We start from the raw sequence: 109,956 nt of genomic DNA on the forward strand, positions 1-109,956 counted from the left end.
GGCTCTGTTTTTAAGAGGTTTCAGCCAACACTGGACTCCCAGCCTGGCTGGAATGCTCTTCCTGCTTTTGTAAGCAGGGAGAAGCCATCCCGGACACGCTGTGAAGGGAGCACTGCCCAGAATTTCTGTCCAAACATGCATGCAGTCCCATTTCTGTCCATTTGCACGTGGCCCCAGTTGCAAGCGTAGGCACACCCCCTGCATCTAATGTCAGGTGCAGGGGGCATGGCAGGGGTGGTGGCGGCTGGTGGCGGCAGGCTGGACAAGGGCTGCGGCTACCCTCCATATGCCACTGGTCAGAAACTAAAGAAATGAGTCAGATAGATCATAAGAGATGATGTTCTAAACTGTATGAAAAAATTAAAAGTTAACAAATCGCCAGGGCCAGATGGCATCCACACGAGAGTCCTTAACAAACTCAAATGTGAAATTGCTGACCTTGCAAAGATATATAATTCATCCCTACAATCAGGCTCTGTACCAGATTACTGGAAAGCAGCCATTGTAGCATCCATTTTCAAAAAGAGATCCAGTGGGGATCTGGGAAATTACAGGCTGTAGCGTCTGATCCGGGCATACTGATGGAAAATATTCTCAAGGATAAAATTTTTAAGCATATAAAAGAACAGGCTCTACTGAAGTAGAACCAGCATGGCTTCTTCAAAGGTAAATCTTGCCTCATTAACTTTTTGGAGTTGAGAATATCAACAGGCATGTGGATAAAGGTGATCCAGTTGACACAGTATAATTGGTCTTGCAAAAAGCTTTTGACAAGGTTCCTCATCAAAGACCCTTGAGAAAACTTAGCAGTCATGAGATAAGGGGACAAGTTTATGTGTGGATTGGTAACTGGTTGAAGGACAGGAAACAGAGGGTAGGCATAAATAGACAGTTCTCTAAATGAAGGTAAGTGGGGTCCCCCAGGGGTGTGTACTGGGACTAGTGCCTTTTAATTAATTAAAGGAGAGCTGGTCTTGTGGTAGCAAACATGACTTGTCCCCATAGCTAAGCAGGGTCCACCCTGGTTGCATTTGAATGGGAGACTCCATGTGAGCACTATGAGATCTTCCCCTTAGGGGATGGAGCCGCTCTGGGAAGAGCATCTAGGTTCCAAGTTCCCTCCCTGGCTTCTCCAAGATAGGGCTGAGAGTTTCCTGCCTGCAACCTTGGAGAAGCCACTGCCAGTCTGTGAAGACAATACTGAGCTAGATAGACCAATGGTCTGACTCAGTATATGGCAGCTTCCTATGCTCCTAATTTATTCATAAATTATCTTGAAGTAGGGGTAAGCAGCGAGGTGGCCAAATTTGCCAATGACATTAAATTATTTAGGATAGTGAACTCCACAGCAGATTGTGAGGAGCTCCAAAAGGATCTCTCCAAACTGGAGGAGTGGTCAACAAAATGGCAACTGTAGTTCAATGTTAGCAAGTGTAGGGTGATGCATGTTGGGGCAAAACCCCACAACTTCACATATACGCTGATGGGGACTGAGCTGTCAGTGATTGACCAGGAGAGGGATCTTGGGGTGTTGGTAGACAGCTTGTTGAAAGTGTTGACTCAGTGTGTGGAAACTGTGAGAAAGGCCAATTCCATGTTTGGAATAATTAGGAAGGGGATTGAAAATAAAAATGTTAATATTTTAATGCCATTATACAAATCTATGGTGTGGTCACATTTGGAGTACTGTGTACACTTCTGGTCACCATACCTCAAAAAGGATATTATAGAACTGGAGAAGGTGCAGAAGGGGGCAACCTTATGAGGCAAGGCTACAATACCTGGTGATTTTCAGTTTAGAAAAAAGATGACTGAGAGACTACATGCTAGAGGTCTATAAATCATGCATGATGTAGAAAAAGTTGATAGAGATAAAATTTTCTCCTCCTCTCATAACACTAGAACTAGGGGTCATCCCATGAAACTGATTGCCAAGAAATTTAGGACCAACAAAAGGAAGTACATTTTTGCATAATCTATGGAATTCTCTGCCACAGAATGCAGTGATGGCCACTAGCTTGGATGGCTTTAAAAAGGGCTTAGACAAATTCATGGAGGAAAGGTCTATCAATGGCTATTATTCTGGTGGCTATAGGCCACCTCCAGCCTTAAAGGCGAGATGCATTTAAATACCAGTTGCAGGGGAGCAACATTAGGAGAGAGGGCATGCCTTAAGCTCTTGTCTGTGGCCTTCCCAGAGGCATCTGGTGGGCTACTGTGTAAAACAGGATGCTGGACTAGATAGGTCTTGGGCCTGACCCAGAAGGGCTGTTCTTCTGATCTCCCCCATTGGAATTGCTTTCAATTGCCCTTCCAGCCTGATGGAGTTACTGAATGAGGAAACAGAGTTGGTGGCTGACATACCATTCACGGATACACCACTCAGTAACACTGCTTGCACACAAGTTGTGCAACATAACACAAACGGGGCAAATACAAACATTGCATACCTGATGTTACACAAGAGTAAGCCCATTATGTCCAATGGGTGTTTGCACAACTTGTGTAAGTTGTACAACATGTGCTTGCAACGTTACTGGACTGATGTATCCTCGCATGGTAGATCGGCCACTGAACAGGGAAACACAGCTCAAGGTGGCTGGAGTTCTTGATGAGCTCCTAGCCATCAAATTCCGGCAAATGCTTCTCTCATCTTCTTAAAATCATGATTCCTGAAACCCAAGGTATGCCTTTAACCAAGATATTTTGGCTAGCTTGTTTACGTGGGCTACTCTATAAACTTAGGCCAAGATATGGAGTGGAAGCCAATGTGCAGGGTGTTCTCTGGGTTGCTAGTAATAACTACAGCTCCACATGCTGTACCAGAAGCTGGTCCGGATGGTCCTCCGACACTCCGGACTCACTTTTAGGCTGCAGCGGGGAGGAGAAAGGGGTCCACAAAGGCCCGCACTTGTCTTCCAAGTTCCAATGCATAAGCAACAGCTCTTTGGATCCAGCTTGTAGACAATGGCTTTAACCACCTTTGAGCCCAAGAGCAACATGCTACTTGTGTAAAATAAAGCAAGTGAGAAGTCAAATGTTATAAATTTATTTCGGGACATAGATTTCAACTTCTTTGGAAGCTTATGAAAATTTCAAGCAGAAATCAATACACTCCCACCAAAACATTTTAAACTTCCAATAAAACGTTATTTAAATGTGTATTTTATGTATATTTTATACCAGATATATTAATATGTTAACTTTCAGTTAAGGGAACACTTTAGCAGGGATAGCTTTTTAAAATGTGTTGTTTTATACGTCATTCCTCTGACTTAGCTCTTTTTTTTCTGATCAAAAGGATGTAAATGAGGTAAGAATTAAGGCAAACCTAAAAGTCATGCAAATGAAATACATTTATATTCACTGACAATACAAGCACATGTCTGGATCAGACTCATGAACTGAGGCGCTTTCCCTCTGTCTGTCCAGTATTACTATACAGCAGGATGCGGTAACATGTTTGCTAATGGACAGTTACGCTACCATGGGGATTGCAGTGTTACTAACATTACCCAGTTTAGGAGACACATAGCTAGCATCAGTAAAACATGAACAATAAATAGTATAGTTCAGTGCAGCATGGCACCACTGCACAGGCCTCCGAGGAATAGGGCTTATGAAATGACATTGCACACATCACATCGTGGCAGGTTTTTTTGCTTTGTTTTTATAATATATACTTTAAAATTCTTTAGCAATTGACATTCTCATGCACACAAGTGTTTCAAACACAAGAAGCAAGTCCATTGATAGGTAGTCCAAGCAATTTCTGTTTGGGGTGTGTGTGTTTGTGTGTGTGTACGTAGATAGCTGCAAACTGAATGGAACATTTAAACTTCTGTGCAGTCCATGAAAGCATTTTTACATGAGCTCATTTCTGAATGTCACATTGCAGGAGTAATACAATGGAAGGGTCACTCTTTGCAGCTTCTTTGAATTCATCCAGTGTGATCTGGTCGTCTTTGTTCTTATCCATCTTGCTGAAAATCTTGTCTACTCGTTGCTCTGGTGTGAGGCCATCTTCGTTCATTTTCATCATTATCACAGTACCCACCATTTTATAAATGGCCTAGAGGGGGAGAGGGAGAGAGGCTAAGATGAATTTCATGAGGTTCAGCAGAACTTAATCTAGCCTTAGGAGTAAAGTATTCCAAAGAGCACAATCTAGCCAAAGTTAAGGATGTTTCAGTCTAAACGATGGTCAGTTAGAGAGTAAGCACATTGTGAAGAGCTACACAGTGGAAGTACAGTAAGGGCTTACTTTTCATAGTTACCATAAGAAGTTGCTATAGAGCAGTTTTGCTCAACCAGTGTGCTAGGTGGTATACTGCACTGACTTGCTGTGAGCCAGCTCCAAAAGCAGGGAGTTCAAATTGCCCGCTTTTGGAGCTGACTCAAGGGGGAGGCCTCCTTCTTGGTGTATTACAGGGTAAGTCACTTCCAGATCTGGTGAGTTCTGTTTCTTGGTGTGATGAAATATATATGTGTAAATTCTCACCTCTATAATTTCCAGCATTTCCACTCTTGTGATTTTCCCATCTCCATCTAAGTCATACATATTGAAGGCCCAATTTAGCTTCTGTTCGAAACTGCCCCTTGAGGTGATGGACAGCGCACAAATGAACTCTCTGAAGTCGATAGTGCCATCGCCGTTCTTATCAAAGGTCCTGAAGGCATGCTGGGCGAACTTTGAAGCATCTCCATATGGGAAAAACTGCAAAATAGTGTAAGGATGTAACATACATTTATTTATTTATTTATTTATTCATTCATTCATTCATTCATTCATTCATTCAATATGCTACCCCATCCAAATGGCTCTGGGCGGTGCATGATAATAAAAAACCCATAAATCAATCCTTTTAAAAACAATGATTACAGAACCATTTAAAACAGCATAAAACCTGTTTAAAAATCATTACAGTACAATTTAAGAACAGCATAAAACCATTAACTATTAAAACAGTTTAAAAACCCTGGAAGGCCAGGCCAAACAGATAGGTTTTAAGGGCTCTCCTGAAAGCCAGCAATGAACTATGGATTTCTGCCAAGAGTGTATTCCACAGCCCAGGAACAGCTACAGAGAATGCCCGTCTCAGATACACTGGGGGTAACTGGAGACAGACCTCCTAAGATGGCATTAATGTGTGGTGGGGATCATGCTGAAGAAGGCGCTCTCTAAGATAACCTGGACCTAAGCCGTTCAGGGTTTTAAAGGTAATAAACAGTACTTTGTATTTTGCCTGGAAACATATCAGCAGCCAGTGCAATTGTTTTAAAACAGGTATAATATGGTCTCTCTGGGTTACCCCAAAGACAAGTCTGGCAGCTGCATTTTGAACTAACTGAAGTTTCCAAACTACATACAAAGGCAGCCCCATATAGAGCAAATTGCAATTGTCAAGCCTGGAGGTTACCAGCTGATGCATCACTGTTTTGAGGTCGACCTCTTCAAGGAATAGACACAGCTGCCGAATCAACCAAAACTGGTAGAAAGCACTCCTGGACATGGCCTCCACCTGAGATACTAAAGTGAGGCCTGTGTCCAGGAGTGCCCCCAAGCTGCACACCTGTTGCTTCTGGGGGAGTGTAACCCTGTCTAGCACAGGAAGATCTAACTCATCCCTCAAATTCTGAGCCCCTACAATGAACATCTCCGTCTTGCTTGTATTCATTTTCAGTTTGCTATCCCTCATCCAGCCCATTACCGCCTGTAGGCAGGCATTTAGGGAATGAATACCATTTCCTGATGATGAGGATGACAAGGAGAAATAGATTTGGGTGTCATCGGCATACTGATAACACATAGCACCAAATCTCCTGATGACCTCATCCAGAGATTTCATGTAGATATTAAAAAGCATTGGTGACAGAATGGAGCCCTGAGGGACTCCATATAACAGCTCCTTTTTTGAGGAGCAACTGTCACCAAGCTCTACAATCTCTACAAGCTCTACAATCAGCTCTACAGGCTGACCAAGGCTGTCTCAACCCCATAGCCAGCTCTAAAGCCAGTTTGAAATGAATCTAGATAATCAGTTTCTTCTAGAACTGCCTGGAGCTGGCCGGCCACCACCCTTCTCAATCACCTTGCCCAACCAAGGTGGAGACTGGCCTATAACTATCCATCACTAAGAGATCCAGAGAAGGCTTTTAAAGAAGTGGTCTAATCATTGCCTCCTTCAAACAAGGAGGAACCCTACCCTCCCTCAGTGATGCATTTATGATATGAACTAGGCTAGATAAAAGCAGCCAAGTCGGGCAAGGGTCCAGAGTACAAGTGGTAGGCCGCACTGCTCCAAGCAGCTTGTCCACATCCTCAGGAATCACAGATTGAAACAGATCCAATCTAACACTGCAAGAGGGATTGTTGGACATCCCCTTCATAGATTTTGCAGAAATAGTGGAGTCCAAGTCGGCCCGAATACAGATTTTGTCTGCAAAAAACCAATTAAAAGTGTCACAGCAGAAGAACGTTTCTGAGGACTGATTTAAGACAGAGGGAGTGGAAATTAAGCTCCTTACAACCCGAGATAGCTCTGCTGAACATAAACCTGCAGACACAATGTGTGCAGACCAAAATCTTTTTTTGCTGCACGCACTGCTGCTGCATAAACCTTCAAATGGGTCCTATGCTGTGTCCTGTCAAATTCAAGCTGAGTTCTCCTCCACTTACATTCCAGTCACCTACCCTGCGGCACCAGCCCCCGCAACTCCTCTGTATACCAAGAGCTGTCTGTTAGACATAAAAAGTCTTCCATCGCAGCATTTTGTATCCAAGAATAAAATACATCCCAGGAAGCAGCCCTTAAGCACTCCAGCCTTACTGGAATTCTTGGTTTCAGTACCCCAACCATTTAACACCATCATAACCCAATCAACTTAAATGAAACTATTTCTGAGTCTGAAGACTGTATCCTTGGGTCTCTTTGAAGATGACATCTCGGCTCTAATTCTGTAAAGTGCCTGCAGAATGTATAACATCATAAATCAAAGTGAATTAGCTATTTCCAGCTGCTGTCAGCTTATGCCAGGAAGTATATGACTTATTGGCCTTCATCTTTTTCTTTTGTTTCATGCTTTAGCTACGAGTCCTAACAGCCATGAAATTGTCAATGTATGAAACGAAGACCAAGGACCAATGCTTCTGTAGCACTGGATTTCATGCATGCCCATATACCAACTACTCAAAAGGGGAAAATAGGTAATGAAATTAATTATCCTCTGGAATGTCCAGTCTCATTTTGTCCATTGTGGGGAGTGACCAAAAAAAAAATGGTCGTGACGGTAACTATGGTGCGTGGACATTTTCTTCTGCAGTAATGCCCCAGGGAAAGGATGCAATGTCATGACATTGCTTCCTCCCCTGGTGCATTGTGGGGGGATTGCTGGGCAAAGGGGCATTCTGAAGCACCCCTGCTGTGGCTGACCAGAAGGCAGCCTCTTTCCATTTCAAAGATATAAGCAGGCACCTACAGATCCACTTGCCAGCTCACAAGCGGCCCCAGCCCTCTGGTAAGCAGGACACACAGTGCCACACAGATCTCTTCACCAAAGATCTCATTTCCACTGCCATTTCTGAGAAGTTAAGAAACAGCAGGGATCCTTTCGGAGCAGTAGGAGAGGGCTCCCAATGTTCCTTATCATCTCCATATCCCAGTGCAAACAACCTCTCTTAAGGCCTCTGCTGGTGTGCCAGAAAGGAATGGGGAAATGCTTGACTAACAAGCAGAAGGTTGCCAGTTTGAATCCCCGCTGGTACTATATTGGGCAGCAGCGATCTAGGAAGATGCTGAAAGGCATCAGCTCATACTGCACAGGAGGAGGCAATGGTAAACCCCTTCTGTATTCTACCAAAAGAAAACCACAGGGCTCTGTGGGTGCCAGGAGTCAAAATCGACTTGATGGCACGCTTTACCTTTACCTAGTGGGCTAAGCTTAAATTTGTGGATCCCTGGATATAAGGAAGCGCACTGCTGTCTGTCAACTAAGCTGCCCTCCAACACCCAGCCCCACACCAATGATGTACTGGCTAAATTCAATGCATCACAGCCACTGTGCATTGTCAACACAATGCAGATACAGTAATCGGATCAGAACTAATACTCTGCATCATCAACACAATGCAAATAATCAGATCAGAAATGGTATTGCTAATTTGCTCCATGCACAGCCTTGCTTCTCAGCCTTCCTTTGCAGTAATGAGAAAATAGCAAAAATTACACTTGCAGAACAGCACAGAGAGGATTAGTTGATATGTAGGCCTAAATGGAACTAGTTAATCCTGAATTAGAAAGTAGACATGTCTGTACTGGAATGCCCCTCCCAGGAGATCATCAATTGCTTTCCTTGATAAGTTTTTAAAAGAATCTGAAAATTCTCCTTCCTTGTGAGAGTTTCCCTCTATGAAGCTGAACTGAGCAAGGCACACCCTCAACGTGTCTATCTCCTGCTGGATCTCACATCTCTCCAGTCGTCTATACCTGTCTAAAACAGGGGAAATGAACTTCTCTCCTGAAACTGACAACATCTGACCTCATGGGGAGGAGTGTAGCTTAAATTTTTTTCCTGTTATTGTCAGCTATACCATTTTGGCAGGGATGCTTTTATTTAATCTGTCTGTCTGTCTGTCCTTCAACTATACTCTTAGACTAAGTGATAGGAGTTAGAAGAATGTTTCCATTTTTATTTCTAAATGCCTACCTGATTTCCTTTACCCTCAGTTCATCGTTCCTGTAGTTTAATAAAATAGCCTCTTGAAATATCTAGTGCTGAGTGCGTTGTTTTGAATGGAGTTTGTGCCTCCCACATGCTCAACTGGTGTTCCAGCTACTTGCTCATGAATAAACCTACCATGGGGTGGATCTAGCCTGGCTTCCTCTCTGCCATGACAGAAGGGATCGCCAAGAAGAGGCTAGGAGACCCCAAACTGATGCCCTGTGGCCAGTGGTTCTTCCCAGCCTGGGGATGGCAGCAGTGCTACTGAGAGTTCAAGATAACGGAATGGGGCATGCATACGCAGAATCAGCACATAAAACCACAGCCCATTTTCTCACATCTCTTTTTTCAAGGGGAATTTTAATATTGGTATTAATTTGGTTTCCAATTTTAATCAGCTTTAGTCTTGTTTGATACTATCTGTCACGCCCTCAATCTCAGATAGCGAGGAGGAAGGGGAAGCTGGCAGCCTTTCAGCCGATGCAGGGGTGCCTGAGGGTCAGGGCCCGGCTGTCAGTTCCAGCGGATGTTTCAGAGCAGGCACAGCAGTCTGAGGCAGCAGAGACAGCGACGGACAGACTAGAAGATGAGTTGTGCGGGCAACCCCCACTGACTCAACAACAAAGGCATGTCACAAGGTGAAGACCACAGCTGGAAACTATCAGGAGGAGTAAACGCCTCTTGCAGAGGGCTGATAAGCCTTGAATCCCTGCCAGCTGAGAGTTATCAGCTTGGACTATAAAGCACGTCAACAGCTTTCTGTTAGCTGCTGGAAGACAACATTTGTCAACCCTCGTGTCAACAGCATTCAGCCCAAGCCTGATATAGAGAACTATTCCGAGCCGTGTTTCGTTTCTGCAGCTCAGTTTGTATTGTGGACTATCTTCCTGGACTTCCCTTCCGGGTGGCCAGATTGCTGACACTATCCACCATTTTATCTTGCTGTCTGTTTTTGTTTTTGTGTAGTGACCAGTCTCCCCACCCTCTACAGAGTTAACAAGTGAACCTTTGCCCCTGGTGGTGCAGTGGTAAAAAAACTGCCGCCCTGTAACCAGAAGGTTACAAGTTCGATCCTGACCAGGGGCTCAAGGTTGACTCAGCCTTCCATCCTTGCGAGGTCGGTAAAATGAGTACCCAGAATGTTGGGGGCAATATGCTAAATCATTGTAAACCGCTTAGAGAGCTCCGGCTATAAAGCGGTATATAAATGTAAGTGCTATTGCTATTAATTGACAGGCTGGTGAACTCCAGGGCTCAACTAATTGGTTGACCAGGTGGGTGGGACATGAGAGCTGCAAGGGGAATTCTGGGAAGAAGAAAGTAAGTCTGGACAGAGAGTATGAGCTAGCAGGAGGTTGGATGCCTCATGGTGGAGCTGAAGGATAATTTCTTAGGGTGAGAGATCTGCATGTTCTTGATTCTCATCAGGAGTTTGGTGAGTTCAAGGAAGAAGCCAGGGCTTTGGTTTCGGGAATTTAGTCTAGGGAAAAGTTTGTTTAGTCAGACTTTGCGTTAGGGATTTTATTTTGCTTTCTGTGTGGAGCTTTGCATTTCTTAATATCTGTTCTTTGCAACTGAGTAACTAAGATTTTAACGTGAGCCACACCAGAACAACTGGGGCACTTTTGAAGCATTCTTGTAACCAACTAAGTATTTTTAAGTGTTTCTGAAAAGTTAAAAGCCTCAGACAGAAACAGTCTGTAGTAAATGAATACAGGTTTTTTCCCTCTGTTCTTTTTAACAAGCCTTAGAGGGTTGGTTAACCCAGCGAGGGCAGTGTGGGCTATAAGGGGGATTTCTCCGGTGCAGAACATGTCTGAAGGTGAGCTTGGCCAATTAATAATTAACTCCATGTGCAGGCAAAAAGGCACGGGAGGAAAGGTTTTCCTTTAGCCTTGCCCGTTAGCAAGGAGGTGCAGATTTTCTTATATTTGCTCAATACCCATTTACAGAGGGACCCTGGACTAAAGCACTTTAGTCAATGGGTCAGAACCCCACAAGTTTTTGAGTGCTTGGTGGCAGCGAAATTATACTACCAGAAGGTTCTGGGTTACCAGAAGGTTCTGGGTTACCAGAATCTTTTCTTTTGCTTTTCTGGGTTTTTGGAAAGTTAAAGATTAAATGCCAGTCTGTTTCTCAGAGTCCTCTCAGAGGATGACTAATCTGAGTCTGCCTCATGACCTAGCTGACTAGAGAGACCAGTTCATTTTATTTATTATAATTTATTTATTTAGCACATTTTTATACTGCCCCAACCGAAGGTCTCAGGGCAGTTCACAACAAATAAAAACAAAACATTAAAATCAATTGAATATTAAAACCAGTTTAATAGAATCAATAAATAATCCCAAATTTAAAAGTTACAAAGTTAAAAAGCTAAAAGGCCTGGGTAAAAAGAGAAGTCTTTAGACACTTTTAAAAAGCTGCTAGAGATGGGGAGACTCTTATTCCCATGGGAAGCACGTTCCAAAGTCTCAGGGCGACAACAGAGAAGGCCCGTCCCTGGGTGGCCACCAGATGACATGAAGGTAGCCACAGACAAGCCTCCCCTGATGTACGCAGTGGATGATGGGGATCATGCAGAAGAAGATACTCTCTTAAGTACTGTGGGCCTAAGCTGTTTAGGGCTTTATAGGTTATAACCAGCACCTTGTATTTTGCCCGGAAACTTATTGGCAGCCAGTGCAACTCCTGTAATATAGGAGTAATATGGTCTCTTTGAGATGACCCGGAGACCAACCTGGCTGCCGCATTTTGTACTAACTGCAGTTTCGGGACTACGTACAAAGGCAGCCCCACATAGAGCGCACTGCAGTAATCAAGTCTGGAAGTTACCAACAAGTGTACTACTGTTTTGAGATAATGAACCTCAAGAAACGGACGCAGCTGGCGTATCAACAGAAGCTGATAGAAAGCGCTTCTGGCCACTGCCTCAACCTGGGAAACCAGGGAAAGGTGTGGCTCCAGAAGCACTCCCAAACTGCGTACCTGTTCCTTCTGAGGAAGTGTGACCCCATCTAGAACAGGAAGATCACTATTGCTTCCCGAGTGACGACCCCACACAATAAGTACCTCCGTCTTGTCTGGATTCAGTCTCAGTTTGTTATCCCTCATCCAGCCCATTACTGCTTCCAAGCAGGCATTCAGGGAGGATATGCCTTCTCCTGATGATGTTGACATGGAAAAATAGATTTGGGTGTCATCAGCATACTGATAACACTCAGCACCAAATCTCCAGATGATCTTTCCCAACGATTTCATGTAGATATTAAAACGCATTGGAGACAGTATGGAGCCCTGAGGGGCCCCATATAAAAGCTCAGATTTTGAAGAGCAACAGTCTCCAAGCGACACCATCTGGAATCTGCCAGAAAGGTAGGAGCGGAACCACGCAAAGCAGTGCCTCCCACCCCCAACTCCCTCAGACGTTCCAGAAGGATACTATGGTCGATATTATTGAAAGCCGCTGAGAGATCCAAAAGGATTAACAGAGTCACACTTTCTCTGTCAAGTCCCAACTGGAGATAATCCATCAGGCCGACCAAGGCAGTCTCCACCCCATAGCCCAGCCGAAAACCAGTTTGAAATGGGTCTAGATAGTCAGTTTCCTCCAAGACTGCTGGGAGCCCACCACCCTCTCAATCACCTTGCCCAACCATGGGAGGTTGGAGATAGGCCTATAGCTACTAAACTCCGAGGGGTCCAAGGCAAGCTTCTTAAGAATAGGTCTAATGATTGCCTTCTTTAAATAAGGAGGCATCCTGCCCTCTCTCAGAGAGGTATTTATAATTGCCACCAGGCTTTCCACAACAACCCCCTTGCCAGATAGTATAAGCCACGTTGGGCAAGGATCAAGCAGACAGGTGGTAGGACGCACCGTTCCAAGCAGCTTGTCCTCATCCTCAGGAGTCACAAACTGAAACTGATCCAGTCTAGCCACACAAGAGGAGTTGCTGGTTACCTCTGCATCTGACACTGCGATAACTGTGAAGTCTGAATCTAGATTTTACACGGTTTCCCCCCCTCATGTGTGGATATTTTACGTGTTACCCTTTCAATTTGTGATTTCAATGGGAAATTTGGCACTGCAGGTCTGATGTTAGGAGCCATGGAGCCTCTCCATGCTCACTTGCAGCATTACAGGGCTTTCTAGCAGCACAGGGCCAGTGTGCACATCCTCTCCTTCCATCAGCCGGGGCATTGTGTAGCATATAAGTCAGCAATTGCTGCGAGACACCATTTCCACTATGACTCTGCATCAGATGTGACTGAATCATCAATTTCTTGATGCATGAACTCAGCAAAATTACTTGCCTTCAGAGGCAGCTGCCCTCCACCTCTCTGTTACAGCTCAAAAACTGCCTTCTTTGACTCAGAGGAGCTGAGCTCTTCTAAGGGCCAGGAGAGTCATGCTTACTATTATGTATTCACAGCTGTTAAGAACAAAGTGCACCTCCAATTGTAATACAGGGAGGAAAAGCTGTGTGTCACCCCACGTTGGTATTAGATTCCACCATAAGGCAGGCTGAGAATGAAAAGCCAGCACAGAGCTCACATTTGACATGTGTGGTGACAGCACCAGAAGGAGTACTGTTGGAATAAAATCAGGTACTTAACACCTCAGAGTCCACTCCAGGCTGTGTCTTAAATAGATCTGAGATATTTCTGGTAACACTTGTTTCACATTTGAAGGGTTTCTTTGCAACTCTAACTGAGAGCTGAAAGTAGAATCTTTAAATCTAGTGAAACACCAAGAAGGCTGTCAGGTAGAGTTGCCACCTTTTCTCCCCAAATTCAGCCTCTGTGCATTTAAGAACTGTATGCGGGACAAAAATTTAACATAGCTAGTGTTTTTTCATTGCAGCATCTCCGGGAGAGGAAGTGTTGTCTCTGTCTGAATTTCTGGCCTTCGTACAGCTGTTTACAGGGCCCCTGTCAGGAATGAATGTGACAGTCTTGTGGATGACCCAGAACATTCTCTAATTCCTCTTCTAGGCCACTTTCTGTGCTTTGAAAGAGGCAGCAGAACACAGGCCAGCCTATCGGCTTCTCTGTTCTTACCATGAAGAGGGTATAAGCAGCCACTTAAGCGGCAGGTAACAACAGATCATCAATGCCCATGGGGATCTGTCTGCCATGTTTGTCTGAGCAGAGGTCTGGATGCAGATTTAAAAAATGGCTCTCAAGACAGTTAACTGACGGCCACTTAATCCTGCCCATCTGCACTGACATTAAGGTGGCCGAGTTAGAAGGCCATCCGGCATAGTGGACAGGAAAATGTCTAATGCAGTCTCTGATAGTATTTGAGGGACCGCCTGCTCCCAAGGGTTGCTGCCCGCTTGACAAGGACATCTGAGGGGGCCCTGCTCCGGGTGCCAACAATGAGGGAGACCCGGCTGTCGTGCACTCGGGACAGGGCCTTCCCTGTTGCTGCTCCTAGACTCTGGAATGCTCTCCCAGTGGCCATTCATTCCTCAGACTCCATCACGGCTTTTAGAAAGCTTGTAAAGACTTGGCTTTTTACCCAGGCTTTTACATGATCGTTTTCTACTGCGGCTTCTCTGTGTTTTTATTTGTTGTATTGTTTTTATATGTTTTTATACTTTTAACATGATGTTTTTATTGTCTTTTTATTGTATGTTTTTAACTTTTGTAAACCGCCTTGGGGTTATCTTTTTAACGAAAGGCGGTATATAAATGCAAAAATAAATAAATAAATAAAAATAGTAAGATGAGTACAGTCACAATGGAAAACAACTCCTTACAGCAATGGTTTCAGGTATAATCAACTCAAGTCTTTTCTCTAATAATATAGGGAAATAGAAGTTGTTCCAATTTTCTCTTTTAAATCTCAGATCCAAATTTTGGATTTTCAATTCACACTCATCTACAATTAATAAAAACATTATGTAGACTTCCTTTGCATCCTGCTATCAACTGAGAGGATTCTCTTAAGTGATTAAGTGTATTTCTAAGCAAGCTAGAAAGGTCGTAGATGAGGTGAGATGCTATGCTTACTCTAAGTATTAAACTACCAGGTAAGACTGCATTTGAGGGCAATGCCATGTCTCATGTGGCAGATATCATGCTGCTTTCTAAACATCTAGGGACATGTACCTGGGCACCCGGATTCTATCTAGGCGTTGCTGATCTGTATTCATGCATATAAAGGTCCAGAGAAGTTCTCCATACTTTATGGTTTTCTGAAGGAAGCACTGGCATATCCTCAGCAATTGCATTTGCTATCTGAACTGTGGAGTGGCTCTGTGTTCAGAAATAATTACTGCTCAAGGGCAAACAGTAATAAAGTATTTTAGAACCTTCCTGTCTGGCAGCATGTCAGCCCTTGGGAAACAGTCCAGAGAAAGTTCAGTGACTTGCTGATATCCTACTTCTCCCTGGAAAACTCAGGGAAGCTGACCTGAGACTCCTAGAATTGGTCTCCCAAGCAGGCACTAATTTGGCTCCCATGTACTTTGCTTCAACAATGGATATCTCCGGTGCTTCAAGACCATTCACTCCTTAAGCCTGGAGAACCTTTCAAAATGCTTAAGACCTCGAGTGCCAGCGTGGCATAGTGGTTAGAGTGCTGGACTAGGACCGGGGAGACCCAAGTTCAAATCCCCATTCAGCCATGAAACTAGCTGGGTGACTCTGGGCCAGTCATTTCTCTCTCAGCCTAACCTACTTCACAGGATTGTTGTGAAAGAGAAACGCAAGTATGTAGTACACCGCTCTGGGCTCCTTGGAGGAAGAGCGGGATATAAATGTAATAACAACAACAGCAGCAGCAACAAGTGCACTGAGCCTGTGGCATCCCCCTGCAGCGCTCTTGCTCGCTCGCTCTCCCCCCTGCTCGCTCACTCGCTCTCCCCCGCCACTCACTCGTTCACTCGCTCTGCCCCCCGCCACTCACTCGTTCACTCTCCCCTCGCCGCTCGCTCGCTCTCCTCCCGCCACACGCTCGCTCTCCCCGTGCTGCCCACCCACTCGCTCCCCCGCCGCTTACTCGCTCCTCCGCCGCTCGCTCGCTCTCCCCGCCGCTCGCTCGCTCTCCCCTGCCTCTCTCTCTCTCTTCCCACAGTTCTTCTTGCTCCAGATTTCTTGGATAGTCCAAAGCGAATCTCTGTCCTCTTATGCACTGTGTTTGCTTTCAGCTTTGGGGGATCTCCCTCCATGATAAATACCAGATGGACCCCCATTAGTGTTAAAGAAGAGACTCTGAAATAAAGATTCCTGTAACAACAACAAAACAAAATTACTTTTGTGGAAGCGAGTGGCAGACAAGTGCCACATGTTAATGTTGGCCAAATACTTGTGAAGGCACAGGAAAAAAATTAAAGATTTTTATAAGCTAGTCTGTAGCACATTCATATAACAATAAAAGTTGCTACACTAGCTCATCTAATTCCTGCACTGGTCATTTTATCTGTGCATGTCAAACATATCCAAGTACATGAAGCAATCACTACGGCCCAGTTCAGACATAACAGGAAACTGGAGGTTGCTTCACCTCCAGTTTCCTAACCTGAATGTCCAACTTGGGGAAGTTGAGTTTGCGGGTTAAAGTGACTTGCAATTTCCCTCACCAAACTCCTCTCTGAACCTTCGGTCAGAGTGGAGTTTCGCCACCACAAACTCCATTTCTGCAGGGCCAGCATTATATCAGAATGCTGGCACTACAGTTTGGGCCCCACGGAGTCAAGGGAGGAAGCTCCTCCCTCACTCTGTCCCGATTGGCTGTGTGGGCTCTCCTTCTGTGTGCTGTTCTTCTGTCAAGAAGGACAGCCTGCACAGCCAGCTCCCCTGCCTCTCCCCAACATCCAAATGTAGGGGGGACACATGGCTGTGTGCGTAAAAAGCCAGACTAAAGGCTAACTGGGGTGAGACTTCAGGAATGATCCACATTTGACTATACTCCTCATGTCTGATGGCTGGAGAGGTTGTGGCTCATAAGCACACAAAAAGATAATTTGATTGAGAAACATACTAATTCAGATACCAATGAAGAATTCATTCATTTATTCCCATGTTCACAGTGAAAATGTTCTTTATTTTAAAACCATTAAGTAATTTATGCCTGCTTTGCCTTTCTCATACCATCTTCTGGGTGTTTTTTTTTTTAAATCAAATTTTAAAAGGAGGATATATTTTGACTGATACGGTATGGCTCTCACAAATTCTAAAATGCAATTAGTCCTTTTGCATTTCTTCCTCCACTGCTGTGATCCAAAGTTGCATTTACAGAGCACCCACAAGTCCACATAACTTCTGGAGAGTATTGCCAAATCATCAATGTAGAATCCTTGCCTCAGAGTATTCTTGAGTTTTCAGTCAAGAACTCTTGGTGGAAGTCAGAAGGGAGCAAACTCCGACCTTAGCCCCTTTCCATGGTGTAGAAATATATTTAGACTACACCAGTGGTTCCCAACCTGGGGACCTCCAGATATCGCTGAACTACAACTCTCAGCACTCCTAACTACAATTTATTGTTGCTAGGGATGCTGGGAGTTGTAGTTCATCAACATCTGGAGTACCCCAAGTTGTGAAGCCCTGGACTACACTTTTTCTTTTGGAAAACGCCAACAGATAAGCAACTCGTCTTGCAAAGAATCATACCACTGTACCCACCTAAGATGAGGTTTTGTACTACTCCAACCATCTTTTTGACTGTCTGTGCTTCACATACCCAGAGACTCAAGTCAACAGCTAGCCTCTTTCCTCTAAGACTGCTGAGGGGGACGTGTTGTTTTACAGGTTCCAGGATCTGCCACAGACTAGTCACTCCCATTGTCCCAAATATTCAGGCAGCACAAGAGCACTCGCTGTAAAGACCAACAAAAATATATCTGAGGTCTCTGGTGATGAAACTGTAGTAGTACTTTTCAAAGAATAAAAACTCTACATACATCAATAAAAGACGTTTCTCAAAAAGTAAAATCCAAAGATCCTTGTTAGGAACATCCCTTCTCAGTTCAACAGGAGTCTGTGGCTTTGATTATAATACTGATTGTTATAATCAGTATTATAAATCTGATTATGAACAAGAACAACCAACAGGCAGTACTATCAAACCACCTAAATATTCTTTTAGTAATCCCCATTGATATTTTTGAAACAGATGAAAGAGAGAAATGGAGCTACTAGCTCTTAATATCTGAATTTTTGTTTCTGGAATAAAATATCTTTTTTGATATGATTTCTTTTTAGTAATTCAAATGTGTTGCCTCTCTCATACAAAACTTAAGCTGCACAATGCAGTATGCAACTGGCAATACATTCAACAGGTTTCACCCAGTTTTCATTTGTGGCTTTCATTTGTTTCTGAATCCCAGTTCCCAGCCCCAATGCAGTAGTTTTCCTTTCTTGCCCTTTCCTCTTCCTCTCACCTTTTGCCTTTGATGATCCACTCTCCCCCTTGCGATTTTCCTCACTTCACCCCTCTCCACTCTCTTATGACAGTTTATTCACTAGTTGCCTAATTTGCTGTCATCTCTTTCTTCTTTGCCATATCCCACTGCTAAATGTCTCAGCACTTCCTGCTCCTAGGATGAGAAGAAATTGACTTACTTGTGCTTATTCATCTCCATTCCAACCTAAAAATGTCAGATAGAATTTGGCATGTTTCTAATCTGTTTGCCGAATCTTAGAACTGATGGGATTGGAAGAGACTTAAAAGTTACCTAATCCCATCCCTGTACTAAGGATCCCTGCCATCCAAATACAAATTATTTTATGTCACAGTTTTGCCGACAAATGCAAAGGGTGGGGTGGGGGGGCGGTTAACAGCTAGCTGTATGAAGGTGCTATTTGTCACAGGATGTTTGGGTGGTAGGTCTGGCAAGCTGTTCACCTTTCAAGAATTTTTTACATCTTGAGAACTGTTAGCTTGTTCCAAAGTCCGAGGTATCATCAAATGAACAAGGAATTAAGGCATGTGTCAAAACAGGTACTAAGCACAGTTTTAAAATCGACAAGGTGTTTTACATGCATACATATCTTTGGGGATGAGGCCATAGGCTCAGTGGTTGCATAGAGAAGGCCCCAGGTTCACTCCCTAGCATCACCAGGTAGGGCTGGGGAAGACTCCGGCCTGAAACCCTTGGAGAGCCGCTGCTGGTCAGTGACAACAATATGGAGGTAGACGGACCAAGGGTCCGACTCGGTAAAAGGCACCTTCCTATGTTCCCATCTCTCAATAATCCTTTAGTACAACCTGACATGGTAGGATCAGTGGCCAACATCCAGACAAATGCTGCACACAACAGCATCTTCTGAGATGTGTGGTGATGTCCAGCTATTCCTTCCTTCCCTCTGCAGCCTGTGCCTTCTGGAAATATATTCCCAAGGGTGTGGGAGATTTCTGAAAATCCACCCTGCACCCCGCCCCCCAGTAGAGAGTGACTTAAAGTAGAGAGTGACTTAAAGGCAGCAGTTTGCCATGGGTCATTTCAGTGAATGCACGGCTGAACAAAGTCTTGAACGAATAATTTCCAGATTATAGAGCTTGTTAGGAACATAGGAAGGTGCCTTATACCGAGTCAGACCCTTGGTCCATCTAGCTTAGCATTGCCCACACTGACTGGCAGTGGCTCTCCAAGGTTTCAGGCAGTAGACTTTCCCTGCCCTACCTGGAGATGCCAGGCGTCGAACCTGGGTCCTGCATCCAAGTAGATGCTCTGTCACTGAGCTACAGCCCCATCCCCTAGGGCAGGGCTGCTCAACTTTGGCCCTCCTGCAGATGTTGGCCTACAAGTCCCATAATATAGGAGTTGTAGTACAAAAACAGCTGGGGGGGGGCTAAACTGAGCAGGTCTGCACTAGGGGATATCCTACAGCAGACAATGGTGCTCACATGTAGTCACCCATTCAAATGCAAGCCAAGGCAAACCCAGTTTAGCAAAGGGGACAATTCATGCTTGCTACCCCAAGACTGGCTCTTTATCGGTAGTAGTAGTGGTTTTTAATTACTAGTTCCAAAAGCGCACAAGTGTGTTATAGTTCATTTGAAAGAGGGTGTAACTTAACAGGTAAGAGACCAAACTATGATAAATCAGCAAGTCCCCAGTTCGAATCTCAGCTCTGCCATGAACTCACTAGGCTGCCTTAGGTATGGCATTCTCTTCTCAGCATCAGCCCCCAGTATGGATTATGGGGATAATAATACTCACCATATAGGCTTGTTGTAAGGATTACAACAAGATAACACAAATTAAGCGCTTTGAGCACCAGAAAGCACACTATGCAAATGCTAAGTATTATCATATTATAAATACATCACTCCAAAAGCAATATAGTTAAGGTCTATAGGTGTCCAAAGGATAACTTTTGCATCCAGCAAGGTTTGAGATATACAGAATATAATATAATCATCAAATAGTAACATGCTTCCTTACCTGACCAACACTATTTATTTATTTATTTGAAATATTCATATCCCAATTTCTGTCCTATTAAAGTGGCAATCAAAAGCAGCTAATAATAATAAACACCAGAAAAAGCAGAGACAAAGCAGAAATAACGTAAGGTTAAAATATGGAGCACTTCATTAAAACCATAGAAAGGCTAATAAAAGCAAGAGGTTACCACTTATTCAATAAAGTGCCAAGTGTAAGAAATAAGCTGTAATACCCATTTGAAACAAGGAAGCAAGAGGGGCAGACAAGTCATGAGGGAGAAAGTTTCCAAACCTAGGTGCTGCCACCAAGATCCCCACCAACCAGATTTCCAAAGGTAACAAGACCCGGAGCAAGGACTCCAGTGATTAAGGCAGTGGGCAAGAAGGCTCAAGCGAGAGAAGGAGATACTTCGTGTGCATTATAAATGAAAGGTATCACCTGAGCCCTTCTGTTCCACCACCACCCCTCCTAAAAAGAAAGGTGACAGTCGAAATCTACCCAGCCTGGGATCCTATTTTGCATCAAAGTTCCTGTTCACAATTGATCTGAGACAATACTGTCCTTAGAGGAAGACCAAGAGTCAGGCAAATCAGTTGTCTCTCACTCATGCATTTTTGCCACCATGCACTTAGTGGGAAGTTATGAGCCAGCAGCACATTCCAGCCCTCTGACATGTATTCTTGAATAGAATGAGTATATTTGCAAACATGAGTCTGTTCTGTGCATAAACTATATATTAATGTGAACAGACAATGTATATTTCATTGCAATTTGGAATCGCCCTAAGAGTACAACAACAAACTTTCAACTAAGCATAAATAAAATCAGTGGAATATCTTTTGGTTGGAAGAGTAATGCCAAGTTTTGCCATAAAGAAACATTCATGAAACAATCTAGCAAATTTAAAATTTGGTCCAATGAGGGATAAGAGGAAATGACCACAATTAATACTGTACTTCTAAACAAAAAAGAGAAAACAGTGCCATCTAATGGTCTTTGATGTATATAGCATTATGTGTGCAAAAAATATGAGTTACTGTACATGGGGAAAGACTGGCTTCAAATCTAACTTTTTTGTCTCCCTCCACCCCACTTCATTTACTTACTTATTATTTGTTTGTTTGTTTGTTTGTTTGTTAGTTAAATTTATATACTGCCATTCATTAAAACAATCCCAAGGCGGTTCACAGAAAAATTAACACTATAAAAATTCACAATTAAAATATTAAGCTAAAATAGAAAAACATGAATCTGACTAAAGATTTAAAATACTTTTTAACCTAACACTCATGGCCCACTGACAAGTTTACAAATCAAGTGTGTATATGCAGGATCTCTTAAGTCAATACATAACAATGTGTGTAGTGAACCTGGGTTTGAAGTTTTGCTTAAGAATGGAAGTGCCTTTCTGAATCAGAATGAAGTCCATCTACCATAGACTTTTTGTAAGAACCCCAGCAACAAGCAGCACTGACATTGGCAGGGATCCACCAGTGGATCTAGGTCCACCCTCTGCCTGCCCTGCACACACTCTCAGCTGAGAAAACAAGTATCAACATCATAAGAGAAAACAAAACTGCATATGCAATAGCAGGAAATAAATTCCACTTCATTTCTGGTGGTTCAGCACAATGTCAGTTTAAGATGCTATACAAAAATGTGAGAACTGGCAGTTGGCATTCAGAGGAATACCATTTCAAGAGGCATTCCATTTCGTTCTCATGGCTAATACCTCTTGGTAGACCTAGCCTCCATAAAGTTGTCAGACCCATTTTAAAAGCTATCTAAGCCCTGACCATCACATGTCATGGCAAATAATGCCATAAATTAAATGTCTTGGCTTTAGAGGTACTTTCTCTTGGCCTTTCCTGAAGCTACTGCCAATCAAATTCATTTGGTGACCAAGTTCTAGAATTAGGAGACAAAGAGAAGAAAACATTCTCTATCCATTTTCCCGATACTACCCATCATTTTATAAGCCTCTATCGTATTGAGTCTCAGTCTGTTACTCAGTAGGTCCCAGGTTCGATCCCCGACATCTCCAGGTAGGGTGGGGAAAGACTTCTGTCTGAAACCCTGGACAGCTGCTGACAGTTTGGGTAGACAATACTGAGCTAGATGGACCAAGGGTCTGACTAGGTATAAGGCAGCGATCTATGTTTCACTCCCCCACACTCCAGTAATCTTTTTTCAGAGTTAAATATTCCCAAACACTTCAGCCTTTCCTTCTAAGGAAGACACTTTAAAGCCTTGCTTAGGAACATAGGAAGGTGCCTTATCTGGAGCCAGGCCTTGGTCCATCTAGCTCAGTATTGTCTACTGACTGGCAGCAGCTCTCCAAGGTTTCAGGCACGATTCTTTTCCAGCCCTACCTGGAGATTCCAGGGACTGAATATGGGGCCTCCTGCATGCAAAGCAAATGCTATGCCACTGAGCTATCGTCCCATCCTCAACGTTGGCATACATCGTAGGGATGTGCACAGAAGCGGGTGGGGATAGCTTGAAGGGGTGCCACTTTAAGGGCGGGGGAGGGTGCACTTACCCCTCCCTCTGCTGGCGCTCGTTGCCCGTAAAAGCCTTCAGGGCGGAAGTGTACCTCCCTGCCTCCCCTTCCCCCTCTTCAGTCAGAAGTACTGGTTGCACTTGTGCACGTCATGCGCGAAGAGGGGGAAGGGGCGGCAGGAAGGTACACTGCCACCCTGAAGGCTTTTATGGGCAACAAGCACTGGCGGGGGGGGGGAGCGGGAGGAGGGGGAAGTGCACCCTCCCTCGCCCGTCATGTGGCACCCCCCTGGCCTTGAACCTTGACCCCCTGGTGTTCGAATCGGTTCGGAGGCCTGTAAAAAAGCCTCCAAATTGGTTTGTGCACATCCCTAATACATGGGTCTCCCCATCCAGACACTGACCACACCAAGACCTGTTTAGCTTCAGCAGGTTGGCTGTATCATGCATTCTTAAATCATGCTCTGGGACCATGTTTGATGTTTTCTGGGCCTAATCCAGCTCTATGATACCCTTTTTGAGATGGATAAAGAAAGAACCATCACATTGGATTTCAAACTGCTACTAAAACGAGTTCTGCAGGCAAAGCTCAAATATGTCTAGGGAATAACATGAACATTCCTGGGGGGGGCGGGGGGGGGGGCAATGACAGGCCAAGGCTACAATAAACTAAAGTTGTGCCGTGGAGTCGGTGTCGACTCCTGGCACCCATAAGAACAGCCCTGCTGGATCAGGCCCAAGACCCATCTAGTCCAGCATCTTGTTTCACACAGTGGGCCACCAGATGCCGCTGGAAGCCACAGGCAGGAGTTGGGGGCATGCCCTCTCTCCTGCTGTTACTCGCCTGCAACTGGTACTCAGAGGCATCCTGCCTTTGAGGCTGGAGGTGGCTTATAGCCATCCGAATAGTAGCCGTTGATAGACCTCTCCTCAATGAAGTTATCCAAACCCTTTTAAAGCCATCCACAGAGCCCTGTGGTTGTCTTTGGTAAAGTACAGGAGGCTTTACCATTGCCATCTCCCGTGCAGTATGAGTTGCCTTTCAGCATCTTCCTATATCGTTGCTGCCCGATATAGGAGTTTCCTATTTTATTATTTTATTATTTATGTATTTATTCATTCGATATCTATACCGCCCTTCCAAAAATGGCTCAGGGTGGTTTACACAAAGAAACAACAAATAAATAAGAAAAATAAAATGGATCCCTGTCCCCAAAGGGCTCACAATCTAAGAAGAAACATCAGACAGACACCAGCAACAGTCACTGGAAGTACTGTGCCTGGGGCTGGATAGGGCCAGTTATTCTCCCCCTGCTAAATAAAGAGAATCACCACAGTAAAAGGTGCCTCTTTGTCAAGTTAGATACTAGCGGGGATTTGAACTGGCAACCTCTTGCTCCCTAGATAGGTTACTTCCCCACTGTGCCATTAGGTGGCTAAGGCTACAATTGTACTACTAAAAAGCTTAGTGAAGCTTACACTTTAATGTGTAGGATGGGGTTGCACGGTAGAAATCCTACACATATTTAGCATTCATTGGCACTTACTTCCGATTCAGCATACGCAGGATTGTAACTCATGTAACTCTACTACGTTACATGATTGCAAGACAAGCTTTTAATATGGGATTCCACCTTAGGAGAAAAGCGCTGGGAGACGAATCTCACGCAACCTCTTCACGTATATAGCACCGTAATATCACCTGCCTTTTCTAGCCGACACCGGACCGGAGCAATTCAAAGCAAACGCCAAAATTCGTAATTCGGAGGGTCTGGCTGCGCATGCGCCGGACGATGACGCCTCGCGAAGGAGCCAGTGGAGCGACGACCTCAAGGAGGCACAAACGGAATAGCACTATACAACACCTCCGGTTCTCAGTTAGATGAGGAAAGGAGCAACTGATGACGCGAAAGAACCCTTGGATAGGCTCCTCTATTTTGCGTTTGCGTCACGTCCTTGCCCCGCCAATGACAGCGTCCAGCTGGAAAGCCGAAGTGACGCGATAGGGAGCCCTTTCTTTTCTAAACAAATTCTATCTCTACGGCGGACGCGGGAAGAGAAACTCGACGAGGCCTGCGCATGCGCTCTGGCGTTAGCGGCAAAGGTGCTATCCTTGCTGCTTGGGAAGATTGTATGGGGTAGAGTAGCCGAAACTTCCGCTACTTACTGGACCGTGTGTCCGAAGGGGGCTGTGCAGCACAGAGGACGACCCCCTCACACACACACACACACACCGGTGCACTCGGGGCTCTGGAGTTGCTGCAGGACTCTTCAGCGTTTCCAACGGCATTTCCGGGTAAGTCCGTGAGTTGTTCGCTTTCGGTTAGGGCTCTTGACGAAGAGGTCAGCAGCGCTGTGCAGAACGAGGCGTCCTCGCCACCCGTCTTAAGAGTTTTCCCATCTGATCTTTTATTCTTGCAGAATCATCCCTCCCATCTCTTACTTGTAGTCTACAGTCCACACAGTGTTGCTGTGACTTGTACGCTGGATTGAGATGGGAAAGCTGTGGTATAGTCAGAGGCGTAACTAGGGAAAATAGCGCCTAGGGCGAGCACTGAAATTGCGCCCCTGTCCAAGCAGGAATGATGGGACTTGTAGTCAACAATATCTGGAAATCCCGGTTAAAAGGAACACTGTGCCATCTAGACGTGGTTGTGGATGAAAACCTGAAAACATGAGCCATCTCTGTAAGAGACTTAGAACAACACTCAGGAGTTATGCGAGGATTCCAAGTGTCATTTTCTCTGTCTCATCTTTAAAAAAAAAAACCCAAAAAACATGACTTTGTCCTAGAGCAGAGATTCTCAAACTTGGGTCCTCAGGTGTTATTGGACTTCCATAATCCTCAAGCAAAGGCCACTGAGGCTGGGGATTATGGGAGTTGAAGTCCAATAACACCTGAGGACCCAAGTTTGAGAATCCCTGTCCTAGGGGATCACCTGCGCAAACAGCCACTAGCAAAATAGGGGAAGAAGAAGGTGGTGGTGGTGGTTGGGTCTATATACCAGTGAATGATTCCTGCCAGCCTTTGTCTTATGATGACTGTTGGCTCATGATGGGGTATATGTGCATTCACCACACCGGTGCTTACTTTGACACCAAGAGGGAGGAGGATACATTAGTTTGCCACACTAGACAGAGGCATTTGCAACAGGAGCAGACAGCCAAGTTCTGCCAGGGCCAAAACCAGCCCCTTCCGGATTAAGAAATCATTGTAATTTGCCCCTTCCTGTCACAAGCAGTGTGCCGTGCTTTTATTATTGACTCTGACTCTCAGATATCCCAGTCATGGATGGAAAATTCAGGGTCAATTTACAAGAGACACATTTTCTACATGGAAGTTTCTTCTGTGCAGGTGTTGTGCAGAAACCCATGTGTAGTGACCGCCAGGGGCATAGCAAGGTTGAAATGGGCCAAGATGAGATTTTAAAATGGGCCCCCAGCCCCTCAAAGTCCAGGGCCTCCACACACCCCAGGCCCCCAAGGATTTAAGTCTGATATTTCAAAATACGTATGCTGCCTGGAAATACATTTCACTGAATACACACATGCACACTTCACAGTATATAGTGATATACATTGAGTACTATATATTTGTGCTACTTTTAATGCCTAGAACACACTAGCAACGCTAATTATTAAAATGCCCCCTCGCTGCAGGTTAGCAAAGGAGACTTTCAACCATGCAGGGTGAGCCTATGTTTGTTTTCTCAGAATTCTGAACAAATTCAGTCAAGTTTGATTCCAGGAGGTTTTTCACACGAGGCTTTTAAAGTGCTTAAACACACATCTCTGGAATGGAGGAGCTGCATTCACATGTTGGCCAGATTGACCCTGAAGTCCCTGCAAGTTATTGGAGAGCAGTTCACACACAAGAAAAATAAAATGAAATAAAATAAAAGCACAACACATGCTTCACAGTTCTCACTCACACCTTCTGGGTTGCAAAACAACTTGAACATAAGTGCATTTATAAATGAATGAAAGAATGAATGAATACGTAAATAAATATTTGTTCCAGAAGTTTTTGTAATTTTCTGACATGAAACAAGCCACTTATTGGCCTTAGATAGTTTTTGTTTTTAAAGCCAGCGCATTTTCCAGTCTGTTTTAAATTAAATATTCAGAGACTTCTCCGTCTCGCCCCACCACCCATTTCAAAGCCCTATGGCAAGTAGTTCCCTATATACGGGGGGGGGTAACCACAAAAAGGAATTCACAGCCTATCTTGCAAAAGCTCTGCTGCAGGGAGGGTCTGCTGCAGGGAGCTCTGCCAGCCTCCTTCCTGGCTTGCTTGCGGCCTGCCCAGGCTTCCGGGAGGCCTACTCGGAGGCCTCTCTGGAAGCCCCGCCGATCAGCTGAGAGGCAGGAAGAGAAGAGCTCTGCAGTTTGCAGGCTGCTGTGATCCTAGGCCTCATTGCCGATCCTAGGCCGGAGCTGGAGGCAGGTGGCTGAGGGGCCCTGGGGCTGGGCAGGTGGGCAATGGGGTGGGGGTGGCAGGAACTGGCGTGGCGCCCCCACCTCAGTGGCGCCTAGGGCACGTGCCCTGCCTGCCCACCCCCAGTTCTGCCTATGGATATAGTGGTTAGAGTGCTGGACTAGGACCGGGAAGACCCGAGTTCAAATCCCCATTCAACCATGAGACTTGCTGGGTGACTCTGGGCCAATCACTTCTCTCTCAGCCTAACTTACTTCACAGGGTTGTTGTGAGGAGAAACTTAAGCTATTGTTAACCAGTGTTGGGATGTGCAATAGTCTCCTGTGCTGATGGGATTTGTGATAGCTTTTCAAAACATGCTCAAGTTAAAATATTTTCCTGCTCAAGCTTAAGTTGATGTGATATTAACTGACATTAGTCTCTCTGTAACAGGATGCCGTTGGTTACTGACTGTCTCTCTGCGACAGAATGTAGCTTAACTACTAAAGTGTTCGCGGAAATGACTGTTTTGCTATACAGGTGCAAGACCTGGCTTTTGCTAAAATGCTGATACGCCAATATGCAGCGGGGCAGGAATTAGACACGTGTATAGGAAAGATACAATAAGAGCTATCTCAGCAAATCAAGGGTTGTAGGTCCAAGTGTATAACCATATATGGACATAGGTATCAGTTGAGCTAAGGTGTGCAGGTGCGAAAATAAGTTGTATACGGCATACTATATAAGGAGGTTGCCCTAAATTCTCTGGACTGCCACCACCCTTTTGAACTCTGTGTTAACACAATAAAGTTTGATTTGAAACTCGTGTTACTGGTGTCTGGCAAATTACCTAACCAAGAGACCCGAACAAGGGCAGGAAGGGAAGCCACCCCGGCTTACCCACAACACCGCCCAGAGACGAAAGTTTGGGGCAGTGTACAAATGTAATAAATAAATACTTATATTTATTTATTTATGTAGTACACCGCTCTGGGCTCCTTGGAGGAAGACCGAGATATAAAATGTAAGATAAATAAATAAAATAAGTGCAGCTATTACAAGAAGGCAACCATGTGCCGTTTCCCTGTGGCATTGGGGCTTGGACTGCAATCCTAAACACACGTAATAGGGAGCAAGGTCTATTTCATTCAATGGGATTTACTTCTGAGGAAACATGCTTAGGATTCACAGTTGCACCAACTCTTGATTTTGTGTGATGTCCAAAAGCAGACTTCTTAAATATAATTCTGCGTCATATATTTTTAAAGCTTTTTTGGTGGGTGGGGTGGGGGAGATGACAAGTACAGGCATAGAGAACTTCATTTCAAAACAGATAACTTTTAAAAATGTTCTCTCCAGTCTTGTATTATAGTTGGAATTATCCAGTCAAATTTAAACCCTTTTAAAGGCACTATCTTAATGGGAGAGTTAAAACATGTGCTTAAAGTTTTCACATGCAATAAATGGCTCTTAAAACTTTTGCTGGATCATGCATGCATGCCCATGTTTAGTTGATGTGTTGAATCAAATAGCTTTTCTTTTATCTGATATTTGTTAGTTATGGCGAAGAGAAAAGAGAGAAGTTTTTCACCCCCAGGATCCAGCAAAAGACCTAGACAAGAATTTAGAAATGTCTCTGATGATGATGACCCTAGTGAAGAAGAATTGCAGAGTGATAGCTGTTCTGGATCTCAATTGGTAAGCTAGAAGTGTCACAATGCAGGTTCTCGAGCAGAAAGACCAAGGCAAAATGTAGATGCATGGAGTCTAATTTATAAAGCAAGTCTAACGTAGGCTATTGTGTAATGTTTTTACTGCAATGTGACATGGAAGGTAAGGATTGCTTTAAGTTGCAATTTCTGGCCTTTTTAGAAAAAGAAAACTGTAAGCATCTTAATTTCTATCTTAAATTTAAGGTTTTTAAAAATATGTATCCTTATCAGCTTAAAGTTGTTTACATGAGGAAAACTGCCACCTCTGCTCAGGGTTGTGCCCAGTGTTCATCTTCTACTCCAGTTGTTGAGATCATGAGCTTGTGCACAATGATCAGTGATCGTTTTTTGTTAACTTAACTATCTTTGTAATGTACCTGTAGGCATCAGGAGACGTTGGGATAATTGAAAGTATCCAGCTAAAAAACTTCATGTGCCATTCAATGCTGGGTCCCTTCAAGTTTGGATCCAATGTCAATTTTATAGTTGGAAACAATGGAAGTAAGTGTGCACTTATTATCTTCTTTAAGCAAAACCATAATATTGGCTTTGTATCTATGCCACAACATAGTTCTCATTTATTTATTAATTTCTAATAGTAGAAGGCACTCCAAAGGAAAAGCACCAAAATATGTACACAGTAGAAGAACACCATAATAAAACCAACATAAATACAAATTTAAAACTTCAAAAATCCAAGCTGATATCAGACTAATTTTAGCACACATGGAAAAATGCCCCATGTTTGCAGTGTGGGAGAGGTGGTTTTCATTGATCTCCCCTTCCCTTTGCAACCCACTCTGAATCCCAAAAACATTTCCTTCATTCAAGGGAAGATGAATGAGAATTGCTCCTCCCACACTGTGCATGCAGATTGTTCTTCTGTGTGCCCAGCATTAGTCTGGATGTCAGCCACAGAATGGAACTCTATTTCCAGAATGGAACTCTCATTGTTCAGAAAGGAGCAACGTTAGCAACTCCCCATTGCTGGACAAAATAAGAAATGTGTACTAATTTCCTGAATTTCACAAGAGAAGAAAAGCTTAACTTGTGAACTTGGCACAGCTGAAAGTCACCTGCTCTAGGCTGGTTACTAGAGCAGGTTTGGTTTTTAATTCAAAGTTTATTGCTAAAAAATATAAAGCAAACCTATACAACAGAAATCAAAGCCAGTCAACCTACATAGACAAAGTAACACAGTGGGCTGATACAAATGTCCCAGTAAACTCTGGCTTTTTGGATCATTAACTAGCCTGTAAGAAGAGCCAAGCCCAGGAGCTTGCCCCTTCTTTTCCCCTTCTCTGTTGTACATCTGCACAGTTCTGCTTGTTTTGCAGTCTGAGAATCTGTAGCAGGATGTTGCATTTAGCAGTAACCAAAAAAACACTTGGGTTTCAGCAACAGAAAGTTCTGTTTATGTGAAAAGGGAGGAGGTGTGTTCAAGGGCATATACAGTGTGTTTACAATCAGAGTGGAACATCTGCTGAACAAATTTTGTGAACAGCCATTTTGATTATTATTATTTAATTCCATTTTCTTTGAAGCAACCGTTTTGCATGTTGCTTTTTGGAACAAGAGAGTTTTGCTTTTTAAAAAAACTTCTAGGTTTCTGGAATCTTTATATTTATGGGAGGAAAGGAGAATTTCTTGAAACTGCAACTGATGGTTTTAACCTGTTTAATAGCAAGAAGTTTTTCAATGTAGCTTGTATGCAACTTTAAGTGAACTACTTTGGTGAAACCTATTCGCCAATGCTTTTGAAATTTCCTTTGACTTTTGATGATAAAGGGAAGGAGAAAAAGAATATGTTGTTTTATTTCTGTCTAAACTATTTTTTTAGCAATTAGTTCCAGAAACATATTTTCTACATTCTGGGGCCAGATTTCTAAACTGAGATAATCTATAAATTCTTGGCAGAAATAAGCTTCCAGGTAGATGAATCTGTATCGATCACTTTTTCTTATCTCCCAATGCAAATGACAGACGATCCAATTCTTTCCTAAGACCTCAGCCTGTGTGCCAGGAAAGGATCTGAGGGAAGAGAGGGGATCGGTGGTGATCACAAATGCTGCCATGACTAAGTGAGCTAAGCCTAAATTCTTGGATCCCTGAAACTGCATGAACTGTACTCAAAACACAGATTTCCAGTTATGCCATGCATGGGGGATGAGCTTTGGTTCCCGTTCCTTTATTCTACAGAAGTTATAGCAAACTTCTTCAATAATCAGAACAGCTGTTGCTGTGAAACTCTAAATTTTCCAAGTGGGGAAGAGGAGTATTTCTTCATATGTAAAAATGAATCCTGGGCTGACAGCAGTCTACTCTCATGCAAGTAAAATTATAACATGTACACATACTACTTAGGCTGCGTATATAATCTGTTCTTTTAATCTCTGATAGAGAGTCAATATGCAGTAAAAATATGCAGAACCTTTGACTGGATATCCCTATCTAAAAGGATAGAATTTCATTTGTAGGTGTTTGAGTCTACCATTGGCAGACTGTCCATGAGGAAATGTTACGTTTGATGTTATATGTAACATATATACTATACTAATACTTTGTATTTTAAGCAGTGTTTGTATGGTATATAACATAGTTTCTCCAGAATTTTTTAAAAAATGTGAGCAAGTTGTTGCCAAAAAAATTTTTTTAATTGAATTTTGTTTTATGCTAAGGAATATACTGAAAAACAGTTTGGAGAAATTCAGGGGTTCCTAATGCTTGTTCTTTCAGGTGGGAAGAGTGCAGTGCTCACTGCTCTTATTGTTGGCCTTGGTGGAAAAGCTATCATCACAAACCGAGGAACATCTTTGAAAGCATTTGTAAAAGATGGACAGAGGTAAGTAAAATGGTTGTGTGTCGATTGAGTTGCTGCTGTTAATGCTCAGTGGTGACTGTCTTATCATCTTGTTCTAATCTGTTGTTCAGCAGCTGTTGATAGCTCAAGTTAAAGGTAATTTTATGCTCTAATTTTAATTTAAGGTGCAAATTGAATTAAAGTAAATAAATGTGCTACGTGCGAATGTGCTGGGTGACAGGACCAGCTGTATTCATTGCTGCCACCTGGCAAATTTCAGAAGGCAAGGGAAGTGGGTGGCTGTGGTACCCCAGGTGGTCGCCTGGGAGCTGGAGTTGGAACCAAGCTAGTTGAGGTGACTTGGAATTTCAGCAGGGTTTGGGTTCAGCTTGTATTTAGACTGGAAGTTCACTGGAGAAGGTTGTACTCTGAACCCCCCGATTTCAATGGTATAGCTAGTTAGGAGGATGGTAGTAATTTTTGCTTAGCTTCAGGTCTTCCATGTTCTTTACATCTAGCATATTATTTCCCTGTATTTGATCAGAGGTAACAGGCAGACTTCTATGTAGCAGAACCAGATATTATTCTTGCCTGAATAATAAGCTTTGGTTTACAGTATAATCAGGCTATTCCCATGATCGCCCAAAAGCAGGCTAAGGGAGCCCAGCTGACTTTGGGGTAATAGTCTGCTGCAACACGAGCTGCACGACTCCCAGCAGCTAACCTTGTTAAATCCTCCTCCCCTTAAATCTTGGTGTGTTTTTTTTTAAATTCGGTGTCGCTGTAGCATGTGGCGACACATGAGGAGACCTCTGCAAGCAGCCTCCCGGGCTCGGGGATCTCCCCAGGATGCCCTGCACAAGCGCAGAGGGCATCCTGGAACTTCCAATCCCTGGAATGACCCCCACGTGACCCCCAATCCCTGCAGCCCCCGCCGGCTCTGTGACGGAGCTGGCAGTCGTGTGGGTGGCCGAGGGCTGCCTTTTGATCGTCTGCGGGGAGAGTGGGCTAAGCCCGCTCTCCCCGCAGACCTGGAAGAAGCTCTTCTCGCCAATCGTGAGAAGGGCTTCAGTGTCATCTTTCCATGTGCTCCCCTTAGTTTTATGCTCATTCAAGACAGTGTTGGCGCTTCTGTAGGTTCAGATTTGTTCTGCCTCAGTTCATAACTGGAGACCTTCCTGGAGTCAGCATGGTGTAGTGGCTAGAGTGCTGGACTAGGACCGGGGAGACCCAAGTTCAAATCCCCATTCAGCCATGAAACTAGCTGGGTGACTCTGCGCCAGTCACTTCTCTCTAACCTACTTCACAGGGTTGTTGTGAGGAGAAACCTAAGTATGTAGTACACCGCTCTAGGCTCCTTGGAGGCAGAGCGGGATATAAAATGTAAAATAAATAAAATAAATTTTAAAAAATGAATTATAGGCTAATGAATAAATAATGAGGCTATTCACAATAAAGGAGCCCAACCCGGTTTTGCTTGCGCGCGTGAATTGCTGGGATCGGGCGAATCTTGGCAGCACCATGGCGGCAAACCCACCTCAGAAGCCTCCCTTCAAAATGAGGTTAGGAGAGTGTGTGTTCCTTGTGTTCCTGCTCGTGGCAGCTGCAGGGAGCCTGGGGAGGGGGATCATGATCCCTATGATATACCGCACAGTCACACGGGGCATTATGGTATTTCCGGGGGCCGAGACAACATATCCCAGCCCCTGCCCCCACCCCACTGCCTGGGAATATGGAGAATCGCCCGGGCGTGTGGAGAGCACGCCCAGCACAGGAGGACTGGTTGTCTGGGGGTAAGGTAAGTCTAACCCGCCTTCCCTGCAGCCCGCTCTGGAGCCCTTCTCACAAGTCATGAGAAAGGACTCATTGAATAGACGTAGTAAGCAAGATTTGGCCACTCTTGGATAAAAGATGGTTCCCTGAGTGTATGCATTAAGTAGGTTAGATGTTAACTCACTTTGTTCTTCAGCTCTGCAGATGTTTCAGTAACTCTACGAAACCGAGGTGAAGATGCATTTAAGCCTGAATTATATGGTGACTCTATCACTGTAAATCAACACATAAGCCTCGAAGGACATCGTAGCTACAAGCTGAAAAGCAGCACAGGTTTGGTGCTACAATACTTTGTTCTAAATTAAGTTTTCAAAATGCTTGCACATATAGAAGGAAGCCAATGTGAATGAGCCTCTTTGGGGAAAAGGTACAAAAAATTGTAATTGCTACTCCCCCCTCCCCGCCGTGTGTGTGTGTGTGTGTGTGTGTGTGTGTGTGTGTGTGTGTGTGTGTTGAGTGCAGCATGGTATTCAGTGTTCCCTCTAAGGCATGTGCACATGCCTGCACTCACAAGTTTTTAATGTCCACTCAGTTAATTTTAGATCCCGCTTAGGTTGAATCAGGAAGGCCCCATTCTGGATGCATGTGTGTACACACTGCCTTGATACTCTCACCCAGAACAAAACTCATTCTTCACACAGATGAAAAAAAATTAGAGAGAACACTGATGGTATTCTGTACATTCGTACCTGCTGATGTTGGTTGGCTATATCGACCAGCTCAGGAACTGTCTTACAGTGCAATCTTACCACTCCCAAATCCTCTCCTGCACCAGTGGAGCCTGAAGATCTGCCGGTGTAGCTTTAACTCCTAAGCTAGCAAGATATTGCCAGTTCAAGGGGCGGGGGGGAGTAGGAGGATGGGCTGATGGAGATGGTGGTAGGAAGGAATGGCACATAGGTGGGTTCCTGTGCTCCCCAAGCATTCATTCTCATCCCTTGCAGCAAAAGAGGTGTTGGAAATGAAAAGTCTCAGTGCAGTTATGCAGCTCTCTGTCCCTTGGCTTTCAAAGGCCAATAGGACAAAAGGGTTGGCAACCATGGCTCCTCTGTTACAGTGTCAGAACTCACTTCACAACTGATATTTTTCTATAATGGCCATGACACTTCCTGCTTCATCTCTGTTCCTCTGATAGTTAGCTGATAGCCCCCATCCCTGCTTGTTGTTTACTTGAGTTAGCTTCAAGATGAGATGAGGATGAGAGAGGAGACCTGGTCTTGTGGTAGCAAGCATGACTTTGTACTTAACTAAGCAGTGTCCGCCCTGGTTGCATTTGAATGGGAGACTTGATGTGTGAGCACTGTAAGATATTCCCCTCAGGGGATGGAGCCCCTCTGGGAAGAGCATCTAGGTTCCAAGTTCCCTCCCTGGCTTCTCCAAGATAGGGCTGATGAGAGAGATTCCTGCCTGCAACCTTGGAGAAGCCGCTGCCAGTCAGCTGAGCTAGACAGACCTATGGTCTGACTCAGTATATGGCAGCTTCCTATGTTTCCATGAGATGGTGTGTGTAGAGGGTACCCATGGTTGCTGAGGGTCTGCATCTTGCTCATTGTTTTGCCTCTGGAGCACTAATAAGGGCAGTGGGGCTCATTGACATTGGAGGGAGTCAGGCAGGCAAGGGACAGGTCTGGGCCTGTCAGTGGCCTGAGGGGAATGAGCAGCAATGCTGCTGGCGGCGGCAGTGAGGAAGGGCATGGTCAGGTGCTGCTGCTGCTTCTGTGGGAAAGAGCAGGAGTGGGGCTCAGGTGTGGGTGGGGAGGTCTCTGGGGATAGGGGGCTTCAGCTTGGCCAATAGGTGACAGCAACACTGCAGCCGTGAACAAGAGGGGCGAGGGGGATGGAGTAAAGGGATGGAGGAGTGACCAAGAGGGTTGAGGGGGATGGAAGCAACTGGATGGAGCAGGATCAGGAGTGCGGCTTAGGTGAGGGTGGAGAGATCTCTGAGGTGAGGGGGGCTGTCGCAGGGAGTGAGGGGAGCAATTACATACTAACGCGCAGGGTTAAGCTAGTTTAACATATTTGTATACCGTCCAAAACTCAAGTCTCTGGGCGGTTTACAAACCAATACTACAAAAAATAAAAAGGGCAAAACATTACAATAATTTAAGATTTAACACAACATTAAAACTATTAAAACAATATCTAATTAAAAGCCTGGATGAACAAATGTGTCTTGACTGCCTTTTTAAAAGTTGTAAGAGATGGGGAGGCTCTTATTTCATTGTTAAACTATTATTTCTGTTGTTGAACTACCATTCCCATCATCCCTACCCACAATTTATTGGTTCCCAGAGGAAAGGGCTGGAAAGAGCAGAGAGAGTGCAATATGGCAACCAATCAGATGTAATGTGCGAGACGTCTTGATTTCACCTTGGCAGCTCTTATTTCCTAGATTAAGCTGCCTAATGCTTTGTAAGGCTAAAGAAGGGGCATGCCATGGTTAGGCCCCTGAGAGATTAGTAAGGGCCTATCTGGGTCGTCTTTCTGTCTACTTTTTGTCTGTGTGTTGTAGCCCTCTTTAAATGCTTTTGCATTGTGAGTGGGATGTGAATTGGGTAGTTGCAACATTTGGAGGCTGTTCTCACGTGCAGCCTAACCCAGGCTAGGGAAGCCTAGCCTGGGTTAGGCTGTGTGTGAGAACCGCTGGGATTGAGCCCAATCCTGGTGGGGCAGCGCCACCTAGCCTGGCTTTTTAGCCTGACTTTAAACCAGGGTTTAAGGAGCAAGCACTCCCTAAATCCAGGCTCTGGGATTGTGTGACTACGCAGGTGGCTTGCAGCCTGTGTGGTCACAGAGATTGGAGGAATCCCCAATGCATTGTGCACAGTGCATTGTGCAATACCCGGAGGCCGGGACACATCATCCTGACCTCTGGAGATCGGGTCATGTGGGAGTGTAATCAGTGCTTGCAGCAGGGATCATTCACGGGGGCGGTGGGTTGGGGGAGGTAATGACTGTGCAACCTTCCACCCAGTCATGTGAATAGCTCCATTGATTGATCCTCCTGTTCATTTCTAATCTGGGAACCTGGTTGATGTTTCAGTAGAGTTGCCATGAATGGGAAAATCTGTTGAAACTGTTAAATTTCCTTGTTTCTACAACTATTGTGCTCTTGACTTGACTATTGTAAGTATATAGGATTGTGACTGTTACACCCATGTTAGCCCTGGGGATGTACACGAACTAGGGATGTACACGAACCTGTTCGGAGGCCCTTTTACGAGTCTCTGAACAGGTTGGACACTGGCGGTTATGAAAGTTCAATGCCGGGGGGAGGGGTCTGCCTTTAAGGGCAGGGGAGGGTGTACTCCCCCCGCCGGCCACGTTTTCCCCTGCCAGCACATGGTTTCCTAAAAGTCTGTTGGACTGGCAGCGTACTTCCCTGCCGCCCCGTTGCCCCCTTTACTGGAAGTAACCAGAAGTACTTGGCATGCTTGTGTGTGTACGCATGTACCTTGGGTGTGTGAACACCTGACACGCACAGGCATGTCAAGTATGGTTTTAGGAAACTGAGCGCCGGCAGGAGAAATGTGGCGGGGTGGAGTGCACCCTCCCCCGCCTTTAAAGTTATCCCCCTGCTTCGAACTGGCCCCCGCCATGCACATCCCTATAGCAAACTGGCCTGTTAAGTGATTTCACACACACACACCCAAATTTTCCTGTTGCCATGTAAAAGCCATTTACAAGTCCATGCCTGAACATTAACATTACATGTGATTTGGTTCATTTTATCTAAATTATATTTGGAAGTTCCTACAATTCTTTGTTAAGGTGGTGCCTATTGTGAGTATGTGTGCTATATACAAAAGGTATAATTTAATCTGAGCTACATAGTGAGATTTGTTTTAATGCTTACACTACTAATTACGTTCTATTCTTGCTTATGTTCAGGTGCCTTAATTTCTTCTAAGAAGGAAGAACTTATTACAATTCTGGATCACTTTAATATACAGGTAATCCAAAAACTTAATTCTACATAGCAGAACACCTTTCTTGCATTATTTTTAAAAATGGCTTAGGCAAAACAGATAAGGACCCAACCAACCTTTGGGGCTTGTGTTCAATTATTGGGTGCTCTGTTCTGTTTTCCCTCTGAACTGTATTTTAAAGTGCCCTGGCACTTAAAGCTCCTTTAACTTCCTACTTTAAGAAGTAGTTTGCAAATACTTTTTCAAGGCTCAAAATAAAATAACATAAATGTAATAAACATACATGACTGTGTTGTAATATTGGAATAAAAAGCTCTTAATTTCAGGATGCTTTAATGCAGCTATAGAATTGAATCTCCTGTGTTGTGATAGAAGAGAAGAGTTTTTGAATCGCTTAAATATTAACATTGGTGAACAGTAAGAGGCTTTTGTTGTTGCAGGTAGATAATCCAGTGTCTGTACTCACCCAGGAAATGAGCAAACAATTCTTGCAGTCTAAAAATGAAGGAGACAAATACAAGGTAATATGATTTGTAAACTATAGGGCATGACCTTTCCAAAGAATATTAGAGTTGTAAGTTGTAAGGGGTTTTTTAATAAGAAAAGATCTCTATAGGAATTTAAAGGAATGGAGGGATCAGAAGTCTAGGTTCTTGTTCAGTTGTTGCCCGCTGACCCAAAGGAACCAGGCTACGTGAGTTATGAATTCAAAGGTTTATTCTCACCAGGCCTGACAGAAGTAGAGAACAAAGGCAATCCCGTGGTCACACAGATATAAGGAAACAAAACGGCAAGGAGTTGAGGCAAATGAGGAAGCACAACTAGAAGCTGTCTAGCATGTCAGAAGAAGCTACACCAGACCCTGGGCACCCCCTTTTTTGTAACCTCCCCACCCCGGTCACCTCTCACCTAATTAATCCATGCCCGTGTTGATTTAATAATGATTGGTCAGTACTTTGAAGGTACCTTTTTAGTTGGTCAGATGCATCACCCCATGAATTGACATCAATCAAATTACCATTGTGCAGGTCATCCCCTGTATTCGGCCAATATTCACCTGGTACTATCTTCCTGTGTGGATGGTCACCACCCATCTTGTATTTGACAGTTGCATTCGCATGCACACACACACAGAAAAAGGAGAGAACTTTGCTTTATAGAGGCCCAGCATTGGCCTAAGCTCATGCTTCCCTGAAACTCTGGTCAAGCCAAATGGCCAACTTAGCCATCAGATGTGGCCTATCCTAGGATCCTACAAAGTGACCTTGGAGTTCTTCTAATCCAACCCCTTGCTCAGTGCTGGGAACTGCTTCTGAATGCCTAACCAATGGCCATGTAGCCTGTTTGAAAACCCTTAGAGGCGGAGTGCCTACCACTGCCCCAAGCTACACGTGGAAGCAGCCTGCCATCTAGTATGGGGAATAGGAGATTGGTGTGTGCCATCCTTTCAAATTATTTGAGTCAAGTTCTTGCCATAGTGTGACAAGGAAGGACTAGATGGGGATGTGGAAATGCACATAATTCCTGCTGCTTCTGTAAATCTCCAGCTGCATATACTGTTTGTGGGGGAAGGACTTGATTAAACTCTTTGGGGTGCCTGGATGCAGTTATAAAAAGTTCATAAAAGTTATAAAACATAAACTTTAATTTTGTTTAGTTCTTTATGAAAGCAACTCAGCTAGAACAGATGAAAGAAGATTATTCATACATCATGGAAACGAAAGCAAGAACACACGATCAGGTGGAACAAGGAGGAGAGGTATAAAACATGTTTAGTGGTTTGTAAGAATAACATAGTACAGTATCAAATACAAAAAACACTTTTGTGTGGTCTGGATACAAAATGGGCTCAATGTTCTTTCTAATTTTTTTCATCATTGTGTGGAATGAATTTTATTCTGGGTGGCAGTATCAAGGCAGTGTGTGCACACATGTATTCAGAATGGGGCATTCCTGATTCAACCTGAGCGGGATCTAAAATTAACTGAGTGGACATAAAAAAACATGTGAGTGCACACGTCTTAGAGGGAACGCTGCATGGGCTGTACTTTACTGGATACTGCATGGGTTGTACTGTTTCTGCTTAAATAAGAATGTTAGTCCTACATAGTTTGCACATTCCTGTTGCTGGTTTATTCTTCACAAAGAGATAATACAGTTTTTTATATTTTGGTAGCAACCCCCCCACCCCAGATAATGCTATATTCCATTGTGTTTGCAATAAAGTATTATTTATTGAAGTAGATTTTCGTTTGTTGCAACAACTTGTGTACTGTTGGTACTGTATGTCAACTCCCTGGAAAAGTTGTTTGTCACTAGTAAATGTTCAGAAATCCTAATCTTTGTATTGCAGCCATCTTCACAACAACATTATGTATTTCCTTTTTTAGTTTCTTGAAGAACTTAGGAAAATATATTTGGAGAAGGAAGAACGTTACAAAAATATTGCTTTTGTGAGTGAAATGCGAAATAACCTAAAGGAGTTGCAGCACCAAATAGCTTGGGCAATGGTAATTGCTTACTTCCGCATATTTTACTTAATGAAATGTGGGCTTTATGTGATGACCAACATCTAAATACTATAATTTTGATCTTGTAGGTGAGAGACACTGAAAGTGAAATAAGATCAATTACAGAGGGGATTGCTGTTAAAGAAGCAAGTACCGAAAGATTTGTTGAGAAAGTGAAAGAGTGGCAGGTATACATATTTGTTGAAAGGTTTGTCTTGAATTGCCTTTTCCCTAGAGCAGAGTGGATTGTACCTCCTGTTCGCTCCAGTAGGTAGGAGTATGCAAAACAGATTTATCTACGTGCTTCTGTGAGAGCAAGCCCCTTTCAGTTGTGGTCCTATCTTGCTCCAAGGCATAGAGTACCAATGAAGTTCCATTGTGTTGAAATTCAAGAAGATGGAAAACAAGTCAGAGAAGCCTGAAAGGTTGCTTAGACAGCATCTGGCTCTTGACCAGAAATGTTATGCAGACTGCAATTGACTCGCAGATAGTATTGAGCACAGCCAACACTGACTTGTGGGTAAGGAGTTGGAACTTGAGGGGCAGCTGAGTCCCAGATTTCCAGTGGGAATGTCGCCCTGACTGCTGTCATTCTGGATGATGCCCCAGAAAATACCCCTGATGGTGCAAAGGCCCTTAAACCACAGGACAGCCATTCTAGGAAGATACTTGACCATGTCAACCCTAAAACATGATTCTGAGGAAATGGTGGGCAATGAGGTAATTGTGTTTATTTAACTGGGCTGGTGAGGAAGCACCGTCCCCTCACCTGCAATCTCTGTTTGAGCTCTTCAAATGAGCCAAGAGAATGAGTGAGATGATTCTAAAGAAATCTCTTGATAGTGAGGTCTCCCAACTATCAAGACTTGTATATGGACAAATTTGAGTCCTGAGGATAATGGCTTATTCTGTTCATTCTCTGTATTTTAAAAAGGTTTTGTTTAAAAACACATACAGGTATTGTTTAAGGCTGTTCTCAGTATTTGGTGTATTTTGGAATACTATTTACTTCGGATTATATTCTGAGACTGGGAGGGGCTTGCTTCCACAGGAGGCTGTTGGCAAGTCTATCTTGCCTAGCCTTGCCTATCTCCCACCACTATTCCCTCTAATTTTTTTCATCAGTCAGCAGAATGAGGCTGGTTCTGGGTGGCAGTATCAAGGCAGTGTGCGCACATATGTATTAGTATGTGCCACTATAGATATAAAACAAACAGAGAGAAGGAAAGAAGTGTATTTTATTATTCTGTTTACAAAATTATAATACAAAATATTTATATTATAGAATTTGTAGCTTTATAGTGCCAAACGAAGCATGTTAGCTTTTGGGTTGAAGCCGAGCTCTTCAAATTTAATAATAAAGACAACATGTATTCTGTCTGAGCTTTTCTGGAAGTAGCATCTTGATGTGGTGATTGGTTTTGACCTATCTTGGCAGAACCATACCTACAGGGTTAGGCTCCTTCTTGTTCTTCTCTGTTATCTTCTCTGCCACTTGTCAAAATTTGCTAAGTGTGAGGGAACAATGCTAGATTCCCTCAGCAGACAAGTTCTGGAATAACGGGATCACATAAAGAATAAAAGCCTTCAGTTAATAAACTGGGAAATACAATTATAGCCATTTCTATTACTTAAACATGTCTTTAATAATCTCTTTTATTTTTCAGAAGAAATTCTGAAAATCATATTTTAACTATTATTGAGATAATTATTGAGTTAAAAATCTTTTGAGAACACCACCATCCTCCAATTCCAGGTATTTGGTACCATATTTGGTGGGAGATCTGGTGGTTTCCCCATTGTCATGGACGGACCACTACCAGGTTAAGTTTGGTTTCACAGCCACAGTCCACCTCTGCAGGGTTGGTGGTGGTCCATCCAAAAAGGCTGCTGGATCCAGGAGGATTTCAAAAGGCCTTGGAGGATTTTGATGTTGGTGCGGCCGGTGATTCTGTCAATGCCCTGGTGGGAACCTGGAACAGGGAGCTCACCAGGGCAGTAGTAGACATGATTGCTCCTAAGCGTCGCTTCTGACCTACTTCAGAAATGGCCCCTTGGTATACTGAGGAGTTGCAGGGGCTGAAACGGTTGGGTAGGTGACTAGAACACAAGTGGAGGAGAACTCGGTTCGAATCTGACAGGAAGCGGCATGTGACCCATTTGAAGTCTTATGCGGTGGCGGTGTGTGCAGCGAAAAAGTGATTTTGGTATGCACGCATGGTGGCTGCAGGTTAATGCTCAGCAGAGCTATCCCGGGTTGTGAGGAGTTTAGTTTCTGCTCCTTCTACTTCAGATCAGTCCCCGGGATTGTTCTGCTGAGACACTTGTAATGAGTTGTTTGCAAGCAAGATTTCCTGTATTCGGGCCGACTTGCTCCACTATTTCTGCAAGGTCTATGGAGGAGCTGTTCAGCAATCCTTCTTGCAATATTAGGTTGGATCAGTTTCAATCTGTGACTCCTGAGGATGTGGACAATCTGCTTGGGGTGGTATGGCCTACCACTTGTTCTCTGGATCCTTGACTGACTTGGCTGCTTCTATCTAGCAGGGAGATTGTTGGAGGTGGCCTAGTTAATATCATAAATGCATCACTGAGGGAGGGAAGGGTGCCTCCTTATCTAAAGGAGGCAGTGGTTAGACCGCTCCTTAAGAAGGCTTCTCTGGACCCCTTAGCGATGGATAGTTACAGGTCAATCTCCAATCTCCCTTGGTTGGACAAGGTGATTGAGAGGCTGATGGATGACCAGCTCCAGGCAGTCTTGGAGGAAACTGATTATCTAGACCCATTTCAAACTGGCTTTAGAGCTGGCCATGGGATTGAGACAGCCTTGGTCGGCCTGATGGATGACCTTTACAGGGGAACTGACAGAGGGAGTGTTACTCTGCTGATTCTTCTGAATCTCTTGTTGGTGTTCAATACTATCAACCATGGTATCCTTCTGGATCGCCTAGGGGTGTTGGGGATAGGGGGCACTGCTTTGTAGTGGTTCCACTCCTATCACTCAGGTAGATTCCAGATGGTGGAGCTTGGTGACAGTTGCTCCTCAAAATGGGAGCTGTTATATGGAGTCCCTCAGGGCTCCACTCTGTCACCAATGCTTTTCAATATCTACATGAAACTGTTAAGTGAGGTCATCAGGAGGTTTGGTGCTGCATGTTATCAGTATGCTGATGACACCCAAATCTAATTCTCCTTTTCATCTGCATCATCAGGAAATGGTGTTCATTCCCTAAATGCCTGCCTACAGACAGTAATGTACTGGATGAGGGGTAACAAATTGAGATGGAATCCAAGCAAGACGGGAGTACTCCTGGACCTAGGCCTCACCCTGGTATTTCATGGTGGAGGCTATGGCCAGGAGTGCTCTCTATCAGCTTCGGCTGATTCAACAGTTGCACCCATTCCTTGAAGAGGACGGCCTCAAAACAGTGGTGCATCAGCTGGTAACCTCCAGACTTGACTACTGCAATGCTCTCTATGTGGGGCTACCTTTGTACGTAGTTTGGAAACTTCAGTTAGTTCAAAATGCGGCAGGCAGATTGGTCTCTGGAACAACCCGGAGAGACCATATTATGCCTGTCTTGAAACAGTTACACAGGCTGCTGATACATTTTCGGGCAAAATAACAAAGTGCTGGTTATTACCTTTAAAGCCCTGGCCGGCTTAGGTCTGAGTTAACTTAGAGAGTGCCGCCTTCTGCATGACCCCCATCACACGTTAAGGTCATCTGAGGAGGTCTGTCTCCACTTACCACCAATTCGTCTGGCAGTGACTCAGTGACTCTCTGTAGGTGCAGAAATTTGTAATTTGAGTTCATTATTGTCTTTCAGGAGAGACTTTAAAACCTATCTGTTTGGCCTGGCCTTCCAGAGTTTTTCACTTGTTTGCCCTGGTTTTCCAGGGTTTTTAACTGTTGGAATGTTTAATTGGTTTTATTCTGTTTTTATAGTTTTGATTTTAATTGTTAACTGGTTTTAATTGTTTTTGTTTTGTTGTAAACCGCCCTGAGCCATTTTTGGAAGGGCGGTATATAAATCGAATAAATAAATAAACAAATATACCTACACATACATTTTTGTGGCAGGTGGAATTGCTCCATTGCTGTTTGCCCTGAATTCATTTGCTGTTGTGGGAGCCCACATTGTGCGAAAAAGTTTCTTTCCAAAGTCCTACCCAGTTTTCAGTACTAACCAACATTGTTAGGCAGGGCTGCCATCTAGCTACTAGTGGTTTAACTCAGCCTTGCAGTTAAGCTCACCACGTTTTTGATTAGCCTGCTGATGGATAGAACAGATTTGCAAAAGGTCAGCCTTTGTTATCAACTGCTAAAATATTAAATTTGCATTTAATATTTCAAAGGCACCCAAATATTTACCACATACACTTCACAGTATGACTAATCATTCTCAGCTGCAGGAGGACATCTCACGTGGGTTATCCTCCCCAGCATGCTCCAGAGGGCAGTTAGAGCCTTTAAGAGGCCTGGGAGGATAGCTCTGCCCGGTTTAGTTCGTCTTGCAGAGCTCCAAAGCAGTCAACCTTGTCTCGCTTCTATCCTTCTTGCTATTCTTTTCCTTCACTGCTTATTCTTGCCTCCTCCAGCTACTCCCTGCTTTGCTTTCTATCATCCTGTCTTATTTGCCTGCTATTAAAAACAACAACAAATGATTTCCTCCCCATTCTTTCCTCTCCGACTCCCTCCTATCCATCTCCTTTCTCCTCCCGGTGGAGCCTAAGAGATCCGGCATTTTACATGTCCTGATGCCAAAGGGGAAAAAATCGAAAGCCTCTCTTCTACCAGGCCAGCCCCAGCACCACCATGTGCTTGTACACGCCAGAGAGGACGCCCCGCCTTGGGCCACCGCATCCTTGTCAGCTGTGGCAGCAGGACAGAAGGGTCATAACCCAACTTGGGGTCACTCTACAGCTCATCTAACCGCCATCCAACGTGCCAGGAAGTGTGATCGCTCCACCTCTCCTCTCAACCGGCCAGAAAGTCCCGACCTTGTCGTGCTGGAAGAGTATGTGCAGAGTCTCCCTGCAGGCTTGCTTGCTGCCGCGCGTCCAGTGCTGCCTCCCTCAAGGCACCACAGACCGACTAACTTGGGCATTCTGCCGCCTTCTCCACTGGAGCAGTTAGCGGCGCAACTGGAGGAGAGCAGGAACACTCCAGCAAGTCCCATCAACACCGGGGATGCTGCGGAGCAGCTGGAAATCCCCCCGCAAGCAGAGGAAGAAACTGCTCAACTCCCACACGCCGCCGGACAGAGCCGGTAAAGACTCCAATTCTGCCTTCTCCCGCTACTCCAGTAAGTCCTGCACTGATCGGGACTCTACCTCCTCCTGAGCCTGAGCATCCGGAGATCCCCGCGGCCCCTATTAACCCACCCCCGCCACCCTCAGGGGGGATTCCGGAACTTTGGCGTGTCTGGTTCTCTTCTATGATATTTCAGATGCTTGAATTTCATCAGCTCAAGAGAAAAAATAAAAAGTGTCCCAAGCCTTGCGAGCCATCCACCTCTTCTTCGCAGGATTCTGCTTCTTTCTCCTCATCATCGCCATCCCCTAAAAAGAGAAAGAAGAACCATAAGCACAAGCATGCGCATAAGGATAGAAATCAAAAGCCCAGGAAATGCAATCGCAAACCCAAATAATCTTCCTCCCATTCATTCCTTCTCTCTATGACTCTACTGACCCTCACCCAGGCAGGCCAGTAGACCCCCTGCTTCCTCAAGACCCTATGAGCCCCATTGAGACCCCAAATATTCCAGGGGATCACCCGCTTGATTTGGATCCTGATGTCAATTCTAAGGAAGTGGGGAATGGTCAGATGGTCAACAGGTAGAGCCCATATCGCATTCACACAGGCAGTTTCTCTCTGAGGACTTCTCCAACCCATTTGTTAGGGCCTTAAATACCCTGGGCATTCAAGTGGAAAACTTGCAAGGGGCTTCTACTGCTCCTCCTAGAGAATCGTTGGTATTGCCCACTACCTCCTCACATGACCTTTTTTTTCCTCTCCCCGAAACATTTGCAGAGGTGATGAGACAGGAATGGCAGGCACCTTCCATTCAGAAGAAAAGAGCTACTCTAGTTAACAAATAATATAATTTTGTTCCTACAATGGCAGCATTATTCCAAACACCCCCGGTTGATGTCCATGTGGCTGCCCTCACGTTGGGCAATTTTGCTGAGGGATGGAGAATCAGTGTTCAAGGACCCCACTGAGAGAAAACTGGAATTTCAACTCAAGAAGAACAATGAATGCATTTCACTGTCCATCCACGCTTCCATAGCAGCATCTATCATATCTCGAGCCTCTCTTCTCTGGTCTGATGGAGTTCTCCAGTCTCCTCCACCAGATCCACCCAGACAAAGACAGATTCTCCTTAAAATTCAGAAGGCCCAAGCGTTTAGTGCTCATGCAACACTGGATGCCATTTGTTTTGGGGCCCGGGCTACAGCCAATAATGTAGTGGCCAGACGCACCCTGTGGCTAAAACACTGGCAGGTGGACTCAGCCTCACGCTCTACCCTCTCAGCAGTCACCTCTACTACAACCAAAGTATTTGGTGATGAGGCACTGAAGGATGTCCTAGTTGAAACTAAAGACAAGAAGAAAGCACTCCCTTCCTCCACTTGCAGGGATGATAGACACCCAAATCAGAAGTTCAACCATCCCTTTTGACCCGATTTTCGTCCCAGGGACAGTGACTCCAGAACACAAAATCCTACCTGAAACAGATCCAGATTCAACATCAGGGCCAATACATCAAAACAACACTTTGGCCACCAACCCAAACCCCACCAAGCCTCCTGACTCTTCCAGTATAGGAGGCTGCCTCTCTCACTTCTTCCACTCCTGGGAGGCCTCCATTACAGACAAATGGGTTCTGGATACCATCCTTCACGGTTGCAAGATAGAGTTGATGGCCTGTCCCAACGAAAGATTCATGCCCACTCCCCTTTCCAAATCCCACCAGAAACATCTGGCCTTGCAGCAAGCAATCTCTCATCTCCTCAACATCTCAGCAATAGAACCAGTTCCAACACACCAGCACTGATGGGGCATCTGCTCCATCTTGTTTACCATGCCCAAAAGAGACAGCACCTTCAGAGCAGTTTTAGACCTCAAGTACCTCAACAGATGGGTAAGATGCAGGAGATTCAGAATAGAAATGCTCCGCTCCATATCAGAAGCCTTACACCATGGAGACCTCCTAGCATCTATCAACCTCACCGAGGCACATCTTCACATACCCATCCACCCAGACTTCCATCAACTACTCAATTTTGTTATAAAGGCCACCATTATCAATACACAGCACTTCCATTCGGCCTTTCTTCTACCCCGAGGATCTTCACAAAAGTCCTGGCCCCCTTGGTGGCCCATCTCAGACTCCAAAAGATCAGGTTATTTTTATATTTAGATGATCTGCTCATACAATCCAGAGGCTCCACGATACAGGACGTGAATACCACCTTAACTATTCCGGCATCCCACAGTTTTCTTGTCTACACCGCCAAGAGTCACCTATCACCTTCCAGATGGATCCAGCACCTTGGGGTGATTATAGACATGACACGGGAAAAACTCTTCCTAAAAGAATGCAAGGACAAAATACTACTACTAATCTGCCAAATACTCCCTCTCAAGAAGGTATCTGTGCTTACTTTGGCCCAGCTCCTGGATCTAATGGTCTCCCCCATGGCAGCAGTCCCTTGGGCCCGCTTCCACCTTCGCCCTCTACAATGGTTTCTCCTTCCCTTCCAGGGAGAAATTTCATGAAGACACCAGAAAAGAGTGACTCTACCCCACCCAGTCAACGCCTCATTATGCTGGTGGTTAAGCTCCCCGCATCTGTATCAGGGCAAACCTTTTCTGGATCCTCCCAGGGTAATAGTGACTACAGATGCCAGCCTATCAGGCTGGGGAGTACATTGCCGATCTCACTCAGCCCAGGACACCTGGACCCCACAAGAACGAGTCCATAGCATAAACTGGCTGGAACTGATAGCCATTTGCCGAGCCCTCATAGCATTCAAGGAACACACTCTACACATAGACGTGTTAGTACGCACAGACAACACGATGGCAAAAGCCCATGTAAAACATCAGGGAGGGATTTGATCCAAATCCGGGAGAGAGTTCTCATGCACTGGGCTGAGCGACACCTATCCTCCCTCCTGGCTCACCATGTCAGCAGCTCGACCAATATGCAGGTGGACTGGCTGAGTCGCCAAGCGCTTCACCCAGCTGAATGGAGACTTGACCCACGTGTGTTCTCCCACCTCATGCAGAGTTTGGGCAACCCGACAGTGGACCTCTTTGTGTCCCATCTCAATACTCCGCTTCCTCGCTTCTTCTGCTTTCTGTGTCACCGTGTGGAAGCAGTGGACGCCATGTTGGCTCCGTGGCCCGAGGAGCTACTACATGCATTTCTGCCAATCCTGCTCCTCAGCCGCCTACTACGCTGCATACGGCTGCTCAAAGCGCACATCATTCTGGTGGCACCCTACTGGCCACAACGTCCGTGGTCCACAGAGATTCTCCACCTAGCATTGGATGGTCCCTGGTTCCTCCCACAAACAGACAACCTCACTCAAGGTCCAGTTCTGCATCACGACTCAACATGGTTCAAGCTTGCCTCATGGCGACTGAACGAAACCTCCTCAACCGACTAGGCTATGACCACCAGGTCCTGGACACCATACTCTCATCCAGACGATCCTCCACTAACCTCATTTATCAATCTACGTGGTGAGCTTCCATAGATGGTGTAGACAACACTAGCTATCAGCACTAACATGCAGACTCTCAGAACTCCTCCTGTTCCTCCAGGATGGTCTGGATAAGGACCTTCAACCAAAAAACATCAAATGACATGCAGTGGCCCTGATGTTCCTCCTCTCACCCTTCAAGAGGAACAGCTTGTCCTCACATCTGCATCTCAGATGCTTCCTTAGGGGGAGCCACCTTGTCATCCCCACCGGTGGTCCACAGATTCCCTTCATGGGATCTCCACAAGGTCCTCAGAATACTTCACGCACCTCCATTTGAACCCATACGTTCCATACCTTTTCACATATTATCAATGAAGCTGGCCTTCCTAATAGCCATCACCTTGGCCAGACAGGTTTCCGAATTAACATCCCTGTTGGCCAACCCGAGATTCTGTATCTTTTCTCCGGATTCCGTCACCCTTATACCGGATCCCTCCGTCTTGCCTAAGGTGCCATCAGTTTTCCATAGGTCACAAGATCTGATCCTCCCATCCGTCTGCCCCAACCCCTCTCATCCGAGGGAGAAGGCCTGGCACAAAGTGGATGTTCGTTGTTGCCTAAAGATGTACCTAACTCGAACTTCCTCATTCCGTTCCATGGAAGCCTTGTTTGTTTCCTTCCTGCCATCCTTGATGGGGCAGCAAGTTTCTACACCTAAACTGTCCAGATGGATAAAAGCCTGCATTTCTTTGGCTTATGAAGTTCAGCACCGCCGGAGCTCACTGCTCACTCCACCCGCTCAGCGACCACCTTGGCAGCTTTTTCCACGAATGCTCCCTTAGAAGATATTTGCAGGGCGGCAACATGGTCTTCACCGTCCACGTTTACTAGACACTATAAAATAGATCTCATGTGTTCTTCTCAGGCGGCCTTTGGCAGGCATGTGCTTCAACATGTTCTTCTGCCTCAGTAGTAGATTTTCCCCCCTCCCAGGGTCTTGTTAGCAGTGGCATGTCCCACGTGAGATGTCCTCACCCAGCAGCAGAGAAAGGAGCATTGGTCACTCACCGTGAAGGCTGCTTCTTGCTGCTGGAGTTGAGGACATCTCAGCCTGCCCTGGGTGACTTCGGCTACTGGTCTGTATCTATTCTCATCTAGTGTCATCTATATCTGTGGTTCTTCCCTGTTTTACCACTGTTGTTGTTCATCTGTTTGCTCCTACTAGAAGTCTGGCTTGCCTGTCTAAACTGGGAGGGGCTATCCTCCCTGGCCGCTTAAAGGATCACTCTAATTTAAATACCTCCTGCCCTCTGGAGCATGCTGGGGAGAATAACCCATGTGAGATGTCAACTCCAGCAGCAAGAAGAAGCCTTCACGGTGAGTGACCAATTTCTTTCCTCCTTTCTCTCGCTCACGTGGGCGTGCTCTCTCGTTACCGTAAATTACTTTACCCCATGCCAAACAAGTTAGTAGTCCTAAATTTCAAGCATAAATATCTCTGGAAATCTCTGTCTGCAAATTCATCATATTTTCCTGATATATTTCTGATGCCTTGATGAGGTGTCAAAACATTTGCCTGTTTGTTTTTCAGGCTAAAGTAAAAGAAGCAGAAGTAAAACAGAGAGCTATCCAAGACAAACTAGAGAAGATTACGGAAGAAGCTAAAACATTACAGCCTTCATGTGTTGCTTCTAAAACAGATGTGCAGATAAAAAGAAGAGCATACAATGATGCTGAGGTTTGTAAATGGAAAGGTCATCTAATCTTAAAGTTATAAACAGTTATCTTCCTTAATGTTGTCTTAAGTAAGCTTTTATATTTTATGCAGGCTTCCGTGAAATCAGATACACAGATTTCTGCTTTAGTGTGTTTGAACTTTAGTAGACATGAGTAGAAAAACTGAATTATGTAACTGAGCCAGCTGAATATAATTTCAAATAGAAAACATATATTTAATGTGTTAGTAGGATTCCAGATAGTCTTCAATAAAAATATATTGGCAGATATGAAGGACAGCATTACCATCTCTGGAACTTTCTACCCCAGAGCTGCTGCGGACTTGTAAGCAGCACTACTGCAGTTTCCCCCATTCACTGCAGTGGGTGAAACTGCCGTAGCACTTGCTTGCGCAGCTACTAGTTCTTTACAGCATTGGGGCTGCTTAGGAGTCTGCAGAGACATAATACTGTCCATCCTGTCAGGCCCATGCCAATATTTACCTTAGGATGACTCCAGTATGTTGATAATGCATGCCTGCTTTTTTCTTTCAGGCAGCATATAGTCGGTCTCAGACTGAATTGAAACGCTTGACGAGAGACTACGAACAACTTTGCAAAAAAATTGAAGAACTGAAAAATAGGTAATCCTTGACCTCTGTAATTGGAGAATTGAGATATAACTCAGAGAATGAGCTGTTCTGAGCAAATCTTATCTTATAAGATAAAAATCTAGTGCTGCATAATGTGAGAAAATAAGTAGTTTGTGCTAGGGATGTGCTTGGAATCGGTAAGTGCTCCATTCTAAGAGCGCCAAACCGGTCCCGTGGACCAACATTCGAACTGGTTCAAAGGTGGGGGTGGTGGATAACTTTTAGGGCGGGGGAGGGTGTTCTTACCCCTCCCGCCACGTTTCCCCTGCTGGTGCTGTGTATTCAAATGGTCTGGCGGGGATACCTTCCTGCTGCCCTGTTGCGTCCTAGGATCAGAAGTGACCGGAAGTTCCCAGTGCTCATGTGCACATCATACACATGCCTGCTGGGAGACGGGGGAGCAGGAAATAATCTTCCTGCTCCTTTTGCTATATAAACCACGTTGAGAGGTTTTTGTTGAACAGTGGTACAAAGATAGTAATAGTATTAATAATCAACTGGACCAAATGTGCATATTTGCTGATGCTCTGAAGGAATTCTACAAGATTTATGAGGCAGGATGTTATATTGCATTAGTTCATGATCCTTTTGATTCATCATTCACTTCTAATTTTATTAAGTTTTTTTTAAGGGAGATTGTACTGCATTATGGGATCCTCTATTTTTAAAATTAAAAGAGAAATCCTATTATGTTTGCTTCACACTGGGATTTACTTTTGGGGGTTGGTGCACGCGTGCATCTTAGAGGGAACAGTGGTGTCCATATGATCCGAGCAGCATGGATCTCTGGGGGCCTGGAAAATGAGTCCTGACCTCCAGGAATCCCAAGATTCACTGTACATTGAGAGATTCCCCCTCAAGCCAGGCTCTCTAGGCAACTGGCTCTGTGTGTGTGCTTGGGCTGCATGCAGCCAGAGCATACACACAATCCCAGACCTGGGTTAGAGGGCGCGCTTAAAGGTTGGGTTAAAAACCCAGGCTTTCATAGGAGGCAGTGCCACAGGCTTGCAATGATTTCATAACTGCGCAGGTGTGCCTTGCTGTTGGGAAGAGGCACTGGGCCAAATGGGGGACGTGGGTAGAAGTACTACTGGCTCACCACCACCCACCATCCACTCGGCTGCGTGGCGGCTGGAATTGGAATTAAAAAGCCAACAAACACGGAGGTTTGCAGCAGTGGGAGGCAGGCGCAATGGCCCCTCAGGCCAAGATAAAAGGCCTCGCGGGCCATATGTTGTGCAGGCCTAATTTGGACCCTTCCATCTCAGAAGTTGAATCTGACTAATGGGTTAATGTGTCTGGCTAATGGGATGTCTAGTGAGAGAGCTGAATTCAGCCAGAACTTGTTTCTGCTTCAGTTCATTCCTGCATCATTCAGGAGGAGTGTGTGTTGTCAATGAAAGGACAAAAGAGTTACCTTCAAGCTTAAAATTTTCCTGCTTTTTTCTGTACGGCTGCTAGAATAGAAGTATGTATATTTGTGGTCCAAGAACTATCTCCCAGTGGGGCAAAGATAGTTTTTCCAAAGGCAACAACAAAAGAGCCTGTAAACATTTCTCTCAGGCAAACCAGTTTACCTACAGGGCAAAAGAGCATACCTAATGTGTATGGAAGCTCTCAGGGTCCCCTTACTGGACAGCCTTATATCTGCACTGGCTCCTGACGGTCTGGTTCCAAAAATGTGGGATGGGGCTAGAGAAATAAGCTGTCTTTATGCAAGATGCAGGAGGCCTTTGTGTTACCACAAGCATTTTCTTTCCCACCTTCTCTGCCTGATTTTAAATAGTTTGGCCTAAGACACTTCTAAATCCTGTGCCAGAGGAGAATTTTTTTCTCTGTAAATGTTACCAGGGCTTGTGAATCACCATTAGGGTGACAGATATTGTAATGTGTCTAAGTTTACTGATTTTAATAAAGTACACTCACCCTAATTTTGTTCTAGCCATTTATCATGGATGGATGGATGGATGAAGTGCCATCAAATCGGTGTTGAATATTAGCAACAACATAGATAGATTTACTCCAGGATGATCTATCTTCAGCTTGACCTTTAAGGTCTCTCAGAGATGCATTCATTGCTGTCGTAATCGATTCTATCCACCTTGCTGCTGGTCATCCTCTTTCCTTCAACTTTCCCCAGCATTATGGACTTCTCAAGGGAGCTGGATCTTCACATACAGGTGAATCTCGGAAAATTAGAATATCGTGCAAAAGTCCATTAATTTCAGTAATGCAAATTAAAAGGTGAAACTGATATATGAGACAGATGCATTACATGCAAAGCGAGATAAGTCAAGCCTTAATTTGTTATAATTGTGATGATCATGGCGTACAGCTCATGAAAACCCCAAATCCACAATCCCAGAAAATTAGAATATTACATGGAACCAAGAAGACAAGGATTGAAGAATAGAACAATATTGGACCTCTAAAAAGTATACAGTGTACTGTGCTTGATTGGCCAGCAAACTCGCCTGACCTGACCCCATAGAGAATCTATGGGGCATTGCCAAGAGAAGGATGAGAGACATGAGACCAAACAATGCAGAAGAGCTGAAGGCCGCTAATGAAGCATCCTGGTCTTCCGTAATACCTCATCAGTGCCACAGGCTGATAGCATCCATGCCACGCCGCATTGAGGCAGTAATTGCTGCAAAAGGGGCCCAAACCAAGTACTGAATACATATGCATGCTTATACTTTTCAGAGGTCCGATATTGTTCTATTCTTCAATCCTTGTCTTCTTGGTTCCATGTAATATTCTAATTTTCTGAGATTGTGGATTTGGGGTTTTCATGAGCTGTACGCCATGATCATCACAATTATAACAAATTAAGGCTTGACTTATCTCGCTTTGCATGTAATGCGTCTGTCTCATATATCAGTTTCACCTTTTAATTTGCATTACTGAAATTAATGAACTTTTGCACGATATTCTAATTTTCCGAGTTTTACCTGTAATGTGTCCAAAGTATGATAGTTTAAGCCTGGTCATTTGTGCCTCAAGTGAAAATTTGTTCTATGATCCATTTGTTTGTTTTTCCTGGCTGTCCATGGTATCCTCAAAAGTCTTCTCCAGCACCAAAGTTCAAAAGTGTCAATACTTTTTCTATCTTGCTTCTTCAAAGTCCAGTTTTCGCATCCATAGAGTGTCCGAATGATTCTAATCTTTGTAGGTGTAGACACTTCACAGCATCTAAATATCCTTTCCAAGGCCTTCATTGCAACCCTACCAAGTGCTAGTCTGCTGTGTATTTCTTGACTGCTGGATCCTTGACTGTTGATGGTTGATCCTAAAAGGCAGAAGCTATCCACCACTTCATTAATGTCTTCGTTATCAATTCTGGGGCTGGTTGCTATACCCGTTGTCATTAGTTTAGTCTTCTTTATATCTAGTCATAGTCCCATTTTTTCACTGTGCTCCTTGACTTTCAATACTAGAGCTTGCAGATGATCTGCATGCTCAGCTGTAAGAGTGGTGTCATCAGTCTAGTGCATTTATTGATGTTTCTTCCTCCAACTTTAAAACCACGCTCATTTTCTTCCAATCCTGCTTCTCTCAGTATATTTTCAGCATATAAGTTGAATAAATGAGAAAGTCTTACTTTCTTATAAGTCTTTCTCCTTTGTCTTACTCCTTTGCCGATCTGGAACCAGTCTGTTTTTACCATGTACCATCTGCACTATGGCTTCCTGTCCTGTGTATAGGTTTCTCATGAGAACAATGCGATGTTCTGGGACACCCATTTTCCTAAGGAGATTTCACATCTTGACATGGTTGATGCAATCAAAGGCTTTTCTGTAGTCTAGTAATCGTTATTAGTATAGCCAATGGCCAGGATTACAAGAATAAAATCATTTATTCTGTAGTCAATAAAGCACATATTGGATTTATCCTGGATTGTTCAGTAGGTAATCCTTCTGGAAAATTTTAGAATAATCAAAGGCCAAATAAAAAAGTCCTTCGGTTTGCAAACAGGAAAAAAGAGAGGCCTTCTCTGTTTTAGCTCTGTCACCTTTACCTTGCATGGTCAGTAGAATGTGTGCTGGTCCAAACAGATGATTCTGTAGAAAAAACACATATGAATATTCACGGAAGTGCAAACTCCAGGTTCTTGTGTTAGGAAACATTCCTTTTGCTTTGCTAGGCAATAACTCTCCTGTAGTCCTTAATAGTGATTACTAAAAGGGTAACACCACTGTAAGCTTCACTCAGTTGCCAGGATTTTGATGAGGAGAGTGGAATCCAAACCCTCTAGTTTCCGCCCCCCCCTTTTCCTTATTTAATCTGGCAGTTCTGCATTCATATAGTATTATTTCTTTGCTTCTCCAATCAGCAATCTTTTGGTGTCCTCTGTCTTTCCTACTGTCTGTTTTAGATTGTTAGTTCCTTGCCAGTGTAATGATATAAGATATCATGTATGCTGATGATGCTATATTAAATAACTGTAGAATTTGTAATTCTTTATTTCCAAGCAGGTGTGAAGATATAACCTGTTGTCATTTGATGGCCATTATAATGTGTGTGTGTGTGTGTGTGTGTGTGTGTGTGTGTGTGTGTGTGTGTGTTGGTAGATTCATCTCTAAAATCACTTTTGCTTCTTATTTTTGTTACCCTGTTTCAAATGTGGAGAAAGGAGAGAGCGCTGTGGCCATTTAATGTTAGTTTTACTCATAGTTTGTAAGTAAAAGCTGTGTAAAAGGAAGATAATCCTAAAATGCTGTTCATGTGAATACATGTCTAATTCTTCATCTATCTATCTATATCTATCTATATATTTAATTCTCTAAGATGTACTCGTGGCTAATCCCATGCATGGCAGCTCTTGTGGGAGTTTGGAGAGCTGCCGGATCACCATGGGATGGGTGGGAGGGAAGAAAATGGCGGCGGCGGCAGCTGGCTGACCAATGGGCAGCCAGAAAATGGCAGCAGCAGGGCAGGCAGCACAAAAGAAGAATATGGGGGTGGCGGGCCGGTAAGAAGAGGATGACAGCAGCGGGAAGGCAGGGACAGAAGAAGAAGCGACAGGCAGTCAAAAAAGCGGGGTGGGGGGGAGAAAGTGGCGGTGGCAAACTAGGGGATGTTTTGCACCAGATCAGCTAGTATCAGATATTTTCCCAAATCAATGCTTTAGCAAAATCTGTGGTTTGTGTAACGTTGCAGTGCAGATCATACTTCTGAGCCTGAGAAGATGGAAAGACAGAGAAGATCTGACCAGTTGAAAGAGCAGTTAAAGAGACTGCATGATCAAGATGAATCAGTTGGCCAGCAGATAAAACAGTTTGAACAAGCTATAGATAAATACAAGGAAGATTCTGCTAGACTTAGGTAAGTTTATCCAGATGCAACTCTGGTTGATTATTCAGTTTGTTGATGTCATGAATATTTGTTGAATTTTTATTTTTCCTACTTAATCCACAAATTCCCCTATTTGATCCAAACCTAGAGCCTGCTTGCTGTCCTTTTTTTACAGGGATGGTTCCCCTGATAGGAACATAGTCAGACCATTGGTCCATCTAGCTCAGTATTGTCTACACAGACTGGCAGTGGCTTCTCCAAGGTTGCAGGCAGGAATCTCTCTCAGCCCTGTCTTGGAGATGCCAGGGAGGGAACTTGGAACCTTCTGCTCTTCCCAGAGCAGCTCCATTCCCTGAGATGAATATCTTACAGTGCTCACACATCAAGTTTCCCATTCATGTGCAACCAGGGTGGACCCTGCTTAGCTATGGGGACAAGTCATGCTTGCTACCACAAGACCAGCTCTCCTTTCCTAATATGATATGAGGGAAGTATGCATGTGCTCTTTCCTGGGAAGTTTTGTAGGAGGAGGGGGTCATTTTAGTTCTCTGCTATTTTTCTGCATGCGTGGAAGAACATCACACTTGCCCCTCTCAATTTAAAAAAATGGTTATGGAAGTTTCCTCTAGAGAAGGAAGAATTGCTGATACGTGGTTGCCCGTCATAAATGGTTAATGGCTTTGCAAGTCTGATTTTAACTTTAAAATATTTCTGGACAATATAGTATGTGACACTGTGAATCGAATTGTGTGAGAAAACCCACTTCGAGTGATAGAATTGAATACCGCATTTTTGCATATATACCCTGTCCACAGGAAGAGCCTGCATTTGCCTAGAACTCACAGTTCATTAGCATCATTGCTAAAAGTCAGATGGAAAGCCCACACCCAGCGGCTTTACTGATGAGTTGTCTTCTGCTTGCTACAGAGGGTAGCCAACTCCAGAAGACACACACACCCCCTTTGCCTCAGCTGTGATAGACGGAAGGGCAGTCCAGGGCAAAGGCTGTTGGGAAATGCAATCGGGTGCATTGCTGTCAGGAGACTTTCAGACCTCAACTCCCAGCAGCTCCTGAGGACCAATAGGAGCCGGGCAAGGAAGAGGCAGAATGTGCCCCATTTTTGCTACTTGCCTGCTTGACTGCTGGAAGGATGGGGATGGGAAACTAAGGACTGACCGAGGAGGCGGCAGGTGGGCAATAGGGATGGGAAGCTAAGAATTTCATGCTGGAGCAGCCAGGCCAGGTGCATAGGTGCTGGAGCTGCGAGTCGGATGGGAACAGGACGAGAAGAGTCTGTGTTGCACTATGTAAAAATAACTCTGGATATCCCCCCCTCCCCTTGCTGGAAAGCAAAAATTATATGCCCTGCAGGCTGTATGTGTGAACATACGGTAGTCCTTGTGAATTATATTTTAGTTGTTTGTCTGTTTTAGGAAGGAAGAAGGTGAATTGAAACACAATCTGGATTTCCAGCAACGACAGCTAAAAGAGTTGATGGAGAGTAAAACAAATAGACTGAAAAGATTTGGACCACGTATTCCAGACCTTATTCAAGCAATTGAAAACGCTCATCAGCAGGGACAGTTTAAGTACAAACCAATAGGACCCCTAGGTAACCTATTAAAATTCTATGTGTTAAATAAATTAAATAAATCTTGGCCGGTAAACTAGGGTAATGGATTGGAAAATATTAATATTTTGCAAATGAAACCTGATATAGCAAACTTAATATTTGTATGTCTTCATTTGTGTCCATGGAGTTTGTGCTGATTAAAATTATGCTCTCTTGGCCCTCAAAAATTGTGTCCTTGACACTGGAAAAGGGCCAAAGTACATATTGCTTTAAGCACATGCCATGCAGCTGCGTGCTTGCTTGTTCTTTGTTAAATTGCATGTGTGGGGTGGGGAGCAATCCACATCTAGACTGTGGCAGGAACAAATAGTCAAAGTCTACCCTCCAGCCCAATCTAGATTGAAGCCTCACTATTTCACAGATAATATACTAGCACACAGCTGCATAGTATTTACTTAAAATACCATCTAGCTTGAGCCCCTAAATTTCCTATGTAAAAAAGATACAGGGGAGATTAGTGTATGCTTTCTATGTAATTAGAAAAGGATGGTACATGGAGATAACCTGAAAGTAATTCACAGACCAAACAAGTAATATGGCATGTGTTGGGTTTGGTTTTGTTTTTGGTAAGGATTGGCTTCTCTGCTGGTGTAGGAGGTCACCCATTGTGGGTTATCCCCATGCACATGCTCCAAGAGGCAGTAGGATTAAAATTTGAAGAAACCTCAAATAGACCCTTTGTGGGTGGTTTCTTCTAGTTCTATTGAACAGCTCAAACTCAGGAAAAAAAAATCAGCCCCAACACGAGACAACATATGTACCAACCAGAGAGCTGAAGGGGGCCAAAAGGAACAAATGGAAAGCCAAACAATCAGAGAGAGGATCTGGGGGTCGGGGGGTGGAGATCATGTCCCACCTGCTGCCTGTCGCTTGCTCCCCTGGCATTCTCATCCCCTTCCACTGCAGAGGAATGAGCATTTCACCATTCCACTGCAGAGGAACGAGGAACACCAGCAAGAAGAAACCTTCATGGTGAGTACCAACATTCCTTTCTTGTCTAATGTTATGAGGTGGCTTTCCTAATTTAGCCTTGCAGGGAGGGAGCTTGCAGACTGGTCGTAGCATTAGTTTTGCAATTTCATTCATTTGGGGAGATCAAATATACTAGAAAAGGAAGATGCCTTCTGTGTTGTAAGAAGAGGAATTCAAAGCTCTGCAATGTTCAGTATAACTGATACCACAATTGGAAGAGTTTACATAGTTTGACACTGTACACTATTTCTTGCATTTAGGTGCTTTTATTCATCTGAAAGATGCTGAACTTGCTCTGGCTGTTGAGGCATGTTTAAAAAGCCTTGTTCAAGCATTTTGGTGTGATAATCATAGTGATGAAAGAGTGTTGCAGGTATTAATGTCAAAATTCTGTGCTGGTGGTCGTCCTCAAATAATCGTCAATGCTTTTCAGAATCATGTTTATGATGTAAGCCAAAGGTGAGCACTAACTTTGATATGGAACCTAATTTGCATGTCTGTAAAAAAATCTTTTTAAGTGGACTGTTGCACTATAGTTAAAATGTGTAGATGCTTCAGTGCCAGCTTTTAATTAGGCTGAGCCAAAATACCTTCCTCAGTTTCTCCACCAGTTTTGCATGTTGGGAAGACAGGGAAGCATTTCAGCAATTCTGGGCTCTGTAAAATGGAGTGGCCGGCAGTGTTCTCTCTAATTTTTTTCATCTGTGTGCGGAATGAGTTTTATTCTTGGCAGCAGTATCAAGGCAGTGTGTGCACATGTGAATTTAGAGTGGGGCTTTCCTGATTCAGCCTGAACGGGATCTAAAATTGACTGAGCGGACATCCAAATAAGTGTGAGCATGCGCACACCCCTTATAGGGAACGCTGGTGGCCAGTGGCAAATTTGCCAGTGATGGCAGCTTATTTGCATTTGTATCACGCTCCTTCCTCCAAGGAGCTAAGGGGCAGATTGTGCTCCTGGCAACTTTTAACAGCTGACAGCTGCCATTTGGTCATTTCCAGAAGTCATGAGAGTGAGGAAGCATTGTCTCAATTCTGATTGGACTCATGACAAAGCTATGTTGTTTTTTTAAAGAAAGAAAGAAAAGCTGAGGCTCCTGGGAATCCAGCTGTAGGATCATGAAATGTGATAGCATCAATGTAAACAACTACAACAACAAAAACTAGGGCAAGGTTTTTTCCAAAGGTCCTCCGTTTTTGCCAAAACAGTTCTGTAAACTCTAGTTAATAAGCTTATCTGTATTGTAATTCATAGTCTGACTACAGATGAGGATTGTGGGACTGAATACATTTTTTCCAAATCTGTGAACATAGTTGAATTTCTTAATTCTTTGATAGTCTGTCTTCTAAATATTAAAGAGTAGTAGCTATAACTGCAATATATATATATATATACACACACACACACACACACACTCCCCCCCCCCAGCAATTATTTCTTCTGAGTTCAGTGCAGTTTATTTCAGCGTAAACCCACAAATACTGCTACACTTTTGGAAATCGTTCTCTCTGAGCTGATTGGTTAGAATCCAGTGTTTTACATTAAGTGGCTTCTTGCAAATATGGCAGATGCTCTCAAGTTTATGAAAATGTAAAAATTGAAATATTTTGTAGCTGTGCCTATTTTGTAATGCTGCATATTTCACTGTCACAATTTAAAATGTGCATTATTTCTTTAACTCTTCTTTTAGGGCAGTTGTTTGTAACAACTTCCCATCAGTCTTGAACGCATTAGACATTGATAATGCAGTAGTTGCCAATTGTTTAATTGACATGAGGAACATAGAATCGGTTCTACTGATCAAAGTAAGCATTAACTGTCATACACGGAGCGCATGTAAACCATGTAATTTATCCTTCTGTGACCGTTCAGTTCACCCACTGTTAACTAGAATGTAGATTCTATTGCTGTATTGCCCAGAACTTATTTGCAGTGGCCGAAGTTTCTCATATTAGCTGGCAAGTTATGTTGGAAAGCGAGCATTGGAGGCTGTTATAAAAATTAGACTTGCAGGCTTTTGTGTGTTCTGGTGAGGCAGAGACTGAGGCCTACATTAATTTAAAACTGGCTCCCCAGTTGCTGTTACAGCGTCTGTGTGTGCGGGGGAGGGTGTACATGATGAATATCCATGAGAGGAGGGGTTCCTTCTTGAAAGATGGATGTAGACCTGCAAAAAAGGGTATTGGAATGTGCCTACTTGCCTTCAAGCAGCATATTTTAAAGGATAATTGTGGAAGTGGGGTGAAAGGATTGTAATGGTCACGTTAATGTATTATGTTTGAAATTCAAAGATCAAGTTCCTTCTAAAATATTTTCTTGAAAACCCCAAGTAATACAGGACTGAAGAAACTACTTTTTGTGTTCTTTTCCCAAGAATAATAGTGAAGCTCGGGAAGTAATGCAGAGAAACAGGCCTCCAAAAAATTGTAGAGAAGCTTTTACTGCTGATGGTGACCAAGTGTTTGAGCGACGTTATTATTCTTGTGAATATACCAGATCCAGATTCCTCAGCAGAGATGTGGAGGCAGACATAAGGTAAGTATTAATACCATCATTTTCTCCAAGAGAGATGAGAATTGCTGTACTGGTTCAGTTTAGTTCTTCTGTTTTAGTGTTCTAATTGGAAAACATGTTTTGGTGTTAAATGTCTATTGCTTTGTTTCTGAAGTCACTTGAAGAAAGAAGTTGAAATCAAAAAAGGCAATCTATTAAGACTTCAGGAACGAATAACTTGCCTTGGCCATGACATAAGAAATAATGACCGCCTCCTTACTGATCATCTTCATCACCAAAAGAAATTAAAAGTAAGAAATTGTTAGGAAGTACCTGTCACATTGGAAAATAATTCTAATTGGTCAAGTGTATGTTAATATTTTTTACCATACAGTATTACCAATCTTTTTTCCTTTTCTTGGTGTTAAGGCATTTTTGGTTCTAAAAAGCATCAAAATATCCTCTTTTAAACCCTGAAATGCACAAGATGCAAAACCAAAAACATCACCAACAGGTATATATTGTACGATTTGCTGTAGTGATATTGGTGAAATTCTGTAAGTTTTGTTTTCAGAGGAAGTAATTTTGAGAACTCGGGCAATTCTAATTCCAAAAAAGAAACGAACCCTTCCCGTTTAGAGAAATTCACTGGCATCACCTCCCCTTCCAGCACTCCACCTCCTTGAACAACTAGTTTTAATTACAGATCCCCAAGGGTGAGCAGTATTAAGGTGGTGTCTCTTCACTGACCTGTCCTGTGTAATAAGACTTGCATTTGCAATAGTACTGGGAAAAGACGACTTCACCTGTCTGTCCTTCCCTTCTGCACGTGGCAGGAACAGATCTTCTCTTGATGTGTCTTTTTACACTTGAGGTCCATGAAAGGGATGTTGATGCTGCTTCTTCTCACCCTGGGAGACTAATTAGTAAAGGGGAGGGAGGGACTCTTTAAGGATGAGGGCTGGCTGGCAGGGTGTTTTGGGGGAAAGGAGGGTAATTTCCCTGATTTTGGGAGGAGAACAAAACAGATGATTTCTGCATTTCCAAGGCTAGAGCTTGTCCATCACAAGTTTCTTAGCAAAGTTTCAGCACCTAAAACAGGCAGTTTTAAAAATGTGATCATAGAAATGCACACAATTTGGCTCAGCTGTAACTCTCATATACCCTGAACTTCAACATATTATGATGTTGAAAACTTTAATCTATTCTAGATGTTACCCTGTGATACTTAACATGACTGGTGAGGAGCAAAAACAGAATCATGTGGCTGGAAAGTTACCTCATCCAATCACTAGGCTGAATCCACACTATATATTAATCACATCCTCATGTAGTCCTTTCCACTACCATAAGCCGAAGTAACGTTCAAACAAGGGACACAATGAAATTAAAGAAATAGTTTATTAAATAATTCAGAAGGCTCTGAGTGATCTCAGTTTCAAGAGCGAGCTGTAGTTTGGAAAAATGTCTACCCTTACCATATCGATGCTGAGCCTACTTGTATGGAACTACCACTATAATGGGGGCACAGCTACATTTGAACAATGGAGAACAAATGTCCCTGGACCTCTGAGAGAGGCCCTCCCCCCACCAGTTGGGTGACAGTTTGCTCTCTGCTCTCTTCCTTGTGCCTCCCTGAAGAAGGGCGGGGGGAGAGCAGGGACCCTTCTTCACTTTTTGTCCCAGGGCCACTCCAACCTTGCTACACCCCTTGATATAAATAATGCACCAAAGTCTTGTTCAAAGTTATGCCCTGCCCTCTGCATATATGGTGCGGGCTGCAGGCTCTGCCTTATGCTATACACGGATTCAGATATCTACAACTAAGCGTTTCTAGTTATGTGGAGCATTGCATACACATATTCTGGATGTGCATTTGAATACATGTATGATGGGGGAAGCCTGCCTCCATCCTATATGCATTCATTGTATACACAGGACTGGGCATAGTAAATCATCAGACTAATAAATTCTGATTGTTTGAACATAACTTGTGAATGGTGCTCAAGAAATTATAGTAGTCATCTGTAGAGCTCCATCAGACTGATAGCTCTGATTTCTTCTTCGATGCTCAGTCCCCTCCCCCCAGGTGATTTATATAGGTAATTATTGCAAAGCAATAATTTGAAAATAGTTTAGGGCTGCTTATCCATAATAATACAAAATGTTAAATGTCTGTGTTGAAGCGATTTTTGCGGAGGGGCATGAACTTTACTAACAAATAACTTTTTCCCCTCACTGACATTTCAGGTAGATATGAGAAGAATAACTCTAGAAATTACAGATCTTGAGAATGTAGAAGAACACCAATCAGTGGTCATCTCTACATTAGTAAGAATTGTTTTGACATTTCCTAACTTTTATAAATATTTCTGTATCATAATTCTGTGTTACTGAGCTGGTGATGGTGAATAACCTTCATCATGAGAGTCAGTGAGATTTCTGAGAATCTAATGTCACTGGCCAACATCCAGATTAACCCTGCAACAATGTGCCAGGGTTTTCTGTCGTGCAAGGGATGTGCATGATTTTTGCTGATTCTCCTCCTGCAGCTCCCTATGGCTCCCAAAACTGACCCTGTGCCACAGTCCTCAAGCACATATTTTTGGGAGACATAAGTGGCTGCAGAGGGAAGGGAAATTGTAAAAAAAAAAAATCTCCTTCTCCGAGAGATAGGGGTGTGTTTGTGTGTGCCAGAGTACAGTTAAACACTTTTTTAAAAAAAGACTGTAAAATCAGTAAACAGAGACTTGCAATTGTCATTCCCGGTTAAATGGACAGATCTATAGTGTGACCCATTGGACATTCATAAGCCTGGGGCCCCACTGGAATGCTTGCAATCTAAATTCCAGTCCTCCAAGATGTGTCTCTGATGCCACTCTGTGCTTGGAGACAGACCTGATCAAAGTGGAGGCCAGGTTGTGGGAGGCCATTCTCAGCTATTGGCTCAGACTATCCTTTCACCTCGTTGGTCTTGCTCCCTTAACCTTATCCTTTCACCAATCTAAATGGAAATTGTTAGTTGAGACAAAAATAGCGCCCTTGGGCCTTTCCCCCTTGATTCTACCTAATATGGGCTGTGATCAGGCCAAAATTTCTATCAAACGGTGTATAATGGATATAGAGTGCCAAACTGATTTAAGCAGGGTCCCGAATTTTCTCATTAGTGAAAAACATGTGTTACATATTCACCCTCCCTGGCTTCATATCTTACTCAATTGGAAGTCCCAAAGCATAGGACGACATTCACCTTGGAATGTTGTCATGCCTTCCCCTCAGCTGTGCTTGAAGGCCGTTTCAAAAAGATCCCACTGACAGAGCGACAATGCCCCTGCGGCTCTGGGCAGATTGAAACAATTGAGCATGTCCTACTTCACTGTTTGTATTACATAGACATCCACTCTTCCTTTATCCACCCATTGCTATGCAAGTACCCAGGACGTTCGAGCCATATCTGTATCTCTATGCTGCTTTGACTCTAAGCCCACTATTACATACAGTTTTGCCAGCTTCTTTGCAGCAGCGTCCAAAATCCATCGGATGCTGGTAAGCAGTAGGTCCAAGCAGCCCTATGCTGATCTTCTGCTGCCTCCTGCATGCTACAATGCGCTCATCCAACACAGCACACCATTCGAAAGACTTATGCTCCTCCCACTTTTTGTACTATAGCTTTGCGCATTTTATATATAGTTATATAATCTTGCTGTATTTATCACTTAGGCTTTTATGCAATTACGCCTCTTTGTTTGTTTGTTTGTTTGTTTGTTTGTTTGTTTGTTTGTTTGTTTGTTTGAAACATTTAATATACTGCCCACTCCAAAGACTCTGGGTGGTGCACAAAAACATGCAAACAAGGCAACAATAAAAATTACATTGTAAATTTAAAACTAAAGTAACTAACAAAAAACAAATGAAGTAAGCTACAGGGCAAAAGCCTGGTGAAAAAGAAAAGACTTCAATAGAGATTTGAAGATCAGTAAGGAATGGGCTAGACGAATCTGAAGGGGAAGAGAATTCCAAAGAAGTGGGGCAGCCACTTTTATCCCTTTTTATCCTTTTTTACCTTTATGTCTTATATGCTTTTTTATGCTATTTTATGCATTTAAATGCTTTTTAATGTTTCCATAGTCCCTTTAATATATAATTACACATTACACTTTGCACTGTGTAATAATCCCCTGTATTTTATGCTGGTCTATGACTGTAATGAAGATGATTGCTCATAAGCATGGGTTCTGTCCTTGTGCAGGACCTCATGAATTTGCATGTCCTTCTCTTGCCAAACCTTAAAAAGCCGGGCACTTACCCAGGGCAGCTCTGTACGAGCAACTGCTTTGCCCCCCAATGACGATGCCAGAATCTCCACAGTCACTGTTGTCGGTATCAACATCAGTGTTGAAACCTTCTAAATCATAGATTTCAAGTGGAGCTTTGACATTAGGGGAGTATATATTCGAATGCCTAGTGGAGGTCTCAAAAGATTCTGCCTCGGGGAATCACCATAGGAAACATAAGAAAAAGAAGAGGTCCTCGGAGAGGAACTACTTTCAGAATCAACATCAAAGAAATGGAAACCCCTCGAGTCGCTGGATGCCTCCGCATTGAAGTTGACTCTTCGAACACTGTCCTCGTCAGAGGTTCAAACACCTGTGGTGCAGGCATCCCTGCTGTCAGATGTTGAAACAGACATCAACATTGACTTTATTGTTGAAGGAATCAGCTGCTGTGGCCAGATTGCCAGCAACTTCTCTGTCAACATCAAAGTGGACATCGACCTTGGTGTCGAGAGAGCAAGCTTCAGACCTCGTGCCAACCCTGACAGAGACTGCGTCAAGACACCTATCACCATTGATGGATCTGTCAATATCAAAGGAGGAGAGTCTTATTCACAAATATGTCCTTCTCTGTCGATGTGGAGGAGGACATTTTAGCAGGAGAGGACATTGGTCTAAATCTATTCCTTGTTTTCTCTGTTAGTTTCTACTGAAAGCACTCCATTGGCTTCATCATTTAGAGGATCTTTAAGTCAAGGCCTGGATATGGAGAACGATGTTGAGGAGGATGTCATTCCTGTTCCTATGACGACAACTCTGTTTTCAGCTAGACATTACTCTCTACTCAGCATTTTGGTCATTCCTCTGCATCGAGTGATTTATACAGTGCTTACATCTCTGCAGCTGTTCTGGTTACTGGAATTCACCTGCATGGCTGGGCTGTTCTCACCACCACAGCTGCAGTGGAAAGCCAACTAGGGTCCAGTAATATCATTGCACTGTGCCACCAGGCTTACCATATGACTATGATGATGACTGTCTGTGGAAAAACACAGGTCTGCTTCCTTAGAGAGAATGGGAGATGGTAGGAGTGACCAGCTTCGGTCAGTGAAAGTGGCACAGCTCCATCTGCACTCCTGGGGCAAAAGGGAGAAACTCTGTTTAAAATCCCTCTGCAGCTGCAGGTCCCTATTTTTCCTTAAAGTCTCTGACTACATCAACTGCTGTTTCACAGAGTTCTACTACACCTGCTAAGGATGTGCTGGTGGTCCCTGAGGAGACCAGCCGTGTGCAGGGTATGTGTGCTTCACATAAATCTACTCAGGCAATTTAAGAAGAGGAGAAACCCTCCTCTGAAGAGGATTATATGTTTTCCTCTGCTTCCGATGTTGAGTCGGCAGCAACTGAACACCCTTCTGACCTGTCTCCGGATGAAAATGTACTATCTGGGCCTTCAATCTCCCATGCAGAGGAGTTGAATGCGTATCACATGCAGGTGTCGGAGATGGCTAAAGTTTTAGGTCTAGAGTTTAAAAAGCAGACCTCAGAAATTAAATACCCTTTTTGACTTTATGGCAGCATCTCACTCTGCATAACCAGTTGCTCTATCTATTCTCTGCCATTAGAAAGGCTGCACAGTCAGCATGGGATGTACTGATTACTGCAACTCCAACCTCTAAGGTTAGGCTTTTACAGGAGGAGGATGACTCTTTCCTTTTGAAACATCCCATGCCGACTCGTTAGTGATAGACTATGCAACTTCCAGCAAGTCTGGCCGTCACTACTCTGTGCCAGTAGACAAGGAGGGCTGCAAAATGGATCATATAAGAGCCAACGTGGTGTAGTGGTTAGAGTGCCGGACTAGGACCGGGGAGACCAGAGTTCAAATCCCCATTCAGCCATGGGACTAACTGGGTGACTCTGGGCCAGTCACTCTCTCTCAGCCTAACCTACTTCACAGGGTTGTTGGGAGGAGAAACCTAAGTGTAGTACACCGCTCTGGGCTCCTTGGAGGAAGAGCGGGATATAAAATAATAGATAGATAGATAGATAGATAGATAAAAATAATATGACCAAGTTCCACCATTCAATCTGGGAAAATTTGCACCAGGACATAAAGGGACTATCAGAGAAATTCTGTCAGAAGTTCAAGGATACATTTTGCTAAGTCCACAAATATAACCCATCTTAGCTCAGCAAAGCATTTGGCAGTGGCAGAGTCAGGGTCATTGGCAACTGCTGTTTTGTTGAGAAGACATGAATGACTTTGTTCTGCAAACCTGCAGTTGGATGTGAAGGAGAAAACTGAGGTCCTTCCCTCTGACAGAAAGGGCTTGTTCAGTGAGAAGACTAACAATATGATGGCGACATTTAAAAAATCTAAAGTATACTGTGAAAACATGTACATCTTCTAGTACACAATCATTCATCTTACTATAATCCCTTTAACCACCAGCGATAGTCCTTTAAGCCATTTGAAAGGAAAGATTACAAGAGGCCCTATCTATAGTCAATATTGGCATAAGAGCTATGGGTCCAAAGGCAAACAGCAGAGCTCCCATAGTAAGCAACAGGAGCCAAGCAAGCAGCATCTTTGGTGGCTTGACTGTTCCACCGATGCCATAGAAACCTCCACTTCTATAAGGCTAGTGCACTATGCACCTGCATGGTGCTGTTGTGCATTGTCACTACCGGTTATGCAATAGAGTTCAAAACTCTCCCTGTTAATGCAGGTATTAAAATATACTCGTGACTCTTACACTAACAGAGGAAGTAGATGTTTTGTTGGGAAAGGGTGTAATTTCCCCTGTATGGTGGATATGTCAGAGATAAGGGTTCTACACTCATTACTTTCTCATCCCAAAGAGAGATGGAGGAATCTGGCGCATAATGGACTTGAGGTGGTTGAATAAATATGTCCATACAAGGAAGTTGGATATGATAACTTTGCAAGGTACCCTACTGCTTCTTTACGAGGAGGAATGGAGGTTGGATTTAAAGGATGCATATTTCCATATAAGCATCCAAAGCAACCACAGAAAGTATTTAAGGTTCACAGTGGGAAGTGCAGTGTACCAATGCAATGTGCTTCCATTCAGCTTATCAGCCACTCCAAGAGTTGTTATGAAATGCATGAGCCACAATTATAGCTCATCTGAAAACAGAAGGTATTACAATATTTCCTTATCTTGATTGGCACCTGGCAGCAGGTGAGGAAAATGAGTTACATTCTCAGATAAAGTATGTCCTGCATCTAATAGAAGTCCTGGGGATCCAGAAGTTGCATCTTGACCCTGTGACAAGGATACAATACATTGGGTCAATTTTGGATACACAGACAAAAAGGGCATACTTACCAAATGAAAGTTACCTGTTGATAAAATATTTGATTCAGGTTTTTGGGACAGGCCAGTACAGCAGACACATCAAATTCAAAGGTTACTGAGGCGTATGGCTCACGCAGTGCCACTATCCAATATGCCCTCCAAAGGGTGCGCTCTTTTCAGCTGTGGTTCCTCTGTGATCTGGATTGTGATCCATTGTATCCATAAGAACTGGGGTTTCTGCGCCTGCGCAGGGACCTCCCGGGCTGACTAGCTAGCTCCTCTTTGCGCCCCGCCCGTCTGCACGTGCCTTGCAGCTTCCGTTAGAATCGACGGTTGGGGCGCCTCTCCTTCAGTTTTCTCTTGACCGCCAAAGCGCTTACACCTCTTGGCTGTTGCTCCTCAATTATTATCAAAAATTTGACTTCGGACTGTTTGACTATTCTCTACTGAGCGGATTAATTGGTTTGACTTCAGAACGAACAACGGACTTGATTTGGGACTCTGATTCTAACTTCGAAGTTTGTACAGGACGGTTTTGACTCGGAACAGCGAACGGACTTGATTACGGACTCTGCTTTGTTTGTTCCTAAGATTGTTTACTGAATTTGACTCGGAACGGCATTTGGACAATGGAAGCTAAGAAGACATTCAAACGGTGTGAAAAGTGTCGAGCAAAGTTGCCTTCGACTGATTATCACGACGCCTGTTTGATGTGCCTAGGAGAGAATCATAACACGGCGGCATGTAAGATATGCTGCTCGTTTTCAAAACAAACTAGACAAAATAGAGCTCTCAGGCTTCGAGCTGCGTTATATGAGGAGGCACTTCGGCCGCCAACTCCTCGTCCGTCGGCGTCGATGAGTTCCGGTTCAACATCGGGAGCTTCGATGTCGAAGGAGTGCGGTGCGTCAAGCTCCCCGGGATTGGGTTCCAGTGGGTCTGCTGATAAGCAGTCTAAAACCACTGTTGACACTCTGTTTAAGAAACCAAAGGAGGTTTCCAAAAAACGGAAGCATAAGGATAGAGATCGTCATGCTTCTGAGAGGGAAGGTCGCCATCGTGAGGAGTCTCGACATCGAACTCCCTCACCGACGGCAGCACAGATTTACGACGTGGACTCGGCTGAGTCCCCTACAGCCTCGACGTCGACACCTCCAGTATCGACGGTCAGGATGGTCTCGGCTTCGACATCGACGTTAGTCTCGACGTCGACACCCAACGCCGACATCGAGATTGGACCAAGGCAGTCTGGGACAGGCGTCGACATTGGAATCGACATCGACGCCGACGTCGATATCGGCGTCGAGGCATTTGCAAGTCTCGGCATCGGAGCCTCCCATAACTGCCCAGGCGGTGTATGCCATTCCTCCGTCGGCGTCCACGGTGCCGGAGCAGATATTGAATGTGAACACTGCTCCTTCGTCGGTGTTGACGGCTTCGACATTGAGGAGGATTCCTCATCTTTTGTCACCGGCATTGACGCCGGCACAGTCCCCCTCGACGCCGAGGACTCCGAGTCTGGCTACACACGGGGACGGACTTAGAGAACTGCTGGAGTCGAGTTCGAGTACACCCTCGGGTGCGACGTTTCGCGGCTTCCTGTCGACAGGCTTAGACGAGGGTCCTGGAGGTGGAGAGCTGGCTGATCTGCCTCATGTTGCCTCACTGACACCAGCAGTGGTCCAGGATCCAAGAACCGATGTCGAGTGCTCTACGATGCTGCAGCCAACTCATTCCTGCGGTTTCCGCCATGGGGTGCCAGATGATTATGCAGAGTTCTTGCGTTGGAAAGCGGCACAGGTAGAAATGCAACCAGTGCAAGGGCTGCGGAATTTTGTGCAGGCTGGACAACTGGCTCAGCCGCTGCTGCAGTCAGAGCATGCAGACCATCAGGGGCCGTCTGTGAACTTGCCTATACAAACACCATTGGTGCAAGTTCAAACCTACCTTCCAGAGAATTCACAATTACCTGTGGTCCAGACGAGGATGCCAAAAAAAAAAAACCTGCTGGGAAAAGAAAGAGGAAAGCAACACCTCCTCCTTCTGAACCATCATCTTCACCCTCTGATGACAGTGAGGACGATGAGTCGGGACCGGCCTCTGACAGAGATGATATCAGTCGTAGGTCTGACCCCCCTTCGGATGTGCCACCAAAACTATCCACCTCGCCAACTGAGGAATTGAAAGCTTACCATATCCTCATAAGGGACATCGCTGAAGCCCTGGGCATGGACGTAAGCTCTCCGGATGCGGACGTTGCTGACCCGGTCTATAATATGATGAAGCGGTCTAAGACTTCGCATCCTGTTGCCCTCACCATGATTCCTGGGATAGACAAGGCTGCGAAGGTGGCATGGGACTCAGTGGGGGTCGGGGCTCCAACTTCCAAGCGCATTGAAAATTTGTATAGGGTGACTGAAGGAGAGAACTCTTACCTGTTACGTCATCCTATACCGAACTCCTTGGTTGTCAGTTGCGCTTCATCCACCAAGAGTGGACACCGTCATTCCACGCCTGCTGACAAAGAGGGGAGGAAAATGGACGTTATGGGTCGAAAGATCTATAGCACCTCCAGTTTAGCAATTCGTATTGCTAATTATGCGGCGTGTATGGCACGCTATAACCATTTACTTTGGGATGCGCTCTTACAGGATTCATCCTCTTTGTCTCCGGAGGACTTCCAATGGAGATTTAATGATGTGTACGAAAGAACAACGGCAATAACGCGCCAACAACTGAGCGCATTCAAACACTTGTCGGAGACGGAATCGAGAGCAATGGTGACGGCAGTGAGCTTGCGCAGGCATGCGTGGCTTCGCTCAGCAACCCTGCAGACAGACATGAAGGAGAAAGTCGAGTCCTTGCCATTTGACGGCAAAGGTTTATTCCATGAGGACACGGACACGTCAATGGAGACGTTGAAAAAATCTAAATTCACTGCCCGCACCTTTATGGTGCCTTCGAGCGGTTCCAGCTCAACTGCAAGGAGCCGCACTTATTATCAGAGAAAGAGTGATCGGTATCGGGACCGCAAAGAATACCGAAAACAATTCAGACCTTACCAACGCGGTAAGGGCTTTAACCAAAAACAAAAAGGAAAGACAGCTCGTCAAGGCGACAAGGACGCTTCCAGCAAGAGCTTTTGACGGGACTGTTCGTCCACTGCATCAGTTTTGCAGCAGCCAATTAAGTCCAACGCTACAATCCAGGACCCACTACATCGGCCCTGTAGTTGCCAGGATCAACATCAAACTGGCAAGCCGTGCGCCAGCATGGCACAACATAACATCCGACCGGTGGGTACTAAGAATAGTGCAGACTGGATATGCGTTGGAGTTCGAGACAAGGCCTCCCTTCTCTGGACTGGTCTATACACCAGCCACGGAGGTGTTGCGGGAGGAGGTCAAGGTGCTGCTGGAGAAACAGGCGATCACGCGGGTGCAATGGGCGAACAGACTGACCGGCTACTATTCCCGGTATTTTCAGATACCAAAGAGAGACGGTGGAATAAGAGCCATAATGGACCTGAGGGGGCTCAACCTCTTCATTCTGACCAGGAAATTCAGGATGGTGACGCTGCAGGGAATTCTGCCTCTGCTGGTGAACGAACAGTGGGCAGTTACTCTGGATCTCAAGGACGCTTATTTTCATATCGGGATACAGGAGAGTCATCGCAAGTTCCTCCGGTTTACAGTGGGGGCACAGATCTATCAATATGTGGTGCTTCCATTTGGACTTTCTACTGCGCCCAGAGTGTTCACAAAGGTGATGGCGGTGGTTGTAGCCCACCTACGAACTCAGGGCTTGAGGCTGTATCCGTATTTAGACGATTGGCTCGTGGTGAGCCACGACAGGAGTTTACTTACCCGCCAAGTGCAGATGCTGCTAGCCTTATTGGAGTGCCTCGGCATCAATGTGAATTGGAAGAAGTCGAGACTCGAACCCATGACTCGAGTGAACTTCATCGGAGCGGTGCTGGACTTGGAATTGGCCAGGGCGTTCTTACCTGCGGAAAGAATTACCCAAATGCACGAACTCATACGTCACTTTCAGAGGACTCCACGGCAGCCAGCGGTTCGAATCCAGCGGATGTTGGGTTTGATGGCATCATGCACCGCAACGGTGTCACACACGCGCCTCCGCATGCGCACATTGCAGCATTGGTTTCTCCACAACTTCCGACCCAATGTGGATGGCCAGAATATGCACTTGACACTACCACAACATGTCCTCGCCAGCCTGGGGTGGTGGCTAGACATGGACAATTTGGGCAAAGGAGTCGAGTTTGTGTCCAAGGAGCCCACCTCCCGGATAACGACAGATGCCTCGATGGCAGGCTGGGGTGCGCATTGCGCCAGCGTATGCGTGCAGGGGACATGGACCCAGTTGCAGAGACTTCAGCATATAAATTACTTGGAGCTATTGGCTGTGTTTCAGGGCCTAAGGGCATTCGAACCTATGATAAGGGGACGGTCAGTGCAGCTGGAGTTGGACAACACGACGGCGATTGCCTACCTCAACCATCAAGGGGGGACAGTGTCACTGTCTCTTTGCCTACTTGCGAGAAAAATATGGGACTGGTGCATTCAACATTCAATTCACCCAGTGGCAATACATATAAAGGGTGTAGACAACTGCTTGGCCGACAGGCTCAGCAGGGACATCAGTTTCAACCAAAGACACGAGTGGGAAATCAACCCGATGTATCTCGACAGGGTGTTCGAGATCTGGGGGGTGCCATCGATAGACTTATTTGCCACGGTTGCCAACAAAAAGTGTGCCAATTATTGTTCGCGTGCGGGCATAGGCCAGGGATCCCTGGGGGATGCTTTTCAACGGGCCTGGAAGACGGGGCTGTTATATCTTTTCCCCCCGCTGCCGTTAATGGGCCGTGTGGTTGCACAGATATTGCGGGACCAAACGAAATGCATACTTCTGGCCCCATGGTGGCCGCGCCAACCGTGGTTTGCCACACTTCTGGGAATGTCTCATTCAGTGTTCCACAAGTTCCCCAAGGCTCCAAACCTGTTGCAAAGAGAACACGGAAAGGTGTTACACCCCGATGTGCACTCTCTCAAGCTGACCGCTTGGAGAATCAACTATTAAACAACATCTTACTAAACAGTAGGCGTGCGTCGACAAGACGCAGTTATGCCTGCAAGTGGAACCGCTTCAAGAGTTATATGAGGGGGAAGAGTGTCACACCATTGCGTGCGACCCCTCGGGATGTGCTACGTTACCTGACGTCGCTCAAACTGAGTGGATTGGCGAATGTCTCCATTAAGCTGCATTTGGCTGCAATCTCGTCAAAGCACAAGGGATGGGATGGGTCCACGGTTTTCTCCCACCCGGAATGTAAACGTTTCCTGAAAGGTGTTAATAACCTTTACCCTCCTGTGCGCAGCCCAATGGAGCAGTGGAGTCTGTCTTTAGTACTCTCCGCCCTAACGGAGGCACCCTTTGAGCCACTGGCGACTATTCCGCTGAAGTTTCTGACTTTGAAGGTGGCATTCTTGGTAGCCATTACATCGGCTAAGAGAGTGAGCGAGATGACGGCCCTGCGGATGGATAGACCCTACACTCAATTCTATCCACACAAGGTTGTGATGCGTCTCGATCCGAGATTCCTGCCGAAGGTGGTAACAGATTTCCACTTAAATCAAGACATAGTGCTGCCAACTTTTTTCAGTAGTCCGGAGACAGACTTAGAGAAGGCCCTCCACATGTTGGACGTGCGTAGATCACTCCTATACTATTTGGAGAGAACTCATGACTTTAGGAAGAGTAAAAAGCTTTTTCTCTCCTTCCGGGGGCGTAGCAAGGGCCGTCCAATCTCTCGCCAGAGACTTGCTCACTGGCTAGTGGAACTGATTTTCCTCGCCTATAAAAGCCAGAAGATAACACCGCCAAAGACGGTTCGGGCTCACTCTACTAGGGCCTACGCAACGTCTGCGGCACATCTGTCAGGCATTAAAATGGCAGATGTCTGCCTGGCGGCGACATGGTCATCGCATCTACCATTCGTAAAGCATTATGCTCTGGATCTGCGGATGGCTAGGGAGGCGAATTTTGGAAGATCAGTGTTGAAACGTGTGTTGGCATAGCTGGGGGTCATCTGCACCCGCCTCCTTATGGGGTAGCTTGCTAAACACCCAGTTCTTATGGATACAATGGATCACAATCCAGATAAACAGGTTGCTTACCTGTAACTTATGATCTGGATGTGATCCGTTGTATTCATAAGTCCCTCCCAGCTGTCCCCGCTGCAGAATGCCTGGACTAGGGGATGCTGGTGTGCGGATTGTCATTTATATGGCGGTCTGCGAGAAATCTGAAGGAGAGGCGCCCCAACCGTCGATTCTAACGGAAGCTGCAAGGCACGTGCAGACGGGCGGGGCGCAAAGAGGAGCTAGCTAGTCAGCCCGGGAGGTCCCTGCGCAGGCGCAGAAACCCCAGTTCTTATGAATACAACGGATCACATCCAGATCATAAGTTACAGGTAAGCAACCTGTTTTTTTCAGACCCAGTCTTGACAGTCAACAGATTAACCTGCGTATCCCTGCATCAGTCCTGCACTCCCTGTGGCAGTGGACTCTGGACAGAAACTTGCTGAAGGAGGTTCCATTCAAGTTTCCAACTCCTACTGTTAGGATTACAACCTCATCATCTAACAGTCCAACTGTCTCCCTGGCAGGTTTTCTGCTTCTGATGTATTTAAAGAAGTTTTTGTTATTCCCATTGATCCTTTTTGCTAAATGTTCCTCAGACTCTTCTCACATCCTAGCATTTCTTCTGCCAGAGTTTTTCCTTTCTGGTCTCTTTATTTGGGCAGGCCTTCCAATTTCTGACAGAGGTTTTGTACCCCTTATAGCTTCCTTGACTTTACTTGTTAGCCATGGTGGTATCCTTCTGGACTTGGGGATAACTTTCCTCCTTTTTGGTATACATTCTAACTGTGCTTCTAGTATTGTGGTTTTAAGTATACTCCATGCATTCTGGCATGAAGTGACTCTCATGATTTTCCCTTTCATTTTTCTTTTCACCAAACTCCTCATTTTAGAGAAGTTTCCTCTTCTGAAATGCAAAGTGTCTGTGTTAGACTTCTTTATTGATTCTCTCCTCGCATATACTGTATGCTGAATTTGATCACACTGTGGTCACTGTTGTGTAAAGGTTCCATGACACTGACAGCTTACACCAGGCCCTGTGCACTACTCAGTATTAAGTCCAAGGTCACCTTCTCTTTGGTTGGTTCCATGACCAATTGTTCTATGGCACAGTCATTCAGCGTATCTAGAAATACGGCCTCTCTGTCATTACTTGAATGTGAACTTATCCAATCTGTGTATGGGCAATTTAAGTCACCTATTATTACACCTCTGTGTCTCTTTGACTCTTCCCTGATACAACTCCCAATCACTGTCAGTGTTTTGGTCAGGGGGACAATAGCACATCCCTAGTAACACATTTCTTTTTGGGCCTTCAGTTGTCACTCACAGAGTTTCTGTGGAAGACTCGGGTCTTCCTAGGTTTTCTAGCTTGTTAGATTCTATCCCTTCTTTAACATACAGTGCTAATCCACCCCCAATGCTCCCCTCCCTGTCCCTTCTGTAGAGTTTATATCAAAGAATAAATAGTGTCCCACTAGTTCTCACTGTTCCACTATGTTTCCATTAGGCCCACTATAGCTATGTTTTCATTAGCAACTAAGCACTCCAGCTCTCCCATCTTGGCTCAGAGGCTTCTGGCATTGGCATATAAGCGCCTATACACTGAATCTCTTACCTGGTATGTGCTACCTTTCATATGGCCATTTGATCTCTTTGACCAGCTAGCACAGCCTCCTGTCTGCTCTTTATCAGGTTCTAGTCTGTCCCCTTCTGGTTTAACAGCCTTGCATTTACACCCTCCCATCTTTAAGGAACGGCATTTGCCGATCCGGATACTGCTTAGCTCCTGCTGGCTATCTCCCAGGTGTCATTTTAAAAGCTGCTCTGCAACCTTTTTTATTTTAACCTCCAGTACTCTGGTTCCATCTTGGTTCAAGCAGAGCCTGTCTCTTTGTACAGGCTTCACTTGAACCAAGAATGTATCCCAGTGCCCAAAAAGTCTAAACCTCTCTTCCCAGCACCACTGTTTCATCCACACATTGAGACCCCCCAGCTCTGCTTGTCTCACTGGCCCTACACGGGGAACAGGTAGTATTTCTGTGAAATCTGCCTTAGGGGTCTGGGACTTCAATATGCTACCTAGCAGCCTGAACTTGGCTTCCTTGGCCTCCCGACTACATTTCTCAACATTGTTGGTGCTAGTGTGCACCATGACAGCTGACCCCTCCCCAGCACTGTCTAACAGCTGCCTATGTTTTCCAGAAACCATACAACCTCTCTGGAGACTTCTTTACATGCATTGGATGTTCAGAGGTCACTCTTGTTTTACTTGGATAGGCCTAAGGAGTATTGTAAAAGTAAACAGTTTCTGTAGCCTTCTAAGCATAAGTCAAAGAGCCATCCTATATCAAGGCAACTCCTGTCACATTGGCTGGTGCAGCTAAATCTCTTTAGCTTACAAAGTTCAGAAGGTAGAACCACCATGCACGATTGGAGCTCACTCTACTAGGGCTTATGCAATGTCAGCAGCACATCTCTCAGGAATCCAAATGGAGGATTCTGTAAGGTGGCAACATGGTTGTCTGAGCTACCTTTTGTGAAACACTGTACAATTGACCTATGTTCTGATGTGGAGGCTAATTTTGGAAAGGGAGTCTTGAAGATAATTTTGCAAAAGCTTACTGCTCCCTCCTCCTGGTAAAGCTTGCTAAATATCCTGGTTATGGGTATTTACAACTTACTGCTGTGAAGAGGATTGGAGGGTCTTATGAATGTCTAGAAATCATGTACAACCCCACAGGTATGTTTCCCAGGCTGTGGGAAACACCTATATCGGGCAGTAGCAATACAGGAAGATGCTGAAAGGCATCATCTCATACTGTGCGGGAGGAGGCAATGGTAAACCCCTCCTGTATTCTACCAAAGACAACCACGGGGCTCTGTGGGTGCCCAGAGTCGAAATCGACTTGACGGCACACTTTACCTTACCTTTAAGACCCTCGCATCCTCCCTGCAGCAGTGAGTAAACAGATAAAAACTTACCTGTGCAATGGAAGACTTAATGGAATGACTGTCATATCGAGGTGGTCATCCAGGAATCAAAGAAAGGGTGCTCCAACTGCCAAAATAAACAGTCACACTGAGCGTGAGGCAACATGTGTGATCACCATGAGGAGCTTGAATAGTCCACACGCAAGGTCCTGCACAGGTACATTAATTTCTACAGATCACTCACATATAATAAGTTACAGGTGAGCAACCTGTTTGTCTTCGGCAAACATTAATCCTATATCTTCGGCACTCCATTTCTCCCATCCCCAAAGCTGGGAGGAATGTAGCAACAGTACAAACCTCCCAAAAAGAGGAAGAGACTAGGCATCATCAAAAAGGAGGCCCTGTCCTACATACTCACCAGTCATACTTGAGCAAGTCTTGGTTCTTCAGCAGAGCCTACCTTCCTAGGTTTTAGCAGGGGGGATGGGGGAACCATGGATAACAGAACCATGGATAGCGGGACATTGTATCAATGGGAGATAGGATCCTGGTGGCTGGAGGAAAGGGCAAAAAAGGGGGAACATCAAGGGGGGAAAGTGCACTACCGTGCTCCATGGATTTCCAGCCTTCCAAGAATGCCGCCCACAAGTTCCAACTTGGTAATTTTCCTCTGAAAAGTCACAGAAATGTTTTTTTTAAAAAAATGTGTCACAAAATGGCTCCTGCTCCCCAAATGGTGACTGGAAATGACCTCCGAGATCATTTCCGGCTACCCTGACATGGTCGATATGCAAAACCTAACCCTTCGTGTTCTACGTATGCCTGGGTTGGTGCCTATTTTGGGACAGTGGATACACAGAACCTCGAATAGCAGCACTGTGGATAGCAAAGTCCACATGTACTAACTAGATTAGCTTTCAAAGGAAGTGCTGCAGTTGGCATACAAGCCAAACCTGTACAGAGGCACTCCTGGCCACAGCCACCACTCAGTTCTCCAGAAGCAAAGCTGGGTCCAAACTTCACACCAGAGGGAGTACTTCATCCAGTCAGTTATTTTACTTGGATTGCCAGCCCATAAATGCCTTCAGACACTGTTTTGGAACATTCAAATGTTAATTTAATGCGTTGAAATTATTACAATAAAGAGTCATGTGGTGTTTTAAAGACTAAACATGTTTGTTGTGGCATGAGTTTCTGTAGACTAAAATTTGCAAACCCTAGTGAGGTTATTAATCTTTGAGACTGCCTTTTTACCAATAATGTAAAATGGAAATGATGTGCAAAAAGTACCCTTTAACTACCACAACATTAACCCAACCTTGGATTCCTCTGGCTGGTAGGAATGAGAGATAAAATGCTAGGAAGGTGGGCGGCGTCATTTGGGCCTCATGCTGGGGGGACAGAGCAATGAGCTCAACAGTTTACACCAAATGTGCATTCAGCAAGGTTTCAAGTTAAACACTTGAAAATAATGTGTGTTAATCTTGAATTTGGAAACATTTTAACAGGAAGAAGAAAAACAAGAGAACGAGAACAAGATGGAGGCTGTTAAGGTAGATATACTCCAGCAGACAGAGAAAAAGGAGGAGCTGAAAATTATTCTACAAGAGGCAGAACAAAAATTTGAAGCAATTAAAGATAAAATTCATCAAGTGGAGGAAGAAGCAGGACCAGTCAAGGTACAATATATGTATAATGTGAAAGAATAGCAGAGATAGAGAGCACTTCGGTACAGACTCAATAAGATTTTGGTTATATGAAAAGTGTGGCATGAATGTAGAGTTTGCTTCATCTAATTTATGCATACCCAAATATATTACTGTTATAATTGTCAGCTGAACATCTAGTGAATAAAATGCACTGTTCTACTTCACTCCCAATTGAGTTCTGTGCAATTTGAGATGTTCCTGCACTGTGAGCAGAATTGGTCCAAACATTAATAATTATAAAGCTAATTATTTCTAATTTTGCATTTATCATCTTAATAAGAATAAGATAATTGTATTTGTTTCTAGAATTAATAACTTCCTAAGAATATGGTTTTATTGGTTTGCTTATTACCCAGTTTCATTGTGCATATTGTGGATAGATGGTTGCAACAACTTAATACTGTTACTACTATTTATATACCACTTTTCATCAAAGTTCCCAAAGTGGTTTAATATAAAAATAAATAAGATGGTCCCCTGTCCACAAAGGGAACAAGTGTCTAAAAGGGAGCACCAACAACAGCCCACAGGAGGGATGCTGTGCTGGGGTTGGATTGGGCCAGTTGCTCTCTCCCTGCTAAATACAGGTGAAACTCGAAAAATTAGAATATCGTGCAAAAGTTCATTAATTTCAGTAATGCAAATTAAAAGGTGAAACTGATATATGAGATAGACGCATTACATGCAAAGTGAGATAAGTCAATCCTTAATTTGTTATAATTGTGATGATCATGGCGTACAGCTCATGAGAACCCCAAATCCACAATCCCAGAAAATTAGAATATTGTGAAAAGGTTCAACAGTCTAGGCTCCAGGTGTCCCACTCCAATCAGCTAATCAATCCATAACACCTGCAAAGGGTTCCTAAGCCTTTAAATGGTCTCTCGGTCTGGTTCATTAGGAATCACAATCATGGGAAAGACTGCTGACTTGACAGTTGTGCAGAAAACCATCATTGACACCCTCCATAAGGAGGGAAAGCCTCAAAAGGTAATTGCAAAAGAAGTTGGATGTTCCCAAAGTGCTGTATCAAAGCACATTAATAGAAAGTTATGTGGAAGGGAAAAGTGTGGAAGAAAAAGGTGCACAAGCAGCAGGGATGACCGCAGCCTGGAGAGGATTGTCAGGAAAAGGCCATTCAAAAGTGTTGGGGACTTTCATAAGGAGTGGGCTGAGGCTGGAGTTAGTGCATCAGGAGCCACCACACACAGACGGATCCTGGACATGGGCTTCAAATGTCGTATTCCTCTTGTCAAGCCGCTCCTGAACAACATACAACGTCAGAAGCGTCTTATCTGGGCTCAAGAAAAAAAGAACTGGTCTGTTGCTCAGTGGTCCAAAGTCCTCTTTTCTGATGAGAGCAACTTTTGCATCTCATTTGGAAACCAAGGACCCAGAGTCTGGAGGAAGAATGGAGAGGCACACAATGCAAGATGCTTGAAGTCCAGTGTGAAGTTTCCACAGTCTGTGTTGATTTGGGGAGCCATGTCATCTGCTGGTGTTGGTCCACTGTGCTTCATTAAGTCCAGGGTCAACGCAGCCGTCTATCAGGAGATTTTGGAGCACTTCATGCTTCCTTCCGCAGACGAGCTGTATGGGGTTGCTGACTTCATTTTCCAGCAGGACTTGGCACCTGCCCACACTGCCAAAAGTACCAGAACCTGGTTCAATGACCATGGGATTACTGTGCTTTATTGGCCAGCAAACTCGCCTGACCTGGACCCCATAGAGAATCTATGGGGCATTGCCAAGAGAAGGATGAGAGACATGAGACCAAACAATGCAGAAGAGCTGAAGGCCGCTATTGAAGCATCCTGGTCTTCCATAACACCTCAGCAGTGCCACAGGCTGATAGCATCCATGCCACGCCGCAATGACGCAGTAATTGCTGCAAAAGGGGCCCAAACCAAGTACTGAATACATATGCATGCTTATACTTTTCAGAGGTCCGATATTGTTCTATTTACAATCCTTGTTTTATTGGTTTCATGTAATATTCTAATTTTCTGGGATTGTGGATTTGGGGTTTTCATGAGCTGTACGCCATGATCATCACAATTATAACAAATTAAGGCTTGACTTATCTCGCTTTGCATGTAATGCGTCTATCTCATATATCAGTTTCACCTTTTAATTTGCATTACTGAAATTAATGAACTTTTGCACGATATTCTAATTTTTTGAGTTTCACCTGTATATGAGAATCACCACTTAATTTATCAGCTTCAGTTGAAGCTTCCAGTTTGGATGCCATTTCATTATTCTTGTAATCAGTTTATATTTCATATTGATTTGTTCTTAACAGGATAGATTAAATCAAGCGGACTATGAACTGGAAAGCAGTAGCGATCACATGCAACATTATGAGGGGAAAGAGAGAGAACACTTGGAATCCATAAACAAAATTAAAAATCATCTAGCTACAAAAGAGAAGGAATTAATGGTATACATACATTTTGTTCATTTTTTTTTTTTTTTTTTGCTCACTAAATGGGGGTATATATGTGGATACTTATGCTGACACTCGAACTCATTTCTTTACATGTCTATGGTGTTGACATCAGGGACAATGGAACTTTCCTTCCAGGATTAATAATAACTTTGGAGGTGTGATTTTCATCAAGCCATTTGCAAGCAAGGGTTAAATACTCGCTTCCTATACACCTATAGTCCCCATCCTGATTGCCACTCCCTCCCAGTTTCTATTTGATTTTTTAAAAATGTAGTACCAAACTATGCATTTAGTATAGGTGTTACTTGTTTAATCTTTTGAGTTTCTTGTAATTCATAGAGCTAGTGTAATAGCTAATAGTGTGAGTTGTGAACTGGGAAATCCCTAGATCCTTGATGTGATCTCGATTTGTATTCCCACAACTGGGTCTGCACCTGCGCAGTAGCCAAACTGGTAGGACTCTGATGCTCCACATAATGCTCTCGCTCTGCCCCACATTTGTGCATGTCTGTTGGAAAGTGTGGTTGGAGCATCCTTTCCTTCAGTTCCTTTCCGACCACTATTCTAGCTGCATCGGGCGGAACTTGCTCCAAGTAATCAAGAATTTCCGTTCTCAAAGTACTTGGGGAAACTGTGAGAAAGATTGAATTTATTTGCTTTGCTCAGTTTACAGAGCTAACCTTAGTCTTTCATGACTGGTCGCAAAACTTTAAAGAGATGCAATAAATGTAGGGCAAAACTTCCTACCTCAGACGAGCACGACTTCTGTCTTTTGTGTCTTGGGGAAAACATAAGACAAACACATGCAAAATCTGTTTGTCATTTTCTACATTGCAATGTTCTCTCTGTATGCCAAGAACTACAATTCATTCAAGAGAGTATTCCCCACTCGCAGCTTATTCAATAAGAGAGGAGATGGGATATGATAATAAACTTATAGAAATTCCAGAGACACCATTGATGTCACCTAATCCTCAAAGGTCACCAACTGATAATGATAGAAACCAAATGTTTAACTGCAAGCCTGAACAATCCTGGAGGGAACATCAATACCATCGCAACCCGTATTCGTAAGATCTCCCTTCTTGAAGGTGAAGGTCTATTTAGTAAGGAGACAGATGGAACTCTAGAGAAACTTAAGAAATCTAAACTGACAGTTAAAATGTTTGCTATCCTGATGACACAAAACTGTGCTTGAAAACAAAAACAAATATACACCTCTAACCAACCATATGGGAGGTACAAACAACAATAAGCAAAGACAAAAGAGAGTACAGAAAGACAGGGAGGAATCAAACTGGACTCTATACACCTAGAACAAAGAATATGTCTCACTCAAAACAGGACGAGGGCAATAAACAAAACCTTTGATGTCTCAGAGACCCCCCAATAGACTTGTGATAGAAGTCCCATTAATAGCAAACCACTATTCAAAGTGGAAACGAATAACTGACAAATGGGTACTTTGCAGCATACAGAACAGTTGTGCCATTGAATTTCTTGAGACAATTTTTCAAGGTATAAAATATGCCCATCCAACTCTATTGGAGGAAGTCACAACATAGTTGGGAAAGGACCATATAGAACATGTTCCCCAGAATCAACACATTGCACAACACATTACACACCCAGGCGCAATAAAGACAAGATGCGTGTGACTGGATGAACTAGGGCCACTTTTATTAGTCAATGCTACATAACCTGCAATGAGGCATAACAATTTAAAGTGCATTGACCCTCTCTAAAGGTCAGCTTCATAAAGAGGACAGCCTAGAACTGGGCAAAAGACTGGGTGTTAATTCAGCCCAGACTAAATCTGGACTTCCTAACAACCGCAAGGTGTTAACCCTGCTAAGGGGGAAGCCAACCAGCCCCATCCACCCAGGCCATAAAACTCCAGCTAGCCTCCGAGTAGGGGTGGATCCCAGCCCAAGGGCTGCAAGGCCTGTTCCTCGGCTTGCCCACTAGCCTTAAATGGTTCTCCAGTCAGACACCAATCAAGTCAGCCTATATCAACCCGCACTCACTGGCAAATTGACCAAACATGCAATGACAGTCCTATAAACAACTTCAGTGAGAAGTAGGCAGGAAAAGCGAAGGCCAAAACCAATTAGGTGTGACCCAAAAAATTCCTCCTTGGCCCCTGAAGGCAACCGGACAACCTTCACTGAAGCAGGGACAGGAGGGAGGGGTGCTCAGTCTGAAGCAACTGAGGGCAAGTGACCGGGAGCCGGCCAGTTATGCAGCCGCTCCTGAGGTCCCATTGGCTAACCCACAACACGTGGCATGGGAGTCAAGATGGCAGTCCTTGTGTCCCTCTAAAGGGCCGGGGTACAACCCTGCCTCGCGTCAAGCTGCATACTACGGCAGGGGGTGGAATTCTATTCAAGGTATTTTCAAACACCAAAAAAAGGGAGTATCCGCCCGATCCTGGATTTGAGAGCAATGAATGAATTCATACAAAAAACAAAGTTCAGAATTATCTCAATAATAGCCATATGTCTATTATTGATAGGAGACGTTTGTGACCATAGACCTAAAGAATGCACATTTCCATATCAGAATTCATCCACATCACAAAAAAACCCGGCAGTTCACTGTGGGAGACCAGGTGTACCAATACGAAGTGCTACCCTTCGGAATTTCAGCTGCCTCGAGGGTGTTTTACAAAATGTATGGCAGTTGCATGCTTGAGGGGCAAAGGGATGGAAATATTCCCATTCTTGGATGATTGGTTACTGACAACTCATTCCCAACACAAATTGCAACAACATCTAGTGGACATGATGGTTTTGTTGCACCAAATGGGAATAAAGATCAACCACAAGAACTCAAAAATAAACCCTACGGAATCCATACTTTTTGTAGGTTTGATACTGGGTGCTGGGAAACAATGCATTCCTACCAGGAAAAAAGATAGACAAAAAAAGGACAGCAGGTGGAATTAGCACTACAATGTTTACATCGAACTGCAAAACAAAATCCAAATATTAGTGGGACTAATGGCCTCCTGCACTGCAGCCATTTTAGGTGCGAAACTAATTATGCACCCCCTACAACTATGGTTTTCAGGGACATTTGATTTTCAAAATGGGGTCAGTCACAACTCTTGACCATTCCATGGAAAATAAATGAATCATTCCTGTGGTGGAAGGATGAAAGAAATTTGACCACAGGGATGCGATTTCAACCTGTATTTCCAGAGGTGATAGTGACCTCGTATGCATTGAAAACAGCGTGGAGAGCACATTGCCCCCCCACACACACCCCAAGTGAGAGGGAGGTTAAGGGAAATGCAACAGCAATTACATATAAACATATTGGAACTCTTAGCTTCCTACCTAGCGCTGAAAATCTTCTAAGTACTATTACTAGGAAAGGCGGTCCAGGTTGTAATGGACAACACCATTGCAACAGAATATGTCAACAACCAAGGAGTACCAGATTCACCCCACTGCAGTACACATCAGAGGAACAGAGAACTTAGAAGCGGACAACCTGAGGCAAGAGATCACCAGATCAAATATGCATGAAGGGAGTGTCCAACCGAAATATTTGAAGGACATATTTGGCACTTGAGGAACTCTAGAGATTTCTGCATCTTCGAAGAAGAGGAACTACGACCAATACTGCACATGGAGAGGCATAGGGAAAGAATCACGGGGAGATACATTTATGCTCCCATGAGACAGGACTTTGTATTACATGTACCCACCAATTCCACTCATCACGAAAGTGGTGAACAAGATCATGCACCACAAGATCGATTGTATCCTAATTTTACCAGACAGACACAAGGGTGGTACTCCCCACCCCCCATTTTCTTCCCTCGTATACAGAGATCAGGTGCTAATTACCCAACCGCAGATATGTGAAACTGAATGCTGGATCCGTGAGTAACAAGGTCCTTCTGTATTAAAACAAATCCTGTCTTTAAAAGAAAAAAGGTAAGCCACAAACTGTAACCTCCACCTAAAATGGGGAGCTTACTAATCACCCAGTTGTGTGAATATAGCCAGGATCACATCAAGGATAAATAGGTTCCTTACCTGTCGTTAATGATCCTTGAGTGATCTGGAGGTATTCACCTAACCCATCCATCCTCCCTGCTTCAGGGGGTATGAATTAACATTGCATATGGTTTTTAATCTTTCACCTTATCAAGATGAGGAGGTTGTCCAGGAACAACCACCCTTTGCAACGGCCATGCGTGGGACGGAGTGAGAGTGTCAAATGGAGCTTCAGAGTCCTATTGGTTCAGCTACTGAACAGACCCAGTTGTGTGACTACTCTCAGATCACTTCGGGATCATTAGTTACAGTTAAACAACCCGTTTTTCCTATCTCACTTTGGATATGAATTCACTAGGCAATGTTAAGCAATTATCCTAATGGGGATAATACTAGTTTGTCATACAGTGTTGTTGCATGAATATGAGGGTATGTAAATAGGCTATGTGAAGTGATTTGATCATTCTAAGCATTGTATTGACACACACACCCCCGCCCCCGCCATCATACTGTGACAGGGAACTTCTATTGTTGAGAACTATTGTAAAGAAAAGGAAAGCGTGCACATGCAAACCAACCCCAGTTTTGCCAGTTTAAAGTATAAAAATAAAATGATATTGCAGAGAATGAATGGAAATTAATTTTTGCCATAATATAACATGTTCTTTAGGAAATTATTGCAAAGGCTTCAAAAATTCATCCAGAGCGAATAGAAGTAAATAGAACCATTAAGAGTCTTGATACCGAAATAAATATTTTAAGGGATAAAATAAATTCAGAAAGAGAGCGTACCGGAGATAGAGAAGAAATAATAAGGTATTTATAATAATTTTTTTGCTCTCTTTTGTGTGTGTTTATGAAAGGATGTTCTCTCTTCTACTTCCTTGAATTTCTGTTCATCTCTGTTATCTTAAATGTAAAAGAGACTGGCAGTGTTTCCTCATTGCTGAATATTGCTAAGATTTTAACTTGTTTCTCTGTGGCTAAGGCTAAATTTTTAAATATAGTGTTGGATGTGAATGAAAAGGCAGTATCTCTTCAAAAACTAGCTATAGCTGAAAGGTTACTGACTGGTTATTTCCAGGAGGAACTGTATCTTGCCAATAGCTTTGTTGATTACCAGTTTGCTTTGGGGCATAATTAAAGGGGCTGATCCTGACATCTTTTGTTGACATGCAGGCAGCTTCAGGAAGCAAAAGAAAAGTATCAGAATGCTGAGAATGAAGTAAAAAACTTGAAGAAATTCACAAAACTTTTGGATGAAGTTATGAAGCAAAGACATAAAACATACCTGCAATTTCGCAGGTGGGTACAGTCTTGTGTTTCCTTGGCTTATATATCTTGTTTGTGTTGCTTCCGCCCAGAGGTGGCATACAAATTGGATAAATAACGAACATAAACAAACCCATATCCACCCTCACTTAAATTGTAATGGAAGATAAGATCCATTTTTTCTAGTTTCTGTGATTTGTCTGTTTTGTGTTGATGAGCCAATAGGAAGGAATGGAATGGAATGGAATGGAATGGAATGGAATGGAATGGAAAAGTACAATAATGTGTTTCATTCCAGTATCTGCTGCTTAAGTACTGCTTATAAATGTTATAGGGGTTTGAACTGAGTAGTTCTTCCACCCCCAGAAGGAGCTCCCAGCAATGGAATGCCGCTTAGATCCAATCCACAATGTTTTCTGATACTTGGCTTTTAGAAAGGGAATTTGTATTTATAAATTATTTCAATTTTTATATGACTTTTCTCAATACCTGACACTCTCATAATTTCCCATCAGTAGAGATCTGAATGTCTGGCTGTGTTATATTCTCTCAGTGAGCCAGCATTTGATCTATATTGGTACTCTTGTATCTGTATTGGCATTAGGTTTATAAAGTTCTTTGTTATAGGTGTTATTTGATACAATTTTAGTACATAGGAAGCTGCCATATACTGAGTCAGACCATAGGTCCATCTTGCTCAGTATTGTCTACACCAGTGTTTCTCAAACTTTTTGGAGTCAAGGACCGCTAAATTCTTCGTGCAGAGTTTCAAGGACCGCTACATTCTTCATGCGCAGTTTCCCAGACCAGCAGTTAGTAAAGGGGTTTCAAGTCTGTCTATCTGTCTGTCTGTCTATCTATCTATCAGACTTCTATACTGCCCAAAACTTGCATCTCTGGGCAGTTTAGAATGAAAATAATATAAGCATTAAAATAATTAAATTTGGAATCTTTTGCAAACATTGAATATTAGGGGTTTTTAACCTTGGGTCCCTCAGTTAAACTCCCATAACCCCCAACAACAATGGCATTTGGCCATTATGGCTCGGGATTATGGGAGTAGAAGTCCACCAACGTCTGGGTACCCAAGGTTGAGAACCCCTGAATCTAAAAGCCTGGGTGAACAAATTTGTCTCCAGTATGTCTGGAGTGGAGGTGCTTGTGATTACTCAATGGAGAGGGGATGCTGGGCCATTGGAAAAATTCAAAAGCTACATGGGGCCAATGAAAAAAACATACAAGCAAGCCCTACTGATGCAAGAGGGAAACAGTGTTCCCTCTCAAGGTGCCTCGACCACAACAGGCAGCTGGGTTTCAATCAACCAACCTTTGGCTGCAAACAATGAGCATGCAAGAACCAGCAGCCCTTCAAGTGGCGCCCACTGCCATACTTTTTCCTCCATGCCCCCGCATCGCATACAGGTTGAAGCTGTAAAGATAGGGAATAAGATAGCTATAGGAAGATCTCAGCAGCACGTGGAGGCAAGGCACAAGAAGGGTCCCATGCCTCCGTGATACTCTTCCTCTTCCGTGCCATGTGCAAAATTGAGGAAGTGTGCCCCTTGATTTCAGGGGGGGGGTTGACTCCCAGTCAGGGACCGGCACTCAACCCTTCGGGGACCGGCAGCGGTCCAGGGACCGGTGGTTGAGAAACACTGGTCTACACAGACTGGCAGCGGCTTCTTCAAGGTTGCAGGCAGGAATCTCTCTCAGCCCTATCTTGGAGATGCCAGGGAGGGAACTTGGAGCCTAGATGCTCTTCCCAGAGCAGCTCCATTCCCTAAGGGGAATATCGTGCAGTGCTCACACTTCTAGTCTCCCTTTCATATGCAACCAGGGTGAATCCTGCTTAGCTGTGGGGACAAGTCATGCTTGTTACCACAAGACCACTAGTAAGCTACCATAAGACCACTAGTAAACTACCACAAGATTACTAGTAGTTAGTAATCAATTAAAATAGGTTTTGAAATAACCTGCTTACTGAAAGTAGTTGACCTAAATGAAGGGGTGAATGGAAAACCTTTCAAATATGCAGATGAGACAAAATTGGGAGAGATAAGATAACATCTCATAAGATAGGACTAAAATTCAAAATGACCTTGGTAGTTTCAGCCCAATTTTCCATTCTAATGAAAGGCTGTTCAACAAATTCACATGCAAAATTCTGGCTTTAGGCAAAAAATGCAAATACATAAATATAGGATGTCAGATCAGTGACTTGATGGTGTTACATGTGAAAAGGATCTTGGGATTGCAGTCAATCACAAGCTGAATGTGAATCAGTTGTGTGTTGAAACTGCACAGAAGTCTAATGCAGTTTTAGGCTGAATTAACAGAACCACAGTTTCCAAGTCCCAAGAAGTAATAGTTCCGCTTTATTCTACAGTGGGCAGACTTCATCTGGGTGCTGCACTTTCAAGAGGATGTAGACCAACTGCTAGTGTAGCATCTTGATCTGTGAATCCTAATTTCCTCTGTTTTAGTTTCACCTCTGCCATGAACTCAGGTGGCTTTAGACAAGCCATTCCCTCCCAGCCTCAGCTGCAGTATGGGAATAATGCATTTATCTTGAAAAGTGGTGATTATAAGGATTGCATCAAGATGATACATGTGAAGCACTTTTCACACACAAACATACTATACAAATCTAAGATACTACTACTACTGCTATCACCACCTGAGATGAATTCAGAGGAGGACTGTGAAGATGGTCAAGGGTCCAGAAGAACTCTGTGAAGAAAAGTTGAAGGAATTGCATATGTTTGGCTTGGAGAAGAAGAGATGGGGGTGTGGGGCGAGGGACACGATAGTGCTCTTCCAATACCTGAAGGACAATTACACAGAAAGGGAAAGTCTTGTTCTCGGTTGTTGTTGCCAGGGACACCTCTGGGTTATCCTTTCCCACTAGCTCCAAGGCAGGACAGATTTGATTCGCCAATAGAGATTTGGCCTCCTTGGTGCTAGGGGGATAACCCCACCCAGTTCTTTCTGTCCTCGCTCAGCTCCAGGCAGACGTTTCTCTTTTCAGCTCCGCGTTTTCTCCTGTAACTGGTCTTCTGTCGTGAGTTTTTCCCTCGTGTTTTCTTCCCATCCATCACCACAGCCTTGTCTCCTTCGTGTAAACCTTTAAAAAAAAAAACCCCAAAAAACCACTTTGTTGTTGTCTTCGTCTTCCCCTCCACTCCCCCTCCCCTCGCTCCCCTTGTATGGAGTTTGAGCATAGGGGAAGGATTATACTGGTGCCACGCAGACCCCGCCAAGAGCCGTTTGGTCCCGGCACTTCAAAGCCGCTTGGGCTGATACACCCTGAGGGAACCCTCTCGCCCGCTCAGAAGGTTGGCTGCCCGCCATTTCCCGAGCGCTCGTTCTCCCCGCCGGTAGCCTCAGTGGCCACAGCGCTCTCATTAGCGGACCACTCGTCTTCCCAGCCGGCGGTTCCAGCGGCAGCAGCGCTCTCTGTTGTCGCCGCCACGTCCTCCAATACGGCTGCGCTGCCCGCAACGGCGACGGCCGCCTCAGAGCTGCCCGCGCCGCTCACTTCTCGGCCTCCCGCTGTTCTCCCGCCTTCGGGCCGCGAGACAGGCGCTTCGGTGGCCAGACGGGCAACGAAGACACTTGCTTCAACCGCCAGCGTTTTGTAAGGTTGCCTTGCACTAATCTGCCTCCCACCTCGCTAGAGATACGAGAAATAGCCTTGAGGCACGAGCGTGAGAGGGCAGAGGAGAGGGAAATAATGGCGCGAAAGGAGGAGGCGGCTGCCTTTTTGGAGCTTCCCAGCCAACACTCTGCAGAAGCTTTGTGTGTGGAATCTCCTGTTCGAGAGGCACCTGGGGAGCCTTTGGACTCCGTAAATGTTACTTTGGGGCCCCCTAGTGGCTCAGGCACTGCAGTTCCTTCAGCTGCCAAGCATCTTATAGCCATTCCCAAATCAGTACCACCCGAATGGCAGGTGTGGTTTAAAAATGCAATTATAGAAACTGTGTACCAACTCAAACCTTCTAAGAAGGGGAAGAAAAAATATTTAAAAAGGAAGAGGGACTCCTCCTCCAAAAGCTCTTCTTCCAGCTCAGACGATAGCCCCGTGCCTAAAAAGGCAAAGGCAAAGAAAAAGCACCTCAAAACTAAAAAGGCTCAAAAGCCAGCAAGGCACGCTCCCTCCTCTCCTCACTCCTCTGAGGTTTCTGAGCATGAATCGGGGGATCCTATGCCAGTCAATCCCAGACCAGTAAAACCTAAAGTTCCTGATATTTCAGATTCTGACGCAGGGAATAGCCCTTCTAACCCAGGAGGGCTGCCACAAGACTCCAAACCTCTAGACAGGGAGGAAGGAGAGTGGTCTGGAGGGGAGGACAATGAGGCCGTTTCGGTCTCCCAAAGACTATTTGCGGCTGAGGACTATAATCCACTAATGACTCGAATTCTAAAAACCATAGGGCTACATCAGAGCACGCCTCCTGATACCGCCACATCTGATAAAGGGGAGGTAGTCTTCCTGCAGGCAAAACTTTTTAGACTTTTCCTAGCTTATTCACAGAAGTGGTGAAGCAGGAATGGCTACTTCCTGCAGCTAATAGAAAGCCTATGTCAGTGACTAACCGTTTCTATTCCTACCAGCAGGAACCATCTGACCTGCTCAAGACACCCTGCACCGATGCGCCCAGCTGGTCTCCAACTCGTTGGTCCCACGGGATGGTGAGGTAACTCTAAAGGACTCAGCCGATAAAAAGGCTGAGCTTGCTTTTAAAAGGGTGCACGATAACTCCTTGTTGTCCACCAGAGCGGCCACTGCAGCCTCTATAGCCGCGAGAGCTTCCCTTTTGTGGCTGGATGATCTGCTTAATGACACGCCCTCTGATCCAGTTAAACTAAAGCAACAACTGGTCAAGGTGCAGAAGGCTCAGGGCTTTATAGCGGATGCGACATTGGACTCTGTAAGATTCTCCTCAAGAGTTGCTGCCGCATCAGTGTTGGGACGTCGCCACTTGTGGCTAAAAAACTGGTCAGTCGACAATACATCGAAGAGTAACCTGACCGCTGTGCCCTACGACGCGACTAAGCTGTTTGGGGAGGCCGCCCTTAAGGATGTCCTCGTAGAATCATACGACAAACGCAAAACCATGCCTCTGGCTGGCCGAAAGTCCGACCGCGCATTTAAAAGAAATTTTTCTCAGTCACAGCCCTTTCGGGGCTCCCGCCCCTTTCGGGGCAGAGACAGAGACACGAAGCAGCAGCGTGGTTCCTGGGGACGCCAACGCTCCTCCTATAGGGGCAGGCAGTTCGTCAAGTCCCAGCCCTCTACATCCAAACAAAAATCAACTCAATGACGCCCCTCAGGGCTCCTTGGGGGGTCGCCTGGGTCACTTCCTCTCTGTCTGGGAGTCCTCCGTAAAAGACAATTGGGTTCTTCAGGTCATCCGTACGAGGTACAGAATAGAGCTGGATGCCCCTCCCCCTCCAAGGTTCCTCCCTACTCCAAGGTCTTGGTCTGCACTGAAGCACTCAGAGACGTACCAGGCCATCACGCATCTGTTGGAAATCGGAGCAATAGAACCAGTTCCATCTGCACAGGAGGGGAGAGGTGTCTATTCTATTCTCTTTACCGTCCCCAAAAAAGACGGATCCCGACGCGCCGTCTTGGACTTAAAATACGTAAACAAGTGGGTAAGGCGGGAGCGCTTTCGCATGGACACATTACGATCAATCACGGAGGCCTTGCACCATCTAGACCTCCTAGCGTCCGTTGATCTCAAAGAGGCCTACCTACACATACCGATTCATCAGGAGAGCAGAAGACTGCTGCGTTTCAAGTATGCGGGCCTCCACTACCACTATGCAGCTCTCCCCTTCGGCCTCTCATCCGCCCCCAGAGTCTTCACCAAGGTGCTGGCTCCGCTGGTGGCACACCTTCGACTACAGGGGGTAAGGATTATGGGGTATCTCGACGATTTGTTCCTTCATTCGCTCTCGTATCCAGAAGCACATCAACACCTCTTGGTGACTCTCTCAGAACTGGAGCGCCACGGCTTCGTAGTCAACCGTACAAAGAGTCAACTCATCCCGTCCCGCCAGCTTCGTCACCTGGGCGTTCTCATCGATACAGAGAAGGATCGGCTCTTCCTGCCTCAGGATCGCTTCGTGACGATCAGGGAGGAAGTACAGAGCGTGCTGCAGTCTCCGTCCCCTTGGCTACTAGCTCTGGCAAGAATCCTGGAACTGATGGTCGCCACCATAGAGGTAGTTGCATGGGCCCGACTTCACTACAGACCTCTCCAGTGGTTCCTGCTCCCCCACCAGCATTCCATCGCCCGGCGGAGGAAGGTGAGGTTGAGACTGACTCCCACTGTCAGGACATCCCTCCGCTGGTGGCTTTCTCTGGTGCACCTTCTCCAGGGGAAGGAGTTTCTGGACTCCCCCAGGGTCACAGTGACCACGGACGCCAGCGACAGGGGCTGGCGTGCCCATTGCCTCAGTCTGACGGCCCAAGGCCTGTGGACAGACGCAGAAAGGAGACACAGCATCAACTGGAGGGAGCGTCGTGCCATTCGGCTGGCTCTCCTCGCCTTCCACTCAACAATCCGCAGGCGTCACGTGTTGGTGAAAACCGACAACACCACCGCAAAGGCACACGCAAATCACCAAGGGGGGACCCGCTCGTCATCTCTGCACCAGGAGGCGGTCCTCCTCCTCTCTTGGGCAGAGAGGGAGCTGGAGTCTCTGACAGCCCATCGCGTGAAGGGAGACCTGAATGTTCTGGCAGACTGGCTCAGCAGGGAAGACGTTCAGCCAGGAGAGTGGTCACTCCATCCAGCCACCTTCCAAGCAATCGTGGGCAGAATGGGAATTCCAGTGATCGACCTCTTCGCCTCTCCGCTGAATGCCCAACTACCTCAGTTCATGACCAGGTTTCCATGCCGAACGGTGGTGGCCTCGGATGCGCTGTCGACGGAGTGGCCAGAGGGCTTGTTGTACGCCTACCCACTAACTCCCCTGATCTCCAGGGTCCTGAGGAGGATATGGCTCCTGCGGGCACAAGCCATTCTAATAGCTCCGTTTTGGTCGCATCGCCCTTGGTTCCCAGAGTTCCTTCACCTGTCCAAGGAGCCTCCCTGGGAACTCCCAGTCCGTCCCGACCTGCTCTCCCAAGGCCCAGTACTACATCCCGATCCAGGGTGGTTAAGGCTTGCCGCTTGGAGACTGAGCGGCGAACTCTAAGGCAATTTGGCTATTCAAACAAGGTCGTTGCTACTATGTTGGCATCCCGTAGACCCTCCACTAACCGCATATACCAATGCACCTGGAGGATGTTTCTGCGTTGGTCCTCCCGTCACTCCGTTCCTAGGGGCAGCGCCAACTTACGCCACCTCCTTCTGTTCCTGCAGGATGGCTTGGAAATAGGATTGCGTCCAAACACCTTAAAACGCCAGGCAGCTTCCCTAGTGGGCCTAATATCGGGTAATAGGTCAGACACTTGGCAAACCTACCCGCATCTGAAACGTTTTCTTCAGGGAGCAACCTTGTTGTCTCCGCCTACGGTACACCATTTTCCGTCGTGGGACTTACATGTCGTTTTAAAGGCGCTTCAAAAGACCCCATTTGAGCCGATTGCAAGTATTCCGCTCAGGATACTTTCCTTTAAACTTGCCTTCCTAGTAGCAGTAACCTCAGCAAGGTGGATTTCAGAGTTGAGAGCCCTATCCATACACAGGTCATTCTGTATCTTCTCCAAGGAAGCGGTGAGACTAATCCCGGATAAGAGCCCCTGGTGGCGCAGTGGTAAAAAAACTGCCGCCCTGTAACCAGAAGGTTACAAGTTCGATCCTGACCAGGGGCTCAAGGTTGACTCAGCCTTCCATCCTTCCGAGGTCGGTAAAATGAGTACCCAGAATGTTGGGGGCAATATGCTAAATCATTGTAAACTGCTTAGAGAGCTCCGGCTATAGAGCGGTATATAAATGTAAGTGCTATTGCTATTGCTATTGCTATCCCTTCGTAAGACCAAAAGTCGCTTCAGTTTTTCTTCAGTCTCAAGACATTTTCCTCCCTTCATTTTGCCCCCATCCGGCGCATGAGAGGGAAAGGCTTTGGCACAACCTAGATGTCCGGCGATGCCTCAAGAAATATATCAAGCGCACCGCCTCTTTTCGGAGCACGGACAAAATGTTTGTCTCGTTCCATCCTAGGTCCATGGGCTCTGCCGTGTCAGCACCCACAATCGCCCGCTGGATACGGGCATGCATCACATTGGCATATGAGGTGCAGCATGTCTCCCCACCATCGGGCATCTCAGCGCACTCTGCAAGGGCGGCAGCCACTTCGGCAGCATTCTCCTCTAATGCACCAGTTCAGGACATTTGTAGAGCTGCCACTTGGTCCACGCCTTCTACATTTACCAGGCATTATAAAATTGAAACCCACGCGGACATACAAGCCGCGTTTGGCAGAAGGGTGCTTCAGCGGGTCCTCCCTCGGGAGTAGGCCAGAGCGCACCCGCCCCGTGTTTGGCCAAGCTGTGGTATGTCCCAGAGGTGTCCCTGGCAACAACAACCGAGAAAGGAGCATTGGTTTTCACTTACCGTGAAGGCTTCTTCTGGTTGGTGTTGCCAGGGACACCTCGACCCACCCAGTTTGGCGCTCCTGGCCTCTTCTCGATGGGGGCTCTGTCTCCAGCCTCAAATTCAGGGTCTTGGTATTGTACGATTTATTCAGTCAGGTCCCTTATGTTAGTACCTGTCGCTGTTTCCACCTTTCTAACATTTGGTTCTATTCTTGGTGTGCATCTGTTCTCTCGGATGAAAGAACTGGGCGGGGTTATCTCCCTAGCACCAAGGAGGCATGGCCAAATCTCTATTGGCGAATCAAATCTGTCCTGCCTTGGAGCTAGTGGGAAAGGATAACCCAGAGGTGTCCCTGGCAACACCAACCAGAAGAAGCCTTCACGGTAAGTGAAAACCAATGCTCCTTTCTCTGCTTTCCCAGAAGGCAGGAGAAAGATTCCAGCTTAACTTTAGGGGAAGCTCCTTCATGGTAAGAACACTTTGATTGTAGAGCCAATTACCAAGTGGAGGTAGTGGGCTGCTGTTTGCTGGAGGTCTTTAAACAGAGGCTAGATGGGTCAGTCCCAATAGATGTCTATCTCCTCATTTCCTGCACTGAGCAGGGGCTTGGACGAGATTGCTTACAAGGCCAGCCCCCTCCGACTCTGAAATAATTGTTACTGTTTCTTGACTTCTGATCTGTAGGATTCTTTCCTCCAGTATTGTCCTGTTGGATTGGATACCTTGTTTTTTGTGATGGCAATCAGAATTATGACCACCTCTGAGGGAGGACTTGAGAGAGTGCTGAAGAATATCTTGAGTTATTGAGCAAACAAAAAACCAAACCAAACAAACAAAAAACCCCAAACCCCGCACCTCTCCATTCTTAAATGCTAAAGAGTGGATATCCCTTGAAACCAGAGGTTGAAGTCCCTGACTTGTGTTAACCATGATCTAGCGCCAGTGCAGAAGTAGTGCTTATACCGTAATCACAAAAAAATGGTGGAGTGGGGGGAAATGTTCTGGAGGCAGTGGAAAGAACGTAAAGACTGAAGGCCGTACTTTACCTGTTGGTATTGAAGATGCAGTAATTGCTGAGAACTTTTAGGACACACCTGCAATGTCCCACCCCCATCCCTTCTCAACTCCTTTTACTTTTACCTACTAAATAGGAATCCTGTTTCCTACATCCTTTTTAAAAGTATGAGAGTACAGATACTGTAGCTTGAAACAGCCTGGTACTGTGCCTCTGTTTTCGGGTTTTTGAAGGAGTTGGTTGTGCAACTTTATAAGGCTGGGATTTCATTATAGTCTGTTTAATGGCAATGTTGACTTCTCGGGTTTCTCAAGTAATCTCTTTGTGAGTGTCAAATTAGCTGCATTCTAAAACTAAATTAAAATTAGTTAAGCATGCCATCAAAGCAATTTTACTACCACAAGATTCACTTCAGTCAGATAGCCTCCCTCAATGGGAATATTTGCCGTTTGAGGTACTACTTCATCTTTTTGGGAGCAAATGTAGAAATTCTGTGGGTAAAGTTTAGAACTGAAAAATGAAGTGTACTTCCATGTCCTTGTTTTGGAAATAGGCCTCTTTAATTGTTTGTTTTGTAATATGCATTTTCAGTATCTCTTGACATAGATTTTTTTTTAATGTGTTCATTCTGAAGGTACCTAACTATGCGATGCAAATACTACTTTAACTCCTTGTTAAGTCAACGATCATATTCTGGAAAAATAGAATTTGACCACAAGATTGAAAGGCTTTCAATTACAGTAAGTTACTTTGCCTTTTCTCTTTGAACAGATTGATATTTAATTTTAAGTTTGATCAAAGGCTTTTCTCAAATTATGCCAGCCTCAACCTTGTACATAGAATAACAGCCAGCACTGAAATAGTATAGTAGTGGAGTTCTGTGAGCTCCTCCTCTCCACCACAAAGCCTCCAATGGGAAGTGGAACTTCTGCCTGATCACACAGGACTTGGAGGCGGTTCTCACAAGCCGCTAAGACAGGGCTAAGGTAGCCAAGCTTGGGCTTGGCTGTCTGTGAGAACCACCAGGAGCTGTGCAGCTCTTCATGGCAGACCCAGTCATGAAGCCCAGTTGTTAAATGAGGATAAGGGAGCAAGCACTCCCTTAACCCTGTTTAACTGACACTATGTCATCAGTGGCTGCTTTCAGCCTGTGCTGAGACACCGAGGGGCGCCCAGCTGTTGCTGGGGGATACCCACAATGCACTGTGCTCTCGCATGGTGTATTGTGGGGTTTCTGGGTGCTAGGACATTGTGTCCCGGCCCCCACAGCTTTGCACTACCTGGGCAGCCGTGGATCGGCTGGGCGTGCAATCCGCGCACCCAGCATCTGGGACCCGGCAATCTGCAGGGGAGGTAAGCTTCTGCAGCCTTCCTCCCCATGCAGCCTCCCACCCAGGTCCCTCCTCATGAGAGAGGGCCCACAGTTTATGTGAGCTTATTGGATCCTATGTATGATCAGGTATATGGTTCATACTGGAAGTGCTATTGTGGAAGCAAGTGCTCATACTGATCCTCACCATCCCTGGTTCAGTTTGTATGAATAGCCATTATAGCAGCTCTGCAAATAAATTATCAGCAACTGCAATGGAAGGGTGTGTGGTGGAAGTGTTTGGGGATTTCTAAACTGCTGCCTTCATGTAACTTCAAAGGAACAAGTACAGAACAAGTTCTAGTAAGAACTAATCTTCCTACTTTCCTTTCACTGTTCTTACAAGTGGACTAAATTTGGTCCAAATCAGTTAGGCAGTTCAGAAGTTAGCCCACTTGTGCCACTCAAACGTTTACACGTCTGCCATCTTGAATTGGGGTGAATGACATCATCACAAACTACACCATTGAGGTGTCCCTACAACGGTACCCGATTTGGTTCCTATTGTACCAGGCATTGTGAAGTTGATGGCGTTGGGGTTGGGGGACACACACGGAATGCCGCGTGATCTCATAAGCCTATTGAAAAGTAGGCTAAAAATTACAGCCACCATTAGATACAAACGTTTCATTGCTGGTTCCTCGTTGTGTATTTTGACTAAAGACAAAGCAACAACTTTGCTAATAACTTTCTTTTACAGTCAGGACTGAGCTCAAGAACATGTGAAGCAGTAGCTGTGCATGTGAGCATTAATAAAGTACCTGTTTAACTCCTCAAGAACCATATCAGTGCATGTTGAAAGCTTGTGTCTTGCTGTCATGGTTAGACTGTTGGACCAAGACCAGCACGATCTTGGTCCAAGAACTCACTCAGCTATGAAGCTCACTGGGTACCATGGACACCATCTTTCAGCCTGGTCTACCTCACAAGGTTGTGAAAATAAAATGGAAGGAGAGAGCCATGAATGTCATGCTGAACTGCTTGCAGGAAGGGCAGGATAAAAATATAAGTAAAATAAACCTACAAAAGCAGTATCTAGGCTTCTGTTCTTTTAAGGCAGGTGCAGATTCTGCAACAAATGCAAGTGGATAATTAGAGTTCATTTGCAGGGGAAAGATAAAGAACCACCGTGCCTTTCCAATGGCACAGTGGATACAGTGACTAGCTTCTTGTAAGTCTTATTAGGGATATGTGAGCTGGCTCAGGCAGTCCCAAGTTTTGAACCAGACATGCCCCCAAAACCAAACTGGCCCCCAGTTCTAAGAACCCATTCATGGGTAAGAGCTAAAACATTAAAAATAATAAAACAACAATAAACAATTTAAAAACATTTTAAAACAGCAATTAAACAATTACAATGATTAAAAGCCCCAAAATCGGGTTAGAATATTAAAATAGATTTTAAAACCCTGGAAAGCCAGGCCATACAAATATGTTTTAAGGGCTCTCCTGAAGGCTAATAGAGAATTCAGATTGCGGATTTCCACAGGGAGCGCATTCCACAGCCCCGGAGCAGCTATAGAGAAGGCCCGCCTCCGAGTCACCACCAGACGAGCTGGTGGTAACTGGAGATGAACCTCCTCAGATGACCTTAATGTGCAGTGGGGATCACGCAGAAGAAGGCGCTCTCTAAGGTAACTAGGGCCTAAGCTGTTCAGGGCTTTAAAGGTAATAACCGGCACTTTGTATTTTGCGTGGAAACATACTGGCAGCCAGTGCAATTGTTTCAAAATAGGCATAATATGGTCTCTCCAGGTTACCCCAGAGACCAACCTGGCTGCCTCATTCTGAACTAACTGAAGTTTCCGAACTACGTACAAAGGCAGCCCCACGTAGAGCGCATTTCAATAGTCAAGCTGGGAGGTTACCAGCTGGTGCACCACTGTATTGAGGTCATCCTCTTCGAGGAATGGGCGCAGCTGTCGAATCAGCCAAAGCTGTTAGAAAGCACTCCTGGCCATGGCCTCCACCTGAGAAACCAGGGTGAGGCCTGGTTCCAGGAGTACTCCCAAGCTGTGCACCTGCTCCTTCTGGGGAAGTGTAACCCCATCCAGCACAGGAAGATCTAATTCACTCCTCAGATTCTTAGCCCCCACAATGAGCACCTCCATCTTGCTTGGATTCAGCTTCAATTTGTTATCCCTCATCCAGCCCATTACTGCCTGTAGGCAGGCATTTAGAGAATGAGTGACATTTCCTGAAGATGAAAGGGAGAAGTAGATTTGGGTGTCATCAGCATACTGATAACACCCAGCACCAATTCTCCTGATAACCTCACCCAGCCGTTTCATGTAGATATTGAAAAGCATTGGTGACAGAATGGAGCCTGAGGGACTCCATATAACAGCTCCTGCTTTGAGGAGCGACTGTCACCAAACTCCATCATCTGGAATCTACCTGAGCGATATTAACGGAACCACTGCAAAGCAGTGCCTCTTATTCCCAGCTCCCCCAGGCAATCCAGAAGGATACCATGGTCGATGGTATCGAATGCCGCCGAGAGATCAAGAGGACCAACAGAATCACACTCCCTCTGTTGATTCCCTGGTAAAGGTCATCCATCAGGCCGACCAAGGCTGTCTCAACCCCATAGCCAGTTCTAAAGCCAGTTTGAAATAGGTCTAGATCATCAGTTTCCTCCCAAACCGCTTGGAGCTGGTTAGCCACCACCCTCTCGATTACCTTGCCCAGCCAGGGGAGATTGGAGATTGGCCTATAACTATCCGTCGCTGAGGGATCCAGGGAAGGCTTCTTAAGAAGCGGTGTAACTATTGTCTCCTTCAAACAGGGAGGCACCAGGGCATTGACAGAATCACCGGCCACACCAACATCAAAACCCTCCAAGGCCTTTTGGAAACCTGCTAGGTCCTGCAGCCTTTTTGGGCAGACCATCCTAATAGGTCCATCACCCCTGCAGGGGTGGCTTGTGACCGTGATACCAACTTTAATTCAGGAAGTGGTCCGTCCATGACAATGGGGTAACCACTGGATCCCCCACCCACGGAACACCCCCCTGATCCGAACAGAAGACCAAATCCAGTGCATGGTCGGCAACATGAGTTGGTTCAGAAATTAATTGGGATAGGCCCATAGTTGTCATGGCCGCTATGAACTCCTGAGCTGCACCAGACAAGCCAGTCCCAAAGTGGATATTGAAGTCCCCCAGCACCAAGAGCCTGGGAGACTCCAACACCAACTCCGCAACCAGCTCTGTCAGCTCAGTTAGGGAGTCAGTTGGGCAGCGGGGTGAGCAGTACACCAACAGAATCCCCAATCTATCCCTAGTTCCCAGCCTCAGAAATACACACTCAATATAAGTCAAGTGTCTCACAGGGGCCCTGGTAAGGGAGATAGTATTTTTATGGACCACAGCCACTTCACCCCACCCCCGCCCACTTCCCCTAACCTGCTCCACAACGGAGTAACCTGGAGGGAGAAGCTGAGCCCACACTGGGCCACTAGCCTCCCCCAACCAAGTCTCAGTTATACATGCCAGGTCAGCTCCCTCATCCATGATCAAATCATGAACAATTTTGGTCTTTTTTTGAACTGACCTGGCATTACAGAGGAGCAAGTTCAGGCTCTGTGGGTAGTTGGTGCTGCTCCCCAAGGCCTGAGAGTTGTCAGAACTGTTGGAAGTAGAAATAGTTACTAAATTACTAATTTCTCTTCCCTTGTAACAGCCAGCTGTTCTGCCAGTGCCAATTCTTCTATTCCCCACCACTACAGCAATAGCTGCCCCAAGGCTGCCAGGCACACCCCCTGCATTATTCCCTTCAAGGGAGCCCAAACACATCTCAACAACTAGGCCTGGCACAACTCAGGGCAATAAAAACAGCACTTTGACCCCAAAGATCCACCCACCCACGAAACAACCATCCCCCAGCCCTCAGTCCCACCCCCGAAGGCCCAGCCTCCTTTGGCGGCCGCCTACACTGCTGGCATGTCTTCAGCAATATTTATGAGCCTCTAAAACTTCCCAGCAGCCCTTTCTGCCACAAAGGACTGCTGGCCGATACAGGTGTTAATTGTCAGGCTTTCTGAAGGCAGCAGGCTGGCAGACAGCTCCTTGTCCGGGCAAGATGGAAAAGCAAACCCAGAGGGGCCTGATGTAAAGTCCGAGCGGGGGCGGGGGGAGGAAATAACAGTCAGGCCCTCAAACCTTCTCCTCCGTGTGGCCGGCGTGTCTTCAGCAATATTTATGAGCCTCTAAAACTTCCCAGCAGCCCCTTCTGCCACAAAGGACTGCTGAAGATGACTGCTTCCTTCTTTCTAGTGGCGGGGCGGCACAATATGTGGAAAATCCTTCGTTTCCATTTTGTCTGCCTTTTCAACAAGAAGGTGGTGTGCTAGGTCTTGTTCAGAGTTCCAGATAAGGACAATTAAATTCTCCTGCTCCAGGCACACAAACCTCAACCATTAAAGCTGCCCTCAGCTAATTTCATCTTTGCCAGGGTTTTGGTTTTATGTGCAAAGTTCCTTCTGGCAGAAATATTTCGCATCCTAAGGGAAGGTATTAGTTGGCCAAAATGCCACTATGCTTGGCATTCTCCAGGTTAGATTGCATTCAGTTGTCTGCTGAGACAATATCTGATGCATAGATTGAAGATGACTGCTTCCTTCTTTCTAGTGGCGGGGCGGGACACTATGTGGAAAATCCTTCGTTTCCATTTTGTCTGCCTGTTCAACAAAAAGGTGGTGTGCTAGGTCTTCCCTCACCCTCACTATCACCCAAAATAACGCAAGAAATTCTCCAGCAAGTAGTACAGGGAGCAAAGCAGCTCATGTCTGATATTCACAGTGCCTTCCTCCACTTAGTGAGAGAGAAACCTAAGCAATGTTTAAAGACCCTTTCTGCTCATAGGTTGGAGGGCATCCTGCCCCACCCTGGTCAACTTCTTCTGATAGAGTGGAGAACAGTTTCCCATAGGGGATTACTTTCTGTTCTATCTTTTTCTGTCCTGTTAGGAGGTTCTGTTCAGAGGCTGTCTTTTTTCCTTCTTCCTGACTGGCATGTATGTTTCATTGACAAGTGTACTTTAAAAAAATCTAGTACCCTTTCCAAAAGTTGATGGGTGGGAATGGAGGAGCTTTTGCCAGGAAAAGGCAAAGCCGCTTCTAGAAATCCTGACCTAAGAAGCAGTAGCAGTCGGTGAGACAAACTTACCCGGCACCAGCGCCCAACATCCTTTGGGAACTGGCAAGTTTGCCATGCTGACCATTCAAATGGCTCAACTTGTTTTGGAGTAGTAATTATTTATTTTATTGATTTAATTTATATACTACCTGACTCCAAAGGCTGTAGGCAGTTCTTCCTGACTTGCATGTATGTTTCATTGAGAAGTGTACTTGTTAAAAATCTAGTACCCCTTCCAAAAGTAGATGGATGGGAACGGGGGAGCTTTTCCACCACTTTCACCAACTGCTACTGCTAAGAAGTAGATGGGTGGAGTCTCCCAACGTAGGATATCCTCCTGCTGATAATCAGAAAGAACCTTTTGTGCAGTGTTTCTTTTTCTATATGCTACAAGTTAACACTACAATATTGGGGAAATCCTGTTTCTCCTGGAAAGCTACATGTTTAGTTACCTTGTGATTCCAGTTATGCTTCTCTTGGTTTATGTCACCCAAGGTCCAGCCTGGAGAGGGAAACAAGGCTTCTTTAGACGATATGAAATCTTTGTCCGGAGGTGAACGTTCCTTCTCTACAATTTGCTTCATTCTTTCCCTGTGGTCCATTACTGAATCTCCTTTCAGGTGCTTGGATGAATTTGACGTCTTTATGGTACAGCTTTTTGAATTTACTTACTCTAATCATTAGAGTCTAATGCTCATTAGATAAATCCACCTCCAAAATGGTGGATCAGTAATCTGTTACTATTAGGAATAACTGATAAAATAGTTTTCATTGGTTGTGATTTTTAAAGGAATAATCTTTCTCACTTTTTTCAACATTTTATCTTTCACCAGAAAAGTAATGTTTTATTTGCATAATAGTGGCTTTGGATAGTAAAAGTAAAGGTATAGTAGTGCTGTCAAGTCGGTGTCAACTCCTGGCAACCACAGAGCCCTGTGGTTTTCTTTGGTAGAATACAGGAGGGGTTTACCACTGCCATCTGTGCAGTATGAGATGATGCCTTTCAGCAACTTCCTATATCTCTGCTGCCCAATATAGGTGTTTCCCATTGTCTGGGAAACATACCAGTGGAGATTTGAACCAGCAACCTCTTGCTCCCTAGGCAAGTTACTTCCCCACTGTGCCATTAGGTGGCTTTTAGATAGTAAAGCGTGTATGAATCCAATGAAACTTCTGCTTTCTATTACATGTTTTAATATTTGGAGTCACCCTTTTTCATTGACTAATGAAAAGTGAAGCGTTCAGTTCTTAAGTTCATTATGGGGATTTTTGTGTCTCCATAGTGTTAGTGCTACATCTAACTTGCCTTCTATTTATCTCTGATAGGCAGATAAAACAAATTTCAGCACCCAAGAATGAAGTAAAATGAGGGAACTGATGATGTCAAAAATTGATGTTACATTTCAGTTAAGAAAAAGTGAGAATAATTTTTAAAGAAAAATTATTAGGTGATGCTGGAATTAATTTTCAAGACAAATGACAGTGATTTGGTTCACTCTCTGGATCCCAGTCAGAATATATAAAATTGTACATATTAAATTTGAATACAGTTTATAAAAATATATTGATGTATTGTAAACTGCTTTTGTATCTTCTTAGGACATGGTTAACAGAAGAATCGCTATGGACATGATGCTTAAAATGGCAGATTCTCAACGTTATCGGCAATTTATTTTGCTCACCCCACAGAGCATGAGGTGACCTTTTTCTTCAATTTATTGCTGAAATAAAAAGAAATACTTTAAATGTCCCTTAAGAGTCTACATTTGTAGGATGTCAACAAGAGCTGTTCTCATATATACTGTCTGAGATTTAAATAGTTCTATGAATTTTTAGTACATTTTTCCTTTTAACATATTCCACTGTTTAGTATTTGTATGGCATTTCTGGAATTTGTGGGTAATCTGTATCTCAAAGGCTAAATAGATGAAATGGTGATGGCAGCAGAATTGCTAATGACTGGCCTGTAAAATATGAAAATGGCTAACTTGAAGAATGAAGGATCCAGTGCACCTTTTGTGCAACTTTGTGCCCTGGTGACTTGAGCATGTAGCTAGTCTTCAGGATCACCTTATTTGACTGCAAATAGTCTTTCAGAAAAAGGCACCTAAGATATTTGGATGTGGAAATCTCGATTTAAAGTAGCTTCAGTAGAAGATTTTCAAAATAATGCATAGTTTGAAGATTACATGTCATTTTCAGGTTTTGCCTCGTGAAATATGATATGCACAACTGACAGGGTCCAAGAGTACCATTATTAAATTGCCTTTTTTCCCCGTAGCAACTTGCCTATATTTCACCTTATTCGAATCCTTCGAATGCCAGACCCTGAGAGGGGACAATCCACTCTGAATTTTCGTCATAGAGGTGAAGAAGATGAAGATGAGGAATGAGTGCTTTATATACTGTGCAGAATTGGCTTGTTTATATTGTACACACAGCTGTTAACATCATAGTCTACCATAAGTCCTGTTAAAACAAATGAGATGCAATGGTTCATAATTCTCCAGGTTGTGTTCACAATACATATGAGTGTAATTGTGCCTCTCTTTCATTTTTAGTGCAGCTATCAGTATTGACCAGCAAAACTGTGTATTAAGCTTTGAGACATTAAAAAGTATTTTGTGAGATAACATGCGCTCTTTCTTTTGCATTTGTCTCCTTTTATTTGAAGCTGCTTTGTATTGTCTTGTAAATAATTGAACTGAAATATATTGTTTGGGGAAGTAATTAAAAACAAATCCTACATGTTTTGCTACATCATTTTTACAATAAATAGTTATACAACTGTAATAACAGTTGAGAAACTAAACTCTTATTCGTATTCTTCCATTACAAAGTAAATGATTGGGGTTTTTCACCAAAAAAGGACCAAACTAAATGATCTGCCTCCTGTGTGATGAGAGATGTGTACTTCATTTTCTAACATAAATGCCACTTTGGGGGGATGGAGCGGTTGATCTGTATCTAGACTGCAGGGAAGGCAGGTGTGACCACTTCTCTCCTGCAGTTCCAACCCTGGTAATCTGTCTGTCTCTTGCATAGGCCTCTGTTTTCTACAAAAGGCTCAGGTTGACACTTCTAGACAGTCTAAACATGCTTGCAGCAGCCACCTTGTGCCCTACACAGTATGGCCACACGTGGAACTCTCTAGTTAACCGTTATCAGGGTTAGAATAAAAGCCTTAGGTTGTTCCATGCAGCGACTTCACTCCCACTTTGAAACAGCAGCTTTGGTAGTTGGTCTAGTATTGGGCTTATAGCCAGGACAGCAAGAAGGGAAACTTCAGGGGAGGTCTGGCTGCCTAATTATTGTAGAGAAAGATTGCTCTCCTTTCCGCCCCCCCACTTCCTACGGTATAAAAGTTGATAAAAATAATGTGTGTTTAGGAGAAACTCATGAATCAGCACAATGAAGATTAGGGTGCAGTTAGGAAATATACCTAACATTTGATTCTAGTGACATCCATAAATATGGGTTGGACTTGAACCAAAAGACTTCTGACCTAGATGATCTGATGTATAACTTCATGAAAAAGACCCCTAGACTCCGTCCAGTTTATTTTCACCAGTCATCACTAACACAGCAAAATGGGCCTGGGAGGTGGTACAAACATCTTCCCCAACCTCTAAGAAACTGGAGACTAAATCTTTACAGGGTCCAGGAACTGGGCAATGAATATCTGCACAAGCACCCAGTGCCAAATTCCCTAGTAATTGATTGTGCGTCCACATCTAGAGCTGGTTGCCGGCACACTACGCTGGCTGATAAGGAGGGCTGCAAGCTGGATGTCCTGGGTAGGCGGACATACTCCACGATCTGGATCATGATCCATTATAATAATAAGCAATGGGGTTCTGTGCCTGCTCAGGGACCTCGTAGGCTGACTGAGTAGTTCCTCATGACGTCCCGCCCCGTCTGCACATGGTGTGCAAAGTTCCTTAAGATTGGCGGTTGGGGCATCCTTTCAGTTTCCTGTAGACAGCAAGTAATGACGATCTGTGACATTCACCATGCCATTTTCCAAAGTCACTCCTACTGCAGTGGGGACGGCATGGGTGGGTCTTATGACTACAACGGATCACTTCCAGATCAAGGGTTACAGGTAAGCAACCTGTTTTTTCTTGCCTGTCCATCAAGATTGCCAATTACATTGCCTGCCTTTCCAAATTTACACACTGTCTGTGGGAGAAGCTCTTCAAGGAATGGAAAACGCTCACTCCTACAGAGTTTCAGCACAAATTCAAATCCACATTTTGTTGGATAACAACAGCAATGTGCCAGCAGCTGGCCAACGCCGAACACTTGGCCGAGTCAAGAGTCCAGCTCTCTGACCTCGGCAATAATGCTCCGTTGCCATGCTTGGTTGCAATCGACTTCTTTATAGCAGGATATACGTGACCGCATTGAAGCTCTGGACTTTGATGGAAAGGGCCTCTTCTCTCTGAGTCCATGGATGACACCATGGAGCAGTGGAGGAAATCGAAGAACACGGCGAAGACTCGCATGGCTTAGAAATACACACCTAACAGGTACCAGCCCTACCAGACTCACCAGGGTAACTTCTGGTGCAGAGAGCACAAAGAATACAGGCGATGGCATAGTCCAGGGCTTCTCAACGTGTGGGTCCCCAGATGTTATTGGACTTCAGCTCCCATAATCCCCAGCCCCAGTGGCCTTTGGTTGGGTATTATGGGAGTTGAAGTCTAATTACATCTGGGGACCCACAGGTTGAGAAGCCCTGGCATAGTCGCTATAACCCCAAGCCCTTCCAAACGAAGAACAGGCCAGACCAGCAAAGTAGGAATTTATTATTTATTTTATTTTATTTTTTACATTTCTATCCCACTCTTCCACCAAGGAGCCCAGAGCAGTATACTACATACTTAAGTGCCTCCTCACAACAACCCTGTGAAGTAGGTTAGGCTGAGAGAGAAGTGACTGGCCCAGAGTCACCCAGCAAGTATCATGGCTGAATGGGGATTTGAACTCACGTCTCCTCGGGCCTAATCCCGCACTCTAACCACTACACCACACAATCAGGCCAACAGGGCAAGCAACACCTGTGACCTGGGCCTGAGCCCACGGAACCCAGACAATCCAACATCAAGCTTACCACCGGTCACCACAAGGCCCAACATCCGCTTGTGGTTAGCCAGAATTCCAATCAAGCTGGCTAGTCATGCTCCAGCATGGCACCGTATAACATCAGACCGGTGGGTCTTACGCATCATACAGACTGGGTATGCAATAGAATTCAATACTCTGCCAGAGTTTACAGGGATCAAATATACCCCAGAGACAAAAACCCTGAGTGAAGAGGTCAGTGTGCTGTTGGAGAAACAGGCGATCTTGCTGGTACTGTGGGCTCAGAGCCAATCAGGCTTTTACTCCAGGTATTTCCAGATCCCCAAGAGGGATGGTGGAATTCGCCCAATTATGGACCTCCGGTGGCTGAACCAGTATATCGATGTGAGGAAGTTTAGGATGAGAACGTTGCAAGCAGTCCTCCCTCTGTTGCATGGAGACGTGTGGATTGCAACATTGAATCTCAAGGATGCCTACTTTCACATCGGAATACAGGCAAGCCACTGGAAATATCTCCACTTCATGGTGGGCACTCAGGTCTACGAATATAACGTGCGACCCTTCGGCCTTGTGCCAGCCCCGAGGATGGCAGTAATTTGTTGCCTATTTGAGGGTTCAGGGTGTCTCCATTTTTCCATATTTAGATGATTGGCTCATCACGGCTTGAATGAAGACACAGTTTGCAACACACGTAAGGACAGTGACATCCCTCCTAGAAGAGTTTGGCATAAACATCAACTGGAAAAAATCTCATTTGGACCCAGTCAAAAAACTGCAACACATAGGCGCAGTGCTGGACATTAGTGCCCAGAGGGCATTCCTGCCACAGGACAGGTTCCAACAAATCCACGAGATGGTGACGCGGTTTCAGGTGACTCCCCAACAAAGAGCCAGATCGATCCAGGTCCTCCTGGGCCTAATGGTGTCCTGCACAACCACATTACATTATGTGAAGCTCCAAATGAGAAAGCTGCAGTCCTGGTACCTGGAGGTTTTCAAGCCCAACGTGGATTCTCAAAACAAACTCCTACTGGTACCAAGGAAGGTCCTGGAATCCTTACTATGGTGGACCAGCCCCAAGAACCTTCTAGAAGGCATGCCATACAGATAGCCTGTGCCAGCGTTAACACTGACTTTGGATGCCTCGATGCTGGGCTGGGGAGCACATCTGGACAACATGAGAGTGCAGGGACTCTGGAACCCCCAAGAAGCCCGCCTACACATAAACTTCCTGGAACTCATGGCGGCCTTCAAAGCACTTCAAGCTTTCCAGGACACTGCGCAACATTGCACAATACTACTACAGATAGACAACACAACTGTGATTGCATA

The 109,956-nt window shown here is 44.8% G+C and overlaps 2 protein-coding genes across 5 annotated transcripts; one reads left to right on the forward strand and one right to left on the reverse strand.

The window, feature by feature from the left end:
- Nucleotides 1–3,033: 3,033 nt before the first annotated feature.
- Nucleotides 3,034–24,217, reverse strand: LOC128340340 (visinin-like protein 1). The gene is made up of 3 exons (XM_053285330.1): nucleotides 24,170–24,217; nucleotides 4,502–4,717; nucleotides 3,034–4,072 (listed from the first exon to the last, which is right to left on the reverse strand). The coding sequence occupies exons 1-3, from the start codon at nucleotides 24,200–24,202 to the stop codon at nucleotides 3,875–3,877; spliced, it is 447 nt and encodes a 148-aa protein (XP_053141305.1). The 5' UTR covers nucleotides 24,203–24,217; the 3' UTR covers nucleotides 3,034–3,874.
- Nucleotides 24,218–24,494: 277 nt separating this feature from the next.
- On the forward strand, nucleotides 24,495–106,348 carry LOC128340339 (structural maintenance of chromosomes protein 6-like). Of its 4 annotated transcripts, none has more exons than XR_008313627.1 (28): nucleotides 24,495–24,918; nucleotides 28,598–28,737; nucleotides 29,135–29,252; nucleotides 31,488–31,593; nucleotides 33,521–33,657; nucleotides 37,276–37,337; nucleotides 37,754–37,834; nucleotides 38,971–39,072; nucleotides 39,704–39,823; nucleotides 39,913–40,011; nucleotides 50,139–50,285; nucleotides 50,818–50,906; nucleotides 56,079–56,243; nucleotides 57,648–57,826; nucleotides 59,080–59,278; nucleotides 60,511–60,625; nucleotides 61,195–61,355; nucleotides 61,489–61,624; nucleotides 63,564–63,644; nucleotides 79,526–79,696; nucleotides 82,032–82,169; nucleotides 86,859–87,004; nucleotides 87,368–87,493; nucleotides 97,665–97,770; nucleotides 104,032–104,156; nucleotides 104,863–104,953; nucleotides 105,136–105,233; nucleotides 105,818–105,857. XR_008313627.1 is itself a non-coding variant. In XM_053285329.1 (27 exons), the coding sequence occupies exons 2-27, from the start codon at nucleotides 28,600–28,602 to the stop codon at nucleotides 105,927–105,929; spliced, it is 3,285 nt and encodes a 1,094-aa protein (XP_053141304.1). In that variant the 5' UTR covers nucleotides 24,500–24,918; nucleotides 28,598–28,599; the 3' UTR covers nucleotides 105,930–106,348. The 4 variants fall into 4 exon arrangements, 1 of the variants encoding a protein (XP_053141304.1); XR_008313626.1 differs by having other exon boundaries at nucleotides 24,496–24,918; nucleotides 104,032–104,184; XR_008313628.1 differs by lacking the exon at nucleotides 104,863–104,953 and having other exon boundaries at nucleotides 24,496–24,918; nucleotides 105,818–105,955.
- The last annotated feature ends 3,608 nt before the right edge of the window (nucleotides 106,349–109,956 follow it).

Source organism: Hemicordylus capensis, chromosome 1 (genome assembly GCF_027244095.1).
Source record: "Hemicordylus capensis ecotype Gifberg chromosome 1, rHemCap1.1.pri, whole genome shotgun sequence".
Lineage (NCBI taxonomy): Eukaryota > Metazoa > Chordata > Lepidosauria > Squamata > Cordylidae > Hemicordylus > Hemicordylus capensis.

Bases quoted from the DNA above. Each gene is read 5' to 3' on its own strand.
- LOC128340339 (XM_053285329.1), top strand. From the start codon at position 28,600: ATGGCGAAGAGAAAAGAGAGAAGTTTTTCACCCCCAGGATCCAGCAAA. The intron at 37,338-37,753 runs GTAATCCAAAAA...TTGTTGTTGCAG, and splicing joins TGGATCACTTTAATATACAG to GTAGATAATCCAGTGTCTGT. The intron at 40,012-50,138 runs GTATACATATTT...TTTGTTTTTCAG, and splicing joins AGAAAGTGAAAGAGTGGCAG to GCTAAAGTAAAAGAAGCAGA.
- LOC128340340 (XM_053285330.1), bottom strand. From the start codon at position 24,202: ATGAGTTACAATCCTGCGTATGCTGAATCGGAA. The intron at 4,718-24,169 runs GTAAGTGCCAAT...ACTATTTTGCAG, and splicing joins CTGCGTATGCTGAATCGGAA to TTTTTCCCATATGGAGATGC. The intron at 4,073-4,501 runs GTGAGAATTTAC...CTCCCCCTCTAG, and splicing joins AAATGCTGGAAATTATAGAG to GCCATTTATAAAATGGTGGG.